This window comes from Ranitomeya variabilis, chromosome 4, assembly GCF_051348905.1.
Source record: "Ranitomeya variabilis isolate aRanVar5 chromosome 4, aRanVar5.hap1, whole genome shotgun sequence".
Classification (NCBI taxonomy): domain Eukaryota; kingdom Metazoa; phylum Chordata; class Amphibia; order Anura; family Dendrobatidae; genus Ranitomeya; species Ranitomeya variabilis.
The window spans coordinates 436,338,311-436,457,149 of record NC_135235.1 but is presented as its reverse complement, the minus strand read 5'-3'; the positions used below and the strand labels follow the sequence as shown (position 1 = coordinate 436,457,149).

Genomic DNA, 118,839 nt, shown 5'->3' with positions numbered 1-118,839 from the left:
CATTACACAAAAAGCCCTTGACAAAGGTCAAGACTCACAGAAAGGGAAAAAAAAAAAACAACAGATCCACTGAGCTTTCATTCTACCCAGTATCACCATTGTCCTCCTCTGCCATTTGGACTGAACAGCTATTCCCTGAATCACTAACCCCTTCGTGCACACTCCATTTTTTTTTAGCTGGCCCAATTTTCCTCTGAGGCATACTACTGCATGCCTCATCACTTTCCCCATCCTCCTCCCTCTGACACTTCTTCCCACCCCTGTCCTCATCTGAAGAAAACCCTCCAATATTCTGAGGATCTGAGAGGTGCACCAGGCTCTCAGCTTCAGAAATGTGCACATCTTCCTCCGTTGCATCCATTGCTTCCTCAAGAGAAAACATTTCAGGCACAGTAGAGTCATCATCCTCTTTCTCATCTTCTTCCTGATCTTCCTTATTAAACCCCCTCTCTCCTTTTTTTGCCGCCAACCAAAACTCCTTATCTTCTGTAATAATTATATGGATACTATGGAATCTGATAGCATGGGATAAAGCCAGTCTGAGAACAAAGTTGCAGCAAAAGATGTATTTACTCACAAACGAAAATGTAAACAGAACTAACAGATATTTCTGCAATTGTAATGAGAGCTTCAGCTCTATATAGAAAACAGCCAACAGGTTAGCAAACAAAACATAGTACAGATATTTCTGCAATTGTAACGAGGTCCTCAGCTCTATATAGAAAGTCACAGCAAACTGAGTAGCGGGGAGCGACCGCTAATGTGAACCAGTCCAGCAAGGAAATTATGTGGGAGCAAACAAGACACTTAAACGAGGAAGTCCAATAAGGTTTAGTGCACACAGTATTTAAATGATGATGTCCAGCAACACTTGTGAATACGTGCGCACAGTACTTGCAAGTAGGAGTCCAATAGTTCACAGATGATGCGTCATGTGAATGACGTCCTAGAAAAGAGAGGACGAGGGGAGAAAGAGGGAGAGCGCCATCTAAGTGTAGTAGATGAGTAAATATTTCTTGTAGCGATAACAGCTTGAATCTTGCTCACCTGGTGTGGTTGTGCAAAGAGGCACAACACTGGGAAAGGTTTGGTACACAAAGGAAACTGGTGTGCTGCCAGTCGCAGCAGTTCCAGAGGCGAGAGGTAGCTGAACAGGGCGAGGCAGATCTGAGTAGTGAGCAGCAGGGAGTTAACCAGCAAGCAGGCAGGTGCTCAGGAGCCAGCAGCACAAAATATTCAGGCACAGGTGAACACAAGACCCGGACTTAAATAATCAGACAGACAGGAAGTTCCATGACAGGGTGAGATCCAAGCCTCCATCTTGGATCAGGGCAAACAGACACCAGGAAAGTCCGGAATCCTTACATCTTCCTTCTGTGCATCAATCATAGAACCACGGGGTGCTAGCACAATGTTATCTGGAGTCACAGAGCGTCTTTCCCTCTCCCTCTCCCTCCTTTCCTCTCTCACCATTCTTTCAGATTCCTTTCTAATAATCGCAAACCTCCTCCTTCTCTCCTCCTCCTCTCTCCATTCACTCTCTTGAGTGTCTAGGCGCCCTCCGCGGACAACCCTTATACATGTGGTCACCACTACCACACACGTCACAGGTCTTAGCCATCGGGCAATCACCAGCCATATGCCCCTCCTTCTTGCAGTTTCGGCAACACTGCCCCTTCTGGCAGTCTACCTGAACATGTCCAAAAGAGAAACATCTCCTGCAAAACAGAGGCTGCCCAGGGTACGTGAGGAAACCCCTATGCCCTGCCGCAGAAAAGTTCGCCGGAGGGTGTCTGAACCCACCCACACTGCCAGGATCTCTTCTGAACCTTACACGATACTTGTATCGACAATTGAAGATTCCTAAACAGTTCACTTGCTTCTCTCCCTTTGAAACAAAGTCACAGTACTGTGAGAGGAAGCCCTCCAACAATGCAGGTTCAGTAAAGGGGTTATAGACAGTGATAGTCACCTGCCTTTCCTGAAGACCAAACAGTGGTTCACATTTGACTTCCTTCAAACAGGGATCTCCGGCATGATTCCGAAACCACTCATAGACGTTTAGGCAATAATGCTCTGACATAAAAGTAACGTCGTAGTTACCTTGATTAGGGAACTCATTAATACTATAGATGTTCTCCCGTTTTCCTCCAGCCTTTTCCTCAATAAGGTCACGAACGATAAAGACCACGCTGTTCCTTGCCCTGATAGATGGCTCCACCGTCACTCGGATGGTGTTCTTCACGTAACTCATCTTCAAAGCTGTCAGTACAAACTACCACAGAAAAAAAACAGAATTCTCTGCAAAAGAGTCTGGATTCCTCCAGAAAATCTCACTCCTGACAGCTGTTTCGGGGTATTTGCCCCTCATCAGTGTGGAGTAGGAAACTAGCTATTAGGAGCAGTGCCTAGTGAAAAGACTATAAACATGAGGATGAATGACCTCGGGGAGATCAAAACATCCAACACCGCGGAGACACCATCACGTGTTTCTCAATGCAGTGATCCAGAACACTGCCCCCATCCCTTATGGGAAATATGCAAATGCATGTAGAAAAGCCGCGGAGACACCATCACGTGTTTCTCAACGCAAGCAATGAATAGCCAGGTCTTTCACCGGGAAGGAACAACCACGGGAAGGGCAGCATCCAATAAAGGAAAACCACCTATGCCAAAACATGCTCCAGAATTGGAGCATCTAATAGACTCCTTGCAGATGTTGTCCTTGCAGATGTTGGGTTTGTGTGGGTTTCCTCCGGGTACTCTGGTTTCCTCTCACATTCAAAAGACATACTGATAGGGAATTTAGAGTGTGAGCCCCATCGGGGACAACGATGATAATGTGTGCAAACTGTAAAAAAGTAAAATAAAAATAAAAAAGTAAAAGATATTCTCTTGGATTGTGGGGCAGTGGCCAATATGATGGATGGACAGTTTGGCCGGACTCATGGCTTCTCTTGTGTTCTGGCATAACCCATCCCCATATTTTCTATTGATTCTGGTCAGGGGTGTTTCACACAGGTGGTTCATAATTTAGGCCTTCACATTAAGGTCCTTCATAAAGAACACATTTCTTTCTATGTGCTTGAAGGTCTTCCTACTATTATACTGGATCTCCAGTGGTTAGTTACGCATAACCCAGTTGTAGTTTGGCAGTCTAGGGTGAGGGCAAAATGGAGTGATTTCTGTACGAATAACTGTCTTAATACCTCTCCCTGCCGTTTCCACCAAAACTCTACCCTCTTTTCTGTCCGGTTTTGAGGAGGTGTTCTCTGAAGAGGGGTGCCAGGAATTGCCTCCTCATCTGACTTATGACTGTTCCATGAAGCGACACATCAGACCTTCCTCTTCCCCTGTTGCTGCAGGTTTCTTTTTTGTAAAAAAAAAACCAAACAGCTGGAAGTCTGTGTCCTTATCTGGATTTTCGTGAGTTAAATCGGATTACCATCTGTGAAGAAACCAGAGTATATCTTAATTACCCAGACGGCTATGTTTTTGCAAACCAAAAAGAATTGACTTTTTATCTGTATATTGGCTTGTGGATTTAAGTGTTTATGTCTGGTGCGTCAAGAAGACAGACTTGCAAACTGATATATTATTTAACATACTGTGTAAGTCTGTAATACTGACTTGTACATAGTTTGTATTTATCTTTGTTTATTGTGTGCTGATATGCTAAATGTGTATTATATTCTGTAACCAGTTTGTTGACTTCGAAGGTAGATAGGGAAAGGCTGTGAGGGGGACTGAAGGACACTGGGTATTTCTAAAAATAGCTTACGGGCCTCGGGTATAAAAAGACTCATAGAGCAGATCTCATAAACACAGAGCTACTAGCCGGACATTCTGCAAAACACCCAATGGACGAGAGAGAGGACTGCAGCCAATACATCATGGCACCATCACGAGGGACAAGGTACTATGATTCTATAGGAATCAACCTAGGGGTTTTTGGCTCCGGTTGGAAGTACACAGATCTGAGCCAGTTACCATCTCTGAACCATGGATGTTTGGAGAAAACCAGGTTTTGGGACCTGCTGGTCACCTGGTTCCATGGAGATGGTTGGATAAGCCAGGTGATGACTCTCGTTGTCAACTGGCTTTAAACCTTGTATGGACTCTATGGACTGTTCTCGGTCATCTCCCTACGCTTGTCATTACCTCCTCTCTGTGTTTGTATCACAGATGGAATAGCGACCCTGGGATCTCTGAAGTCATGTCAACTGGCTTTGGACCTTGTACCTACTGTATGGACTGTTCGCGGTCATCTCCCTACGCTTGTCGATATCTCTTTGTGTGTGTATCACAGGTGGAATAGCGACCCTGGGAGCTCTGACGTAACATTTACCATTATCTCGGCGTGTCAGTGGAAGGGTGAGACCCTGTACTGTGCACTATCTTGGGGGTAATTGCTGGGATTGTTCTGTTTGCTATTGGGTGTTGTGGTTCAGTAAATTTTGCCACACTGTTTTACCCCAACCCTGTGTTGTCTGTGTAGTGTATTGCCCACGGGGAGATAGAGCGGGTGTTCAGTAGTATGAACCCTGGTCCATGCAGTCTTGCTAAAGGCAGTCAGGTCAGCGAACGAGAGCACCCACTGACCCAGTTTCTCCACACCATCCGAGATCCTTATCCCCTTCTACTCATCCCAGATTTGTTTAATCAGATTGTTGGGGCAAAATGGTTGTCCAAGTTGGACCTTCAGGGTGGCCTATAATCTAATTAGAATCAGGGAAAGGGATGAGTGGGAAACAGCATTTAACACCCCTGAAGGGCTTTTTTGAAAACCTTATCATGCCATTTGATTTGACTGATCCTTCTGCCGTTTTTAAATTTTATCAATCAAATCAAATTTTATCTGTCATCTTTTGGGCAAATTTGAGATTGTATACCTCAATGCCAGCTCCGCTCGCAGCAGTTCAGTCACCAGTGGTTCTCAGCCTGGACGGTCGCATCTTGGCACGTTTTTTTATTTTTGGCTTATTACAGGATGAGGGCATCGGTGGAATAGACGTTAGGTGAATATAGCTGTGTTTGTTATTTTTAAATAAAAAAGGAAAAGTGTGTTTTGTTTTATTTTAATAAAAGACTTTATTCTGGCGGTGTCTTTATTTACCATATAACTATAGGATTAGTAATGGATAGGTGTCTTATAAACACCTCGCCATTACTAAGCCGTGGACTTGATGTCATCTGACAATACAAAGGTGACATCAACCCCACAAATATTGACTCCACCTGCCACCGATACAGGGCAAGTGAGAAGAGCTGGGCAAAGCGTCATCTAATAGATTTGCCTTTTCTGGGCAGCTGTGGGCTGCTCTTTTTAGGCTGGTGGGGCCTATATCCATGGCCCCTTACCAGCCTGAGAATACCAGCCCTCAGCTATGAGCTTTAGCAAGGCTGGTTGTTAAAAATGGAAGGACATGCAGTTTTTTTTTAATTATTTACTTAAATAATTTAAAAAACTGTGGGGACCCTTCTATTCTTGATAACCAGCCTTGCTGAAGCTGACAGCTGAGGGTTGCAGCCCCCAGCTGTGAGTTTTGCCTGGCTGGTTATAGAAAATACGGGGGAACACACGCTGGGTTTTTCATTAATTTATTAAATTATAGCGCAGGCGGTGGGTGAGGAATACCCTTATCATCCGCTCCTGCTGTCACTGTTATTAGCGGCAGCAGGTGCAAGCTGATGGGAGTAATAGTCCCAAAAGCACCCACCTGCTGTCATCGTTCTGAATTGAATATAACTCTCATCATTCTCTGCTCGCGCTGATCGCCGGCAGAACAGGGGAGAATGATGAGAGCAGTCTTCAGCACCCGGCGCCGGGGAACAGCGCTTACTGTAACGCTTCTTCCCTGGTGCCGATGCGTGTCACCCAGATGACATCCATGTGTGTTCTCCGTGTGTACGTGTGCGGGACGATTTGCGGTCCATGCTGATGGTAAAAAACGGACATGTCTATGTGTGGGGCACACAGACACTATGTGTGTCGGTGTCTCCAGTACGTGTGAACCACTTGAACCAGAGACACAGACGTGTGAAAGAAGCCTTGGAAGCAACTAGCTCTTTTCTGCCCCCTATCATCTGGACAACTATGCGATGGACCGACGATCAACAGAGGAGGCTGCAGGTTGTTTCAACTAAAAAGGCCGGTTATCGGGAAGCTAGCAGTGAGCCTATTGTATATACACCTCAGAATCCAAAACATGGAATATATGCGTATACCCCTGATACAGTCCCTGCGAACTCCACAATAAAATCAGACTACTCGCTGCCATCACCAGTCTTTTATGCAGGCTGACTGGTTGCCTGGTTCTGGTAGCATATGGCTTTCAGGAGTGTAGTTTACAGAACAAAAGAAACAGAACTATTACATTTTATATTTAATCCAAAACCATAGTGTTTATAAAAACATATACAAAAGATTCTACAAAGGGGACAAAACAATACAGCATATACAGTTACATAAAGTAAAATGGATAAAATAAAAGAAACCACCGATCACAGATATGATTCGGCCTGGCGAAGGAGAGCACTTTGCAGAACATCCATCAGATGGGAATCACGCATACACAGAAGTATATTTCTCTACAGGTTCCAAGATCATAATTCGGCATGACCTTTTATCAGCATCTGAGTTACACCCTCCCCCTTGATAACCTCACGTGGGGCCGGGTTGTGGGTTGTACTCAGCCCATCAGAATTTCATGAAATTCCCAACTTTTGCAGTAGCTTCTCTCAGGAGGATTGCACCAGTTCGAGATCACCGCCATGTTATTTATTGGGATTTTACTGTTACTAAAAAGTCTGGACTGGCTATTGTAGCATTTCCCTTGCAGGAAAACAGTGTTATTTGAATTCAAAATGCATTTCCTGGGAACAAAGACACTTTCACTTTGCTATTTACCTGTAAACACAGGTACCCTATTGTTTTCTAACACTCTGAAAAGAGGTCTCCTGTCTCAATTACCTGTCCAAATGTCAACTCTTTATCTATGTACAAAAGACATCCTCTTTGGTACTACCGTGGTCTTTTGTCCTAACATGAGCTCCTGCATGTTATAAGTATGATTTCCTGCTCCATTATGTCCATTATACTAATCTGAGTGTAGGAGATTCAAACTGTCAGCTGTTTTCTTCCTCACTGGAAATCTGCTTGAGAGGGAAGGACAGGGGGTAGGGCCCCCTTGACTGGGGGCTTAGAGATTTTAATATTTTCGTTCACTGGTGCCAACACTTTTGCCTAGGACCAGCGGTGGATACCGTGTCCGCACATGCCACTGAGGCACGTCGCACTTAACCCTATATGTGCACAGGTCTCACAACCCTTGCCCCACTTTTTCATGTCACGGAACGTTCAATGATCTAGTGATCTCCAACCAAGATTATTGGTCCATCTGGTCTAATAACCTTACTTTGTTCTGTAACTGATGAAGGTCTGATGTAAGACCGAAACATTTTGCTTACTACTAGTGTGGACAACATTAAATTATCTGATCACTTAAGTTGAGTGCCAAGTCTCTTAATATATGTTAATAGTGTGGGAATCTACTCTGGCACCTACAAAAGCTGTGCACACGCCTATCTATTCAACACTTTCGCCTATGACTCTACACTAATAATTGTGTTTTCATCAGTACTGTTTACTACTACCCGTGCTACCAGTAATCACTGCATCATATGTTACATGATAAATCACAGAACAACATGTGTAGAGTAAAGACTTTCATACTTTCCTTAGATTTAGTAAAAAACTAATTGGATACATTTACCTAAAAGAAGGAAGCATAAACTACACCCCAAACTTATTTATGTGGCAAGTAATTTGCGACCGACTGGAAACGTTACACATACTAAACAAATTCCTAAAATCTTTGCACGTATTCCCAACTCCTGAGCAGCTGAGAAAAAGCTCCAGCCAGGAAAGGGAGGTGGGATTTTAGCTGACGTTCAGTCTTTAAGAGGTCTAATTCTTCATAAGTGATATTCATTCCTAAATAAGTGTCCAGAGGAGAGGGAAGAACCAAAATGAAGTTTTTTGTGGCACTGATCACTTTTGTGGTTCTCCTGGCAATTTTTGCAGGTAAGCAAATTCTAATGAAGAAGAGAGCTAAATGTCCATTAGTTTGACCAATTTTTTTTTTAATGCTATGTATGTTTTTTTAGTATTTATACTTTAAAGTATTAAGTTTGTTTGTATTCACATATTTTAATATAATATTACATTTAAACATCTTTATAATTATTCTGTATTACAATATACAGGGGAATGGAAAGTATCTTTGTAAGCAAGTGGTCAGAAAAACACCTGCAGGCAGAGAATCAGATATCGAGAGGATATAATGTCTGACCTGAAAGGGGGGGGGGCACATAGTTTACATTATTTAGCATCGGTGCTAAATATGTGTCATGCTACTCTGTGTTTTTATTGCTCCTCAGCATTTTCCAATCTCTGTTGTCACTTTGTTTTAGCAAACAGTGAAGGTCACAGACCTGGTGCCAGGCTCGGACTGGCCCACAGGAGAATAGGAGAAACCTCCGTTGGGCCCCTGTGCAAGAGTGGGTCACCATTCTTCAATGAGCAGTACTTGGCACAATACAGTTGATTCACTATACCGTATACATGCGAAGTCAGAATCTTATTCATTTAACAATCTACCCAGCTCATTGTTATATAAATTTGTGATTGAGGATAATGTCACATTTGCACGTAGCTGAAAAGTGGGGCCCTGGCATCCTAGTCCTACACTAGTTGGTGCCATATCCTTTTTGAAACTTGTTCTGGATCCAATATATCAGATCACAAATTGACACTTATAATCTTATGCTACAAAAGTCAGAGACGTCTCTCTTTTTTGTAAAAAACATCAAACACAAACGAAAGCCAGCGTGGTCCATTCTGTAGCCCATCTTGTTGCTTCTCTAATACAAACTATGAGCTGCTCAATCGTCTCAATCACTGACCAGATTGAAAATTCTATTCATGTCATGTGGAACCTGATTTCTCAAGAGAGGAGCACTTCTCTGAAAGAAGACTTTTGTCCATTCATTTTTTTAACAGTCTTAAAGTCAACACTCTGTAGAAACAAGCCTTCCCTGTTGTATCCTGATTTTGCATATTTTTTTTCAACCAAGAGCAGGGCCAAAAATTCTTTAATGTTAGAACATTAATTATAAAATAATGGCATATACTAATGGTATTCCATCACTTTATGAGATGGGAATTTAACAAATTGCAATTAAACTATTTAATTTTCTGATCATGGTGTGCTCTGTTTTTCTGCATCAGGTTCCCTACCCCATGACAGGGTGTTTTCTGTAATAGATCGTTCTCACTTTCCCATGCCAAAAAAAAGTTAAAGCTTTATGGAAGATGCAGTTTTTTTTGGATCCATATCCTTTTTTTTTGTAGGAATTCATGCAATTAAAAAAGGGACTGGGCTACTGCAATTGCATTGATAAGACACTTATCTTGCACTTATAGTTTAGCTCTACTTTGATTTTTGTCATTTTGCCAGCAGCAGTGATGCAATAATCATGTCTTTGGGATAAAATTAGCATGATCTACTAATAGCAAAAGCAGATTTGTGCTTTTCTGTTTTTAAGCTCAACACATCCTTAGAGGAAATTGCCATCTACCCTGCTGGAGTGGGCAGTTCCTATTGATCAGAAGTCTGTGAGCACTATAGGTGCTGGAATTTTCTTTTGAAACTTCCCAGCAAGCATTGTGCGTGCTATGTTCAAAAGCTTCCTGTTCAGAAGGCTTGCCTCTCTGTTAGGCTAGGTTCACATCGCGTTAGGGCAATCCGTTTAGCGCTAGCGCTTGCGGATTGCGCTAACGCAATGTTTTTGTAGGGGCCGCGTTTAGGGGTCGCGCTAACGTCCCCGCTCTCGCAGATCCCCGATCTGCGAGAGCGGGGAACGGACCTCGGGCGCGCCGTGGACGCTGCAAGCAGCGTCCGAGGCGCGCTTCAAAAGAACGGCACATCGCTAGCGCGAGCTGAAAAAGGCACGCGCTAGTGATGCGCTACAGGCAAAATTTACATTGCTGTCAATGGGTGCGCTAACGGACCCGTTGCACGGCGTTAATTGCGACATTTTCGCCGTGCAACGCTGTCCGTTAGCGATCACCCACTAACGCAATGTGAACCTAGCCTTAACTCTATATACATGCATAATTAATGCTTGTTCAATGAGACAAGTTATATTATTTATTTGTCTTGCCAACTGTATTGGTCATTTACATGATTTTTTAGAATTCTTCACTAAGATTATTGGTTACAGCAATCAATGCTGCTCTTCGTGCTTCATGAAACAGACATATTTATTTGACTTGTTTGGGAATTTTTGATCGGACATCTGAAATTGTCTTTCAGAACTCAAGGACATTCATGTCTACCTCAACTGCCATTAAAAAAAATACTATTGGATCCTAATAAATACTGTCTTAACATGTCAATGTGCATCCTCATGGTGTCATCTCTTGAGCTAGTGAGTAAATAATCACTATTCGATCACACTGCTGGGACTGTCACCAGAGTATGGGGAGATAGCTGCACTTGCCTATCTTCTAGCTATCTTCATCAATGTCATAGACATGCTGCACCATTCATCTCTGTCCATGTAGACAGAACACCCCGCAGTAATTAGCTGATGACGTGATATCAGCGTTGAAGCCAATATCAGACACCGGGACCTGTATTGGAGAATCAGCAGGGGACCCGAGGAGGATGAGTAAAGCGTGCATTGTAGTTTTATACCAAACTGCGCCCGGGGACCAGTATTCTCTGAAAGGGAACAACCCCATAAGTACCTTATGCTGAAAGGGTTCTTTTTAGGGGATATTGTAATATCTGCTGCTGTGCTCGGTTGCTATCTAGTATCATATACAATAACACAATCCTATGTGTAACATATAACATACTTCATCATAGTTTGCAATATGTATTATGAAAAGTTTCTTATGATTACTTTCAATATTCAGAGAAAGAAGATAACTGTGAGCTCTGTGATATAACAGCTTGTCCCTAAGAAAGTTTGTGAATAGCAGCAACCTGCTAAAATAGTCTGGAAGAAATTCCACTTATGTCCTGTGCAATCTGATTTCCCATGAGGAAGATGCCTCTCTGAAAGAAGACTTTTGTCCATTTATTTCAGCGTCGTCACTGTGAAAACAAACTGTCCTGCTCTGCTATGCACAGGAACGTTTCGCAAAGATTTAAGAATCTCTCAGTAGCTCAGAGGTTTTTTTTTTTAAATTATGACAATCAGACTAAAATACAAATATTGGCTACCTATGGACAATTTATCTTTCAATATATGACATACTGTATACAGGTCCTTCTCAAAAAATTAGCATATAGTGTTAAATTTCATTATTTACCATAATGTAATGATTACAATTAAACTTTCATATATTATAGATTCATTATCCACCAACTGAAATTTGTCAGGTCTTTTATTGTTTTGATACTGATGATTTTGGCATACAACTCCTGATAACCCAAAAAACCTGTCTCAATAAATTAGCATATCAAGAAAAGGTTCTCTAAACGACCTATTACCCTAATCTTCTGAATCAACTAATTAACTCTAAACACATGCAAAAGATACCTGAGGCTTTTAAAAACTCCCTGCCTGGTTCATTACTCAAAACCCCCATCATGGGTAAGGGTACTGTCACACAGTACCATTTTAATCGCTACGACGGCACGATCCGTGACGTCGCAGCGATCGTATGATTATCGCTCCAGCGTCGTAGACTGCGGTCACACGTTGCAATCACGGCGCTGGAGCGATGCCGAAGTCCCCGGTAACCAGGGTAAACATCGGGTAACTAAGCGCAGGGCCGCGCTTAGTAGCCCGATGTTTACCGTGGTTACCAGCGTAAACGTAAAAAAACAAACAGTACATACTTACATTCCGGTGTCTGTCCCCGGCGTTCTGCTTCTCTCCACTGTGTAAGCGCCATAGCCGGCAAGCAGAGCGGTGACGTCAGACGTCACCGCTGTGCTCGCTTTCTGGCTGGCCGGCGCTCACACTGCAGAGAAGCTGAGACGCCGGAGGACAGACACCGGAATGTAAGTATGTACTGTTTGTTTTTTTTACGTTTACGCTGGTAACCACGGTAAACATCGGGTTACTAAGCGCGGCCCTGCGCTTAGTTACCCGATGTTTACCCTGGTTACAAGCGAACACATCGCTGGATCGCTGTCACACACAACGATCCAGCGATGTCAGCGGGTGATCAAGCGACGAAAGAAAGTTCCATACGATCTGCTACGACGTACGATTCTCAGCAGGATCCCTGATCGCTGCTGCGTGTCAGACACTGCGATATCGTAACGATATCGCTAGAACGTCACGAATCGTACCGTCGTAGCGATCAAAATGGTACTGTGTGACAGTACCCTAAGACTAGCGACCTGACAGATGTCAAGAAGGCCATCATTGACACCCTCAAGCAAGAGGGTAAGACCCAGAAAGAAATTTCTCAACAAATAGGCTGTTCCCAGAGTGCTGTATCAAGGCACCTCAATGGTAAGTCTGTTGGAAGGAAACAATGTGGCAGAAAACGCTGTACAACGAGAAGAGGTGACCGGACCCTGAGGAAGATTGTGGAGAAGGACCGATTCCAGACCTTGGGGAACCTGAGGAAGCAGTGGACTGAGTCTGGTGTGGAAACATCCAGAGCCACCGTGCACAGGCGTGTGCAGGAAATGGGCTACAGGTGCCGCATTCCCCAGGTAAAGCCACTTTTGAACCATAAACAGCGGCAGAAGCGCCTGACCTGGGCTACAGAGAAGCAGCACTGGACTGTTGCTAAGTGGTCCAAAGTACTTTTTTCTGATGAAAGCAAATTTTGCATGTCATTCGGAAATCAAGGTGCCAGAGTCTGGAGGAAGACTGGGGAGAAGGAAATGCCAAAATGCCTGAAGTCCAGTGTCAAGTACCCACAGTCAGTGATGGTGTGGGGTGCCATGTCAGCTGCTGGTGTTGGTCCACTGTGTTTCATCAAGGGCAGTGTCAATGCAGCTAGCTATCAGGAGATTTTGGAGCACTTCATGCTTCCATCGGCTGAAATGCTTTATGGAGATGAAGATTTCATTTTCCAGCACGACCTGGCACCTGCTCACAGTGCGAAAACCACTGGTAAATGGTTTACTGACCATGGTATTACTGTACTCAATTGGCCTGCCAACTCTCCTGACCTGAACCCCATAGAGAATCTGTGGGATATTGTGAAGAGAAAGTTGAGAGACGCAAGACCCAACACTCTGGATGAGCTTAAGGCCGCTATTGAAGCATCCTGGGCCTCCATAACATCTCAGCAGTGTCACAGGCTGATTGCCTCCATGCCACGCCGCATTGAAGCAGTCATTTCTGCCAAAGGATTCCCGACCAAGTATTGAGTGCATAACTGAACATTATTATTTGATGGTTTTTTGTTTGGTATTAAAAAACACTTTTATTTGATTGGACGGGTGAAATATGCTAATTTATTGAGACAGGTTTTTTGGGTTATCAGGAGTTGTATGCCAAAATCATCAGTATTAAAACAATAAAAGACCTGACAAATTTCAGTTGGTGGATAATGAATCTATAATATATGAAAGTTTAATTGTAATCATTACATTATGGTAAATAATGAAATTTAACACTATATGCTAATTTTTTGAGAAGGACCTGTACATTCACATTGCGTTTCTGCCACATGTTGGCTCCCCGGGAGCTTCTGTCTGAAACTCTGAAAAAATGTGAGGAACCTCAGACAGGATCATTGATGTTAATGAGGCACCAAAAGTCACCTTGTACCCTGTCTGGCCTCCATTTTGGCAATGTTCTTCTTCCTGACACAAAAGTAGCCGACCATTGTCCAAACAGGGGTCAGACAGAGCACAAAGTTGCTCTGTCTTCATTAAAGATAATGGCCCTGTTGGGGATTCCATCCAAATATCATTTTTCAAGACTTCATACGGAAGTCCGGACAGAGACAATGAGGTGGTAAAAAGCTTATGTGGGTTCAGGTGGATGAAGCATGTTAGGTGGACTGAGTTGCTGGAGTAAATCCATTCTTCAATAAAAACCTCATTATCATTGTTGATGAATCGATTTACTCCAGCCGCTCATCCCACCTAATGTGCTTCATCCAACTGGATCCGATATTTCCTGAAGGATATATCCACCACCCACGGGGCAGCAACAGCTGTTTTTCTCCATTCCTACATAGCAGTTGTCACAATTTCACCAGGTGAATGTAACCAACACTTACCCACTCTCCCTCCATAGGGTATTGTAGACCGTGAACCTCGGTGATCTCCTCAAGATACAACTGTCTGGACAAAGAACACGAAAATACAGTTTGTCAAGGAAATATCCTTTACTGAAAACTGAGCATGAGTTCCTCCAACAACAAAAGGGAAAAACACAGTAAAGTTTCACGCACAACTAGTCAGAGTCGACTAGGACCCCTGTGCTGCACAACCTATAGGCCCGGAATGTTCTATTAAATACACTATAATTTGCCTGACTAATGCCTCCACCTAATGTGGTAGCCGAGAAGTTAACCCACAAACAGCAATGCAATTGGATGAGTGCAAGGGGCCAAACCAGCAGTGGTGCAGCACAACAGTTCATAAACTTAACAATTCTCTACCCCACTCTTTCCTCCCACCCGGAGGTGATTCTCCGAGAGGAGGGTTTCATTAAGAGTATATATGTATATAAGTGTCGAATGCTGTGAGAAACTAGCTCTAGTTCGTACAGTTCTGCTAGCAAACAATGTCTCTGCCTGGCAATCTATGTTTGGTGACAAACTTTCTCTTGGTCCATGTGCACACTTCCATCGTGATTACTGTGGTGGGGCCAGATTTCAGGACTTACAGACCATAACCTGGTCACTGAGAAGGCTGGCTGATTGTTCGTTTGGCCATTAGTGGAGAGACTGAGCAAGGGATGATGGACTTGTCACAAGAAGTAAAAAAAAGTCATGTAAACAAGTAAAAAAAAAAAGCGCACAAATGATGAGAAGTCGTTTTGCCCTTCAAGCCGCAGCCATTATGCTAAAGCAAAAATTAACAAAAAAATACATATAATTGATATCGCTGTGTCTGCAATGACCAGATCTATAAAACTGTCTCACATTATTTGTTCCATATGGCGAACGCCATAAAAAAAATGTTGCTTTTTCATCATACTGACTCACAAAAAAGTGAATAAAAAGAGATAAAAAATGCATATGCAAAAAAATGTTTCTAATGAAAATGCCAAACTGTCTCACAAAACACAAGAACTAATATGGCTCATTCGGCAAAAAAAGAAAACAGTTACAGCTCTCAGAATATGTCGATGCAAAAACAAATTAATATTTGTTAAATATTGTTTTTAGTGTGCAAAAATAGTAAAGCATAAAAAGTGTATATAAATCTAATATTGCTGTAATCATACTGACCTGACGATCGAATCAGTGTTATCATTTTTACCATACTGTGATCAGCACAAAATAAAAGCAATAACTAAATTGCTGGTTTATGTTTATTCTGTGTCTGAAAAAAGAAAGTTTACCAAAAAATAAAAAAGTTACAGCTCTCAGAAAATGGCAATGAAAAATATGTTTTATAAAAAAAGCATTTTTACTGTGTGATAGCAGGAAAACATTAAAAAAATTTTGTAAATCTCTTATCGCTGTAATCGCACCGACCCGAAGAATAAAGTCATCTTATCCCTCATACCACATGATGAACTGTTCAAAAATAAAAATAAGAACTAATCTTGTAATGCTTTCTATTTGTTCATTCTACCTCCCAAAAATCAGAATAAGTTTCACATTTATCCTGGGCTCTCCACTGAGTGGTTACGTCAGGGTTTCCGTGTATGTTCCCCAAAACCTCGATTCAGACAAAACACCTGATGGAAATATTTGCTATAATGAGGCACATGGAGTCCCTTTCACCTCCGTCTAGTCTCTGTTCCCGCATTGTCCCATCATTTTAGGCATCTTTTTACAGCTATAAAAAAGCTGGACACCACTGGAAAAGATGTCAAACGGAGTTCCAAGTGTCTCCATCTGCTTCATTATAGTGAGTGATTCCACTAGGGTTGTAGTCCCAATGTCGGCAGGGGCAATGTCCTCAGAGGAGTTCCCACAGCTAACAGTATATCTTCTGGTGGCAATGGGTGGTTTCTGGTTTTACCCGTTGAGCCAATAGTCCATAAACCTGTGCAGCCAAACTTGTGAGCCAGTCAAGGGAGCTGCATACAGTCTATTATCGAGGGGTCTGCGGCGTGCTGTCCGGCAAAGAGGGCCACAACGTACAGTCCTCCATTCCTATGCCCGCGCAGTACTGAGCTTAATGGAGCCCACAGACGTTCTTCTGCTTCTGGGCTTAGTGGCGTGCTCTTATGCAGCCCACTGCGTTATGTTGTGGTGCAGCTGCGCACCAAAAAGGAGCACACTGCACACACACCTCTATCGCTGCCAGCGGGAAACTGCTCTTTGCTGCACGGGCTTTTCTGTTTTTCACCCGGGTGAAGAGGTCTGTCTGGTACCCTATTCTTTCCCCCGGGCAACCTGGGATACAGCCTCGATGTAGTACAGATTCCCGCAGCCCGGTCTTCCTCCTTACACTCCCCCTCTCCTTTTGCTCACCATTCCACGGGCGAGAGTTCCTGCAGTAGACGTTGGCATTCTTCCATCTCATGAATAATATTAATAATAAATTGGTCTTGTTCATATTGAGTAGGGGAAATTCCAGCTGTCGTCCGCTCAGTATGACATAACTCGGGTTGCGTGGTAGGCTCTGGTTTGGGGTGTGGAGGATGAGGGTTGCTTGAGTTCTCTGGAGCAGCCATCTCTGGAGTTTTGGGTCCCCAATCATCCTCTGGACTAACGGACTAGGAGCCTTCCCTTTCAGGGACCGTAGGGGTGAGCGTTGCATGGACACTTGGTATTCTCTCCCCTACTTTGGGGTCTAGAGACAGGCAAGGACACAACATACTTCGGTGGACTATTCGGGTAGGCACCCCTTTCTCCCCTTCAGGTTGAATTTCATAGATGGGACCATTGGACCTAACTCGGCGTTTCACCCGATGAGTCTTTTCCTAACGGTGTTCCAACTTGTCTCGAGGTCGCTTATCTCGGACCACCACACGGTCTCTAGCCTTGAGAGCTGTCCCTCGAAGAGGTGCCATTTCATGATGCTCAAGATCTCGAAACCTGGTATGCACCAGCCAATGAAGGGTCTGTAACCGGTGTCGATGTTCTCGGACCCAGGAAGACATCCCTGTCCGTGGGTAGTCCTCTGCCAGGTCCAATTCCAATTCTGTAATCTCCTGTACTTTTAGCCTGAACAGCAGAGTATGCGGGGTATATCCGGTCGTACTGTGCACCCGATTGTTATACACCCAGACCAGTTCAGCCACATACTCGGGCCAATGGACTTTCCTGTTTTCTTCCAACGTTCTCAACATTTGGATCAGTGTCCAGTTGAAGCGCTCACAGGCTCCTTTTCCCTGGGGATGATAGGACATCATCCTGGACTTCTCAATCTGGTACAGACGGTGTAGTTCCTCCATCATTTGGCCTTGGAAACAAGCACCCTTATCGGAAACACTCTGCTTCAGACAGCCGTACACCCGGACGAAGTCTCGACAAATGGCCTGGGCAGCTGACTCGGCAATCTGGGAGTCACCACAGTAAATTTGGTAAAGTGGTCAGTCATCACTAAGCAGTGTTCATACCCCAGATGAGCGGGGCCCACAATCAAGTAGTCGATCACTAGTAACTCTAAGGGTACCGTCACACATTGAAATTTCCATCGCTACGACGTTACGATTCGTGACGTTCTAGCGATATCGTTACGATATCGCTGTGTCTGACACGCTACTGCGATCAGACACCCTGCTGAGAATCGTACGTCGTAGCAGATCGTTTGGAACTTTCTTTCGTCGCTTGATCACCCGCTGACATCGCTGGATCGTTGTGTGTGACAGCGATCCAGCGATGTCTTCGCTTGTAACCAGGGTAAACATCGGGTAACTAAGCGCAGGGCCGCGCTTAGTAACCCGATGTTTACCCTGGTTACCAGCGTAAACGTAAAAAAACAAACCGTACATACTCACCCGTCGGTGTCCTTCAGGTCCCTTGCCGTCTGCTTCCTGCTCTGAGTGCCGGCCGGAAAGTGAGAGCAGAGCGCAGCGGTGCTGCGATCTGCTCTCACTGTACGGCTGCACTCAGAGCAGGAAGCAGACGGCAAGGGACCTGAAGGACACCGACGGGTGAGTATGTACTGTTTGTTTTTTTACGTTTACGCTGGTAACCAGGGTAAACATCGGGTTACTAAGCGCGGCCCTGCGCTTAGTAACCCGATGTTTACCCTGGTTACCCGGGGACTTTGGCATCGCTCCAGCGCCGTGATTGCAACGTGTGACCGCAGTCTACGACGCTGGAGCGATGATTATACGACGCTGCGACGTCACGAATCGTGCCGTCGCAGCGATGAAAATTTCAATGTGTGACGGTACCCTAAGGGAGCGAAAGTCACGATAGTCTGTGTGGGGGCTCTCTGTTCTGGAAGTTTAACCAGTTCGCAGCTTCGACATTGTTGGCAGGCATCTTCTACCGCAGTCTTCAATCGGGGGTGGTAGACCAACTTCTGCAACCACTGGAATATCTTCTCTGGGCCAAAGTGAGCCCCTCTCTCATGTCTCTGTATCTACCACACTGATCAATTTCTCTGGGAGTACCACTTGTCAGGTAACCCCCAACTCCCGTGCCAACTGCACTTTCCGATAAAACAAGCCGTCTTCCAACTGTAGCCTCTCCCACTACCTGAGAATCTGCAGCCTTCCTGAGGACAGAGCATCTCTTTCACTCCAACTAGGGAGTCGTCTCGAGGTCTCCCATTGTCTCAGCTGGGCAAGTTCCCTATCTTCCTGCTGGAGTTGTACCCAGTCGTCTCGAGGTCGTCCAAGCACTCGTTTTCCCGACGCCTCTTCGACCTGTCCCTGTGTCACCGCCAACGTCCTGGTGAGGCCCCGGAACCCCAGAATCTCTTCTGCCTCTAGCTCTTCATCTCGGTCGTGTCCAGGTCGGTCATGGGTGAGTCTCTCCATGCGGGCCACCCATCTCTACACCAAAGTCCCCAGTTTTGTGTTTTCTAGGTGGGCCAGAGTTTTTTGTCAGTGCGCTCTAAGACTACGGACCCTGACAGGTATTCGACAAATTTCTCAGTCATCACCCACGCCAGCGCCAGCAATTCTAGCTTGAAAGAGCTGTAGTTATCCAGGTTACTTTCTGAGTCATGAAGGGAACAGCTATAATAGGCAATCACTCACTTCTTCCTATCCTGCATTTGTGACAGGTCAGCTCCTAGGCCATGTAGGCTTCCGTCGGTGTGGAGGATGAATGGCTGGGAGAAGTCTGCATAGGCCAATATTGAGGCCTCAGTCAAGGCCAACTTTAAAGCTCAGAAGGCTTCTTCCTGGCTATCTCCCCACTGGATGGTTCACGTCTTTGCACTAGACAGCACTCCCTTTAGTGACTCCAGTGGATTAGCAATTCAGGTGAAGTTCTTCACAAATCTTCAGTAGTACCCAGTGAGCCCTAAGAAGGCTCGAACGTCCTTCACTGTACTCAGGGTAGGCCAGTCTTGCACCGCCGCTATTTTCTCTCGTGTTGGTCTCAATCCCTCAGCGGATATGACGTGAGCCAGGTACTCAATTTGTTCCCAAAAAAGGTGACACTTTTGAGGCATCTGAATGAATTCAAATAATCCCATGGGTAGGACTAACTCTGTCTTTGGCTGGTCATGCTCGACCATGGGTACCTGCCAATATTCACTGGCCAGATCTAGGGATGAGAAGTATTTTGCTTTTCCCAAAGTGGACAATGACTCCTCGATTCTTGGTTGGGGAGAAGAGTCTTGCACGGTACATGCATTTAGTGGCCTATAATCGAGTGGGGGCTGCCCACGGGCTCTGTCTTTCCTGGATAACTCCACTCCTCAGCCTGTGAGCCAACATCTCTTTTACATTTTGGTACATCTGAGGGGGAATCTGCCGATATCTCTCACGGATTGGTGTGGCACCTCCTGTAGGTATCTCATGGTTTATGGCTGTGGTACATCTGAAGTCATCAGCATGACGGGCGAAGACGTCCTGATAATTCTCCAGCACAGCTTCTACCTGTTGCATCTGCTGGGGTGAGAGCCCCGTCAGTTCAGCCCGCATCTGCTCCAGGATTCGACGCCTTCCTTCACGCTTCCAGACAATTGTTCAATGGGCACGGTAACGGCTACGGTCCAAGGGTCTCCCAGTTTCACTGCAAGCTGAACATCCTCTGGTTGCATTAGTTCTTCTGGCATGCCCAGCACCTGCGCCACTTCACTCTTGGGTGAGAACGTAAGATGATCCTCCCCCAGGTTGACACACCTCACCACTACACTGCCATCATGAAAGATAGCCAATGTCTGAGCAATGAGGTGTCTCGAGGGCATTTGTTCCAGTACTGTTGGCTATATCTAGACTTCCACTCCCTCGAGGGGTGTACAAGCTCGCACGGGCAGTGTGTGCACCATCTGTCCAGGCAGCAGAATTAGTTTAGCACCAACTGGGATCACCAGTCTTCCCATAACTTTTCCTTCACTTGACATCTCTTGGGCCTGAGCAGCCCATATCAGTTGTTGAAACACCTTCCCCTGGGGGGTGCGAGGACTCCATTGGTCTAGAAAAGCATCTGACGACTTCCTAATCAGAGGAGTCCCGAGTTCTTTTAGGACATTCATCCACAACGTCACAGCGGGGCCATTACTTGAGTCTCCAGCATTAAACACAACTCCTTTCTGGCCCACATCTTTGCCAAACACGGTAATCTACATCCAGACCACCCCTTCAGCCGGGATGGGCAATTGATTGGCCGCATTTAACTTAATTACCGGGCCCTATTCGGGTCAAATCACCTCAGAAAAATGACATCGGAAATAGGTTTCTGGCATGGTGGTCACCTGGGAACCGGAATCAACTAGACAGCGGATGGCTCGACCATCCATTTCGATCCATATGAGGGGGCTAAAGGAAATCAAACTTGTGGGACTACCTTCTCTCCTCCTTGGCTGCTCAGGCTCCGGGCAATCTCTGCCTGCATAGCGGGTGTCATAGGGTGCATCCTCAGCATTCCCTTGACCCGCTCGGTCCAGTCCCATAGCAGTGAGTTGCTCCCTGTAAACCTCGGGAGATTTCTGAGCATGGCCCCCAGCATCAAGCTGGCCCTAGGGGCACCCATGACCACCTGTTCTTCCACTTCTCATGGATTGCATCCTGCCGACTACGCCAAGTGTAAGCAAGTTGTGGGATGTAGTGACACAAGAAAGGCAAAGAAAGGGTTAACAATTTAATTGAACAGTAAAGATACTCCATACAGGGAGATGAACAATTAAATTTCAAATGATAGGGCAATAAACAACAACACTGTGATAACAGTCCACTCAATGAACTTATCGTGCTCGTGGTTTCCTCAGCAGCAGATGATCTGTTGAGGGTTGTAGTCCCAATGTCTGCTGGTGCAATGTCCTCAGAGAAGTTCACACAGCTCAGGGTATATCTTCTGTCGGCAATGGGTGGTCTCCGGTTTTACCCATTGAGCCAATAGTCCATAAACTTTTGCAGCCAAAGTTAAGGGAGCTGCGTACAGTCTATTATCGAGGGGGGTCTGCGGCATGCTGTCTGGCAAAGAGGGCCACAACGTACAGTCCTGAACACGGTCTCTATTCTTATGCCCACGCACGGTACTGAGCTTAACGGAGCCCACAGACGTTCCTCTGCAGCTGGGCTCAGTGGCGTGCTCATATGCAGCCGACCGCAGTAAATAGCGGTGCTGCTGCACACTAAGCGGAGCACAATGCGCACACACCTGCTTTGTCGCTGCCGGTGGGGAACTGTTCGTCGCTGCGCGCGCTTTTCTGTTTTTCACGCCACCCATTTCCAGGTGAAGAGGTGTGCCTGGTCCCCTATTCTTTCCCCCAGGCAACCTGGGACGCAGCCTCGACAGTTCCGGACCCGGTGCAGTGCAGATGCCCACAGCCCAGTCTTCCTCCTTACACTCCCAAATCTAAATGTCCCCTCCTTCTGAGCCACACCCTGCCTAAAGCACAGTAAGCGACCACTTGTTTGGCATTATTGTAGCAGGGTCGTGTATCGCCAGAAGCACAAGCTGTTCATAATGTATGGGGGCGCTAAAATATATGAGGCCACAATGTGCACTAAACTGCCATATTTGCAATTGTCCAGACAAAAAGCATGACATGGATGTTACAAAATAGTCACTGCAGCCATAGATTAACTGTCACGGGGATACAAGGAGGGCGAGAGCTAATAACCCGGGCCCCTGCAATTTCCCTCAGACTAGGGAAACCCTGTTTGACCCTCTACCTGAAGTTTACACTGAAGGTGTGCATGTTCAGGCCTCCACACTCACCCTGACTCCTGATTCAGCCCTAGACTGAACGCCACCGCGCACCACCCAGTGAATGCAATAGACCAATACCCACAGTTATAACAAACAAGGATAAAGGAAAATATACACCACGCCACAGTCAATCAGGAATACACTATAAAGGTGCAGGGCAAAATAAATACAAATATAGGAAGGAGTAAATAAGACAAAGGAAAATACACCACCAGCATCGATTCTCCAACAACCAGCTCTCCACTCCGGACCGAGATAACTATGGATAAGACAGAAGCTATAATCGGCGACGCCCAAAGATCAGGAGAACCATTTAAAGGAAATGGGCATGGCCCAGCTTCCAATCCGAGGATCAGATAAATTAACCCCGGAGCAGCCAGAAGAAAACTAGCCGACACCAATGAGCAAACAGTGGTCAAACGCGAAATTACCGCTGTCTGTCAGATGACCTGGTCTGGACAGTGTCCGACATGACAGTACCCCGCCTTCTACGAGGGACCACAGGGCCCTCACAGCTTATACGACCCGGCTTGTCTGGATGGCGGCGATGAAAACACCTGACCAGCCGATCCGCATGAATGTCCGAGGCTGGTACCCAGGACCTCTCCTCAGGCCCATAACCACGCCAGTGTACCAAATATTGTAAAGTGCGGCGCACCAGACGAGAGTCAACCACCCTGGAGACTTCAAATTCTAGGTTACCATCCACCAAGACTGGAGGTGGCATAGGCGCCGCATCCACAGAACCCACCACCTTCTTAAGAAGAGACCTGTGGAACACGTTGTGTATTTTATACACCGTAGGGAGCTCCAGTCGGTACGCTACTGGGTTAATGACGGCGGTGACCCTAAATGGACCAATAAACCGTGGACCCAATTTAAGGGATGGTATCTTAAGTCTTATGTTTTTTGTGGATAACCACACCCAGTCATCCACACTCTGGTCCGGACCTGGCACACGCCTACTGTCAGCCACACGTTTGTACCTAGCACCCACACTCAACAGGCGCTGTTTCACTCTCCTCCAGACTGATGACAATTGTGTTCCTAACTGGTCTTCCTCTGGAACGCTGGAAGAGCCTCTCTGACTCAACGTACAAAACTGAGGATGTAGCCCGTAAACACAAAAAAAGGAGACTCCCCAGATGACTCCTGGCGGTGATTATTGATGGCAAACTCAGCCAAAGGAAGAAAGGTAGACCACTCCTCCTGGTTATCAGAGACAAAGCAGCGCAAGTACTGCTCCAAATTTTGGTTCATACGCTCGGTCTGACCATTTGACTGGGGATGAAACGCAGACGAATGAGACAACTTGATCCCCAGCCATGAGCAAAATGCTTTCCAAAATTTTGCTACAAACTGAGTACCCCTATCTGACACGATGTCAGACGGAACTCCATGAAGCCTGACCACCTCCTGCACAAACACCTGAGCAAGAGTCTTAGCGTTAGGTAAAGAAGGCAAAGACACAAAGTGCGACATTTTTGAAAACCGATCCACAATCACCAAAATGACCGTGTTCCCAGCTGAGGGAGGCAAATCAGTGATGAAATCCATGGAGATTTCCGTCCATGGCTTACTAGGTACCTCCAGAGGAAGTAGTGTGCCAACAGGACGGGAGCGGGGCGTCTTCGCCCTAGCGCACGTGGTGCAAGCTGACACATATGAGACCACGTCCTGTCGGATTTTGGGCCACCAAAACCGACGTGACACCAACTCCAAAGTACCTCTAACCCCTGGGTGGCCAGCCAGGACAGTATCATGATGCTCCGCCAACACCTTTAGGCAGAGATGAAGCGGTACAAAAGATTTGTTGATGGGAAGCTCAGATGGTATCTTCTCCTGAGCCTCGGCAATCTCAGCCTCAACCTCGGTAGTGAGAGCCAAAACCACAACACCCTTTTGGAGGATGGGTACTGGATCTTCCCGAGGTTCTCCCCCCGGAAAACACCTGGACAGAGCATCCACCTTAGTGTTTTTAGACCCTGGTCTGTAAGTGACAACAAAGTTGAACCGCGTGAAAAACAATGCCCAGCGAGCCTGCCTGGGAGACAGACGCTTGGCAGACTCCAAATACAGCAGATTCTTATGGTCGGTAATAACAGTGACCTGATGTACCGACCCCTCCAAGAAGTGTCGCCATTCCTCAAAGTCTAACTTAAGAGCCAACAACTCCCTGTTACCGATATCGTAGTTACGTTCAGCGGACGACAGTTTTTTGGAGAAATAGGCGCACGGACGCAAACCACTCAAGGATGAGCCTTGAGATAGTACCGCCCCCACACCAACCTCAGACGCATCGACTTCCATGACAAAGGGTTTAGATACGTCTGGCTGCACAAGAATGGGGGCTGAAACAAAACTGTTCTTGAGAAATTCAAATGCGCGAACAGCAGCCTCAGGCCAAACGGAGAAATTGGTACCCTTTTTAGTCATGTCAGTTAGCGGTTTAGCAATGATAGAAAAATCCTTGATAAATTTCCTATAGTAGTTAGAAAACCCAAGGAACCGCTGAAGTGCTTTCAGGTTATCAGGACGTTCCCAATGCAGCACCGCTTGCACCTTAGCGGCGTCCATTTTAAAACCAGAAGCAGACACAATATAACCCAAGAACGGCAACTCTTGAGCAAAAAATACACATTTCTCAAGTTTAGCATACAGCTTATTCTCTCTGAGAAGCTGTAACACCTGCCTGACATGATCTAAATGAGCATCACGGTCGCAAGAATGTATGAGGATGTCATCTAGGTACACGATAACGAATTTCCCCAAAACATGCGAGAACACATCATTGATGAAGTGTTGGAACACTGCAGGTGCGTTAGTTAACCCAAAAGGCATCACCAAATTTTCAAAATGACCCTCAGGGGTAGGGTTGAGCGACCTTTACATTTATAGGATCGGGTCGGGTTTCACCCCCTACTCAGGGGTATTAAAAGCCGTCTTCCACTCATCACCTTGACGGACTCTTATGAGGTTGTACGCCCCCCTGAGGTCAAGCTTGGTAAACCACTTAGCACCTGTCACCTGGTTGAACAAGTCAGGTATCAGTGGCATAGGGTATGGATCACGAACCGTAATCTGGTTCAACTCCCTGAAATCCAAACACGGGCGTAATCCGCCATCTTTCTTCTTCACGAAGAAGAACCCTGCTGCCACCAGTGAGGATGACGGCCTGATGTGCCCTTTGCTCAAACTTTCAGAAATGTAATCCTTGAGCGCTTGTCTCTCTGGACCGGAGATGTTGAACATCCTTGCTTTAGGCAACTTGGCCCCTGGTTTAAACCTGATAGAACAGTCATAGGAGCGGTGTGGCGGCAACTCTGAACAACCCTTCTCAGAGAACACATCCGCATAATCCTGAAGTGACTCAGGAACGCTTGAAGTCACAGCGGACACACATGTGGCCAGGCAATTCTCCTGACTAGGGTTGAGCGAAACGGGTCGGCCATTTTCAGAAGTCGCCGACTTTTGGCAAAGTCGGGTTTCATGAAACCCGACCCGACCCCTGTGTGGGGTCGGCCATGAGGTCGGCGATCTTCTGAATCTGGTATCGGAATTCCGATACCGAGTTCCGATATGTTTGCGATATTGGAAATTGGTATCGGAATCCATATTTAAGTGTAAAATATAGAATCAAAATAAAAAATATTGATATACTCACCCTCGGATGTGCCCTGGTACTAACTGGCAGCCTTCCTTCCTAAGAATGAGCGCGTGAATGACCTGCGGTGACGTCGCGGCTTGTGATTGGTCGCCTGAGCGGTCACATGGGCGGCTGCGACCAATCACAAGCCGTGACGTCATTTAAGGCCCTTCACGCGCTCATTCTTAGGAAGGAAGGCTGCCGGAAAGAAGCCGAGGGTGAGTATATTCCTATTAGGTATATACTCACCCTCGGACGCACCCTGCTTCTTTCCGGCAGCCTTCCTTCTTAAGAATGAGCGCGTGAAGGGCCTTAGATGACGTCACGGCTTGTGATTGGTCGCGGCCGCCCATGTGACCGCTCACGCGACCAATCACAAGCCGTGACGTCATCTAAGGCCCTTCACGCGCTCATTCTTAAGAAGGAAGGCTGCCAGAAAGAAGCAGGGCGCGTCCGAGGGTGAGTATATACCTAATAGGAATATACTCACCCTCGGCTTCTTTCCGGCAGCCTTCCTTCCTAAGAATGAGCGCGTGAAGGGCCTTAGATGACGTCACGGCTTGTGATTGGTCGCGGCCGCCCATGTGACCTCTCACGCGACCAATCACAAGCCGTGACGTCACCGCAGGTCATTCACGCGCTCATTCTTAGGAAGGAAGGCTGCCAGTTAGTACCAGGGCGCGTCCGAGGGTGAGTATATCAATATTTTTTATTTTGATTCTTTATTTTACACTTAAATATGGATCCCAGGGCCTGAAGGAGAGTTTCCTCTCCTTCAGACCCTGGGAACCATAGTATCCCATTGCACTGCATTGGGTTTCGTGTTTCGGCCGACCCCGACCCCGACTTTTTTATAGGATCGGCCGATTTCACTCGACCCGACTTTTGAGAAAGTCGGGTTTCGTGAAACCCGACCCGATCCTATAAAAATAAAAGTCGCTCAACCCTACTCCTGACAGAAATCACTCCACTGGATTATGTCCTGAGTTTTCCAGTCAATCACCGGGTTGTGTGTAGACAACCATGGAAAACCCAGAACCAATTGTGCCGGAAGACTCTTGAGCACCTTACATGTGACCTGCTCGAAATGAAGAACCCCAATGTGGAGTTTAACCTCAGCCACGAACTCAGTAATCTCCCCCTGTGGAAGAGGAGCAGAATTGATGGTGACCACACTGATAGGATGAGGCAGTTTTTCAATCTTAAAACCAGCAGTGCGCGCAAACTCCTCATCAATGAGATTTGTGACGGAACCACTATCCACAAAAATAGTGATTGGTATCTCTCTGCCAGCGACAACAACTTTGGCAGGGAGCATGCACTGAGAAATCATCATGGAGGATATACATAAGCTCAGATTAGACTCCTCCACACCCTCTGAGCTCAGAAGTTTTCCGCCGTTGCGTTTTTCTTTAACAGCAGAGGACAGATATTAATAAAATGACCAGTTTTACCGCAGAAAAAACAGGCTCCCTGCTTCCTGAGTACAGGGGTACGATTCTTAACATGTCACACCCCTGTGATTTGCATAGATTCTGTGGGCTCACCTGCAGCAACCTCACGTGAACCTAAACCTTCACCCACAGGCGGCGTCTCATGATTCCCCTAACGCAAACGGCGATCAATGCGGACAACAAGACTCATAGCGGAATCTAGTGAAGCAGGAGTCTCGTACATCAGGAGGGCTTTTTTAACCCTATTAGAAACTCCATGAATAAAGTGACTCCGCAATGCTGGCTCATTCCACTGAGTGTCAACAGCCCAGCGGCGAAATTCAGAACAGTAATCCTCTGCAACACGCTCCCCCTGGCAAATAGTGCGTAACTTAGATTCTGCTAGAGCCATTTTGTCTGGATCGTCGTAAATGTGTCCTAGACCAGAAAAGAAACTCTCCACTGAGTTAAATGCAACAGAATCAGACGGCAACGAAAATGCCCATGCTTGGGGATCGCCGCTCAATAATGACAACACCAGACCCACACGTTGAGCCTCATTACTAGAGGAGATTGGGCGCATACGGAAATACAGTTTGCAAGCTTCACGAAAAGAAACAAATTTACTGCGTTCCCCAGCAAATTTTTCAGGCAAAGGAAACTTGGGCTCATTAACTCCTCCTGTCGCTCCAGCCTGTATATTAGATACTGCTAGTCCCTGTTGCTGCAGTGCTCCCTTCAACTCAGTGAGCTGTAGGGACAGCGCCTCCAACTGGCGGGTTATAGAAGTCATGGGATCCATGACAAAACACAGAGAAGAGAAAAAAAAAAAAGGAACGCCCTTTTTTTTTTTTTTCTTGTTAGGCCGATTATAATGTCACGGGGATACAAGGAGGGCGAGAGCTAATAACCCGGGCCCCTGCAATTTCCCTCAGACTAGGGAAACCCTGTCTGACCCTCTACCTGAAGTTTACACTGAAGGTGTGCATGTTCAGGCCTCCACCCTCACCCTGAATCCTGATTCAGCCCTAGACTGAACACCACCGCCCACCACCCAGTGAATGCAATAAACCAATACCCACAGTTATAACAAACAAGGATAAAGGGAAATATACACCACGCCTGTTGTGAATTCTGCCCTTGGGCTCCCTCCGGTGGTTGTAAGTGGTAGCGCTGCTGTCTCTGAATCGCAGCATTTGTCAGGTGTGTTCACTTTTTGCAATTCTGACTGGGCTATTTAGTCTTGCTTCACCCATTAGTCAGTGCCAGTTGTCCATTGTTCCTGGAGGATTCACATCTCTGCCTGGTCTCTCCTGCTTTGCAGTTCATTTCAACAAAGATAAGTTCTGGCCTTGATTTTTTGCTGTCCACATGCTGTGGCCTTATTGTTCAGTTCTTTTCCATGTTTTTGTCTTGTCCAGCTTGGTCTGTATAAGGATTTGTTTAGCCAAGCTGGTATCTCTGGAGATGCAGATATACCCTCCATATCTTTAGTTAGCTGTGGAGATTTTGTATTTTCTGTGGTGGATATTTTCTAGTGTTTTAATACTGACCGCATAGTACTCTGTCCTATCCTTTCTATTTAGCTAGAAGTGGCCTCCTTTGCTAAATTCTGATTTCAGTCTGTGTATGTTTTTTCCCTCTCCTCTCACAGTCAATATTTGTGGGGGGCTGTCTATCCTTTGGGGATTTTCTCTGAGGCAAGATAGTTTTCCCTTTTCTATCTCTAGGGGTAATTAGTCCTCCGGCTGTGTCGAGATGTCTAGGGAGCGCTAGGTACATTCCACGGCTACTTCTAGTTGCGGTGTTAAGTTCAGGGTCTGCGGTCAGTACAGGTACCACCTTCTCCAGAGTATGTCTCATGCTGCTCTTAGGCCACCAGATCATAACAGTACAACTGGCCAACAATGAGTTAACAGCAATTTAAAAAAAAGGGAAGGAAAGTGCTGAGCCATTTTTTTTTCTGTAGTCTGTTGTGTTTTTTTTTTTCTTTTTCTTCCCTCTTTACCTCTGGGTGGCTCAGGAGTTTGGCGCTGGTATGGATGTTCAGGGATTGACTTCTCGTGTGGATCAACTTGCTGCTAGAGTACAGGGTATTTCCGATTATATCGTTCAGACTCCGGTTTTAGAGCCTAGAATTCCAACTCCTGATTTGTTTTTTGGGGATAGGTCCAAATTTCTGAGCTTTAAAAATAACTGTAAATTGTTTTTTGCTCTGAAACCCCGTTCCTCTGGTGATCCCATCCAGCAGGTTAAAATTGTTATATCTCTGCTGCGTGGTGACCCCCAGGATTGGGCATTTGCCCTGGAACCTGGGAATCCGGTGTTGCTTATTGTAGACACCTTTTTTCAGGCGCTTGGGTTATTGTATGACGAACCTAATTCAGTGGATCATGCTGAGAAGACTTTGTTGGCCCTGTCTCAGGGTCAAGAAGCGGCAGAATCATATTGCCAGAAGTTTAGAAAATGGTCTGTACTGACTAAATGGAATGAGGATGCCTTGGCGGCAATCTTCAGAAAGGGTCTTTCTGAATCCGTTAAAGATGTTATGGTGGGGTTCCCCACGCCTGCTGGTCTGAGTGATTCTATGTCTCTGGCCATTCAGATTGATCGGCGCTTGCGCGAGCGCAGAGTTGTGCACACTATGGCATTGTCTTCCGAGTGGAGTCCTGAGCCTATGCAGTGTGATAGGATTGTGTCTAGAGCTGAACGACAAGGATTCAGACGTCAGAATAGGTTGTGTTTTTACTGCGGCGATTCTGCTCATGTTATTTCTGATTGCCCTAAGTGTACCAAGAGAATCGCTAGTTCTGTTACCATCAGTACTGTACAACCTAAATTTCTGTTATCTGTGACCCTGATCTGCTCATTATCGTCATTTTCTGTCATGGCATTTGTGGATTCAGGCGCCGCTCTAAACTTAATGGACTTAGAATTTGCCAGACGTTGTGGTTTCCCCTTGCAGCCTTTGCAGAGTCCTATTCCTTTGAGGGGCATTGATGCTACACCGTTGGCTAAAAATAAACCTCAGTTTTGGACAAAGCTGACCATGTGCATGGTGCCAGCCCATCAGGAAGATTGTCGTTTTCTGGTGTTGCATAATTTGCATGATGCTATTGTGCTGGGTTTCCCATGGTTACAGGTGCATAATCCGGTATTAGATTGGAAATCTATGTCTGTGACTAGTTGGGGTTGTCAGGGGGTTCATGGTGACGTTCCTTTGATGTCAATTGCCTCCTCCCCCTCTTCTGAAATTCCTGAGTTTTTGTCAGATTTCCAGGATGTATTCAATGAGCCCAAGTCCAGTTCCCTTCCACCGCATAGGGACTGTGATTGTGCTATTGACTTGATTCCAGGCTGTAAGTTCCCTAAGGGCCAACTTTTCAACCTGTCTGTGCCAGAACATACCGCCATGCGGAGCTATATTAAGGAGTCCTTGGAGAAGGGGCATATTCGGCCATCTTCTTCACCATTGGGAGCAGGTTTTTTTTTGTTGCCAAAAAAGATGGCTCCTTGAGACCCTGTATTGATTATCACCTCTTGAATAAGATCACGGTCAAATTCCAATACCCTTTGCCTTTGCTTTCTGATCTGTTTGCTAGGATTAAGGGGGCTAGTTGGTTTACTAAGATTGACCTTCGAGGAGCATATAATCTTGTTCGTATTAAGCAGGGTGACGAATGGAAAACTGCGTTTAATACGCCCGAAGGCCATTTTGAATACCTTGTGATGCCATTCGGACTCTCTAATGCTCCATCTGTGTTTCAGTCCTTCATGCATGATATATTTCGGAGTTATCTTGATAAATTCATGATTGTATATTTGGATGATATTTTGATTTTTTCAGATGATTGGGAGTCTCATGTGAAACAAGTCAGGATGGTATTTCAGATCCTTCGTGATAATGCCTTGTTTGTGAAGGGGTCTAAGTGCCTCTTTGGAGTACAGAAGATTTATTTTTTGGGCTTCATTTTTTCTCCCTCATCTATAGAAATGGATCCGGTTAAGGTTCAGGCCATTCATGATTGGATCCAGCCCACATCCGTGAAGAGCCTTCAGAAGTTTTTGGGCTTTGCTAATTTTTATCGCCGTTTCATTGCCAACTTCTCCAGTGTGGTTAAACCCCTGACCGATTTGGCGAAGAAAGGCGCTGATGTGACGAATTGGTCCTCTGCGTCTGTTTCTGCCTTTCAGGAGCTTAAACGCCGATTTACTTCTGCCCCTGTGTTGCGTCAGCCGGATGTTTCTCTTCCTTTTCAGGTTGAGGTTGACACTTCTGAGATTGGGGCAGGGGCCGTTTTGTCTCAGAGGAATTCTGATGGTTCCTTGATGAAACCGTGTGCCTTCTTTTGTCGAAAGTTTTCGCCTGCGGAACGCAATTATGATGTCAGCAATCGTGAGTTGTTGGCTATGAAGTGGGTATTTGAGGAGTGGCGACATTTGCTTGAGGGGGCCAAGCACCATATTGTGGTCTTGACCGATCATAAGAATCTGATTTATCTCGAGTCTGCCAAACGGCTGAATCCTAGACAGGCCCGATGGTCCCTGTTTTTCTCCCGTTTTGATTTTGTGGTCTCGTATCTTCCGGGTTCTAAGAATGTTAAGGCTGATGCCCTCTCTAGGAGCTTTTTGCCTGATTCTCCTGGGGTCCTTGAGCCGGTCGGTATTCTGAAGGAAGGGGTGATTCTTTCTGCCATCTCCCCTGATTTACGACGGGTTCTTCAGGAATTTCAGGCTGATAAACCTGACCGCTGTCCAGTGGGGAAATTGTTTGTTCCTGACAGATGGACTAGTAAAGTGATTTCGGAGGTTCATTGTTCTGTGTTAGCTGGTCATCCTGGGATTTTTGGTACCAGAGATTTGGTTGGTAGGTCCTTTTGGTGGCCTTCTTTATCACGGGATGTGCGTTCTTTTGTGCAGTCCTGTGGGACTTGTGCGCGGGCCTAGCCTTGCTGTTCCCGCGCTAGTGGGTTGCTTTTGCCTTTGCCGGTCCCTGAGAGGCCTTGGACGCATATTTCTATGGATTTTATTTCGGATTTTCCGGTTTCCCTGAGGATGTCAGTTATCTGGGTGGTTTGTGACCGGTTTTCTAAGATGGTTCATTTGGTACCTTTGCCTAAGTTGCCTTCCTCTTCTGATTTGGTTCCGTTGTTTTTTCAGCATGAGGTTCGTTTGCATGGCATTCCGGAAAATATTGTGTCCGATAGAGGTTCCCAGTTTGTTTCTAGGTTTTGGCGGGCCTTTTGTGCTAGGCTGGGCATTGATTTGTCTTTTTCTTCCGCATTTCAACCTCAGACAAATGGCCAAACCGAGCGAACTAATCAGACTTTGGAAACTTATTTGAGATGCTTTGTGTCTGCTGATCAGGATGATTGGGTGGCTTTCTTGCCATTGGCCAAGTTTGCCCTTAATAATCGGGCTAGTTCTGCTACCTTGGTTTCACCCTTCTTTTGTAACTCTGGTTTTCATCCTCGTTTTTCTTCGGGGCAGGTTGAGCCTTCTGATTGTCCTGGGGTGGACTCTGTGGTTGACAGGTTGCAGCAAATTTGGGCTCATGTTGTTGACAATTTGGTGTTGTCTCAGGAGGGGGCTCAGCGTTTTGCTAACCGTCGTCAGTGTGTTGGTTCCCGACTTCGGGTTGGGGATTTGGTCTGGTTGTCTTCCCGTCATGTCCCTATGAAGGTTTCTTCCCCTAAGTTTAAGCCTCGGTTTATTGGCCCTTATAGGATTTCTGAGATTATCAATCCAGTGTCTTTTCGTTTGGCCCTTCCAGCCTCTTTTTCCATCCATAATGTTTTTCATAGATCTTTGTTGCGGAAATATGTGGTGCCCGTTGTTCCCTCTGTTGATCCTCCTGCCCCGGTGTTGATTGATGGGGAGTTGGAGTATGTGGTTGAGAAGATTTTGGATTCTCATTTTTCGAGGCGGAAGCTTCAGTATCTTGTCAAATGGAAGGGTTATGGCCAGGAGGATAATTCTTGGGTTGTTGCCTCCGATGTTCATGCTGATGATTTGGTTCGTGCCTTTCATTTGGCTCATCCGGATCGGCCTGGGGGCTCTGGTGAGGGTTCGGTGACCCCTCCTCAAGGGGGGGTACTGTTGTGAATTCTGCTCTTGGGCTCCCTCCGGTGGTTGTAAGTGGTAGCACTGCTGTCTCTGAATCGCAGCATTTATCAGGTGTGTTCACTTTCTGCAAATCTGACTGGGCTATTTAGTCTTGCTTCACCCTTTAGTCAGTGCCAGTTGTCCATTGTTCCTGGATGATTCACATCTCTGCCTGGTCTCTCCTGCTTTGCAGTTCTTTTCAGCAAAGATAAGTTCTGGCCTTGATCTTTTTGCTGTCCACATGCTGTGGCCTTATTGTTCAGTTCTTTTCCATGTTTTTTGTCTTGTCCAGCTTGGTCTGTATAAGGATTTGTTTAGCCAAGTTGGTATTTCTGGAGATGCAGATATACGCTCCATATCTTTAGTTAGCTGTGGAGTTTTTGTATTTTCTGTGGTGGATATTTTCTAGTGTTTTAATACTGACCACATAGTACTCTGTCCTATCCTTTCTATTTAGCTAGAAGTGGCCTCCTTTGCTAAATTCTGATTTCAGTCTGTGTATGTTTTTTCCCTCTCCTCTCACAGTCAATATTTGTGAGGGGCTGTCTATCCTTTGGGGATTTTCTCTGAGGCAAGATAGTTTTCCCTTTTCTATCTCTAGGGATAATTAGTCCTCCGGCTGTGTCGAGATGTCTAGGGAGCGCTAGGTACATTCCACGGCTACTTCTAGTTGCGGTGTTAAGTTCAGGGTCTGCGGTCAGTACAGGTACCACCTTCTCCAGAGTACGTCTCATGCTGCTCTTAGGCCACCAGATCATAACACACGCCGCAGTCAACCAGGAATACACTATAAAGGTGCAGGGCAAAATAAATACAAATATAGGAAGGAGTAAATAAGACAAAGGAAAATACACCACCAGCAACGATTCTCCAACAACCAGCTCTCCACTCCGGACCGAGATAACTACGGATAAGACAGAAGCTATAATTGGCGATGCCCAAAGATCAGGAGAACCATTTAAAGGAAATGGGCATGGCCCAGCTTCCAATCCGAGGATCAGATAAATTAACCCCGGAGCAGCCAGACGAAAACTAGCCGACGCCAATGAGCAAACAGTGGTCAAACGCGGAATTACCGCTGTCTGTCAGACGACCTGGTCTGGACAGTGTCCGACATGACATTAACTCAATGAGAGGTGCTGTTACTACAGTGGGGTCACTTTTGGATTTTTTTTCGAGCACCTTAGGGGCGCCACAAATGTCACCCGCACACTATTCTAGCAAAATCTGATCTCCTAAAGCCAAATAGCACTCCTTCTTTCTCAGCCTTGATGGGTGGCCAAACAGTAGATTCTGATGACATGTGGGGTGTCACCACATTCAGGAGAAATTATTAAATAAATTCTGGGGTCAACTTTTACCTATCAACCCTTGTGTAACTGACAAATTTGCAGCTAATAAAAAAATACATTTTTACCTCAAATGTTATATATTCACGTTTCAATGTTCTAAAATTCTGAGAGGCATCTATGGTTTCAAAATACTTGCTACACCCCTAGATAAATTCCTTAGGCTGGTTTCACACGTAGACCCATTCAAATGAATGGGTCTATGTAGATGTCAGCGTGTTTTGATGGACCGTTTATCATTGTGCAAAACACGCAGACATGTCCGTTTTTATCCGGACACATGGCCCGCCAAACGTCCCGCACACGTGCACATGGAGAACGGTGTACACTGTCCTCTGTGCCCACAAACAGCTGCTGGGGAGCAGTGCTACTGTAAGCTGCTGTTCCCCTGCATGTGGTGCTAAAGCCAGCTGTCATCCATTCATCCATTGTTCTCCCCTGCTCGGCCAGCAATCAGGGGAGAAAAAATGAATGATGCGCAGGCTCAGTTACTAGCGGTGATGTCACTGAGTCTGTGCTTGCTCGTTGGCATGAACTCCTGTGACCTCAGCACCATGGGAGAATGTAAGTGATGAGGTCACATGAGTTCATGCCGGCGAGCGAGCACAGACTCAGTGACGTCAGCGCTAGTTACTGAGCCTGTGCCCGCTGCGTATCATTCATTCTTTCTCCCCTGATCGCCGGCCGAGCAGGGGAGAAGAATGGATGACAGCCGGCTTCAGCACCACACGCAGCGGAACAGCGCTTTCTGTAGCGCTGCTTCCCGGTGGCCATCCATGTGGTCCTGATGTGACACACACAGACACATGGACACTGATATCTCCAGTACCGTTTTCCCGGTACCAGAAATATCAGGACGTATGAAACTGGCCTAAGGCAATGAAGTTTCCAAGATTTGGTCACCTGGGGTTTTTCTGTGGTTCTGTCACCTCAGGGGCTCAGCTAATGGAGCCCTCACTCTATTCAAACGAAATCTGGGTTCTAGTAATGGAGGAAACCAGCACCAAGCAACATAGTGATTACCTGGTCGCAGTAGAAATAGCAGTTGAAAAAGCTTCTCAGGCACCAATGCTGCACATGGAACAGCCTCGTATAGAATCCAAATATAGAAAACTGGAAGACGTGGCGCTTGGTGAACGGTTGAAATTATTCTTCTTTAATCGGGTAAATCAACACATGAGTGTAGGGGAACGGGTGCTGTCATGGAATTCTGGGTTCTAATAGCCAAGTAGTGTTCCTTCCCATCCAATCCCTGCCGTGTGTCCAAACAGTAGTGTACAGTCATATTTGGGGTACTGCTATTTGGGAGATATTGCATAGCAACTTATAGGGTCCATTTTCTCCTATTATCACTTGTGTAAATTATAAATTTGGTGTTAAAACAGTATTTTAGTTGAAAAATGTACTTTTTTATTCTCACATCTAAATGGTATAAAGTTTTGATAATCACTTGTAGTTAAAAAATGCTCAGTACATCTCTAAGTGAATTTTTTGAGGGGTCTAGTTTCCAGAATGAGGTCACTCGTGGGGGATTTCTGCTGTTTTTGCATATCAGGGGCTCTCCAAATGGAACATGGCATTTACAATCTATTTCAGACAAATATCACTTTTTCCTTCCTTCCCGAGCTCTGCCATGTGCCTAAACAGAAGTTTTTGACTACATATGGGGTACAATTTAAATTTATATTTTTTTCATTCCACTTTTCATTAATTCCTGTGTAGCACCTAAAGGGTTAAAAAAAATGTCCCGACAGCAGTTTTGAAGTATTCCAGGGGTTTAGTTTTTAAAATGGTATCACTCTTGGGGAGTTTCCAATATAGAGGCCCCTCAAAGTCCATTTAAATCTGAATAGGTACCTAAAGAAAAGGTTTTGGAAATTCCTTGAAAGAATTAGAAATTGCTACTAAACTATTAACTCCTCCAACAAAATAAAATGACATTTGAAAAATGATGTAGATGTAAAGTAGCCGCATGGGAAATGATATTTATTAATTATTTTGTACAGCATGACTAACTGGTTTAAGGATATAAATATTGAAAGTTTGAAAATTGGGACATTTTCAAAATTTTATCCAAAATTTTAAAATTTTCACAAATAAAAGCCAAAAATATTGACCTAAATTTACCAATAACAAAAAGAACAATGTATCATGAAAAAACAATCTTACAATCACTGGGATCCGTTAACGCATTCCCGAGTTATTACCACATAAAGTGACACTGGTCAGTTTAAAAAAAATGGCATGGTCATTAAGGTCAAAATTGGCTCTGTCACCAAGGGGTTAAAGGGGTTGTCCACTAGTTTCAATTATCCCCCAATGTATCCCCCCGGGGCCCCTGATGAATTGTGCAAATACCTTCTGTTGCCGTTTTTGCCTGTGAGCGGCGCTATTCCTGCGGCTGAGTCTGGGTCACGTGATCCCCAGGCTGCAGCCACCACTTATTTAGACTCTGGAAATTGACGTGACGTCAGCAGCAGGCGTGACCCAGCCGCACAGTCAGCAGTCACTCATCAAGAGTGACTGGGCTGTGGGCGGAGCTGGGGGCTGACTGTGGGGCTGTGCTGGGGGCGGGGCTAGGCAGTGATTGTGCGGGCGCCGGTGTCTGCGTGCCGGGGCTCTGCTTGCCGGCGCCGGGGTTCTGCGTGCCGGCGCCGGGGCTCTACGTGAAGGCGCTGGGGCTCTGCGTGCCGGCGCCGGTGTCTGCGTGCCGGGGCACTGCGTGCCAGCACCGATATGTGGGGGCCGTTGCCGGTATGTGGGGGCCGGTGCCGGTATGTGGGGGCCGGCGCCGGTATGTGGGGGCCGGCGTCGGTATGTTCTGGGTCTGCTGCAGAGGGGTGGTCTTTGGGGTGTGTGTGTTTCTCTCTCTGTGTGCAGGCATTGTACGATGGGACTACAAGTCCCATCGGGCTCTGCCTGCTACAGTGACAGTGAGTGACACATTAGCCAATGATGGGACAGTAGTAGTCCCATCATCCGGCTAATGTGTTGAATGTAAAAAAAAACCCACACATATACAGTACATACATACATAGAACACACATACAGGACATGCGATGACATGCGCCATGTGATGACATGTGCCATGCAGCATGCGACAACATGCGACGACATGCGCCATGCGACGACATGCGCCATGCGACAACATGCGCCATGCGACAACATGCGACGACATGCAGCATGCGACATGCGACAACATGCGACGACATGCGCCATGCGACATGCAACATGCAACAACATGCAACGACATGCAGCATGCGCCATGCGACGACATGCTACATGCGACGACTTGCGCCATGCGACATGCAGCATGCGACATGCAGCATGTGACATCATGCGACGACATGCAGCATGTGACGACATGCGACATGTGACATCATGCAACATGCCACATACAGTACATACATACAGTACATACATACAACATACATATAGACATACAGTACATGTAACATAGAGTACATACTCACCATCACTTGTCACTTTGTTCCCCGAAGCCAGTGTCATCTGTAAAAAAGATTAAAATAATAAACAAACACTATACTCCCTGATCCGCAGAAATCCAATTAAAACGAGTGTCCCTCGATGATCTCCCGTGGAGAGCAGGAGCAACAACTGATGTGACCGCTCACCAGGGGCTCCAGGAACACAATGAGGGGAGGAGGGTATCCTTCCACAATGTATTCCCCACAATGTATTCCTACGCCCCTGTGAGAAAATAGTCCCTAGTCTCACTTTATGGCATTGCTGTATGAGAAAGTTCCCACACAGCTTTTTGCCATAAAGTGAGACCAGTGAACTATAGTAACCTCAGTGATGCACTGCAGGAGCCATTGTCTCCTGTCAGTGTGTCACTGAAGGTCCTATAGAGCAGTGACATCACCCGATGTCACTGTTCTATAGGGGAGATTGTCGTGGGACACTCGTTATTAATTGGACTACGGCGGACAGGTAGTATACGGTTTATTATTTTACGTTTTTTGCAGGCGCTGAAGTATGGTAAGTATGGTTAAATGAAGAATAATAAAATACTTTTTTCCTAATGTGTGTGTGTTTTATTAACCCTTTATTACTACTGGATTAATAACGGATAGGTGTCTTATTGACTCCTCTCCGTTATTAACCCGGCTAAATGTCACCTTACAATAGCAAGGTGACATTAACCCCTTATTACCCCATATCCCACCGCTACACGGGAGTGGGAAGAGAGGGGCTAAGTGCCGGAATTGGCGCATCTTACAGATTCGCCATTTCTGGGGCGGCTGCGGACTGGTATTTGTAGCCGGGGGGGACCAATATCCATGGCCCCTCCCTAGGCTATGAATATCCGCCCACAGCTGTCTGCATAGCCTTTCTGGCTATAAAATATAGGGGGACCCCACGTCATTTTTTTGGGGATCCCCCTATTTTAATAGCCAGTAAAGGCTACGCAGAAAGCTGCGGGCTGATATTCATAGCAGGCTACAAATATTGGCCCCCGGCCGTCGGCTTTCCCCCTCTGGCGCAGAAAATTTCGCGGGAGCCCACGCCATTTTTTTTTTTTTTTAACTGAAACATATTGTTCATTAACCCCTTTCTGCCAGCTGATGGAATAGTACGTCAGCTGGCAGTATCCCCCGCTTTGAGGTGGGCTTCGGCGGTGAGCCCACTTCAAAGCAGCACCATGTCAGCTGTTTTTGATAAAAAAAAAAATGTACATGATCGCTAAACGGCATAGCGAGAAAAAAAATCAAAAGACAAAATTACGTTTTTTTGGTCGCCGCGACTCTGCATTAAAATGCAATAATGGGCGATCAAAAGAACGTATCTGCACAAAAGTGGTATCATTAAAAACGTCAGCTCGGCGCGCAAAAAATTAGCCCTCACCCGACCCGATATCTCAGAAAATATAGACGCTACGTTTATCGGAAAATGGCGCAATTATTTTATTTCTTTTTAGCAAACTTTGACATTTTTTTTCACCACTTAGATAAAAAATAACCTAGACATGTTTGGTGTCTATAAACTCGTAATGACCTGGAGCGTCATAATGGCAGGTCAGTTTTATGCTGTATGCACACGTTGCAGATTTGGGTGCAGAATTTTCGGCACAAAATCTGCATCTCCTTGCAGAAAACGCCGCTGCTTTTTGGATGCATTTTTTTCACGTTTCTTTCATTTTTTTTGCCCGGTTTTGATGCGGGTTTTTTGTGTGGTTTTGATGCAGTTCTTGGTGTGGTTTTTTTTGCATTTTTTGCGTGTTTTTTGTGCATTTTTGTATGCGTTTTTGAAAGCTAAATAAAGATGTATTATTGAACAAAAAAAAGATTTGTGATGTCATTATTGTCCAACCCACACTTAATTACACACAGATAGACATATAGATGATAGGTGAAATGGATAGACAGAGCTACATATAGATAGATCTATAGATGCATACATCTACCTATTCCTATATCTATCGATATATCTGGATAGATATATCTATTGATAGATGTATGGATAGTGTAGGGTGTGTGTCCACTGTCCGGATTACATCCGAATTAGCTGCAGATTGGATGCTGCGTACTTGTAGTCCCATCAGATGATGCCTGCACACACACCCCAAAAGACCCCCCGCACAGCCCTGCACACACCTGAACAGTCCCGCACACCCCCGAACATTCCCACACACACCCGAACAGTCCCACACACACCCGAACAGTCCCACACACATCCGAACAGCCCGCAGACCCCACACACACCTGAACAGTCCTGCACAGCGCCGCACACATCCGAACAGCCCGCAGACACAGCACACACATACACGCACACCGTCACCGCCCACACACTTCCCTCCTCCCGAACTGCTGCGTTTCTCGGACCCACATCCGCATCTAAACTGCACATCTGTTTTACATCTGCGGTTTTGCTGCGGATGTGCCCGACTCAATGAAAGTCTAAAGGTGCAGAAACGCTGCAGTTCGGCACAAAAGAAGTGACATGCTGCGAGAAAAAAAAGCTGCGTTTCGGTGCGGCTTTTTCCGCAGCATGTGCACAAGTCTGCGGCTCCCATAGACTTACATTGGTTGTGCACTACACTGCGGATTTGATGCAATTCTGTGCGGCAAAAAATGCTGCGGATCTGCAATCAAATTCGCAACGTGTGCACACAGCCTTAGCATTTAGTGAACCTAGCAAAAAAGCCAAGCAAAAAACAAGTGTGGGATTTGCACTTTTTTTGCAATTTCATCACACTTTGACTTTTTTTCACATTTTCTGTTACACGACATGGTAAAACCAATGATGGCGTTCAAAAGTAGAACTTGTCCCGCAAAAGATAAGCCCTCACATGGCCATATTGATGGAAAAATTATGGCTCTGGAAAGAATGGGAGCGATAAACGAAAACAAAAAAGCTCCAGGGGTGAAGGGGTTTAGAAACATGGATATGGACATATCTATGGAAATAGACATACCGGTAGATATATAGATATATCTGTATGTATTCATCTATCTATCTATTTCTTATCTATTTATCCATCCATCTATCTATCTGTCTATCTATCCCATATCTATCTATCTATCTATCTATCTATCTATCTATCTATCTATCTATCTATCTATCTATCTATCTATCTATCTATCCATCTATCCGTGTGTAATGGAGTGTGGGTTGGACAAATGTAAAAGAGGAGGTTGGACAGAAATGACATCACAAATCATTTTGAAGATAGAGGGGGGAGAGGAGGGAGGGGTTGGGTGTGTTTTGGAGTGGGTGTGCCAGGTGCAGAGTTACAGGCGAGTGCAATGCATCATGGAACTTGTAGTATTAGAGCACAGTAACTCAGGAGAAAGGAAATTGTCGATTAACCCCTTGAGAGCTGGATCCAGCACTGAAGATGTGCTGCTACAGCATGATAAAAGGTAATATTGCTAAAATAAAGACAGTGGATGTTTTCAGTCGCACATAATAGCAAGATTTATGAAAAAAAAAATGTTTATTGTAGTGGACAACTTCTTTAAGAGTCTGAACTCAGCGCATGTCATTGCTTCCTATCCTAGATTTTTTTGTTTGATGATGCAATATGTTAGCATTTGGGGCCCCACTTTTAACTTTTGCCTAGGGACCCACTTTGCCTAAGGCCTCATTCGCATATAAGTATTTTACATCAGTGTTTGTATGCCAAACCCAGGAGTGGAACTTATAGAGAAAAGCTGAAAGATTGACACATGTTCTGTGTTTTGAAGACACTCCTGCTATGGCATACAAATCTGACGTGTAAATGAGGCCTAAAACCGATCCTAATCAAAGCTAACTGGATCAATCAGTGGCACACTGAGAAAAATTGAATGGAATCAGTAGAAACCTAGATAAACATGGTGGAAATATACATTATTTTTCAAAACAGGGCTTGCTGGCCATTGCCACTTAGAACAAAGAAGCTTTACATTTTTAATAAAAGATAATGTAACCTTGATTGATTAATACAGTTAAGAAGGCATTTTTTTTGTAAAGTCAGCCCCAAACTTTTTGCAATTACAAAGCTATATTTTATACATAAATTCACCAGTTTATGAAATTTTAATATCATATAGCTAAAATCAGGCAGTGAAAAAAATGCTCAAGTAAGTATAGCGTATCTATGCTGTTTTTTATTCCTCTAATTTTTTTTTTTTTTACAAATTCTTAACTGGGCAGAATTTTGCAATTTCTTACCTGGATTAAATGGAAATAATAAATAAAAAAGGTTTATTTTGTAGATATGTCTAAATACTGTAATTATTCTGTCATTGATTGCAGATGCATCACCAATTCTTATGGAAAATCAGGCCAAACAGGTTTTACGGACTAAGCGATCTGAAAGATCAATGAAGCCAGGATATACCGATGAACCAATGAGGGTATATATGTATATGTTGTTTTTTCTTTTATCATATTATAATATTTATCTAACATGAAGCATGTTCTTAGAAATGTTGGAAAGTAAGAAGCAATATCTTACGAAAAGGAGAGGTATAGTTCAGTTCCTTTTCACATCAAAATTATTTTTTATCTATTTTTCTTTAGGAAAAAATATGTAGTCTGCGCGGAGCTATTACTGCCTTCAAACACTCCAGAAACATGAAAAACCCCACTATAAGGCCGGGGTCACACTTGCGTGTGTAGTGCGAGAAACTCGAACATCAATCGGGACCGGAGAGTGCGGCTGCATGTACTTTTAGTGAGTGAGCTGCAGAGAGCTCAGCATCATTCACCAGCGATGACATCATCACTGGCTTTTTCCCACGGTCCAGAGGTCACTTCAGTTCAGCCCGGCCATGATGATGTCACCGCTGGTGAATGATGCTGCGCTCTCTGCAGCTCATTCACCAGTGGTTTTCAGCTGGGACGGCCACATCTTGGCTCCAGGTTGAAAACTATTTAGCCCCCAGACTTGGATTACAGCATGGGACATAACGACAGGCAGGTATGGTATATTGTTGGTTTATTATTTTATTTTTATTACTGGAGATCGAGGGCATCGGGGAATTAGGTGTTACAGTAAGTATGGCTTAATTTAGAACATTTAGGCTGTGTGCACACGTTCAGGATTTTTCGCATTTGTTTTGCCGTTTTTCGCTATAAAAATGAGATAAAACCAAAAACGCATACATTAAGCATCCTATTATTAGAATACGATCTGCAATTTTTGTGCACATGTTGCATTTTTTCCACGGCGGAATCGCATTCCGGAAAAAAACACAGCATATTCATTCTTTGTGCGGAATCCCGGGGATTCCGCACACATAGGAATGCATTGATCTGCTTACTTTCCGCCTGGGGCTATGCCCACCATGCGGGAAGTAAGTGGATCATGTGCGGCTGGTACCCAGGGTGGAGGAGAGGAGACTCTTCTCCAGGCCCTGAGAACCATATAATTGTTAAAAAAAAATAATTAAAATAAAAAATCGTGATATTCTCACCTTCCGGCATCCCCGGCAGTCTTCCCGCTCCTCGTGATGCTCCTGTTCCCAATAATGCCTTGCAGCAATGACCTGTGATGATGTAGCGGTTTCGCAAGACCGCTACATCATCACAGGTCATTCTCGCAATGCATTACTGGGAACGGGAGCATCACAAGCATCGGGAACGCTACGGGGGACCCCGGAAGGTGAGAATATCACGTTTTTTTTATTATTATTTTTAACATTATATCTTTTTACTATTGATGCTGCATAGGCAGCATCAATAGTAAAAAGTTGGTCACACTTGTCAAACACTATGTTTGACAAGCGTGACCAACCAGTCAATCAGTTTTCCAAGCGATGCTACAGATCGCTTGGAAAACGCTAGCATTCTGCAAGCTAATTACGCTTGTAAAATACTAATTTTTAGCGGGAAAATGCATGCCAATTCTCCACATGCGTTTTTCCCATGGCAGGGAGTTCCGGAATTGCTGCGGAAATTTCCGTGGCAATTCCAGATGTGTGCACATAGCCTAAAGGTGTCTGTGTAATTTTTTCAAATAAAGGACTTTATTCTGGCCGTGTTTTTATTTAACGTTGCAACTATAGGATTAGTAATGGAGGGGTATCTTATAGACGCCTCTCCATTACTAAGCCGTGGGTTTGATATCACCTTTCAGGTGACATCAACCTCACAAATATTACTCCACTTGACACCGCCTTTTCTGGGCAGCTGCAGGCTGCTATTTTTAGGCTGGGGGCCTATATTAATGGCCCCTTACCAGTCTGAGAAAAGCAAGCCCCAGCTGTGAGCTTTAGCAAGGCTGGTTGTCAAAAATGGGGGGGACCCCACGCCGTTTATTAAAATTATTTATTTAAATAATTTAAAAAACAGCATGGGGACCCCTCTATTCTTGATAACCAACTTTACAGAAGCTGACAGCTGGGGGTTGCATCCCCAAGCTGTGAGTTTTGTCTGGTTGGTTGAATAAAATAGGGGGGAACCCACATCAGATTTTTCATTCATTTATTTCCGAACGATTGTAGCCAGTGGCTGGGGAATACCCCCATCCTCCGCACCTACTGTCACTGTTATTAGTGACATCAGGTGTCCGATGATGGGGTAACAGTTCCAAAAGCCCCCACCTGCTGTCGTTCGGACTTTAATTTAACGCTCAGCATTCTCCTCTGCTCACTGGCAATGCAGGGAAGAATGATGACAGCCGGCTTCAGCACTAACCACCGGGGAACAGCGCTTACTGTAGCGCTTCTTACCCAGAGGCCGTCCATGTCACACGGAGGACATCAAAGTGTGTTCTCTGTGTGCACATGTGCGGGACGATTTGCCGTCAGTGCTGACTGCAAAAAACGGACATGTCAGCGTGTTTTGCACACGGACACATGGCCTGTGGAAACACACTGACATGTGCATAGACCCATTCATTTGAATGGGTCTACGTGTGTACGTGTCTCTGGTGCGTGTGAAAACTGTCACCGGAGACACGGACATGTGAAAGGGGCCTAATATAACGATTATTGTTAAATGGAATTAAAAAAAGCTTTTGGCAAAATGGCATTTAAGAAAATGGCAGCTCATTTGGCAAAAAAATTAGAACTCATATAGTGAAGCTTCATTAAAAATAAAAAGATATGGCTGTTACATCTATGAATGGATGAACAAAAATAATTGCCTGGCTGTTTGAAAATATACATCACAAAAATGTCATTGAATATATGCATTGTGTGAAAAAGTGAAAGTGACAAACACTTTTTCACACATTTGTATGTTTTTATTTTACATATGCTTGTGTGCATGTTTGTACTATGCATATGTGTGTGTAATGTGTAAATAAGCGCATGTAATTTTTTAGCATATGCATATTTCGATCAGCAAGAGCTTGTGCGATGTCATCTGTGAGTCCTGCTCATCTCCCGTTGAGACTTATGGATTTATTTTTTGTTTACTCATTCATTCATTCATTCATTCATTCACAGCCAGAACTTAAGAACTTTCTCGTCTTCATGCAAGCTTCCCTATAGAACATGTGGCTTTTTTGTGTCTGTAAAATTGTGTTCACATGTTGCATAAATACTGTGGGGTTTTTTTGTTTTCTACTGGTGTTCCGCACCAAACTACACAATAACAATCTACTTTGATTTTTTTAATTTTACTGCATTTTATGCCTTTTTCCTGTTATGTGATACAGTCTTGTTGCAGATGTAAAGCAGTGTTTTTATTGTGTTTTTATAGTACAGAGAAGCTTTGATTCTGCATTTTTTGCATACGTTTTTTTAGGCTCCTCAAAAAAGCCTCCAAAGGAAAAAAAGCACCAAAACCACAAAGTTCAGCAGCATCTTTTGAACCACATACTCATGAAATCACATCCACTTTGCTTGGACAGTTAAAGACAGTAGGATTTTTGTGCAAAAAAGCAGCAGAAAAAAACACAGCATTTATTTTACATGTGAACACGGTCTAAATATCCAAGTAAAGTGGAGGTAATTTCATGAAAACTCTTTCCTTCGGTGTATCTAAAGACATTTTTGTACTGTGCGGTTTTGTCGCTTTTTTTTCTCTACATGCTTTTATGTGAAGTCTGAAAAAACGCATGTTAAAGAAAAGTTGTTGAATCTTTAAGTGTCGAACCACATCTTTTCTATAATACTAAAAAAGTGTTAAAAATGTTGCTTTAAATCTGCACCAAAAATGCATCAAAAAAGGGGGAAAACACATAAAAGAAACACAGTAACCATGCCATGCAATAATCAGAGAAGCTTGTTATTGTGTCATGCAGTGCAGACACCTGCAGAAAACGTGTAGAAAATAGCAGTAGAAAAAGCCACATTTATGCCCTCAGCATTACATTTTTATTACATTTTTTATGGGTTTAATAATGAAAGAAAAAAATCATTTTTTACTCCATTTACCGATCACCGTAAATAATTTGACTGCTGTGCTATAGACACCGATAGCTGCTACTACGCAGGTGCGGGCGGCGCCATTTTCAAATTGTTTTATTTTCCCTAGCTGGATAACATCTAGTAAATGTATTATTGCCACACTAACCATAGGATTAGGGTGCAGAGCAGGTGCCACGGCTGACATCTGCCTGCAGAAGTGTTTTTTGTCTCTTTCTTCAGCATATACAGGTATTCATTATGCTAACTAGGGGGCGGGTCACTGAAGGATCACTGACCTGTCAGCAGTCTGCATTATGAATATATACTCAGAGCACCACATACACCAGCCCCACCTTAGGGCACGAGAATCTCATTAACACAAAACTGAAAAAAAAAAAGATTACGCAACAACCACAAGACAGATTTCATCAACCAAGGTATCATTGTAATCAGTATAACGGCGCTGACCTGACACTGTCTGTAGGTTACTGTGCACAATCCTGCTGACAGGTTCCCTTTAATGACCATGCCAAGTTTTACATCTCTGACCACTGTCACTTTATGAAGTTATAGCTGTGCAATGCTTCAACATATCCCACTGATTCTGAGGCCGGCGTCACACTAGGCGTATGAAAATACGGTCCGTTTTTTACGGCCGTAATACGCAGTAATTATCCCAAAACACTGTTCCGTATTCAATGCGAGGATGCGATTTTTACGCACAAATTTATCCGTGTGTCATCCGTATGGCATCCGTATGGCTTCCGTACGGCGATTTTTTTCTCGCAGGCTTGCAAAATGGACATATCATGGATCCATCGGCTCAAATATTCTTAAAAACATATATACTATCTATATATATGTCAGTGAGACATATATATATATATATATATATATATATATATATATATATATGTACAGTACAGACCAAAAGTTTGGATACACCTTCTCATTTAAAGATTTTTCAGTATTTTCGTGACTATGAAAGGCTAGTTTCACACTAGCGTTTACCTGATCTGCAGCAGGCTGCGGACTTCCTCCGTGAAGCCCCGCCCTCAGCCGCACCTCCGCCGCTAGCTCCGCCTACTTCTGCATGCGGCCCGCATGCGACCTCCGTACCTATCTTTAACATTAGGTACGTAGGTCGTGCGGCTGTATGCGGATGCTGCCGCATGCGTCGTTTTGGTAGCGGTGGGATATGGGGTAATGAAGGGTTAATGTCACCTTGCTATTGTAAGGTGACATTAAGCCAGGTTAATAATGGAGAGGCATCAATTATGACACCTATCCATCATTAATCCAATAGTATGAAATGGTTAATAAAACACACACACATTATTAAAAAGTATTTTTAATGAAATAAAGACACATGGTGTTTTAATATTTTATTATACTCTTAATCCACCTGAAGACCCTTGTCACCTGAAATAAAGTTAAAAAAACAAACAATATTCCATACCTTGCGTCGTTACAGTCTTGTCCCATGCTGTAAATCCATCTGAAGGGGCTAAATCATTTTACACCCAGGAGCTCTGCTAATGCAGCTGTGCTCCTGACTGTAAAATTTGGTGAATGAATGGAATGCAGGGGAATGTACTGTAGTTACCTCGAGTCGCGGTGATGCGCCCTCTGCTGGATGAACTCATATGAACTCGAGCATGGGAAAATATTCTGAAAAGTTCCCACATTCTTCTGATGTGTGATCACATCAAAGGAGAGAGAAATTAAATGGGAAATCAGACTTTTTTTTCGGTCGCCATCATTCTGTGAATAACGGCGATCGCAACACTGGGGTCGGTAAAACCCTACCTGAATCATATTCTCTTTGGACCCCAAAGAATTTCCGACGCTGGGGGGCGAAAACACTGATTTCTCAGCGCCATTAAAAAGCTGCGCTGAGGAATAAGTACCCTTAACTGCCACCATTAAAAGGCGTGTTGGTGGTCGTTAAGGGGTTAAAAAAATTATTTTATTGGGGTTCCATGAAATAGAGATTGTTGAGACAAATGTGGCTGACAGGCTCAGAGGGAGAGTGATTTTCACGCTCAACAGTCAGCCACATTTGAATCTATGTTTCATGGAACCACAATAAAATACTCTTTTAATCCTAAGTGGTGTGTGCCCCATTTCTTCTTGCTCATTTATTAAACTGTGCCTCACTACAGTATGTTCCAGTGAAAACTATAGCTTGTCCTGTCAAAATAAATCCTTAAATAGCTCTGTGATGACTTAGGACTAGTGTTGAGCGATACCGTCCGATACTTGAAAGTATCGGTATCGGAAAGTATCGGCCGATACCGGCAAAGTATCGGATCTAATCCGATACCGATACCCGATACCAATACAAGTCAATGGGACTCAAGTATCGGACGGTATCCCTGATGGTTCCCAGGGTCTGAAGGAGAGGAAACTCTCCTTCAGGCCCTGGGATCCATATTAATGTGTAAAATAAAGAATTAAAATAAAAAATATTGCTATACTCACCTCTCCGACGCAGCCTGCACCTTACCGAGGAAACCGGCAGCCTTGTTTGCTTAAAATGCGCGCGTTTACTGCCTTCCGTGACGTCACGGCTTCTGATTGGTCGCGTGCCGCCCATGTGACCGCGACCAATCACAACAAGCCGTGACGTAATTTTCAGGTCCTGAATGCCTAGAATTAGGCATTCAGGACCTGAAAATTACGTCACGGCTTGTGATTGGTCGCGTCGCGGTCACATGGGCGGCACGCGACCAATCACAAGCCGTGACGTAATTTTCATGTCCTGAATGCCTAGAATTAGGCATTCAGGACCTGAAAATTACGTCACGGCTTGTTGTGATTGGTCGCGTCGCGGTCACGTGGGCGGCACGCGACCAATCAGAAGCCGTGACGTCACGGAAGTAAGTAAACGCGCGCATTTTAAGCAAACAAGGCTGCCGGTTTCCTCGGTAAGGTGTAGGCTGCGTCGGAGAGGTGAGTATAGCAATATTTTTTATTTTAATTCTTTATTTTACACATTATATCGATCCCGATACCGATTCCCGATACAACAAAAGTATCGGATCTCGGTATCGGAATTCCGATACCGCTAAGTATCGGCCGATACCCGATACTTGCGGTATCGGAATGCTCAACACTACTTAGCACTTGTGCGGAGGTAAACTATTCTTAATTATGTCAGATTTACTATTTCTTTGTTCAGTAAGTCAAGGCACATGAGCCATTGTTTCATGTTAGACTTTCCAGTGCCCCTTTTTGTATGCTAATTTGTGGAATTCCTGCTGATTACAGATTGTATTAGCTCCCTGTGATGTACTAGTCTGCATCATTTGGAGGACAATTATGCAGTTTAAAGGGAAACTGTCACCCCCAAAATTGAAGATGAGCTAAGCCCACCGGCATTAGGGGCTTATCTATAGCATTCTGTAATGCTGTAGATAAGCCCCGATGTATCCTGAAAGATGAGAAAAAGAGGTTAGATTTAACTCACCCAGGGGCGGTCCCCTTTCTGTTCTGGTCCAATGGGCATCGCGGTCCGGTCCGGGGCCTCACATCTTCTTACGATGACGTCCTCTTCTTGCCTTCAGGCTGCGGCTACGGCACAGGCGTACTTTGTCTGCCCTGTTGAGGGCAGAGCAAAGTACTGCAGTGCGCAGGCACCGGGAAAGATCAGAGAAGCCCTGTGCCTGCGCACTGCAGTACTTTGCTCTGCCCTCAACAGCTGCAGGCTGATATTAATAGCCTAGGAAGGGGCCATGGATATTGGTCCCTCCCAGACTAAGAACATCAGCTCTCAGCCTCCCCAGAAAAGGCGCATCTATAAGATGCGTCAAATCTGGCACTTAGCCTCGCTCTTCCAACTTTCCCCGTAGCAGTGGCAAGTGGTGTTCATATTTGAGGGGATTGATATCACATTTGTATTGTCAGGTGACATGAAGCCCACAGGTTAAAAATGGAGAAGCGCCTATAAGACACCTATCCATTAGTATCCCATAGTAACATAGTTATTAAGGTAGAAGGAAGACTTTAAGTCCATCTAGTTCAAACCATAGCCTAACCTAACATGCCCTAACATGTTGATCCAGAGAAAGGCAAAAAAAAACCATGTGGCAAAGAGTAAGCTCCACATTGGGGAAAAAAATTCCTTCCCGACTCCACATACGGCAATCAGGCTAGTTCCCTGGATCAACCCCCTATCTAGGAATCTAGTGTATATACCCTGTAACATTATACTTTTCAAGAAAGGTATCCAGTCCCCTCTTAAATTTTAGTAATAAATCACTCAATACTACATCATACGGCAGAGAGTTCCATAGTCTCACTGCTCTTACAGTAAAGAACCCGCGTCTGATGTTATGCTTAAACCTTCTTTCCTCCAGATGTAGAGGATGCCCCCTTGTCCCTGTCTCAGGTCTATGGTTAAAAAGATCATCAGAAAGGTCTTTGTACTGTCCCCTCATATATTTATACATTAAAATAAGATCACCCCTTAGCCTTTGTTTTTCCAAACTAAATAGCCCAAAGTGTAATAACCTATCTTGGTATTGCAGACCCCCCATTCCTCTAATAACATTGGTCGCTCTTCTCTGCACCCGCTCCAGTTCAGCTATGTCTTTCTTATACACTGGAGACCAGAACTGTGCACAGTATTCTAAGTGTGGTCGAACTAGTGACTTGTATAGAGGTAAAATTATGTTCTCCTCATGCCCATCTATGCCTCTTTTAATGCATCCCATTATTTTATTTGCCTTTGTAGCACCTGCCTGACACTGGCCACTGAATGTGAATTTGTCATCCACCCATACACCCAGGTCTTTTTCATTGACGGTTTTGCCCAGTGTTTTACAATTAAGCACATAGTTATGCATCTTATTACTTCTGCCCAAGTGTATGACCTTATATTTATCCCCATTAAAGCTCATTTGCCATTTATCAACCCAAGCTTCTAATTTACATAAATCCTCCTGTAATATAAAATTGTCCTCCTCTGTATTGATTGCCCTGCAGAGTTTAGTGTCATCTGCAAATATTGAAATTCTGCTCTCTATGCCCCCTACAAGGTCTTTAATAAATATGTTAAAAAGAAGAGGGCCCAATGCTGACCCCTGTGGTTACCCCACTGCTAACTGCGACCCAGTCCGAGTGTGCTCCATTAATAACCACCCTTTTTTTCCTATCCCTGAGCCAGCTCTTAACCCACTTACACATATTTTCCCCTATCCCCATTATTCTAATTTTATGTATCAACCTTTTGTGTGGCACTGTATCAAAAGCTTTTGAAAAGTCCATATACACTACGTCCACTGCATGTCCTTGGTCCAGTCCAGGACTTACCTCTTCATAGAAATTGATCAGATTAGTCTGACAGGAACAGTCCCTAGTAAACCTGTGCTGATACTGGGTCATGAGGTTATTCCTCTTCAGATACTCCAGTATAGCATCCCTTAGAATGCCCCTCAGGATTTTACCTACAGTAGAGGTTAAGCTTTCTGGCCTATAATTTCCTAATTCAGTTTTTGCCTCGTTTTTGAATATTGGCACCACATTTGCTATACGCCAGTCCTGTGGCACAGACCCTGTTATTATGGAGTCTTTAAAGATTAAAAATAATGGTCTATCAATGACTGTACTTAATTCCTGCAGTACTTGGGGGTGTATCCCATCCGGGTCCGGAGATTTGTCAATTTTAGTGATTTTAGATGCCGCCGTACTTCCTGCTGGGTTAAGCAGGTGACATTTAATGGGGAATTTTTGTTATCACTAGTGTTGAGCATTCCGATACTGCAAATATCGGGTATCGGCCGATATTCGCTGTATCGGAATTCCGATACCGAGTTCCGATATTTTTGTGATATCGGAAATCGGAATCGGAAGTTCCTATAAGTTCCCAGGCGTGTGCGGTGCGTATGGTTCCCAGGGTCTGGAGGAGAGGATACTCTCCTTCAGGCCCTGGGATCCATATTCATGTAAAAAATAAAGATATTTGTGTCCCATTGACTTGTATTGGTATCGGGTATCGGTATCGGCGATATCCGATATTTTTTGGATATTGGCCGATCCAATCCGATACCGATATTTTCAAATATCGGAAGGTATCGCTCAACACTATTCTAGATCTTTAATCAAGTACTACTGGGCTAATCTATCAAATGTGGCTTATTGTAAACTTAGAATGATCCCGTGTGCTCATGAACAATGACAAATGACACAATGCTAACATATCGTCAATGCAGTGCATTGTAATAAATTCACGTTACAATAATACTATGCATGCTCATGAGAAGAAAACACACTTTCCTTGAGAAGTAATGGAATGGTCTAATCGTCTTGTGACTGGAATGCTTATAGGGCTTGATTGGTAAAGAGTTATTTGCAAGATCATGCCCTTGGTGAGCTAAACCTTAAGATTCAGGGAGTAGTGACATTTATTATCTACTAGAGCGGTGAAATTAACATCTATGTATGCTTAGTGGTGGTGACAGGAGCAACCAGTAGTAGAGAGAACTTGTGTGTCTCAGATAGTAGACACAAGTGTTATACAGTATGGGACTGTGTTGAATTTGCTGCTGGCTGAGGTAATAAAAATAACATATATATTGGCATGGTACTGGCTTTCTTTGTGGTGTAATGGTGATGAGGCCAAATATTTGTAGTTATTTTTTTGTTCATTCCAGTTAAAATGGCAAATCCAGATGCAGTGCCTCAGTGGTATGAACTATGTACATACCAGTAGTAGACAGTATTTTTGTGTCTCAGATAGTAGACAAAATTGATACACAGTATGGGACTGTGGAGAAGTTTGTGCTGCGTGAGGTAATCAAAAATCACAAGTAAGCATGCGCGGGTACACTGTGCAGTTATGGCTGTTACTGATAATAGCGGTGACGTATATCTGTCACTTGTGCAGGCGCAGTTCGTGGCCGTAAGGCTGTTACTGCGGCTGCACAAGGAAAACATAGACCTCACCGCTATTCCCCATGCAGGCGCAGTAACAGCTGCGTCGTTACCGGGCATGCGTGGGTAGAGCGCGCAGTTCTGGCTGTTACTGCGCATGTGCAGGAGTAGCGGTGACCTTAACCCCATAGATAATCTATGGGGTATTGTAAAGAGGAAGATGAGAGGCACCAGACCCCACAATGCAGACAAACTGAAGGCTGCTATCAAAGCAACCTGGGCTTCCCTAACACCTCAGAAGTGCCACAGTCTGATCGCCTCCATGCCACACCGCATTGATGCAGTAATGACATCATTGAGGTTACCTCCGGTCACTGAGGCTGCGTTCCCAGCCAGGATGAACAGCCGTGACCTTGTTGAGATCCCCACTAGCACCAGGAGAAGAACTCACATGACAGCGTGACAAACACTCGGTGTTCAGGCAGCCGAACCCGAACAGTAACATGGATATTCCTGATGAAGTCTGTTTTTGGTGTCCGTGCCTGAACATTGGGTGTATATATATACATATATATATATATATATATATATACACTCACCGGCCACTTTATTAGGTACACCATGCTAGTAACGGGTTGGACCCCTTTTGCCTTCAGAACTGCCTCAATTCTTCGTGGCATAGATTCAACAAGGTGCTGGAAGCATTCCTCAGAGATTTTGGTCCATATTGACATGATGGCATCACACAGTTGCCGCAGATTTGTCGGCTGCACATCCCAAAGATACTCCATACAAGGCAGGATGGATCCATGCTTTCATGTTGTTTACGCCAAATTCTGACCCTACCATCCGAATGTCGCAGCAGAAATCGAGACTCATCAGACCAAGCAACGTTTTTCCAATCTTCTACTGTCCAATTTCGATGAGCTTGTGCAAATTGTAGCCTCAGTTTCCTGTTCTTAGCTGAAAGGAGTGGTACCCGGTGTGGTCTTCTGCTGCTGTAGCCCATCTGCCTCAAAGTTCGACGCACTGTGCGTTCAGAGATGCTCTTAGGCCTACCTTGGTTGTAACGGGTGGCGATTTGAGTCACTGTTGCCTTTCTATCAGCTCGAACCAGTCTGCCCATTCTCCTCTGACCTCTGGCATCAACAAGGCATTTCCGCCCAAAGAACTGCCGCTCACTGGATTTTTTTTCTTTTTCGGGCCATTCTCTGTAAACCCTAGAGATGGTTGTGCGTGAAAATCCCAGTAGATCAGCAGTTTCTGAAATACTCAGACCAGCCCTTCTGGCACCAACAACCATGCCACGTTCAAAGGCACTCAAATCACCTTTCTTCCCCATACTGATGCTCGGTTTGAACTGCAGGAGATTGTCTTGACCATGTCTACATGCATAAATGCACTGAGTTGCCGCCATGTGATTGGCTGATTAGAAATTAAGTGTTAACAAGAAGTTGGACAGGTGTACCTAATAAAGTGGCCAGTGAGTGTATATACACGTGTGGGTACATCACACAGCCAACAACCATACTCTGTATTCTATGGCTTCATGTATCAGGACTTAACAAAGAACATCTGATTGTCAGAAGATTTTAAAAGTAGGTTAATAAAACCTTACAAACCGATGAACAACAATTTATGACAAATTACACTGTGTCATTAATAGTGTTGAGCGATACCTTCCGATATCGGAAAGTATCGGTATCGGAAAGTATCGGCCGATACCGTCAAAGTATCGGATCTAATCCGATACCGATACCCGATCCCAATGCAAGTCAATGGGACGAAAATATCGGAATTAAAATAAACCCTTTCTTTCCTTGTAGGTTCATTCAACATGAAGGAAAACAACTAAGAATAATGTAGGATGTATTGGGGGAGGTGGCGGAGACATTAAAGGCACAGAGGTTTATCCCAATCAAATAGAATAGCAGGATTTGGGGTTTTTTTTATGACGTTCGGCGTTAGAAAGATTTTGACTATGTTATTTTTTATTTTTATTTTGTCAGATATTGATGTTTCACTACTTCCATGCGCTTCACCTTCTTTTTTACTTCTCCCACACTTTCTTCTTCATTATCCTCATCATCAGCTTCTTTGACATCAACTATCTTCACCTTATTCATCTTCTTCTTCATCTTCTACCTATAATTTTTTTTTTTTACATTGTTCATATTCTTTTTATTTAACAATTATCTTCTTCATATTCAACTTCTTCATCATATTCTTATTTGTGACAGGCATTCCCGTAGTTGTTATCTATAAAAGTTTGAAGATTACACCTTCCGTTCTGCCTGTCACAAAAGAGTTACATTTGTCCGCGTTCAGTTTGGCCTGCAGCATCAGGCTTTATCCAGGGGCACCACGAGGAGGAACGGACTCACCCCCATACACTGCTTAGTCTTCTTCTGCTTATAATTTAGATAATATCTTTTGCTCTGATATTTAGTGTTATGCTTAATGTTCTTCTGCTCTTTGTTCTGCAGCCTCTTGTTCTTCTGCTTCTCGGTCTCACATGTCGTCGTCGTCTCCAGGGTCGTCGTCTCCAGGGTCGTCGTCTCCGGGGTCGTCGTCATCGGGGTGGTCTTCAGGGTCATCGTCTCCAGGGTCGTCGTCATCTCAGTGGTTGTCGTCTCTGGTGTCGTCGTCATCTTAGGGGTGGTCTTCCGGGTCGTCGTCTTTAGGGTCTTGAACTTGGAACTGTAGCAGAAGGTACAAGAAGGCTGAGAAAATGCCGAGAAACAGCTGGTGGAACTGGAACTCGGATGGCTACCCGAAGGTCCAAGAGCCAATGGAACTACCGAGGACCAGCTGACGTTACTGGAACCCGGTTACTAAGCAGGAGGTACACGTGCCTGAAAGCACTACCAAGGACCACCTGATGTTGGTGGAACTCGGATACCCAGAGGGAGGCACCTAAGCCAAAGGCTCTGCCCGGAACCAGCTGACGGTACTGGAACCAGGATGGGGAGCAGAAGGTACAAGAGCAAAAGACACTGCCGAGAACCAGCTGACGGTACTGGAACCCGGATGGGTAGCCGAAGGTCCAAAAGCCAATGGAACTACCGAGGACCAGCTGACGTTACTGGAACCCGGTTACTAAGCAGGAGGTACCCGTGCCTGAAAGCACTACCAAGGACCACCTGACGTTGGTGGAACTCGGATACCCAGAAGGAGGCACCTAAGCCAAAGGCTCTGCCCGGAACCAGCTGACGGTGCTGGAACCAGGATGGGGACCTATTCAAGCTTGTCTTCCTAGAGCCCCAACTAGCGGTGTTGGAGCAAAGGGTCAGCAGGGGGAGCGGAGTGTAGGCCGAAGCCTTCACTGGAACCATTTGTAGGTCTGTTGTGTCTGCGTGGCTGTTGCAGGACACGTTGCCGGCTACACAGCAGGGGAACAGCTGGCGGTGCTGAACCCCACTGACACATTGGCGAGGTGTTTTTCTCTGTGCAGCTAGCAGTACCGGGCACCAACTGGCGGTGTTAGAGCCCAGGCTCTGCAGGGGGAGCAGAGTGTAGGCCGAAGCCTAATTGAACCAATTTTAAAGGTAACCTTTAACCCCCCCTCAGGTGTTACAAACTAGAAGAGCCACGCCTTATGCAGCAGTAGTGCTGCACAAGTCAAAGGTTGCTCTTTTAATTTTGTTCCTTGCACAAGCTGAATGAAACACGTACAACATTTTGGCCCTTATACAGTCAATCTGTCTTGGAGGCGGGAGTTCCCTTCGTAATGAGATGCAGCACAGCTGGCAAAAATACCACCTTGGTGCTTGGCACGGCCTCCTGAGCATCGCATTTTGATGTACAGGAGTCTGCGTTGTTGCGTTATCCCTTGGCCATGCGCTGCCCGTCTTATGACATCATTTCATGTCGGCTGGTGCGGTTCGCGATGCCCATGAATCCCAGCCCCGCAGTGTCTTTACAGTGTTTCACACTGCGGGGCTGGGATTCATGGCCTGGCGCAGTACATATGTTCGCCTCTCGCTCGTGTCCTTACACCTGCTACAGACTGTGCGGCGTCAGCTGATCCCTTATCGCATGCCACGGCCATGAAGCCGCACAGTCTGAAGAAGGCGGAAGGAGCTGAGTGACAGCCTGGCGAAGATATGCACTGCTCATGCCCGTCAATCACACCCTCGCAGTCAAAATAAATAAGACACCGAGGGGCGTTGTGTCGGGCAGGGCGGCCGCAGAGGCGCAGCCAGCCAAACAATGATGTCAGAAGAAGGGCTGTGCTACCAAGGGGGTCGTTGCGTGTCATTACAAAGGAAAGTCACACCTCAGGGACGTTTTAATGGTCTCAGGGGACACATTGTAGATGTGTTCTGTTCCACGGGTGCAAGGAGAATAAGTTTATGAGCCACCTTGCACACATGCAGCATTACTGCTGTACAAGGTGGCTGTAAAACATACAAACACCTGGGGGTGGGGCGACAGGATCCCTTCAATTTCAGTTCTTGTGTCTGCGTGGCTTTTGCAGGACACGATGCCGGCTACACAGCAGGGGAACAGCTGGCGGTGCTGAACCCCACTGACAGAGTGGCGTGTATTTTGCTCTGTGCAGCCAGCACTTCCGGACAGCAACTAGTGGTGTTGGAGCCCGGGCTCTGCAGGTGGAGCAGAGTGTAGGCCGAAGCCTAATTGAACCGATTTTAAAGTTAACCTTTAACCCCCCCTCAGGGGTTACAAACTACAAGAGCCACAGCTTGGGCAGCAGTAATGCTGCACAAGTCAAAGGTTGCTCTTTTGATTTTGCTCCTTGCACACGCAGAAAGAAATACGTATAACATTTAGGCCCTTAAGCAGTCAAACTGTTTTGGAGGCGTGAGTTCCCTTCGTAATGAGACGCAGCACAGCTGTTAAAAATCCCACCTTTGTGCTGGGCGCGGCCTCCTGAGCATCGTTATTTGCTGCACAGGAGTCTGCGCTGTCGTGTTATCCCTTGGCCTTGCGCTGTTAGCGCTGCCCATCTTCTGACATCATTTAATGTTGGCCGGTGCGGTTCGCGATGACCATGAATCCCAGCCCCGCAGTGTCTTTACATTGTTAAAACACTGCGGGGCTGGGATTCATGGCCTGGCGCAGTACATATGTTCGCCTCTCACACTCGGGTCCTTACACCTGCTTCAGACTGTGCAGCGTCAGCTGATCCCTTGTCGCATGCCATGGCCATGAAGCCGCACAGTCTGAAGAAGGCCGAAGGAGATGAGGGACAGGCGAACATATGCACTGCTCATGCCCATCAATCACACCCTCGCAGTCAAAATAGATAAGACACCGAGGGGCGTTGTGTGGGCCAGGGCGGCCGCAGAGGCGCAGCCAGCCAAACAATGATGCCAGAAGACGGGCAGCGCTACCAAGGGGGTTGCAGCATGTAATTACAAAGGAAAGTCACACCTCAGGGACGGTTTAATGGCGATGTTAGAGCCCAGGGTCAGCAGGAGGAGCATAGTGTAGGCCGAAGCCTGCACTGGAGCAAGTTGAAAGGGAACCTTTAACCCCCCCCCCAGGGGTTTGTAGCTGAAAGAGCCATATTGTACAGCACTAATGCTGGAAAAGGTAAACTTAGCTCTTTTAATTATGGTCCTTGCAAACGCTGAACTTGACACTTATGAAATGTGTCCCCTCACACCGTTAAACCGTGCGGTCGGAGGGACTTTCCTTTGTCATGTGACGCAGCACAGCTGTCATTCTTACCCCCTTGTCGCCGTGCGCCGCCTCCTCAGCGTTGTTTGAATCTGTCCCGGAGCCTGCGCTGTTATGTTAGCCCTTGTCCATGCACACATTTTGCACTGCCCATCTTCTGACATCATTTGGTGTCAGGCTGGCTGCGCCTGTGCGGCTGTGCTGGCCAAGATCCCGCCTCGCTGTGTCATCTAATGTAATCACTCTGCGGACCTGTGATCCATGGGCATGCGCAGTGCATATCCTTGCCTCTCACTCCCCTCCTTCCAGCTTCTTCAGACTGTGCGGCGTCATGGCCGTGGCATGCTATTAGGGATCAGCTGACGGCGCACAGTCTGAAGAAGGCTGAGGGAGATGAGAGAGAGGCGGATGTTAAGATATGCACTGCGCATGTCCATGGATCACAGGCCCGCAGTGGGATTAAATCAGAAGACACTACGAGGCAGGATCTCGTCCAGCGCGGCCGCACAGGCGCAGCCAGCCTGACACCAAATGATGTCAGAAGATGGGCAGCGCAAAATGTGTGCATGGACAAGGGCTAACATAACAGCGCAGGCTCCGGGACAGATTCAAACAACGCTGAGGAGGCGGCGCACGGCGCCAAGGGGGTAAGAATGACAGCTGTGCTGCGTCACATGACAAAGGAAAGTCCCTCCGACCGGACGGTTTAACGGTGTGAGGGGACACATTTCATAAGTGTCAAGTTCAGCGTGTGCAAGGAGCACCACAAAAAGAGCCACTTTTTCCTTTTGCATCATTATTACTGCTGCACAAGGTGGCTCTTTCAGTAACAAACGCCTGGGGGGGGACAGGTTCCCTTAAAGTTAAGTTGTTGTGCCTGCGTGGCGGTCGCATGACACGTTGCCATATACAGAGCAGGGGAGCAGCAGGCATTACTGAACCCCACTAACACATTGGCGAGGTGTTTGGCTCTGTGCAGACAGCACTTCTGGACAACAACTAGCGGTGTTGTAGCCCAGGGACATCAGGAGGAGGAGGTGGAGGAGATAGGAGGGATTGCCACACACACAGCTGGGGAACAGCTGACGTTACTGAACCCCAATAACAGAGGAGCGACTGTTGACTGTGCGTACAGCACTACCAGGCAACAACTAGCGGTGTTGGAGCCCAGGGACAGCAGGAGGAGGAGGTGGAGGAGATAGGAGGGATTGCCACACACACAGCTGGGGAACAGCTGACGTTACTGAACCCCAATAACAGAGGAGCGACTGTTGACTGTGCGTACAGCACTACCAGGCAACAACTAGCGGTGTTGGAGCCCAGGGACAGCAGGAGGAGGAGGTGGAGGAGATAGGAGGGATTGCCACACACACAGCGGTGGAACAGCTGACGTTACTGAACCCCAATAACAGAGGAGCGACTGTTGACTGTGCGTACAGCACTACCAGGCAACAACTAGCGGTGTTGGAGCCCAGGGACAGCAGGAGGAGGAGGTGGAGGAGATAGGAGGGATTGCCACACACTCAGCTGGGGAACAGCTGACGTTACTGAACCCCAATAACAGAGGAGCGACTGTTGACTGTGCGTACAGCACTACCAGGCAACAACTAGGGGTGTTGGAGCCCAGGGACAGCAGGAGGAGGAGGTGGAGGAGATAGGAGGGATTGCCACACACACAGCTGGGGAACAGCTGACGTTACTGAACCCCAATAACAGAGGAGCGACTGTTGACTGTGCGTACAGCACTACCAGGAAACAAATAGCGGTGTTGGAGCCCAGGGACAACAGGAGGAGGAGGTGGAGGAGATAGGAGGGATTGCCACACACACAGCTGGGGAACAGCTGACGTTACTGAACCCCAATAACAGAGCAGCGACTGTTGACTGTGCGTACAGCACTACCAGGCAACAAATAGCGGTGTTGGAGCCCAGGGACAGCAGGAGGAGGAGGTGGAGGAGATAGGAGGGATTGCCAAACACACAGCTGGGGAACAGCTGACGTTACTGAACCCCAATAACAGAGGAGCGACTGTTGACTGTGCGTACAGGACTACCAGGCAACAAATAGCGGTGTTGGAGCCCAGGGACGGCAGGAGGAGGAGGTGGAGGAGATAGGAGGGATTGCCACACACACAGCTGGGGAACAGCTGACGTTACTGAACCCCAATAACAGAGGAGCGACTGTTGACTGTGCGTACAGCACTACCAGGCAACAACTAGCGGTGTTGGAGCCCAGGGACGGCAGGAGGAGGAGGTGTAGGAGATAGGAGGGATTGCCACACACACAGCTGGGGAACAGCTGACGTTACTGAACCCCAATAACAGAGGAGCGACTGTTGACTGTGCGTACAGCACTACCAGGCAACAACTAGCGGTGTTGGAGCCCAGGGACAGCAGGAGGAGGAGGTGGAGGAGATAGGAGGGATTGCCACACACACAGCTGGGGAACAGCTGACGTTACTGAACCCCAATAACAGAGGAGCGACTGTTGACTGTGCGTACAGCACTACCAGGCAAGAACTAGCGGTGTTGGAGCCCAGGGACAGCAGGAGGAGGAGGTGGAGGAGATAGGAGGGATTGCCACACACTCAGCTGGGGAACAGCTGACGTTACTGAACCCCAATAACAGAGGAGCGACTGTTGACTGTGCGTACAGCACTACCAGGCAACAACTAGCGGTGTTGGAGCCCAGGGACAGCAGGAGGAGGAGGTGGAGGAGATAGGAGGGATTGCCACACACACAGCTGGGGAACAGCTGACGTTACTGAACCCCAATAACAGAGGAGCGACTGTTGACTGTGCGTACAGCACTACCAGGAAACAAATAGCGGTGTTGGAGCCCAGGGACAACAGGAGGAGGAGGTGGAGGAGATAGGAGGGATTGCCACACACACAGCTGGGGAACAGCTGACGTTACTGAACCCCAATAACAGAGCAGCGACTGTTGACTGTGCGTACAGCACTACCAGGCAACAACTAGCGGTGTTGGAGCCCAGGGACAGCAGGAGGAGGAGGTGGAGGAGATAGGAGGGATTGCCACACACACAGCTGGGGAACAGCTGACGTTACTGAACCCCAATAACAGAGGAGCGACTGTTGACTGTGCGTACAGGACTACCAGGCAACAAATAGCGGTGTTGGAGCCCAGGGACGGCAGGAGGAGGAGGTGGAGGAGATAGGAGGGATTGCCACACACACAGCTGGGGAACAGCTGACGTTACTGAACCCCAATAACAGAGGAGCGACTGTTGACTGTGCGTACAGCACTACCAGGCAACAACTAGCGGTGTTGGAGCCCAGGGACGGCAGGAGGAGGAGGTGGAGGAGATAGGAGGGATTGCCACACACACAGCTGGGGAACAGCTGACGTTACTGAACCCCAATAACAGAGGAGCGACTGTTGACTGTGCGTACAGCACTACCAGGCAACAAATAGCGGTGTTGGAGCCCAGGGACGGCAGGAGGAGGAGGTGGAGGAGATAGGAGGTATTGCCACACACACAGCTGGGGAACAGCTGACGTTACTGAACCCCAATAACAGAGGAGCGACTGTTGACTGTGCGTACAGCACTACCAGGCAACAACTAGCGGTGTTGGAGCCCAGGGACGGCAGGAGGAGGAGGTGGAGGAGATAGGAGGGATTGCCACACACACAGCTGGGGAACAGCTGACGTTACTGAACCCCAATAACAGAGGAGCGACTGTTGACTGTGCGTACAGCACTGCCAGGCAACAGCTAGCAGTGTTGGAGCCCAGGGACGGCAGGAGGAGGAGGTGGAGGAGATAGGAGGGATTGCCACACACACAGCTGGGGAACAGCTGACGTTACTGAACCCCAATAACAGAGGAGCGACTGTTGACTGTGCGCACAGCACTACCAGGCAACAACTAGCGGTGTTGGAGCTCAGGGACAGCAGGAGGAGGAGGTGGAGGAGATAGGAGGGATTGCCACACACACAGCTGGGGAACAGCTGACGTTACTGAACCCCAATAACAGAGGAGCGACTGTTGACTGTGCGTACAGCACTACCAGGCAACAACTAGCGGTGTTGGAGCCCAGGGACAGCAGGAGGAGCAGAGGAACACAGTGTAGGCCGAAGCCTTATTGGAGTAAGTCGAAAGGGAACCTTTAACCCCCCCCCAAGGCGTTTGTAGCTGAAAGAGCCAGCTTGTGCAGCACAAAGGATGCAAAAGGAAAAGGTGGCTCTTTTCATTATGCTCCTTGCGAACACAGAACTAAACACTTATAAAATGTGTCCCCTGATACCGTGAGACCGTCCCGGAGGTGGGACTTTCCTTCGTAATATGACGCAGCACAGCTGTCATTCCTACCCCCTTGGCGCCGTGCCCCGGCTCCTCAGCGTTGTTTGATTCCGTCCCGGAGCCTGCGCTGTTATGTTATCCCTTGGCCAGGCACACTTAGCGCTGCCCATCTTCTGACATCATTTGGTGTCAGGCTGGCTGCGCCTGTGCGGCCGCGCTGGCCGAGAGCCCGCCTCGCAGTGTCGTCTAATGTAATCCCACCGCGGGCCTGGGATCCGTGGCCATGCGCAGTGCATATCCTCGCCTCTCATTCCCCTCTCTACGGCTTCTTCAGACTGTGCGGCGTCACGGCCGTGGCATGCTATTAGGGATCAGCTGACGGCGCACAGTCTGAAGAAGGCGTAGGGAGATGAGTGAGAGGCGGAGGTTCAGATATGCACTGCGCATGTCCATGGATCTCAGGCCCCCAGTGGGATTAAATTAGAAGACACTGCGAGGCGGGCTCTCGGCAAGCGCGGCCGCACAGGCGCAGTCAGCCTGACACCAAATGATGTCAGAAGAGTTCTCCAGTGCTCTGTGTCTGAGAAGATGTGGCACTAATTGAAGTCGATGTGTTAGCTGCCATCCATCCGACAACGGCTTCAATTTGGTCTTCACGCAGCAGCGGTGTACGGCTCTCTGCGACAAAGCTGCGCATGAAGGACTGTTCCCTGATGAAACTGGGTGCTGAGGAGTCACCGGTGCCCGCAGCAGGCACAGAATCCCCACGTCCTCTCCCTGCTCCGCGCCCACGCCCACGTGCCTTACTCCCTGCCTTCTTCATCTTGGTTGACTGATAAAGATAAGCAGAAAAGTACTAATGGCTTTGTGTGCTTATTCCTGAAAAGCTCCGAGTCCTAACAGGTATAGGAAACACTAATTTTCTAAAGTGTGGACTAGACTTTAATATGAGCTAATGTGGCCTACACAAATGTAAAGTGGTGTGTTTGGTGAACTTTATTATTTATTTATTTTTTGGGGGCTGAACTGACAACAGAGAGAGCTGCAGTCACACGGAGACCGTGCAGACAGCCGTAAACGGCACTGCAAGGCCCAAAAAACCTCCTCTACTTTATCCTATGTAGTGTTTTTCCACAAGCTAGCTGGATACGAGTGGAAAGACACTAATAGGAATTTTATGAAAAAATGTGCAGCAGCCTGCACTACTTAAAACAAAAGGAAAATTGATTTTACGGTATGACGCAGTGAACAACCCTGAGCTGGATACAACCAGGCTATGGCTGCTCACAGACTATAGGGCGAGCTGCCGTCACACGGAGACCGTGCAGACAGCCGTAAACGGCGCTGCAAGGCCCAAAAAACCTCCTCTACTTTATCCTATGTAGTGTTTTTCCACAAGTTAGCTGGATACGGGTGGAAAGACACTAATAGGAATTTTTTGAAAAAATGTGCAGCAGCCTGCACTACTTAAAACAAAAGGAAAATTGATTTTACGGTATGACGCAGTGAACAACCCTGAGCTGGATACAACCAGGCTATGGCTGCTCACAGACTACAGGGCGAGCTGCAGTCACAAGCCGTGACGTAATTTTCATGTCCTGAATGCCTAGAATTAGGAAGGCAGTAAACGCGCGCATTTTAAGCAAACAAGGCTGCCGGTTTCCTCGGTAAGGTGTAGGCTGCGTCGGAGAGGTGAGTATAGCAATATTTTTTATTTTAATTCTTTATTTTACACATTATATCGATCCCGATACCGATTCCCGATACAACAAAAGTATCGGATCTCGGTATCGGAATTCCGATACCGCAAGTATCGGCCGATACCCGATACTTGCGGTATCGGAATGCTCAACACTAGTCATTAGTTATCTTAAAAAAAACCTATGTCAAACATTATGTATAAGATAAATGTACTGTATATAAATGAAAACGTCTTAACAAAACCTCTATTTTTCAGGGCATATTTTACATGTTGTATTCAACATCCAGGGTGCCAGTAATGTTGACAACCACTATAATTATGGCAAATTAGTTAATTTAATAGTACTAAGTTTATCCTACTTGGCATTGCAGAATCACTTTTCCAAATAAACGCCAAATATGCTGAAAAATAAATAACTAAACCTAAACAGTGTGTGACTTAACTGGGCTAGGAAATACGGAGCCACTGAAATCAGATATTAATTGAACCTAATGTGCAGTTTGACATTTCCCTCATTTTTTTTAAAGACGCACATTGCCACATTTGTTTCAACAGCATGTCATGGATAGACACCAGCTTCAAAACACTGAATTGGATTATGTTCCATTTATACATGAGATGATGCATGTGAGATTAGCTATTACAACAGAAATGAGTAATGTAAAAGTTGAGCCTAATACAACGTGACTGTTGGGTATGTGTAATGCAATCATTTTCTCCCTGGGCTATTACTGTGTGCCACAGCTGTCTCTCTACATGCCTGTTAGTGTCATTAGCACCTACAGTAGGTTGTTACTGCAAAACATGCAAAATTGTACTTTAAATGGCAACATACGTAAAAGTGATATCTGTTGAGTACATTTATAAATGTCAATTATAAGCTGCGAGTTTATAAATCTGTGAGTCATACTGTGGATGCCAATTTGTATAAATCGATGTCCATGATTTAATTTTCAAAATGCACAAGTATAGTTCACAAATATTTATAGATATTATCTCATAAATGGCTTCTTAGTAGAGATGAGCGAACCCGAACTGCAAAGTTCACAGTTTGCACTAGACACCTAGTGTCTGTTACCAAACCCTAGACGCTGTATACAGGAAGTCTGGTTTACTGTTCGGGTTCAGATTCCTAATAAAGCTTGTTCAAAGGCTACAGCGCTGCAAATCAACAAGCTTTTACGCTGTGAGCACTTCCGGAGCCATCACAGCCATGCCAAATATTGGCATGGCTGAGATTTGCTGGCGCACCACGTGATCCACGTCTTACAATAAACAAAACTAATACCATAAAATCACTATTTTATTAAATTTTTTAACCCCTTCCCGACCTTTGACGCCACGTAGGCGTCATGAAAGTCGGTGCCAATCCGACCCATGACGCCTATGTGGCGTCATGGAATGATCGCGTCCCTGCAGATCGGGTGAAAGGGTTAACTCCTATTTCACCCGATCTGCAGGGAGAGGGGGAGTTGTACTTCAGCTCAGGGGGGGTGGCTTTGCCCCCACGTGGCTACGATCGCTCTGATTGGCTGTTGAAAGTGCAACAGCCAATCAGAGCAATTTGCAATATTTCACCTATGAAAACGGTGAAATATTGCAATCCAGCCATGGCCGATGCTGCAATAGCATCTGCCATGGCTGGAAATCATGTTCTGCCCCCCCCACCTCCCCCGATCTCCTCCCCAGTCCTCCGTTCTGTCCGGTACCCCCCTCCGTCCCCCTGTCCGCTCCCCCGTGCTCCTGTCCGCTCCCCCCGTCCTCTGATCCACCCCCCCTGTGCTCCGATCCACCCCCCCACCACCCCCTCATACTTACCGAGCCTCCCGAAGTCAGTCCGTCTTCTCCCTGGGCGCCGCCATCTTCCAAAATGGCGGGCGCATGCGCAGTGCGCCCGCCGAATCTGCCGGCCGGCAGATTCGTTACAAGTACATTTTGAGCACTGTGATAAACTTATCACAGTGATCAAAATAAAAAAATAGTAAATGACCCCCCCCTTTATCACCCCCATAGGTAGGGACAATAATAAAATAAAGAAAATATTTTTTTTCCCCACCAGGGTTAGAACTAGGGTTAGGGTTAAGGTTAGGGGTAGGGTTAGGGTTAGAACTAGGGTTAGCGTTAGAATTAGGCTATGTGCACACGGTGCGGATTTGGCTGCGGATCCAGAGCGGATTGGCTGCTGCGGATTCGTAGCAGTGTTCCATCAGGTTTACAGTACCATGTAAACCTATGGAAAACCAAATCCGCTGTGCCCATGGTGCGGAAAATACCGCGCGGAAACGCTGCGCTGTATTTTCCGCAGCATGTCAATTCTTTGTGCGGATTTCACAGCGTTTTACAGCTGTTCCTCAATAGGAATCCGCAGGTGAAATCCGCATAAAAAACACTGGAAATCCGCGGTAAATCCGCAGGTAAAACGCAGTGCCTTTTACCTGCGGATTTTTCAAAAATGGTGCGGAAAAATCTCACACGAATCCACAACGTGGGCAGATAGCCTTAGGGTTAGGCTTGGAATTAGAGTTAGGGTTGGAATTAGGGCTAGGGTTGGAAATAGGATTAAGAATAGGCTTGTGGTTAGGGTTATGGTTAGGGTTAGGGGTGTGTTGGGGTTAAAGTTGTGGTTAGGGTTGGGGTTAGGGTTGGGATTAGGGTTAGGGTTGGGATTAGGGTTGTGGTTAGGGGTGTGTTGGGATTGGGTTGTGATTAGGGTTATGGCTAGAGTTGGGATTAGGGTTAGGGGTGTGTTGGGGTTAGGGTTGGGATTAGGGTTAGGGGTGTGTTGGGGTTAGTGTTGGAGTTAGAATTGAGGGGTTTCCACTGATTAGGCACATCAGGGGTCTCCAAACGCAACATGGCGCCACCATTGATTCCAGCCAATCTTGCTTTCAAAAAGTCAAATGGTGCTCCCTCCCTTCCGAGCCCCGATGTGTGCCCAAACAGTGGTTTACCCCCACATATGGGGTACCAGCATACTCAGGACAAACTGGGAAACAATTATTGGGGTCCAATTTCTCCTGTTACCCTTGCGAAAATAAAACATTGCTTGCTAAAACATAATTTTAGAGGAATGAAAATTGATTTTTTATTTTCACGGCTCTGCGTTATAAACTTCTGTGAAGCACTTGGGGGTTCAAAGTGCTCACCACATATCTAGATAAGTTCCTTGGGGGGGTCTATTTTCCAAAATGTGGTCACTTGTGGGGGGTTTCTACTGTTTAGGCACATCAGGGCCTCTGCAAATGGAATGTGACGCACGCAGACCACTCCATCAAAGCCTGCATTTCAAAACGTCACTACCTCCCTTCCGAGCCCTGACTTGTGCCCAAACAGTGGTTTACCCCCACATATGGGGTATCAGTGTACTGAGGACAAACTGGGCAACAACTATTGGGGTCCAATTTCTCCTGTTACCCTTGTGAAAATAAAAAATTGCTTGCTAAAACATCATTTTTAAGGAAAGAAAAATGATTTTTTATTTTCACGGCTCTGCGTTGTAAACTTCTGTGAAGCACTTGGGGGTTCAAAGTGCTCACCACATATCTAGATAAGTTTCTTGGGGGGTCTAGTTTCCAAAATGGGGTCACTTGTTGGGGGTTTCTACTGTTTAGGCACATCAGGGGCTCTGCAAATGGAATGTGACGCACGCAGACCACTCCATCAAAGCCTGCATTTCAAAACGTCACTACCTCCCTTCCAAGCCCCGACTTGTGCCCAAACAGTGGTTTACCCCCACATATGGGGTATCAGCATACTCAGGAGAAACTGGACAACAACTTTTGGGGTCCAATTTCTCCTGTTACCCTTGGGAAAATAAAAAATTGTGGGCTAAAAAATCATTTTTGAAAAAAGAAAAATTATTTTTTATTTTCATGGCTCTGCGTTATAAACTTCTGTGAAGCACTTGGGGGTTCAAAGTGCTCACCACACATCTAATCTAGATGTGTGGTGAGCACTTTGAACCCCCAAGTGCTTCACAGAAGTTTATAACGCAGAGCCATGAAAATAAAAAATAATTTTTCTTTTCTTTTCTCCTTGGGAGGTCTAGTTTCCAAAATGGGGTCACTTGTGGGGGAGCTCCAATGTTTAGGCACATCAGGGGCTCTCCAAACGCGACATGGTGTCCGCTAACGATTGGAGCTAATTTTCCATTCAAAAAGTCAAATGGAGCTCCTTCCCTTCCGAGCCTTGCCGTGCACCCAAACAGTGGTTTACCCCCACATATGAGGCATCAGCGTACTCAGGAGAAATTGCCCAACAAATTTTAGGATCCATTTTATCCTGTTGCCCATGTGAAAATGAAAGAATTGAGGCTAAAAGAAATTTTGTGTGAAAAAAAAGTACTTTTTCATTTTTGCGGATCAATTTGTGAAGCACCTGAGGGTTTAAAGTGCTCACTATGCTTCTAGATAAGTTCCTTGGGGGGTCTAGTTTCCAAAATGGGGTCACTTGTGGAGGAGCTCCAATGTTTAGGCACACAGGGGCTTTCCAAACGCGACATGGTGTCCGCTAACGATGGAGATAATTTTTCATTCAAAAAGTAAAATGGCGCTCCTTCCCTTCCGAGCCTTACCATGTGCCCAAACAGTGGTTTACCCCCACATGTGAGGTATCGGTGTACTCAGGAGAAATTGCCCAACAAATTTTAGGATCCATTTTATCCTGTTGCCCATGTGAAAATGAAAAAATTGAGGCTAAAATAATTTTTTTGTGAAAAAAAAGTACTTTTTCATTTTTACGGATCAATTTGTGAAGCACCTGGGGGTTTAAAGTGCTCACTATGCTTCTAGATAAGTTCCTTGGGGGGTCTAGTTTCCAAAATGGGGTCACTTGTGGGGGAGCTCCAATGTTTAGGCACACGGGGGCTCTCCAAACGCGACATGGTGTCCGCTAAAGATTGGAGCCAATTTTTAATTCAAAAAGTCAAATGGAGGTCTTTCCCTTCCGAGCCCTGCCGTGCACCCAAACAGTGGTTTACCCCCACATATGAGGTATCAGCGTACTCAGAACAAATTGGACAACAACGTCCGTGGTCCAGTTTCTCCTTTTACCCTTGGGAAAATAAAAAAATTGTTGCTAAAAGATCATTTTTGTGACTAAAAAGTTAAATGTTCATTTTTTACTTCCATGTTGCTTCTGCTGCTGTGAAACACCTGAAGGATTAATAAACTTCTTGAATGTGGTTTTGAGCACCTTGAGGGGTGCAGTTTTTAGAATGGTGTCACTTTTGGGTATTTTCAGCCATATAGAACCCTCAAAATGACTTCAAATGTGAGGTGGTCCCTAAAAAAAATGGTTTTGTAAATTTTGTTGTAAAAATGAGAAATCACTGGTCAAATTTTAACCCTTATAACTTCCTAGCAAAAAAAAAATTTGTTTCCAAAATTGTGCTGATGTAAAGTAGACATGTGGGAAATGTTATTTATTAACTATTTTGTGTCACATAACTCTCTGGTTTAACAGAATAAAAATTCAAAACGTGAAAATTGCGAAATGTTCAAAATTTTCGCCAAATTTCCATTTTTTTCACAAATAAACTCAGAAATTATCGACCTAAATTTACCACTAACATGAAGCCCAATATGTCACAAAAAAAATCTCAGAATCGCTAGGATCCGTTGAAGCGTTCCTGAGTTATTACCTCATAAAGGGACACTGGTCAGAATTGCAAAAAACGGCAAGGTCATTAAGGCCAAAATAGGCTGGGTCATGAAGGGGTTAAAATGTAACAATGTCCTAAACCTTTGACACCAGGCAACAATAATACTACACTAAATCCACTCACATGAAATGGTAGGGGGAGGGAGGGGTATGGGTGTCCCTATTGTGTCCTACCCGTCCCTTCCTAATCCCTGCCTACCTGCTGAGGTGGGCACCCTCTTGAACGCAATATGGCGCCCCCGCTCCTCGGCGGCTTACCCTTTTGTCCCTAAAAAACCCTAGTGTACACATCAATGGGGGATACCTAGGTAGTACCTCAACCCTAGAGTCCCGTACTCATACAGGTATCCAACCTTACACAGACCTATAGGGATAAATAATTGCAGAACACCATAACCACATTGAATCTAGTGCAGAAATGAAAAAAATGATCTGGTACATAAGGTCCTTAAATGACCATGTATATACACCTAATCAAGTCCCTAGGGTGATCCCTGCCTGTCAGCGGAGGTTGGCACCCTCTTGATCGCAATGTGGCGCCCCCGCTCAACGGTGGCTCACCCTCAGTGTCCCTAACAGTTTCTATTGGTAACCTGGAGTATTGATCCTCTTTTAACAAGAGCTATCCCAATCCGAGATCTAAACTAGTCCAGAACCAAAATTTGTTATCAGGGAATCCCAGATCATATAAAAACTATGGGCACACAATATGTAACAGAAATGGGGCTGCCCTGTGTATTGACTCCAAATATCACTCCAAGCTCATTTAACAAGATCCTGCAGTATCTCTTTACTGAGGTTTATTGATTTGCAACCCCTTACAAGCCAATTCAATAATATATACTTTATTCAGTGTTATCTCAGCATGCTTTTAGATATCCCTTAATTAGAAAATTTTCGGAAATATCTTTGTGCATTATCCTTAGTGTGTTATTGCGATGTCTCTCAACTTTCCAGAGTCATTTCCAACTCTACTGAGACCTTTTTCATATGCCGTACAATTTTACAATGTCATCTCAGCATAATCGCACATACCCCACATCTTAATTGAGTGTTGCACTGTACCCCACAAAAAATTGGCACAAATTAGTTTATACCCCACTCGGGGAACCAATCACTAGCAGACTGATAACACCAGTAGAAAATGGTCTAGTTTATCCGTATATTGCAGATGTATATATGCCCAAATGAAAAAAATCAGAGACCAACAAGGTGATGGCACAAATCCTCATTGCTCCCACTTATCTGTAATCATGTATCGCCTCGACGCGTTTCCCTCCCCTGATGTAGTTCCTCAGGAGGCATATGGGGTTATCCGTGTCTTCTGACATCAGATTCAAATAGCGCCTGGTTGCAGGGGTCATTACCTTGTGGCCTTTAGGTCTTTAAATAAACATATAGCTAAGCTAGGGTAACATCACATAGGAGAGAACACTTAGGCTCCTGTCTGTACGCCTGCCTCCATTTTCCGGTGCACATTACCCTGTGGTGAATCTCAGGGGTATTCCCTGTACTATACTCAAAGCGCTTCCAATTGTGGACCCTGTGTTATATTCAACCCAGAGCGCCTTCCGGGCGCTAGAGGTACACCCAGTCCACCAGCTATTACGCATGCGTCGGCGTTCCCCCATACCTCGTGTTGTGCAGAGGTTAGCCGAAAACTCCCCCATGTCACTGGGCGGGGACCGCGCCGGCGTTTCTGCGCACGCGTGATGGGATACACAGCACCGCCGTCGCTCCTTCATACTCCTGACCAGAGCCGGCGGTGGTGCTTTTGCGCATGCGCTGTGTTACCCACCTATAACTTACTATGCACACCGGACTTTAACCTGGCTGATGTTGGACAAACCCTTTAGCATTTCATCTCTCCTCATAGTGCTAGATGTTAAGTATCCTCCAGCTATGCTACATGTCCCTTAAGAAAGAGACTAATACCGCATTCATTTACCCTCAAAAGAGTGCCATAGCATTGCTGCCTTACTAAATATGCGGCATCCGAATTATAATGACGGAGCTCTTAATAACAGAAAATGGCCACCATTATACGTCCCCTATTGTCTATATTGGGATCGTATACGCCTGTATATGTTTTTTGATGTATGTTTGTAATCTCATATTCAACAGACAACAATAACCAAGTACAGAATTTAGGTAAAATTGTTGTATTGTGCAATAGAAGAGAAACCCCTTCATTTCCACCTCTTACTGGGTTCTCAACACATTTTTAGAACATGCACCATCTCTTAGGTCCATGTTTCAAAAATTAAGCCGTATCTCACTTGACCGCAGGGTTAAAAAGAAGCAAGCATGAAACACCCTCTCTTAGACAAAGCAGCTATACGTCAGTCTTTCATTTAATCCCAACGGAGCCATTGATTCCATTCTAAAGATCCATTGGGTTTCTTTCTGTAATATCAGTTTATTCCAATCTCCCCGCCTCCCGTTCTGTTTCACAACCTCCAGTACACAAAAAGATAACACCTCGCCATTTCCTTGATGGAATTCTCTTACATGATGCGCTATGGGTGTATCTCTATCATTTCTGACGTCCCCCAAATGTTCACTAATTCTCCTTCTCAGTTCCCTTTTTGTTTTTCCGATATAGTTTCTAGGGCACGTACAGGTGGCCATGTAGACCACCCCCATAGTCTTACAATTGGTGAAGTCCCTACTGTCAAATTTCTTTTTGTTAGAGGCACTTACAAACGTCTTTCCTGTTAAAATATATTTACAAAAGGAACAGTTTCCACATCTGAATGTGCCAGACTCTCCTCTCAAGCCACGTGCCCACCTGTTTAGCTCTTTTATAGTGACTATGAACGACTCTATCTTTCAGGGAGCGTCCTCTACGATACGTAATCTGAGGTTTGTTCGGGAGGATATCAGCCAATGTTTCATCGGTTTGAAGAATACTCCAGTGTTTTTTAAGGATCCTGTGTATTTGGTCTGTCTGGTTATCATATGTCCCTATGACCCTTAAGATGTCTATCTCTCCTTCCTTTCTCCTTGGTTGAAGGAGCATGTGTCTATCTCTCCCCAGAGCATCTCTGAATGCTGGAGCCAACACCTCATCCGGGTAACCCCGATCTCTGAACCTCTCCCTCAACTCATAAGCCTGTGTCCTAAAGGTTCCTAGATCTGAGCAATTTCTTTTTACTCTCAGATATTGCCCCCGTGGTATTTCCTTTTTTAAGGGGACGGGGTGGTGGCTTTCCCAGCGGAGGAGGGAATTGGTGGCTGTAGGTTTTCAAAACAGCCTGGTATCCAGCATACCATTGGGGTTGATGGTTATTCTAACATCCAGAAATAACAATTCCCTTATACTGCTTTCGGAAGTAAATCTTAAACCTATATTGTTGACATTTAATGCCTGTACAAAATTACGGAATTCCACTTCTGTCCCATTCCATATGACGAAAACGTCGTCGATATAGCGGTACCACGCTGTTACATTCTGAACCCACCAATCATCTATTCCCGAAAAGATGACTGTTTCCTCCCTCCAGCCCAGGAGGAGATTTGCATACAATGGCGCACAAGAACAGCCCATCGCAGTCCCCCTGAGCTGGTGGAAGTACTCGCCGTCAAAAAGGAAATAGTTGTGGGTCAAAATAAACTTCATAAGTTCAACCACCAATTTGTTGTGCTTATCGAAGTAGACAGCCCTCATTTTTAAATAGTATTCCAATGCTTTGATGCCCATTTCATGTGGATTCTTGTCTCCTAAGTTCATAGCTCTCCTTAGGAGTCCACTTATGACAATTCCATGCTGCGTTTTTTTTCTTTTCTTTACCATTCCTCCTTAAGCGAGGTTTGAAAAAGACCCATCATGGGGTCGAAACGTTACCTCAAAACGCTTATTTTCCACTGTGGTGTCTTCAATAAATGTTTGCCTATGATATGCATTTGAAAACCAAAATTTTGAGTGCGGCTGTTTTTCTCGAATCTAAAAAATAATTATACTCTGCAGCTATGTATGTGAGTGTAGTGTGCCTAAAACATTGTTATACTCTGTGGCAGTACTGTGCCAAAAAGCCTTTGTGTACTCTGCACCTGTATCTGTAAAAGTAGTGTGCCTAAAAATAATTATATTTTTCCACTGTGTCTGTGTGAGTAGCCGACCTAAAATATAATTATACATTGCAGCTGTCTCCATGAGATTAGTGTAACAAAATAATAATTATACTCTTTCTGTCACGCACAGTGAGAGAAAGACTAAGTGCAACCCAAAGGGATGAGGGGAAGGAAGCCCTGACACCAGGGAAAGGGTGAGTGGAGACCCCTAGGCAGATCTATTAACACCCTACCTGCCCTACCATCCCTAAATTGGTTCCTCACCAATTGCGGAGCAGGAAACCTAAGCCCTGTATCTCCCTAGAACTAAGCCCTAGATAAGGGGGGGTGGGATAGCACTGGTCAGTCCCCAGTGTAAACTAAAGGCAAAAAGTAAGACAGACAAGGGGAATGAACTTAGCTTGAGCAGACTCAGAGAAGTAACACCAAACGTCCTTAAACAACTCCAGAGAGGAAGTTAGCCGTCTGCTATAGCTCCTAGCCTTCACAAGGGAAAAATGTGAATATCACCGGCGACTCTCTTGCCTACAGATACCGGTAGCTCAGTAATAAAATCCATGGACAAGTGTGTCCAAGGCCTGCTAGGAATAGGTAGCGGAAGAGGAGTATCAGACGGACGGGTATGTGATACTTTAGAAGGTGCGCAGATACTACAAGCAGATACATGTTCAACCACATCCTGATGCAACCCTGGCCACCAAAAACCACAAGAAATGAGGTCTGCAGTTGCCTTCTGCAGCCAGATACAGAGCGACAGTCTGTTGCATCTGACACACCCATGACACTACCTCTGTGTCTGCGAGTAGTGGGCCTAAAAAAATAATTATACTCTGGAGCCTTGTCTGTACGAGTAGTGTGGCTCTTAAATAATTATACTTATAAAAATTATTATACTATGTGGGAGTACTGTGCCAAAAATCCTGTGTATTCTGCAGGTGTGTCTGTGTAACAAGGGCGACAGGGGTGGTAGTCATGACTAAGTCCAAAAGCAACAGTCCATAAGCACCCCATCCCCTTGCATTTGAAACGACAGATAAACTCCCAGCCCTGTGGCACAGTTAGTTACCTCTGACACAGTTTCTCTTCACACTAGAACGGCGTCCTCTGGATGCACCAGACGTCACACTTCGGTACCGACAGTGGCAAAACTTTTAATGAGGATGAGGTAAAGGAGATAACATTTCCTGCGCTTTCCCTATTCAGATATGCAGCCTCGTTGGCTTCCATCCGGTTCCTGGGAGCACACAGTTTCAGTGCCCGTTCCTACTGCCCGGCAGTCCATGGCAGTAGTAATTCTCCTCCAGGGGTATATCCCGCTCCCATCAGGGGAGCATGTCCTGCCTCGGGCAAGCCTGCTCTGACTCTGGTCTAAAAGCAGGAAATTGCTGCTTTTTGCACCCTGCTGGGCCAACCCTCTTCCTTTACTCAACCGTTTCTGTCCCTAACCTAAACACATGCAATAGACAATATACACAGCACATTACATTAATACAACATTAATACATAACAGGAGCATACAGGTAAACGCACAGGATACTGCATTGGGCACTCATGCCCGGCATATAGGAGAGAGGAGGCAAACGAGGGTCCCTGCCACCTCCTTACATCCGTGCGAGTAGTGTGCCTAAAAAAGAATCATACTCTGCAGCCATCTCTGTATGAGCAGTTTGCCTAGAAAATTGTTATACTCTGTACCCATCTCTTTGTGAGTAGTGTGTAAAAACTAATTATACTCTGAAACTGTGTGTGTGTGTGGGAGCAATGGACCTAAACAATAATTAAACCCTAATAAAAATAAGGAGAACTAAGGAGTATAAAGGGTATCAAAATTTATTTAAATATACAAAAAAGTGAAATGCACATAAACTCTATAAATATAGAACATATATCAAATACATATAAAAAATGCATAAGGACAGAGGATGAAAACAGAGTCCACCCCGGTGGACGGCGCCCAAATAGTGCTTAAATGAACAATCACTGACAGATTGTATAACATACGGCCACGGGACACACTCTGGTACATGTAATGTGTTAGAGCGACCCAAAGTCACTAGTAATAGACCATGCAGGGTGTGCTTACCGGGATATAGGGTGGGCGAACCATGGCACGGGGCTGGAACCAGGATAAAAGAGCCCCCGACGCGCGTTTCGCTTGAAAAAATAACCTGCTTTATCAAGGGGATGAGTGTGGAGGCCGAGAAGGACCTTAATATGGGCCGGGCTCGGAGCACGTGACGTCTCACATGCTGCGAGGCGGCCAATGAGAGGCGGCAATGCCGGCGCATGCGCAGATAGAACCGCAGGTCCTGAAACCGAGAACGGCGTCTAGCGTCACAACACGTGGGCGGGGGAAGCCCCGGTCACGTGTGGGAGGCCGGACAGACGCCGTCCTGGAGCAGGAACCGGCAAGCCGGACCGGCGCACGCGCACTGCCACCAATGTAAAAAGAATGATAACAATAGATAAAGAGGGAAAGCAACCCGGGAGGACAAAAAATGTATATGGCCACTAATGTATGAAACAAGCGATATATAAGATGGCGACTAGGCACCCCACATAAATAGACAATAAATAATAACATAATGTCAAGTCATAAATCCGATGCAATCATGTATGGCAAGTACAGCATGTCGATATGATATTATAGGGTGCCTTCCATATTTCCTTAAGGGCATTAGTGCCGGGTCCTCCACAGAAGAAGATGAATGAAAACAATATAAAATGTAGATCTCGGCATAACATGCTTGTGCGGAGTCACTATGTTCCCCCTGCCACCAATCCTTTTGGCTCCAGGGGCCCCACTCTGAGCTGTTTCCAGTGCAGTCATTGTATGGCCTGTGCCAATATTGTTAGGACGACTACCTTTGCATCATCTGACGGCACTAGGACATATTCCATCAGACATCATATATCGTGTAGCACAAAGAATGTGATATATTACGCGACGTGCAGTTGCCCCTTAATTTATGTGGGCTTAACGTCGAGGGAACTTCGCATACGCACTAGAGAGCACGTACGTGACATTCAAGCGGCTAGGGGCGTGGTCGATGCCTCTCTCCTAAAGACGATACCGCATCACTTTAAGACGTGCCATGGGTGTGACGCGGAGTCGCTTCGGGTCAGGGGCATCGACTGCGTCCACCTGGGCACCCGTGGGGGAAACTATAAGAAGATATTGGCACAACGCGAGGCGGCCTGGATCGTTAGATTGAATACGGTCGCACCTAGCGGTCTAAATGAATCGCTAAGCTTTGCCTCTTTTCTTTAGTCTCCTAGATGCATGCCTATGAGTTTACTATTTCTTATTTTGTTTTGGTCAGGGTCAACTTTTGTTTGGAGTTTTTCCTGTTCTTCCTCTCCCTCATGCCTTGATGATATATAATTTTTTGTTCCGTCCTCACCCCCATCCTTTTGGAACAGGGTCCCCTTGCTGGGCCGTATTTTTATTACGTTTTTAATTTGTTTGTGTTTCTATTTATGTCATTAATTTGGTTTTTTCTTCATTTTGTTCTTTAGTTTTCGTATATTTTTGGTGCCGAGATCTACATTTTATATTGTTTTCATTCATCTTCTTCTGTGGAGGACCCGGCACTAATGCCCTTAAGGAAATATGGAAGGCACCCTATAATATCATATCGACATGCTGTACTTGCCATACATGATTGCATCGGATTTATGACTTGACATTATGTTATTATTTATTGTCTATTTATGTGGGGTGCCTAGTCGCCATCTTATATATCGCTTGTTTCATACATTAGTGGCCATATACATTTTTTGTCCTCCCGGGTTGCTTTCCCTCTTTATCTATTGTTATCATTCTTTTTACATTGGTGGCAGTGCGCGTGCGCCGGTCTGGCTTGCCGGTTCCTGCTCCAGGACGGCGTCTGTCCGGCCTCCCACACGTGACCGGGGCTACCCCCGCCCACGTGTTGTGACGCTAGATGCCGTTCTCGGTTTCAGGACCTGCGGTTCTATCTGCGCATGCGCAGGCATTGCCGCCTCTCATTGGCCGCCTCGCAGCATGTGAGACGTCACGTGCTCCGAGCCCGGCCCATATTAAGGTCCTTCTCGGCCTCCACACTCATCCCCTTGATAAAGCAGGTTATTTTTTCAAGCGAAACGCGCGTCGGGGGCTCTTTTATCCTGGTTCCAGCCCGGTGCCCTGGTTCGCCCACCCTATATCCCGGTAAGCACACCCTGCATGGTCTATTACTAGTGACTTTGGGTCGCTCTAACACATTACATGTACCAGAGTGTGTCCCGCGGCCGTATGTTATACAATCTGTCAGTGATTGTTCATTTAAGCACTATTTGGGCGCCGTCCACCGGGGTGGACTCTGTTTTCATCCTCTGTCCTTATGCATTTTTTATATGTATTTGATATATGTTCTATATTTATAGAGTTTATGTGCATTTCACTTTTTTGTATATTTAAATAAATTTTGATACCCTTTATACTCCTTAGTTCTCCTTATTTTTATTATCTGTATGGAGTGGGTGGCCTCTTGTGTAGGCCCTGGGCCTTCTCTCACTATTTAGTGTTTATAAGTCCCTTGTTCTTTTTGACATGTGTTCTGGTCGTGTTTTAATAATTAAACCCTGTAGCCGTGTCTGTATGAGTGGTGTGCCAAAAAAATAATTATAACCTGCCAATGTGTCTGTGCGAGTAGTGGGCATAAAAAAAATTATACTCTGCAGCTGTGTTTATGCAAGAAATGGGCCTAAAAAGATGTATACGCTGCAGCAGTATCTGTGCGAGCAGTGGGCATAAAAAATAATTATTCTGTGTAGCTGTCTCTGTGCGAGTTGTGTTGCAATAGTGCTGAGGCATTGCTGAGAGTTGTCCACATTCACCCAGGAATTCATATAGATAGGGACTAGTGTTGAGCGATACCGTCCGATACTTGAAAGTATCGGTATCGGAAAGTATCGGCCGATACCGGCAAAGTATCGGATCCAATCCGATACCGATACCCGATACCAATACAAGTCAATGGGACTCAAGTATCGGACGGTATTCCTGATGGTTCCCAGGGTCTGAAGGAGAGGAAACTCTCCTTCAGGCCCTGGGAACCATATTAATGTGTAAAATAAAGAATTAAAATAAAAAATATTGCTATACTCACCTCTCCGAGGGAACCGGCAGCGTTGTTTGCTTAAAATGCGCGCTTTTCCTTCCTTCCGTGACGTCACGGCTTCTGATTGGTCGCGTGCCGCCCATGTGGCCGCGACGCGACCAATCACAGCAAGCCGTGACGTAATTTTCAGGTCATTCTAGGCATTCAGTATTTTAAAATTACGTTCCGGCTTTGTGATTGGTCGCGTCGCGGGTCACATGGGCGACGCGACCAATCACAAGCCGTGACGTCACGGGAGGCTGGAGACGCGCGCATTTTAAAATGCGCGTGTGTCCAGCCTCCCGTGACGTCACGGCTTGTGATTGGTCGCGTCGCCCATGTGGCCGCGACGCAACCAATCACAGCAAGCCGTGACGTAATTTCAGGTCCTTCAGTATTTTAAAATTACCTTCCGGCTTTGTGATTGGTTGCGTCGCCCATGTGACCCGCGACGCGACCAATCACAAAGCCGGAACGTAATTTTAAAATACTGAATGCCTAGAAGGACCTGAAAATTACGTCACGGCTTGCTGTGATTGGTCGCGTCGCGGCCACATGGGCGGCACGCGACCAATCAGAAGCCGTGACGTCACGGAAGGAAGGAAAAGCGCGCATTTTAAGCAAACAACGCTGCCGGTTCCCTCGGTGAGGTCTAGGCTGCGTCGGAGAGGTGAGTATAGCAATATTTTTTATTTTAATTCTTTCTTTTACACATTAATGTTGTTTCGATACCGATACCCGATACCACAAAAGTATCGGATCTCGGTATCGGAATTCCGATACCCGCAAGTATCGGCCGATACCCGATACTTGCGGTATCGGAATGCTCAACACTAATAGGGACCCATCAGTCTTTGAGACCACCTTGATGTTGTTTGATAAGCAGACATAATTTGGCCAAATTTTGTGCAAAGCGTGTAATTTTTTTAATAGTATTCAAAAGCCATATTGCTATTGATATTTCATATATTTCACATTGACATTCTTTAGCACAATAGAGTGCAACCTGTTTCTGTATATTGTATATGGAGGTAGCTGCTCCTAGTATGCACCTATTCACACTAGTTTGGATGTGCCAGTCAGTCTTTTGTCACCCGCAGTATGTTGCCAACAGCCGACACTACTTTTCCAGGCTAGGCCATCCCTGCTCTGCAGACACATGTTGCAGACCAAATCAGGTGTGCACAGAGGAACACTATCAGTGGCAAGCTCCACATAACCACCGATACCTGGACCAGTAAGTGCTTCAAGGGATGTTACATCTTCCTAACTCTCCAATGGGTAAATGTAGTGGCAGCGGAGCCTGAGGCGGAAGATTTTCTAGCGCATGTCATACCTCAACCATTGATTGTTGGACTTTCCTGAAAGCCCGGGGGATGGCGTCACTGGTACCAAGGTACCATGGAGGGCCTGGGGACACCATTTCTCTCTACTGTTTGATCATGTCAGAGGAGAGAAATGAGTTTTACACTGGATCTCACTTTTTTTTACGTGATCGCCGTTATTCATCTGAGAAAGACGCTTCGTAGGTCACTCCTTGTTATGTCTCAAGAGCGATGACGTTACTTTTCCTCTCTGTTTTCATGCCTTTCACAGCTGACATCAACCCCATAAACCATTAACCCAGTTGCCACTGGCGGCTGCGGGCTTGTATTTTAGGCTGGCAAGGGCCAAATAACCAAGAGCCTTCTCAGCATGATAATATAAACTTGCAGCTGTCTGCTTCACCTGTGCTGGTTATCAAAAATAGGGGGTACACTACCTCATTTTTTTCATTATTTATGTTTGTTTAGCTGTGTTTTTTGGGTGCTTTTGTCCTGTATAAACCAATTTAAAATACATGTCCTTTTTTTAACGTTTTCTTGCGTATTATCTGCATTTAATGTAAGTCCATGGGGAAATCCCGCACAGAAGGCTGTGTTCCCACAATAAAAATTAACATGCTGCGGCTTGGAAACTCGCATTGCAGGTGAGTTTATGCAGCATAAAAAAGAACAGCAGGCATGGGATTACTATCAAATCCATCCACTCTGCTTGTTCTGTACAATGCAGTGTTTTGGACGCAGCACAATTACGCTGCTTCCTTCCAGAGCACTAGTATTTCTGATCATGGGCACATAGCCTATGAAGGTGTCATGACTCTGGACTTGATTCCAGGTTCCGTCCTGGTCAAGTCAGGGTTAACGCTAGCTGCCTCTCTCTGGTTTTGGGGTGGCTATTTAAAGCTGGTGGTTCCTGGGTCAGGTGTCGGTGATACTTCCGTGTACTCGTTTAGTGGTTGCTGACCCAGGTTACTCATCTGTAATCTTTGTGCCTCTGTGCGTGTGAGCTTTGTTGTGTATGACCTGGTTCTGTCTCCTAACTTCTGCCTCTGTTTTCTGCTTGGCACTTATCTGTCCTTCCTGGTTCTCTGACCCCTTGGCTCATCTCGGTTTACTCTGCTGTCTTGCCCCTGGTACCTCGCTCTTGTCCGGCTTTTGACCTTCAGCTCCCCACTGACTACGTTATTGTTCTCTACCCTGTGCCCCGCGCTCTCAGCTTATTCCCCGTCCTCTCGTGCGGTGGCTCCTCCCCTCTGCGATCACCGGACTGTCTAGTTTCAGGTCCTGTGCTTACTGCGTGCCTTAGTGTCAGGTCCTATGTGCACTGCGTGCCCTGCTCCTTTCACTTCTGGCTCTCGGTCCCGTGCCTCCTGCATGCGCCATCTAGGCTTTCCACAGTGACACTATCAGTGTCACTACAGAGGGTTAGCTTTTGGCTTTGGTTTAGACTGCAAACTGAATGGAGAAAGTCAAACAATATTTAGGTCAAAATCAGGTACACTATTAAGGAGTTAATATGCATTAAAGTTGCCAGAATTTTGCACTAAATTTCTGACATTAAAAATTACTTTTTGGAGATTATTTTTGTAATTTTATTGTGACAATGGTTAAAGATAACTTGTCACCAGTTTTATGCTGCCCAATCTGAGAGCAGTATAAAGTAGGACAGAGACAATTATTCCAGGGCTATGCCATTTACTGACCTTCCTGCTGTTGTTTTGGTGAGAAGCTGTTTTATCTGCTGCAGCTCCACTAGACCTCTCAGTGATCAACCTTTGCTAAGTAGCCCTTGATATTCATATACTATTGCAATTCCCAACTTTCAACACTCAATGGCATCTTTCTGCTTCTGCATAATGTAGGCAGAAGGCTGTCAATCAAAGACAGGGTGGCATTAGACACAACTTATCATTGAGAAGACTAGCAGAGCTGCAGCAGATAAAACAGTAATTTAGCAAAAATACTGCAAGAAGCTCAGTAAGTGAACCAACACATGAATCAGGGGCATACTTTATGCTACTCTCAGATGGAAATGATGACTGATTCTCTCTAAAGAGTTCTATAAGTCTGATTTGGTTATTAATAAAACCAGAGACCTTCTTCTACTTTGTGCATATAACATTAAGCCATGTGTTGCCCTTAGGAGTACATGCTGTACCTACAGCGTCTGGAACAGAGGTCTGAGGAGCAGTTTTATGAGCATTGGTGGAATCCGCACTGCCAGCCTCACTGCAATCGCAACATCGTAAACCCTGCTTAATATCTACCGTGCGCCTACACATGAAGGTATGAATCTTCTCTTGTGGTGATGAATTAGATGCATCAAGCTCCATGTGTGGTCTTTTTTATTTGTTTACAATAGACTGTGTAAGAACTGCACTGCTTATTAGGATTCATTCCCATGCATTCACCCATAGGGGATTTTCTCAGGATATTTTTTGCAGCAACACATATTGCATGGCCAAGGATACCTATGTTCGCTGCTACATCGCAGTGTAATGCAGCTGAATGTGGTTTTGCATGAAAAGATGGGATCTGAAAACCACTTTCATACAATTTTTTTTACAGGAAAGAAGACAAATTCCATAATAAAGAGAATTACAAATTTTCATAACCTTTCTTGCTGTGACAAAGTCAGAAACAATGATACAGTGCAGAAATACACATTTTAGGGGAATACCTCCCTTTTTTCATTCGAGAGGATGTGTATGTGTGTAGGTGCCCCTTTTTCCTTTTTTGTAGACAAATAAATTGACAACCATGCTGCTCCTATCTACTATATAATTGTCTAAGGGGTACTTCTGTCTTTCTGTCTGTCCTTCTGTCTGTCCTTCTGTCTTTCTGTCACGGATATTCATTGGTCGCGGCCTCTGTCTGTCATGGAATCCAAGTCGCTGATTGGTCGTGGCAAAACGCCCACGACCATAGCCACGACCAATCAGAGATGCGCACAGTCCGGAAGAAAATGGCCGCTCCTTACTCCCCGCACTCAGTGCCCGGCGCCCGCATACTCCCCTCCGGTCACCGCTCACACAGGGTTAATGCCGGCGGTAACAGACCGCGCTATGCTGCGGGTAATGTACTCCATAACCGCTGCTATTAACCTTGTGTGTCCCCAATTTTTTACTATTGATGCAGCCTATGCGGCATCAATAGTAAAAAAAAGTAATGTTAAAAATAATAAAAAAACAAAAAACCTGCTATACTCACCATCCGTAGTACGCCGACCCGCTCGCGCCGGCCGCCATCTTCCGTTCCCAGGATGCATTGCAAAATTACCCAGAAGACTTAGCGGTCTCGCGAGACCGCTAAGTCATCTGGGTAATTTCGCAATGCATCCTGGGAATGGAAGATGGCGGCCAGCGCGAGCGGCTTGGCGGCCGGTGCGAGCGGCTTGGCGGAGCTTCGGTGGATCCCAAGCGTCGATAACCGCTTCCTGGATCCAGGCGCCAATGGAAGTTGAGTATATAACTATTTTTTATTTTAGTTCTTTTTTTTTAACAGGGATATCATGCCCACATTGCTATACAGTATACGTGGGCTGCGCAATATACAACGTGGGCTGCGCAATATACAACGTGGGCTGCACAATATAGTACGTGGGCTGCGCAATATACTTTGTGGGCTGCGAAATGTACAACGTGGGCTGCGCAATGTACTACGTGGGCTGCGCAATGTACTACGTGGGCTGCGCAATGTACTACGTGGGCTGCGCAATGTACTACGTGGGCTGCGCAATGTACTGCGTTGGCTGTGCAATGTACTGCGTTGGCTGCGCAATGTACTGCGTTGGAGGAAAAATTGGTGCGCACTAGGGTTAAGGTAAGGCGAGGTGCCGGTGTAGAGGACTGGAATGTCCCAAACACTAAGACTAAATTTAATACACCGCACACTCTAGGGGTATCATATGAAAAAAAAAATTGAATTTATTGAAGTGCTTTTTAGATTTATTATTCAACAGTGCAAAATTGCGACCAGAGGTCAAACTGACAACGTTTCGACTCTTCCCGAGTCTTTGTCAAGTGGTCGCTGAAAAGAACAAAACATATATAAACAATTGTACAACACGAGTATACATATAAAGATCATTATGTTCACAATTGTAGCACACAAAACCCGAGGGAGAGAGAAACAAGAACATATATAGATATATATACATATATACAAGACATAGCATTTTACAGGTATTGCCTCCTGTCACGGGTGAGAGGAATCCCCCCTTGTTGTAGGTGAGAGTGACGATCCGCGTGATTGGAGGTGATCTCATGATAGTTCAAAGGACGGTAGGCACGAGAAGATACCGGGGTGAGGTTTACCTTAGCAAGGTGAATAGTGGTGTAGCACGAAAAAATATCCTTGTAGCATATAGAAAATCTATAAGGAATAAAGAATGTTAATAAGGGCCATACATGTAAGACAACCTAAAGTCAAGTATTGAGAAAATTACCTTGCATAATATTTAATTTATAATAGACGGATAGCCCTGCTTAGTGGTACTGTAGATACAATCTGTCAGGAATATATAGGAGGAAATGAATGTATGATAAAACAGAACACATAACGAATCGTGTACAGTGATGGTGCCGAAAGTTTGTACCTGTCAAAGCCGGTAAGGGTACTATACGGTATAGTGGTGGCCCAGAAAAAATTGCGATAGTCCTATTGTGCCACAGGATGGAACCTGTAGAGGATGCACCTGATTATGGTATAGCCAGCATGGAGATGTAATAGGCAGTACTGTATGGTATTATCAGGGGTGAAAGTAGGAAGTGGTTATAAAGGGTATTACCTTGTGCTGCTGTTAATGTGGGACTATTGTAAGATTTCACTGGCAATGCAGGTAAATAGGTAGCATTAGCTACTATGTGGCTACAGATGGAAGACCTCTGTGGAGAAATATAGTGCAAATAAAATATCTGAGTGCCATCAAACTCTGAGGTATATATAAGTAGTGTGTAGAGAAAGGCATCATAAAATGTTACCTTATAATGCACCTAGTAAGAGACTCCACCTGAGAGTACTCTGGCCGTAGCAGGGACAGGATTGTCCAGTTAGCAATGGGGCTGGAGGTAGGGGGCCTCTGTAGAGAAATGCATATTATGAGCCGGCACCCTGGACAATGCCAGGGTCATATCGCATAGAGATCAGTGGGCTGCAAATATATTGGTGGGTCAGGGTATTACCTGGTGGCGCTTGTGGTATCAGCGGCGCTCCTGCGCCTTGCTGTGTGAGCAGGTGCTGAATGGCGTCCTGTTATCGGTATTTGAGCGCGGAGGGACTTGCGGCACCGGAAGTGCGTCATCCGGTACCGGAAGTCCCGCCGCCTGGCCTCTGGAGTCAACTGCGCAGGAGCAGGCGTCGTCAAGGGAACGGAGCGCTGTATACTAGTTATAGTAACAGCGCCTGCGCTTTAGGGCAATCACTGGAATGCACTGTGCAAGTGCGAACGTAGTCAGGGAAACACAGCGCTATGTGTGACCTGTAATGATAGCGCCTGCGCTCTGGGATGACCGCTGGGCTTAAGTGTGTGTGGAGTAGGTGTGACACAATGGTAAAGAGTCCTGACAGATTATAGATACGGTATTGGTTGGCTGTTTCATACAGGAGGGGCAAACCCTTGGTACATATAGAAACCTTTAATGTGGAGCAATGGAAAGGAATGATGGTAAAACCAAAAAAGTGGAAATAAAAATTGAAAACAAAGTATAAATAAAACAAAAACAAAAACAAAAATACAAATGAAATATAGTAGAATCTAAATGGAATTTGAAAAACAATGAAAACAACTGAAAAACCAATGAAAAAAGAAAATAAATGGGGACATAACGTAGTTTTTTGGGAAAAATTGTCTGGACGATGCATGCACCTTGATTAGAAAAATAAAGATAAAGAATAAACTGATAAAATGAAAAATGGAAAAAATGTAAAAATGAAAAAAATGAAAAAAACGAAAAAAACAGAAAATAATGATAATAGAGTTAAAAATAATAATAATAAAAAGTAATAAAAAATGTTTAGAAATGATAAAAAAATAAAATGATGAAAATAAAATAATGAAAAATACATAGAAAATAAAAAAATAAAAAAATAAAAAAATAAAAAAGTAATAAAAAAATATAATAAAAAATAAGAAAAAATAAGAAAAAAGAAAAATAGATAATAACCCCCTTAGTGGGGAAGAGGGTAGTCATACCGAATGAAATTTAGACTCACCACCACGTCAGCGGGTCTATAGGGGAAGAAAGAAAACATGTCAATATAAAAGAATTTAGGGTAGCCAGTCAATTTCCCTATTCAAGCCCTTTGGTGCAAGCGTATCAAGCGTATAGATCCAGTACGCCTCCCTGGATCGAAGTAATTTGATGTGGTCACCACCCCGCCTTGGTCTAGGTACCTGCTCTATAACCTGGAACTTGAGTTGTGCTACCGTGTGTCTGGCAGCAGCAAAGTGGGCTGGCAGGGGGAGCCATGTTTTACCACATCTGATCGTGGATTTGTGGCTTGCCACGCGATCCCTTACATGTTGTATGGTTTCGCCGACATACAGAAGGCCACATGGGCACTTGATTAGGTACACCACGAAGTTGGATTCACAGGTGAAAAAACCCCGTATTGGAAAGGACTTCCCAGTTCTTGGGTGCGTGATACTGTCTGTTCTGATTATGTTAGAACAGGCAGCGCAATGGAGGCATGGAAACGTACCATGTCGGCGTGTACTGAGGAGCTGTTGGGTAAGTTCCGTGCGTGCACTCCCTATGTCAGCCCTGATATAGGGCTGACATAGGGAGTGCACGCACGGAACTTACCCAACAGCTCCTCAGTACACGCCGACATGGTACGTTTCCATGCCTCCATTGCGCTGCCTGTTCTAACATAATCAGAACAGACAGTATCACGCACCCAAGAACTGGGAAGTCCTTTCCAATACGGGGTTTTTTCACCTGCGAATCCAACTTCGTGGTGTACCTAATCAAGTGCCCATGTGGCCTTCTGTATGTCGGCGAAACCATACAACATGTAAGGGATCGCGTGGCAAGCCACAAATCCACGATCAGATGTGGTAAAACATGGCTCCCCCTGCCAGCCCACTTTGCTGCTGCCAGACACACGGTAGCACAACTCAAGTTCCAGGTTATAGAGCAGGTACCTAGACCAAGGCGGGGTGGTGACCACATCAAATTACTTCGATCCAGGGAGGCGTACTGGATCTATACGCTTGATACGCTTGCACCAAAGGGCTTGAATAGGGAAATTGACTGGCTACCCTAAATTCTTTTATATTGACATGTTTTCTTTCTTCCCCTATAGACCCGCTGACGTGGTGGTGAGTCTAAATTTCATTCGGTATGACTACCCTCTTCCCCACTAAGGGGGTTATTATCTATTTTTCTTTTTTCTTATTTTTTCTTATTTTTTATTATATTTTTTTATTACTTTTTTATTTTTTTATTTTTTTATTTTTTTATTTTCTATGTATTTTTCATTATTTTATTTTCATCATTTTATTTTTTTATCATTTCTAAACATTTTTTATTACTTTTTATTATTATTATTTTTAACTCTATTATCATTATTTTCTGTTTTTTTCGTTTTTTTCATTTTTTTCATTTTTACATTTTTTCCATTTTTCATTTTATCAGTTTATTCTTTATCTTTATTTTTCTAATCAAGGTGCATGCATCGTCCAGACAATTTTTCCCAAAAAACTACGTTATGTCCCCATTTATTTTCTTTTTTCATTGGTTTTTCAGTTGTTTTCATTGTTTTTCAAATTCCATTTAGATTCTACTATATTTCATTTGTATTTTTGTTTTTGTTTTTGTTTTATTTATACTTTGTTTTCAATTTTTATTTCCACTTTTTTGGTTTTACCATCATTCCTTTCCATTGCTCCACATTAAAGGTTTCTATATGTACCAAGGGTTTGCCCCTCCTGTATGAAACAGCCAACCAATACCGTATCTATAATCTGTCAGGACTCTTTACCATTGTGTCACACCTACTCCACACACACTTAAGCCCAGCGGTCATCCCAGAGCGCAGGCGCTATCATTACAGGTCACACATAGCGCTGTGTTTCCCTGACTACGTTCGCACTTGCACAGTGCATTCCAGTGATTGCCCTAAAGCGCAGGCGCTGTTACTATAACTAGTATACAGCGCTCCGTTCCCTTGACGACGCCTGCTCCTGCGCAGTTGACTCCAGAGGCCAGGCGGCGGGACTTCCGGTACCGGATGACGCACTTCCGGTGCCGCAAGTCTCTCCGCGCTCAAATACCGATAACAGGACGCCATTCAGCACCTGCTCACACAGCAAGGCGCAGGAGCGCCGCTGATACCACAAGCGCCACCAGGTAATACCCTGACCCACCAATATATTTGCAGCCCACTGATCTCTATGCGATATGACCCTGGCATTGTCCAGGGTGCCGGCTCATAATATGCATTTCTCTACAGAGGCCCCCTACCTCCAGCCCCATTGCTAACTGGACAATCCTGTCCCTGTTACGGCCAGAGTACTCTCAGGTGGAGTCTCTTACTAGGTGCATTATAAGGTAACATTTTATGATGCCTTTCTCTACACACTACTTATATATACCTCAGAGTTTGATGGCACTCAGATATTTTATTTGCACTATATTTCTCCACAGAGGTCTTCCATCTGTAGCCACATAGTAGCTAATGCTACCTATTTACCTGCATTGCCAGTGAAATCTTACAATAGTCCCACATTAACAGCAGCACAAGGTAATACCCTTTATAACCACTTCCTACTTTCACCCCTGATAATACCATACAGTACTGCCTATTACATCTCCATGCTGGCTATACCATAATCAGGTGCATCCTCTACAGGTTCCATCCTGTGGCACAATAGGACTATCGCAATTTTTTCTGGGCCACCACTATACCGTATAGTACCCTTACCGGCTTTGACAGGTACAAACTTTCGGCACCATCACTGTACACGATTCGTTATGTGTTCTGTTTTATCATACATTCATTTCCTCCTATATATTCCTGACAGATTGTATCTACAGTACCACTAAGCAGGGCTATCCGTCTATTATAAATTAAATATTATGCAAGGTAATTTTCTCAATACTTGACTTTAGGTTGTCTTACATGTATGGCCCTTATTAACATTCTTTATTCCTTATAGATTTTCTATATGCTACAAGGATATTTTTTCGTGCTACACCACTATTCACCTTGCTAAGGTAAACCTCACCCCGGTATCTTCTCGTGCCTACCGTCCTTTGAACTATCATGAGATCACCTCCAATCACGCGGATCGTCACTCTCACCTACAACAAGGGGGGATTCCTCTCACCCGTGACAGGAGGCAATACCTGTAAAATGCTATGTCTTGTATATATGTATATATATCTATATATGTTCTTGTTTCTCTCTCCCTCGGGTTTTGTGTGCTACAATTGTGAACATAATGATCTTTATATGTATACTCGTGTTGTACAATTGTTTATATATGTTTTGTTCTTTTCAGCGACCACTTGACAAAGACTCGGGAAGAGTCGAAACGTTGTCAGTTTGACCTCTGGTCGCAATTTTGCACTGTTGAATAATAAATCTAAAAAGCACTTCAATAAATTCAATTTTTTTTTTTCATATGATACCCCTAGAGTGTGCGGTGTATTAAATTTAGTCTCAATGTACTGCGTTGGCTGCGCAATGTACTGCGTGGGCTGCGCAATGTACTGCGTGGGCTGCGCAATGTACTGCGTGGGCTGCGCAATGTACTGCGTGGGCTGCGCAATATACTACATGGGCTGTGCTATACACTACGCATACATATTCTAGAATACCCGATGTGTTAGAATAGGGCCACCATCTAGTGTTACTAATAAATAGGAAGAAATTGACACTGCCAGCACTTAGTGAATAGTATCAGACTGTGTAGGAACGCACCCAATGGACAAGAGCATTGGTAAGACCCAGTTCTCAATTTATTTGGATATTTCCATGACAAATAACAAAAGATTGGCATCATGCAGAATTCTAAGAAAATGCTCAAGAATTGTTATTTTATTGAATACAAATGTTTATCAAATTGATAGGAGAGTCATGTCAGAAGAGCCAACAGGTCCTCTTTAAAGGGCAGCACGGTGGCTCAGTGGTTAGCACTGCAGCCTTGCAGCGCTGGGGTCCTGAGTTCTAACACCACCAAGGACAACATCTGCAAGGAGTTTGTATGTTCTCCCTGTGTTTGCGTGGGTTTCCTCACTGATAGGGAATTTAGATTGTGAGCCCCAATGGGGACAGCGATGATAATATGTGCAACCTGTAAAGCGCTGCGGAATATGTTAGCGCTATATAAAAATAAAGATTATTATTATGAAGGGAAGCTCATCATAAGCCATCTATATGAACATGTTGGTCATAGGAAGCTGAATTAAATTATACCTTGATATTTATGATCCAAAGTCTAATTCCCAAGAAGTCAACATTTTTTTTTATATTTAGATCTATGGGCCGGGCACAGATCTCTCCGAGAATCTGCCTCCAATGCTTATTTTAAATGAAAGGGGAAATTACCAGTGTGAGAGACATGAAGATCAGGAGAGCAGCGCACTCAGTCATTACATGTCGCACGCTGGTAACATCTCCTTTCATCTAATATATAATTGCCTAGAATACTACTTCCTGCAATTTGTGCCAACTTCCGTGGCTTTGTCCGGAGCTAATGTCCGGAGATAATGTCCGGAGCTAATGTCCGGAGCTAATGTCCGGAGCTAATGTCCGGAGCTAATGTCCGGAGATAAGTGACGTCACCAGTGTCCTACACCCAGGCAGAGCACAGTGGCCCCAGGCAGAGCACAGGGGCCCCAGGCAGAACATGGGGCCCCAGGCAGAGCACAGGGGCCCCAGGCAGAGCACAGGGGCCCCAGGCAGCATATGGGGCCCCAGACAGAGCACAGGGGCCCCAGGCAGCATATGGGGCCCCAGGCAGAGCACAGTGGCCCCAGGCAGAGCACACACCAAATCGGAGGCCGAGGGGCCCCGCCAACCAAATCGGAGGCCCGAGGGGCCCCGCCAACCAAATCGGAGGCCGAGGAGCCCCGCCCACCAAATCGAAGGCCGAGCGGCCCCGCCCACCAAAGCGGAGGCCGAGGGGCCCGGCCCCGCCCACCAAATCGGAGGCCGAGGGGCCCCGCCCACCAAATCGGAAGCCGAGGGTCCCCGCCCACCAAATCGGAGGCCGAGGGTCCCCGCCCACCAAATCGGAGGCCGTGGGTCCCCGCCCACCAAATTGGAGGCCGAGGGTCCCCGCCCACCAAATCGGAGGCCGAGGGGCCCCGCCTACCAAATCGGAGGCCGAGGGTCCCCGCCCACCAAATCGGAGGCCGAGGGTCCCTGCCCACCAAATCGGAGGCCGAGGGGCTTAGCCAACCAAATCGGAGGCCGAGGAGCCCCGCCCACCAAATCGAAGGCCGAGGGTCCCCGCCCACCAAATCGGAGGCCGTGGGTCCCCGCCCACCAAATTGGAGGCCGAGGGGCCCCGCCCACCAAATCGGAGGCCGAGGGTCCCCGCCCACCAAATCGGAGGCCGAGGGGCCCCGCCAACCAAATCGGAGGCCGAGGGGCCCCGCCCACCAAATCGGAGGCCGAGGGTCCCCGCCCACCAAATCAGAGGCCGAGAGTCCCCGCCCACCAAATCGGAGGATAAGGGGCCCCGCCAACCAAATCGGAGGCCGAGGGGCCCCGCCAACCAAATCGGAGGCCGAGGAGCCCCGCCCAACAAATCGAAGGCCGAGCGGCCCCGCCCACCAAAGCGGAGGCCGAGGGGCCCGGCCCCGCCCACCAAAGCGGAGGCCGAGGGGCCCCGACCACCAAATCGGAGGCCGAGGGTCCCCGCCCACCAAATCGGAGGCCGAGGGTCCCCGCCCACCAAATCGGAGGCCGAGGGGCTTCGCCAACCAAATCGGAGGCCGAGGAGCCCCGCCCACCAAATCGAAGGCCGAGGGTCCCCGCCCACCAAATCGGAGGCCGTGGGTCCCCGCCCACCAAATTGGAGGCCGAGGGGCCCCGCCCACCAAATCGGAGGCCGAGGGTCCCCGCCCACCAAATCGGAGGCCGAGGGGCCCCGCCAACCAAATCGGAGGCCGAGGGGCCCCGCCCACCAAATCGGAGGCCGAGGGTCCCCGCCCACCAAATCAGAGGCCGAGAGTCCCCGCCCACCAAATCGGAGGATAAGGGGCCCCGCCAACCAAATCGGAGGCCGAGGGGCCCCGCCAACCAAATCGGAGGCCGAGGAGCCCCGCCCAACAAATCGAAGGCCGAGCGGCCCCGCCCACCAAAGCGGAGGCCGAGGGGCCCGGCCCCGCCCACCAAAGCGGAGGCCGAGGGGCCCCGACCACCACATCGGAGGCCGAGGGGCCCCGCCCACCAAATCGGAGGCCGAGGGGCCCCGCCCACCAAATCGGAGGCCGAGGGTCCCCGCCCACAAAATCGGAGACCGAGGGTCCCCGCCCACCAAATTGGAGGCCGAGGGTCCCCGCCCACCAAATCGGAGGTCGAGGGTCCCCGCCCACCAAATCGGAGGCCGAGGGTCCCCGCCCACCAAATCGGAGGCTGAGGGTCCACACCAACCAAATCGGAGGCCGAGGGGCCCCACCCACCAAATCGAAGGCCGAGGGGCCCCGCCCACCAAAGCGGAGGCCGAGGGACCCCGCACACCAAATCGGAGGCAGAGGGACCCCGCCCACCAAATCGGAGGCCGAGGGGCCCCGCCCACCAATGCGGAGGCCGAGGGTCCCCGACCACCAAATCGGAGGCCGAGGGTCCCCGACCACCAAATTGGAGGCCGAGGGTCCCCGCCCACCAAATCGGAGGCCGAGAGTCCCCGCCCACCAAATCGGAGGCCGAGGGGCACCGCCAACCAAATCGGAGGCCGAGGGGCCCCGCCAACCAAATCGGAGGCCGAGGAGCCCCGCCCACCAAATCGAAGGCCGAGCGGCCCCGCCCACCACATCGGAGGCCGAGGGGCCCGGCCCCGCCCACCAAAGCGGAGGCCGAGGGGCCCCGCCCACCACATCGGAGGCCGAGGGGCCCCGCCCACCAAATCGGAGGCCGAGGGTCCCCACCCACCAAATCGGAGGCCGAGGGTCCCCGCCCACCAAATCGGAGGCCGAGGGTCCCCGCCCACCAAATCGGAGGCCGAGGGTCCCCGCCCACCAAATCGGAGGCCGAGGGTCCCCGCCCACCAAATCGGAGGCCGAGGGGCCCCACCAACCAAATCGGAGGCCGAGGGGCCCCGCCCACCAAATGGAGGCCGAGGGGCCCCCCGACCACCACATCGGAGGCCGAGGGGCCCTGCCCACCAAATCGGAGGCCGAGGGTCCCCGCCCACCAAATCGGTGGCCGAGGGTCCCCGCCCACCAAATCGGAGGCCGAGGGTCCCCGCCCACCAAATTGGAGGCCGAGGGTCCCCGCCCACCAAATTGGAGGCCGAGGGGCCCCGCCTACCAAATCGGAGGCCGAGGGTCCCCGCCCACCAAATCGGAGGCCGAGGGTCCCCGCCCACCAAATCGGAGGCCGAGGGGCCCCGCCCACCAAATCGGAGGCCGGGGGTCCCCACCCACCAAATCGGAGGCCGAGGGGCCCCGCCCACCACATCGGAGGCCGATGGGCCCCGCCCACCAAATCGGAGGCCGAGGGTCCCCGCCCACCAAATCGGAGGCCGAGGGTCCCCGCCCACCAAATCGGAGGCCGAGAGTCCCCGCCCACCAAATCGGAGGATAAGGGGCCCCGCCAACCAAATCGGAGGCCGAGGGGCCCCGCCAACCAAATCGGAGGCCGAGGAGCCCCGCCCAACAAATCGAAGGCCGAGCGGCCCCGCCCACCAAAGCGGAGGCCGAGGGGCCCGGCCCCGCCCACCAAATCGGAGGCCGAGGGTCCCCACCCACCAAATCGGAGGCCGAGGGTCCCCGCCCACCAAATCGGAGGCCGAGGGTCCCCGCCCACCAAATCGGAGGCCGAGGGTCCCCGCCCACCAAATCGGAGGCCGAGGGTCCCCGCCCACCAAATCGGAGGCCGAGGGGCCCCACCAACCAAATCGGAGGCCGAGGGGCCCTGCCCACCAAATGGAGGCCGAGGGGCCCCCCGACCACCACATCGGAGGCCGAGGGGCCCCGCCCACCAAATCGGAGGCCGAGGGTCCCCGCCCACCAAATCGGTGGCCGAGGGTCCCCGCCCACCAAATCGGAGGCCGAGGGTCCCCGCCCACCAAATTGGAGGCCGAGGGTCCCCGCCCACCAAATTGGAGGCCGAGGGGCCCCGCCTACCAAATCGGAGGCCGAGGGTCCCCGCCCACCAAATCGGAGGCCGAGGGTCCCCGCCCACCAAATCGGAGGCCGAGGGGCCCCGCCCACCAAATCGGAGGCCGGGGGTCCCCACCCACCAAATCGGAGGCCGAGGGGCCCCGCCCACCACATCGGAGGCCGATGGGCCCCGCCCACCAAATCGGAGGCCGAGGGTCCCCGCCCACCAAATCGGAGGCCGAGGGTCCCCGCCCACCAAATCGGAGGCCGAGGGTCCCCGCCCACCAAATCGGAGGCCGAGGGTCCACACCAACCAAATCGGAGGCCGAGGGGCCCCGCCCACCAAATCGAAGGCCGAGGGTCCCCGCCCACCAAATCGGAGGCCGAGGGTCCCCGCCCACCAAATCGGAGGCCGAGGGTCCCCGCCCACCAAATTGGAGGCTGAGGGTCCCCGCCCACCAAATTGGAGGCCGAGGGTCCCCGCCCACCAAATCGGAGGCCGAGGGTCCCGGCCCACCAAATCGGAGGCCGAGGGGCCCCACCAACCAAATCGGAGGCCGAGGGGCCCCGCCCACCAAATCGGAGGCCGAGGGTCCCTGCCCACCAAATCGGAGGCCGAGGGGCCCCGCCAACCAAATCGGAGGCCGAGGGGCCCCGCCCACCAAATCGGAGGCCGAGGGGCCCCGCCCACCAAATCGGAGGCCGAGGGTCCCCGCCCACCAAATCGGAGGATAAGGGGCCCCGCCCACCAAATCGGAGGCCGAGGGTCCCCGCCCACCAAATCGGAGGTCGAGGGTCCCCGCCCACCAAATCGGAGGCCGAGGGTCCCCGCCCACCAAATCGGAGGCCGGTCCCCGCCCACCAAATCGGAGGCCGAGGGTCCCCACCCACCAAATCGGAGGACGAGGGGCCCCACCAACCAAATCGGAGGCCGAGGAACCCCGCCCACCAAAAGTAAGTGCGGCCCCAAAAGTAAGTGCGCCCCCGGGTGCAAAAGTAAGTGCGCCCCCGGGTGCAAAAGTAAGTGCGCCCCCGGGTGCAAAAGTAAGTGCGCCCCCGGGTGCACAAGTAAGTGCGCCCCCGGGTGCAAAAGTAAGTGCGCCCCCGGGTGCCAAAGTAACTGCGCCCCCGGGTGCAAAAGTAAGTGCGCCCCCGGGTGCAAAAGTAAGCGCGCCCCCCAGTCCCGTGTGTGAAAAGTGCTGCTGTAAAGCTGGTAGCGCTGTTCAAGCACCATGTATTTCCTTCAGGAAATGCCCATCTAATATATAATTGCCTAGAATACTACTTCCTGCAATTTGTGCCAACTTCCGTGGCTTTGTCCGGAGCTAATGTCCGGAGCTAATGTCCGGAGCTAATGTCCGGAGCTAATGTCCGGAGATAAGTGACGTCACCAGTGTCCTACACCCAGGCAGAGCACAGGGGCCCCAGGCAGCATATGGGGCCCCAGGCAGAGCACAGTGGCCCCAGGCAGAGCACAGGGGCCCCAGGCAGAGCACAGGGGCCCCAGGCAGCATATGGGGCCCCAGGCAGAGCACAGTGGTCCCAGGCAGAGCACAGGGGCCCCAGGCAGCTTATGGGGCCCCAGGCAGAGCACAGTGGCCCCAGGCAGAACATGGGGCCCCAGGCAGAGCACAGTGGCCCCAGGCAGAGCACAGGGGCCCCAGGCAGAACATGGGGCCCCAGGCAGAGCACAGGGGCCCCAGGCAGAGCACAGGGGCCCCAGGCAGCATATGGGGCCCCAGGCAGAGCACAGGGGCCCCAGGCAGCATATGGGGCCCCAGGCAGAGCACAGTGGCCCCAGGCAGAGCACAGGGGCCCCAGGCAGCATATGGGGCCCCAGGCAGAGCACAGTGGTCCCAGGCAGAGCACAGGGGCCCCAGGCAGCCTATGGGGCCGTAGGCAGAGCACAGTGGCCCCAGGCAGAACATGGGGCCCCAGGCAGAGCACAGGGGCCCCAGGCAGAGCACAGGGGCCCCAGGCAGCATATGGGGCCCCAGGCAGAGCACAGTGGTCCCAGGTAGAGCACAGGGGCCCCAGGCAGCCTATGGGGCCCAAGGCAGAGCACAGGGGCCCCAGGCAGCATATGGGGCCCCAGGCAGAGCACAGGGGCCCCAGGCAGCATATGGGGCCCCAGGCAGAGCACAGTGGCCCCAGGCAGAGCACAGGGGCCCCAGGCAGAACATGGGGCCCCAGGCAGAGCACAGGGGCCCCAGGCAGCATATGGGGCCCCAGGCAGAGCACAGTGGCCCCAGGCAGAGCACAGGGGGCCCAGGCAGCATATGGGACCCCAGGCAGAGCACAGTGGCCCCAGGCAGAGCACAGCGATATTTTGGACCACTGTGCGGTGTTTCAGACCCCCTGTGTGATGTCTGGGGCCCTGTTCTTAAGTATATTAAAGATTAAAGTAACGTATATTAAAGTATATTATAGATCAAATTTGACACGTTTATGAGCACCATTGAGTGATATACTCAAGAATGACATAATTTTTCAACATTTTATGGTTTCAAACTGTAAACACTCAGAGTTTTTTTTACTTCAACCAGAAAACCTTAACGGTTCATAAAAAACTTGACTGTTCAGGATATGATAAAAGTCATAGTATTCTGAATCTTTAACTTATAAAGATACCTTTACATGGGGTGATTATTGGTTCCAGAGAGGCTTTCGGCCGATAATTGTACACATGGCTGGTGACAGGACAATACAATATAAACGTTCAAAGGTAAACACTGATAACATTAAAATCTAATATATAATTGCCTAGAATACTACTTCCGGCAATTTGTGCCAACTTCCGTGGCTTTGTCCGGAGATAAGTGACGTCACCAGCGTCCTACACCCGCTCAGGGTGGACAAAGATATATGCCTTCGTGGTGCGCGGCACTTTTCTGATTGGTTGCCGCCTGCCGCGAGCGACCAATCAGAAATGTGCCGTACTGTCAAGAATTGTCAAGAGCTGGTGAGTGCAGCCATTTTTTGTTCTTTCTTACTATTATTTATTAATTGTATTATTCTTACATTTGAATAAATAAAGTATATATGGATTCTAGTCTCCCGATTCTTTAGAATCGGGCTGCCATCTAGTTTAAAATAAGCTCGGGAGTCAAGTATTCTATGTTTGGCCCATAGATCTTAACAGCTCATTTACTTATAACAGAAAATGTGGATTTTTCTGAAATAAAAAATTGGATCACAGATATCAATGTATAATTTATCTATACTTCCTATGACCTACATGCTCATATAGTTGTCATGGTGCATCGTGCTCACCAGAATGACCTATTTATTTTTTTGGGGGAATATAAGAAACTAGTAAAGTAAAAACTTGAACTATGAACATCTCTTTTACCTAGGACACCTTGCAGCAGTTCAGGTTTGCTTTTTCTTACATGGCCCAGCATTGTAAGCTTTCATTTTAGCAACAGCTGCCCCAGTTGGTTCGATGTAAAAAGGTTATCACTTGTCACATTTTGTCCTTCGTCCATACATCAAAGGTGAAACAACTCACATACCCTGATTCTTTTCAGGTTTTGCTCCAGGCTTTTTTCCTGTATATACCTGAGCGTTTAGAGGATATGAACTGCTGCTGTCGCAAAGTGTCCATATCTTGATGCTGTACTTTGCTGGCTTAGGGTATGTCTCCACGTTCAGGATTGCATCAGTCTTTGGTCAGGATTTTATGCAAGTAAAATCCTGACCAAAACTGCACCTGAGGTCACTGGCAGGTCACCTGTGGTGTACCTGCGTGTTTTGCTCATAGTAGCAACATGCAGCGTTTTGAAAAAACGCACAACGCATGCGTTTTCGCGGCAAAAACGCATGCGTTTTTAAACGCATAGTGGAGTCTGGATTTCATAAAATCCCATCCACTATGCTGTAACATCTGGACGCTGCGTTTTTGACGCAGCAGAAAAACGCAGCGTCAAAAACGCAGCGTTTCCTGAACGTGGAAACATACCCTTAGGGTATGTTTCCACGGTCAGGAAACGCTGCTTTTTTGACGCTGCGCAGAGCTGCAGCGTCAAACAAGCAGCGTCCAGATGTTCCAGCATAGTGGAGGGGATTTTATGAAATCCCGTCTCCACTATGCATGGAAACCCGCACGCGGCGGCCCTGCGACTCCGGACATGCTGCGCGTCTTTTCAGATCGCAGCATGTCCGTACACCTTGCGGGGACGCAGCGTCCCCGCAAGGCATATCACAGGGCCCTACGGGAGCGAGCGATCATCCCGGATGTGAAGAGTTAACACATCCGGCATGATCGCGTCCCAGAAAGGGGGCGGGGCTTAGCGCCGAGCGGCTTCGCCGCTGCGGCGATACCGCCGGCCATCCTGACAGTGGAAACATACCCTTACTCGGCATCAAGATATGAACATACCACCAGTATGGACACTCGCGACTTTTACGGGCTAAAATCAGCGTTGTGGAATAAAATAGCACTATATGAATAAACAACAACAATAATACATTAGTAATAATAATAATAATAATAATAATAATAATAAAATCGTGCAAGCACTAACCAGTTTAGCAACATTAAGAGCTTACATACTACAGCAAAACAGACCTGCACAGATCTGTACTCAAAGCCCATCCATCTGCAGTAACTTGCAAATCAAGCCCACAGACCTGCAGGAACTGGAGAAATCGATAAAGAATTGTAGATGCAATAAATAATCCACAATACTATAAATTGTTTTTGTGAATGAAAATATGGTGGGAGATCTGTATAAAACTTCATATTGGCCCTAACAGTACACATGTAACAATCATTATTTCATGCAATAACAACACCTATCCCTAAACAAACTCACCTAACCACGATTTGCAGATACTCACAATAAATAGTCTACATCTTCAACTTTTTTTTTAGGGTCAAATAGACCCGAACATTACAGCAGAATTAAAGATCATAAACTACTCCATATAACAAATATTCTATTCCAAAAAAACTGTATAAGTGAACTGAATCATTTATAACCTGAAGAAATATTTTGTCTATTTTTCTTACAGATCTGAACCCGATAAGAGGAAATTGCTTAAAAATGCATGCAAGAAGAATTTACGTAATGATAACTCCTAAATATTCACATAGGATCATAAGATCCTGGTATCTGGACTGCACCAGAAATGTTGGTATATACATTATATAATATAATTGGAGCATCATATCAACTTCCATTGTCCCAAAAGAATATTGTTGTGTAATTACAGGCCAATATCATGAAGAGGGTGAAAACGTTTGCTTTAGATGAACATATATAGTTTCAATTGTATATTTTATGCTAATGTTATATACAAATGATAAAAAGCATTAAACATTGTATTCCATTGTATATATGCATGTATAAAGTATAACCATGTAAACTCTTAATGTATCTACTATAATAAAATTATTGTAACCGCAAACCCCAAGCGAGATGTTGATTGTGAGACAACCCCTTCTAGGGGATTTTCTAGTATTCCTTACCCCATAGGAACGTAAAAATCTTGAAGTAATTAAAAGAGAAAATACAGTTAGCGCCTTCTAGTGGAAGCTGTGGGCAGACAAACTTATCATTTAGGTGGTTCGTTATGTGATGTGACCCGTATAAGGGTACTGTCACACAGTGCAATTTTGATCGCTACGACGGTACGATTCGTGACGTTCTAGCGATATCGTTACGATATCGCAGTGTCTGACACGCAGCAGCGATCAGGGACCCTGCTGAGAATCGTACGTCGTAGCAGATCGTATGGAACTTTCTTTCGTCGCTTGATCACCCGCTGACATCGCTGGATCGTTGTGTGTGACAGCGATCCAGCGATGTCTTCGCTTGTAACCAGGGTAAACATCGGGTAACTAAGCGCAGGGCCGCGCTTAGTAACCCGATGTTTACCCTGGTTACCAGCGTAAACGTAAACAAACCAAACCGTACATACTCACATTCCGGTGTCTGTCCCCGGCGTCTCAGCTTCTCTGCACTGTGAGCGCCTGCCGGCCGGAAAGCGAGCACAGCGGTGACGTCTGACGTCACCGCTGTGCTTTCCGGCTATGGTGCTTACACAGTGGAGAGAAGCAGAACGCCGGGGGACAGACACCGGAATGTGAGTATGTACTGTTTGTTTTTTTTACGTTTACGCTGGTAACCAGGGTAAACATCGGGTTACTAAGCGCGGCCCTGCGCTTAGTAACCCGATGTTTACCCTGGTTACCTGGGGACTTCGGCATCGCTCCAGCGCCGTGATTGCAACGTGTGACCGCAGTCTACGAAGCTGGAGCGATAATCATAAGACGCTGCGACGTCACGGATCGTGCCGTCGTAGCGATCAAAATTGCACTGTGTGACAGTACCCTAAGAATCATATATAAGATTAAATCTAGATTAAGTTAGATAATAAATTATCTTTTGTTCCCTTGACCATCACCATTAACCTATTCACAAGCTTATAACCATATAGAATAATCAAGTGCAGAGGTGTCAAACTGCATTCCTCAAGGGCCGCCAACAGGTCATGTTTTCAGGATTTCCTTGTATTGCACAGGTGATAATTTAATCACCTGCACAGAATGATTCCAGCACCTTGTGGAATGCTAATGAAATCCTGAAAACATGACCTGTTGGCGGCCCTCGAGGAATGCAGTTTGACACCTCTGATCAAGTGTATAATTATATTATTTTGTAATATTAAAGGGGTTATCCAGTACTTGGATAACAAAGCCCTATCCAGGATGGCCAGCTTGACTTTTTATTATTTTCTGGACAGCTTACCAAAAAAACAGACAGACAATATTTTTTATGGGCACACTGGAAAACCTTAATAAATCACCATGAACCCATAATTCTGATATTAAGACATCAACTGCATTCACTATATATTGGAAAATGATAATTACGTTCAAAATAATCTGGATAAGTTTCTTCAGCTTAAAGAACCCCCCACAATTCAATTTTTACGGACAGGTAGAAAAAAAAAATTGCCCCATGTTTATGGACTGTCTTGTAATTTCTGGACGGTTGGTAACCCTTGACCTACCCTAAGAATAGGTCATGTATATTAAATAGGGTGAGAGTTCAGCACCCCCACTGACCGCTATTTGTAGATCCCATAGTAGTTATGCGCACCACGAGCCACCACAGCACAGTTCTCAAGAGCTGCAGCTTAGCTCCCATTGAAGTGAACAGAAGCTGAACTGCTGAAAAGGAGGATTTGCTGTGTTGGGTGGACACCCATTACTGTTCTAAGGATAGGACATCATTATCTAAGTCCTGTACAACCCCTTTAAGTGATAAACAATAAACAACTTTAGACCATGAGGTATGTTAAGTAGTAACTAGAGATGAGCGAACCCAAACTGTAAAGTGTCCGGTGCTGAACTCCAAACACGGACTTCTCCTGGAAGTCAGTTTTACAGTTCTTGAGACCGGGGAGGAGGAAGAGGAGACTGAAGTAGAAAAAGAGAGAGATTTTTCAGTTCCGAAGTTCTGGTCCTCATTGATTTAAATGGGCTCGGGATCAGGATCAAGTTCGGGTACAGTTCTGGCACCCGAACCAAACTTTGAAATAAAGTGTGAGCAGCAAGGTAGAAATTATTAAAATATAACTTTTATTTCATGTATTAAAAAGCTCATGGCTTGTGACAAAAAAAATGTTAATAATACATAAACACATGGACAGGGGTATAATGGCTTGTATCTTTTGCTAACCTTGCAATATCCATACAGGTCATGCATAGCTCAATATTGAAAAAACAGGAATAATCAAACCGTGTGACCAAGTGGTGTCCTATGGAGGTAAACCCGGGTCAGATCCCTTATGCCGGATAAAACAGTGGATGTCATATGAAAGAGAGTGGGGTGTGTGTGTGTGTGGGGGGGAATTAACATAAAGTAACCACACGTTTCCCCACAGTTACTCTCCCAGGGATTGTAGAGACATAAAGTTAGTGGGTGCTCTCATTCATTCGCCCAGCTATTTTAGAAAGACTGCATGGATCAGGGCTCATACCACTGAACGCCCGCTCTCTCTTCTCATCGGCAGAACACTACACAGACAACATAGAGTGAGGGTGAAGCAGTGTGGCAATAATTTATTGAACCACCAACACACAAAAACATATAGAACAGTGCAAGCAAATACACAAGATGGTGAAAATTACATTTTCTCACCCTTCCGCTGACTCGCTGGGATTAGAGCTGCTTCTAGGGCTGACTACCCCCACCAAGTGGCTCCTCGTGTTTGGTGGAGAGGAGGTAACGACAAGCTTAGGAAGCTAACCGAGAGCAGTGAGGTATGTGGCCAGGTGACCTGATTGTCCCAACCTGGATTCTATTAATATGTCTCTGGATTTTCAGTGATGGTCAATAAAGCAGTCCTGTGTTCTTCCAGCTGGGGCCTTAGTCTCCTAAGCTAACATCCTGTAGAGTATCTTGGAAAGAGGAAAAAGTATCTTTATATAGTTCACAACTGACCTTAAACCAGTATGCGAGGTCAAGAGAAAGACGTGAATGAGGTTAACGCACATTGTTCGATTATGTAATCTATTTGCATAGTTTTTCCTCCTCTGTTTTGTAGTCAACAAACTGTCTGGCCTGGACAATATATAATCAACATGCGGCAGTGGCATTCATTAAATATTATTGCGCCAAGGGATATGTCACTACTGGTGAATCATTGGTTGGAATGCATGGGTGACATGGAAACACATATTATAGACAAAATAAAGTGCATGTGCATTTCTCCTATCACTGCTATTACATAGTGCTTGCCAGTCAATCACAAGGATTCAATCCCAATATCATGTATATATATACAGTATATATATATATATATATATATATATCACAGTCATAATCAAAGAAACTTACCCATAATAAGGTGCTAGTGCAAATGTAAACTCCCGCGCTGTCCCCTAAGAGCTTTTGGGAGATATTTGACATTGGTGTGACATCCCCATTGCCAGCTATATAAATCAAGTACATGATAGGAAAATAGGTGACATATCCTTTTGTGTTATAAAGAGAATTAGGATTACGGGAAGGATGGGTGACCTGGATAGGTGTACACTCCAAAAACAATGTGAGTAGACCTTCAGACTTGATTCATTGGCCCCAAAGGGCTGTAACAAAGTGTTTTTGTATGGATGCTTCCTGCAGTGGACATTTGGTTTTGTCCTGTACGACCACTCTGGATTTTAGACTATTCTGTGCTTGTTATGCAATGAGTACATGTACTATGGACTCTTTATCAAATGTAATATATCACTGTATCTAAGTCCTTACAGATATATATATATATATATATATATATATATATATATATATATATACCGTATTTTTCGGACTATAAGACACCCCCCCAAATTTGGTGAAGAAAAAGAGAAAAAAATATTTTTTTATGTTAAATGGGGGTCTGTCTTATAATGCCAGTGTCCGTCTTACAAATCATATGTCCCTCATCCTGGTATCTATATAACCCCCATCCTTGTGCTGGCACATGCCCCCCTGTGCTGCTGTCAGGTACATGCCCCCCTGGTCACTATATGCCCCCCTGTACTGCTGGCAGACACATGCCCCCCTGGTCACTATATGCCCCCCTGTACTGCTGGCAGACACATGCCCCCCTGGGTCACTATATGCTCCCCTTTGCTGCTGGCAGGCACATGCCCCCCCTGGGTCACTATATGCCCCCCTGTGCTGGTAGGCACATGCCCCCCTGTGCTGCTGGCAGGCACATGCCCCCCCATTGTGCTGCTGGCAGGCACATGATAAAATAACAAACACTTAACTCACCTTTCCCTGATGGCTCCGTGCTCACAGCTCCTCGGTTGCGCTTCCTGTTTCCCAGGCATCGGATGATGTGACTTGGGCACACAGTGATGTCATCACTCTGCTGTGCCGATCACATGATCGGATGTCAGCACAAACACAGAAAGCAACCGAGGAGCTGTGAGCACGGAGCCATCAGGGGAAGGTGAGTTAAGTGTTTGTTATTTTATCATGTGCCTGCCAGCAGCACAGGGAGGGGGAAGCATGTGCCTGCCAGCAGCACAGGGGGGCATATCAGAGTGACCGGGGGCCATATCCATGATGGGAGTGGGGGGGAGATGCAGTCACATGTAATATTCGCTGCTCCCTTGTGAATCAACTCAGCACAGGTTCAGCACCGAGGTGATAGACAGCAGGTGCAGGGAATATTGCATGAGGCTAATGAGCGGGAGCACAGAAACTCCTGCTGTCTCAACAGCCCGCAGGCAGCCCACCCCAGCCCCCTGACACCACTCCAGAGCCGCCCCCCTCCTCTACAGCACAGCACAGCACACAGATTCAGATTATAAGATGCACCCGCCACTTTTCCCCAAAATTTTGGGGAACAAAAGTGCGTCTTATAGTCCAAAAAATAAGGTAGTTGAATTGTATCCTCACCTGTGCTATCTTTCCATGACCCTCATCAAGATGAAGGATAGTGACATCTGCATTTTCACTTTAAGAAGAACAAGATTATCATATTTGTGCCATCATGTTTGGGCTTTGACAATATAATCTACAGTGGGTACAGAAAGTATTCAGACCCCTTTAAATTTTTCACTCTTTGTTTCATTGCAGATATTTGGTAAATTCAAAATTGACTTCCGGGTTCCGCTGACTGTCTTCCCGGTTTCTGCACTGTCCCTCTCGGTTGGAGAGAGATGCTATATACCGGCGATAGGTCTTCCCTTTCTCTCTCAATCTTGGATGCAAAATTACTTACCTGCTGTAAATTCAAAAAAGTTCATTTTTTCCCATAAATGTACACTCTGCACCCCATCTTGACTGAAAAAAACAGAAATGTAGTAATTTTTGCAAATTTATTTAAAAAGGAAAACTGAAATATCACATGGTCATAAGTAGGGTTGAGCGACCTTTACTTTTATAGGATCGGGTCGGGTTTCACGAAACCAGACTTTTTCAAAAGTCGGGTCGAGTGAAATCGGCCGATCCTATAAAAAAGTCGGGGTCGGGGTCGGCCGAAACTCGAAACCCAATGCAGTGCATTGGGTTTCCAATGGTTCCCAGGGTCTGAAGGAGCGGAAACTCTCCTTCAGGCCCTGGGATCCATATTTAAGTGTAAAATAAAGAATTAAAATAAAAAATATCTCTATACTTACCCTCTGACGGGCCCTGGTACTAACCGGGAACCTTCCTTCCTTAGAATCAGCCTTCCAGGACCTTGCGGTGACGTCGCGGTGACGTCGCGGCTTGTGATTGGTCGCGCGGCCGCCCATGTGACCGCTCGCGCGACCAATCACAAGCCGCGACGTCACCGTGACGTCACCGAAGGTCCTGGAAGGGCTGATTCTTAGGAAGGAAGGCTGCCGGAACGAAGCCGAGGGTGAGTATATTCCTATTAGGTATATACTCACCCTCGGACACGCCCTGCTTCTTTCCGGCAGCCTTCCTTCCTAAGAATCAGCCCTTCCAGGACCTTCGGTGACGTCACGGTGACGTCGCGGCTTGTGATTGGTCGCGCGAGCGGTCACATGGGAGGCCGCGCAACCAATCACAAGCCGCGTCGTCACCGCGACGTCACCGCAAGGTCCTGGAAGGCTGATTCTAAGGAAGGAAGGTTCCCCGTTAGTACCAGGGCCCGTCAGAGGGTAAGTATAGCGATATTTTTTATTTTAATTCTTTATTTTACACTTAAATCTGAATTCCGATACCAATTCCCGATATCTTAAACATATCGGGAATCGGTATCGGAATTCCGATTCCAGATTCAGAAGATCGCCGACTTCATGGCCGACCCCACACAGGGGTCGGGTTTCATGAAACCCGACTTTGCCAAAAGTCGGCGACTTCTGAAAATTGCCGACCCGTTTCGCTCAATCCTAGTCATAAGTATTCAGACCCTTTGCTCAGTATTGAGTAAAAGCACCCTTTTGAGCTAGTACATCCATGAGTCTTCTTGGGAATGATCCAACAAGTTTTTCACACCTGGATTTGGGGATCCTCTGCCATTCTTCCTTGCAGATCCTCTCCAGTTCTGTCAGGTTTGATGGTAAACGTTGGTGGACAGACATTTTCAGGTCTCTCCAGAGATGCTCAATTGGTTTTAGGTCAGGGCTCTGGCTGGGCCAGTCAAGAATGGTCACAGAGTTATTTTGAAGCCACTGCTTTGTTATTCTAGCTGTGTGCTTAGGGTCATTGATTTGTTGGAAGGTGAACTTTTGGCCAAGTCTGAGGTCCAGAGCACTCTGGAAGAGGTTTTCTATCAGGATATCTCTGTACTTGGCCGAATTCATGTTTCCTTCAATGACAACCAGTCGTTCTGTACCTGCAGCTCAAAAACACCCCCATCTCCCTACTGCATCTCTGGAGCTCAACCACAGTGATCTTGGGGTTCTTCTTTGCCTCTCTCACCAAGGCTCTTTTCCCACGATTCCTCAGTTTAGCTGGACAGCCAGGTCTAGGAAGACTTATGGTGGTCCCAAACTTCTTCCATTTAAGGATTATGGAGGCCACTGTGTTCTTAGGAACCTTGAGTACTGCAGAAATTCTGTTGTAACCTTGGCCCGATCTGTGCCTTGTCACAATTCTGTCTCTGAGCCCCTTGGCTAGTTCCTTTGACCTCATGATTCTGATTTGGTCTGATATGCACTGTGAGCTGTGAAGTCTTATATAGACAGGTGTGTGCCTTTTCAAATCAAGTCCTATCAGTTTAATTAAACACAGCTGGACTCCAATGAAGGAGAAGAACCATCTCAAGGAGGATTGCAAGGAAATAGACAGCATGTGACTTAAATATGAGTGTCTGAGCAAAGGGTCTGAATACTTATGACCATGTGATATTTCAGTTTTTCTTTTTTATTAAATTTGCAAAAATTTCTACATTTTTATTTTTTTTCATTCAAGATGGGGTGCAGAGTGTACATTTATGTGAAAAAAACTGAACTTTTTTGAATTCACCAAAGGGCTGCAATGAAACAAAGAGTAACAAATTTAAAGGGGTCTGAATACCTTCTGTACCCACTGTATTTATAGCTTTGTCACCATAAAAGGAGGGGGGCCCAGACACATTTCTTGCACAGGGTGCCCAAGCTGTCAGTGTCCGCCCCTGCACCCACGAGATATCTATAAGTGCATGCAATTTATCTAGAAGAGACCATCAGTGATTAACCACTGCTACAATACAGAGATGATATCCATTTATTTTCTGTATGTTATATGTCTTAAAGGGAACCTGTCACCCCCAAAATCGAAGGTGAGCTAAGCCCACCAGCATCAGGGGCTTATATACTGCATTCTGTAATGCTGTAGATAAGCCCCTGATGTATCCTGAAAGATGAGAAAAAGAGGTTAGATTATACTCACCTGGGGGGGCGGTCTGATCCGATGGGCGTCGCGGTCAGGTCCGGGGCCTTCCATCTTCACAGCATTACAGAATGCTGTAGATAAGCCCCTGATGTTGGTGGGCTTAGCTCACCTTCGATTTTGGGGGTGACAGGTTCCCTTTAAGGCATTTGTGATGTCTGTTTGCTTTTCATCTATGATATGAGACAAATGATTTTGGCTCAGAGGATTTATATAAGCATTAATATAATCAGGCATTTTTTTTACTCCTCTTCTGGGTAAGGTTATGCCTATGAGTAGTGTTGAGCGATACCGTCCGATATCCAGAAGTATCGGTATCGGATTGGATCGGCCAATATCCAAAAAATATCGGATATCGCCGATACCGATACCCGATACCAATGCAAGTCAATGGGACACAAATATCGGAATGTAAATAAGCCCTTTCTGTGCTTCTACATCCTGTTCCGGAGGGGGGGAGAGTGTGGGCGGTGTGCGGGCGGACACTGTGCGTGTCTATGTGTGCGGGCGGGGTCTGTGCGGGCCTGCTGGGGATCTATACGGGCATCTCGCGGCTCTGTGCGGGCCTGCCGACGCTCTGTGCTGCCTGCCGGGGCTCTGTGCGGCCTGCCGGGGCTCTGTGCGGCGTGCCGGGGCTCAGTGTGGGCTGCTGGGGCTCTGTATGGGGCTCTGTGCGGTGTGCCAGGGCTCTGTGCGGGCTGCTGGGGCTCTGTGCGGCGTGCCCGGCTCTGTGCTGCCTGCCGGGGCTCTGTGTGGGGCTCTGTGCGGGCTGCCGGGGCTCTGTGCGGTGTGCCGGGGCTCTGTGCGGGCTGCCGGGGCTCTGTGCGAGTCTCTGTGTGGCATGCCGGGGCTCTGTGCGGGCTGCCGGGGCTCTGTGCGGGGCTCTGTGTGGCATGCCGGGGCTCTGTGCGGGCTGCCGGGGCTCTGTGCGGGGCTCTGTGCGGCGTGCCGGGGCTCTGTACGTGGCTCTGTGCGGGCTGCCGGGGCTCTGTGCGTGTGTGCAAGTCCCATTGGACGATGCCTGCTACAGTGACAGTGATTGACACATTAGCCAATGATGGGACAGTAGTAGTCCCATCATCCGGCTAATGTGTTAAATGTAAAAAAAACCATACTACATACATACATACTACATACATGCTACATACATGCTACATACATGCTACATACGTACTACACACATACATACTACATAGATGCTACATACATGCTATATACATACTACATACATACTACATGCTACATACATGCTACATACATACTACATACATGCTACATACTACATACATGCTACATACATGCTACATGCATACTACATATTGACGCCTCTCTGTTATTAACCCGGCTTAAAGGGAACCTGTCACCTGAATTTGGCGGGACAGGTTTGCGGTCATATGGGCGGGGTTTTCGGGTGTTTGATTCACCCTTTCCTTACCCGCTGGCTGCATGCTGGCCGCAATATTGGATTGAAGTTCATTCTCTGTCCTCCGTAGTACACGCCTGCGCAAGGCAATCTTGCCTTGCGCGCGCGCAGTATGCTTTGCCCAACTGCGGGCAAAGCTGAAAAGCATTAGTTCGCATGGTGCGGTTTTTCATGCGTTTTTTTACGCAGTTTTTGGTGCAGTTTTGATGCAGTTTTTGGTGTAGTTATGATGCAGTTTTTGATGCAGTTTCGATGCAGTTTTTGGTGTGGTTTTTGGGCGGTTGTGATGCAGTTTTTGGAAATAAATAAATAAACGGAAAATGTGCATGATTTGAATGGAAACATGCATGAAAAAATGGATTCGGAGGCCAGATTCATCATTTCACATCTCAGTTTCATACGTTTTTTACCGACTCTGTTGCTGTGCGTTTTTTGGCCGGACAGAAAAACCGTTCCTCTGTATGTGTTTTCCATCCAGCGGAAACAGCTTTTTTGACGGATCCTGCAAAAAAACGATGAAAAGTCTGGCTATCAGGCGCAATCTTGCGCTAATACAACTCTATGAGAAAAAAACGGATCCGGCGGAAAAAAACAGATCCAGCGGAAAAAAACGGATCCTGCAAATGTGCTCGCAGGATGCGTTTTTACCCATAGACTTGTACTAGTGACGGATCGCGACGGATGGCCACACGTCGCGTCCGTCGTGCAATGGATCCGTCGTGTTTTGGCGGACCATCGGCATGAAGAAACATGCGCCCCCTCCTCCTTGGACTTCAGAATGGGCAGCGGATGCGTTGAAAAACTGCATCCACTGCCCACGTCGTGCACAAATTTCACAACATGCGTTGGTACGTCGGGCCAACGCATAGCAACAGACCCGAACTGATGCAAGTATGAAAGAGGCCTTAATGAGCGTTGTATTAAAAAAAAAAAAAAAAATGGAAAAAAACGTCGTGGACTCCCGCGCAATTTTCTGCGCCAGAGGGGGAAAGCCGACGGCCGGGGGCCAATATTTGTAGCCTGGGCTGTCTGCTTAGCCTTTACTGGCTATTAAAATAGGGGGACCCCAAAAAAATAACGTGGGGTCCCCCTATATTTTATAGCCAGAAAGGCTATGCAGACAGCTGCTGGCTGATATTCATAGCCTAGAGAGGGGCCATGGATATTGCCCCCCCCCTCGGCTACAAATACCAGCCCGCAGCCGCCCTGGAAATGGCGCATCTGTGAGATGCACCAATTCCGGCACTTAACCCCTCTCTTCCCACTCCCGTGTAGCAGTGGGATATGGGGTAATAAGGGGTTAATGTCACCTTGCTATCATAAGGTGACATTAAGCCGGGTTAATAACGGAGAGGCGTCAATAAGACGCTTATCCATTATTAATCCAATAATAATAAAGGGTTAATAAAACACACACACATTAGGAAAAAAGTATTTTAATATTCTTCATTTCACCATACTTACCATAGTTCAGCGCCTGTAAAAAATGTAAAATAATAAACCGTATACTACCTGTCCGCCATAGTCCAATTAATAACGAGTGTCCCACGACGATCTCCCCTATAGAACAGTGACATTGGGTGATGTCACTGCTCTATAGGACCTCCAGTGACACACTGACAGGAGACAATGGCTCCTGCAGTGCATCACTGAACTATAGTAACTTGAGTCTTACTTTATGTCAATTGCTGCATGGGAAAATTTCTCGCACAGCAATGGCATAAAGTGAGACTAGGGACCTTTTTTTTTTACAGCGGTGGAGGAATGCAGTGCGGAAGGATACCTTCCTCCCGTCATTGTGTTCCTGAAGCCCCTAGAGTGCGGTCGCAACAGCTGATGCTGCTGTTCTCCACGGGAGATCGTCGTGGGACACTCGTGGATTTCTGCGGACAGGGAGTATATTGGTTGTTTGTTATTTTAATATTTTTTACAGATGACACTGGCTTCGGGGAACAAAGTGACAAGTAATGGTAAGTATGTAATCTATGTTATATGTACTGTATGTCTGTATGTATGTATTGTATATAATGTATGAATGTATTGTATGTAGTATGTATGTAGTATGTATGTATGTATGTAGTATGTATGTATGTATGATGTATGTATGTATGTATGTAGTATGTATGTCGTATGTATGTAGTATGTAGTATGTATGTAGCATGTATGTAGCATGTATGTAGCATGTAGTATGTATGTAGCATGTGTGTAGCATGTATGTGGCATGTAGTATCTATGTAGTATGTATGCAGCGTGTATGTAGTATGTAATAAGTATGTAGTATGTATGTAGCATGTATGTAGCATGTAGTATGTATGTAGTATGTATGAAGCATGTAGTATGTATGTAGCATGTATGTAGCATGTATGTAGCATGTATGTAGTATGTATGTTGCATGTATGTAGCATGTAGTATGTATGTAGTATGTATGTAGTATGTATGTAGCATGTATGTAGCATGTATGTAGCATGTATGTAGTATGTATGTAGCGTGTATGTAGCATGTATGTAGCATGTATGTAGCATGTAGTATGTATGTAGTATGTATGTAGTATTTTTCTTTTTTTTACATTCAACACATTAGCCGGATGATGGGACTACTACTGTCCCATCATTGGCTAATGGGTGAATCACTGTCACTGTAGCAGGCATCGTCCGATGGGACTTGTAGTCCCATCAGACAATGCCTGTGTGGCGCCCCAGTGTCCTGGTCGTCGCAGTGATGTCATTATCCTTTCAGGGGAGAAGTGATGTCATGTCTGAAGGCAATGAAAAACAACCACATTCGGTATTACACGCATGCAACATGTTCACACTCCAGACCAGAAGGGGGAGCTCTAAGCCTGTTTAGGGTGAGCTTCCCTATTTACATCCTGATCTGGAGGGAAAGGAGTTCAGTTCTTGTCAGGCAGACAGAAGAAGTGGAGCTCTGCTGGCCTGAAGTGCTGCAACTAGGGTTGAGCGAAACGGGTCGATCATTTTCAAAAGTCGCCGACTTTTGGCTAAGTCGGCGTCTCATGAAACCCGATCCGACCCCTGTGCTTGTCGGCCATGCGGTACGCGACTTTCGCGCCAAAGTCGCGTTTCAATGACGCGAAAAGCGCCATTTCTCAGCCAATGAAGGTGAACGCAGAGTGTGGGCAGCGTGATGACATAGATCCTGGTCCCCACCATCTTAGAGAAGGGCATTGCAGTGATTGGCTTGCTGTCTGCGGCGTCACAGGGGCTATAAAGGGGCGTTCCCGCCGACCGCCATCTTACTGCTGCTGATCTGAGCTTAGGGACAGGTTGCTGCCGCTTCATCAGAAGCAGGGAGAGCGTTAGGCAGGGTCCACTAACCACCAAACCGCTTGTGCTGCAGCGATTTCCACTGTCCAACACCACCTTCGGTGTGCAGGAACAGTGGAAGCTATTTTTTTTTTTTTTTCCCCTCAGCGCTGTAGCTCATTGGGCTGCCCTAGAAGGCTCCGTGATAGCTGTATTGCTGTGTGTACGCCACTGTGGAAACCAACTGCTTTTTTCAAAGCACATATCCTCTTGTTCCTTCCTTTCTGCACAGCTATCTTTTTTGTTTGTCCACACTTTTTATTTAATTTGTGCATCAGTCCACTCCTATTGCTGCCTGCCATACCTGGCTTACATTACTGCAGGGAGATAGTAATTGTAGGACAGTTTTTTTTTTTTTTTTGTTTTTTTTTTGTGGGAGATTAAGATTGGCATTTCTGCTACAGTGCCATCCCTGTGTGTGCCATCTCTCACTGAGTGGGCCATAGAAAGCCTATTTATTTTTTCCGTGATTTGTGTTCTAAAATCTACCTCAACACAGAAACACTACATCAATCAGTGGGAGAAAAATATTGGCCTCAGTCAGGGCTTGTGTGCCACTGCTGTGTGTGCGCTATCTCTCATTCAGTGGGCTATAGCAAGCCTATATTTTTTTTTTTTTTTTTTTTAATATTATTTGGTTTCAAAAGTCTCCCTGAAAAAAAAAAAAACCCTAAAAAAACAGTGGGAGAGTAATATTGCCCTTTCAGCTTGTGTGCCAGTCTTGACTCCTGGGTGTGCCACCTCTCTCCCTCTCATTCAGTGGGCCATAGAAAGCCTATTTATTTTTTTTTTTAAATATTATTGGGTTTCTAAAGTCTCCCTGAAAAAAACAAAAAATACATAAAAAAACAGTGGGAGAGTAATATTGCCCTTTCAGCTTGTGTGCCAGTCTTGACTCCTGGGTGTGCCACCTCTCTCCCTTTCATTCAGTGGGCCATAGAAAGCCTATTTTTTTTTTTTAATATTATTTGGTTTCTAATTCTCCCTGAAAAAAAAAAAAAAACCTAAAAAAACAGTGGGAGAGTAATATTGCCCTTTCAGCTTGTGTGCCAGTCTTGACTCCTGGGTGTGCCACCTCTCTCCCTCTCATTCAGTGGGCCATAGAAAGCCTATTTATTTTTTTTTTTTAATATTATTTGGTTTCTAATTCTCCCTGAAAAAAAAAAAAAAACCTAAAAAAACAGTGGGAGAGTAATATTGCCCTTTCAGCTTGTGTGCCAGTCTTGACTCCTGGGTGTGCCACCTCTCTCCCTCTCATTCAGTGGGCCATAGAAAGCCTATTTATTTTTTTTTTTAAATATTATTGGGTTTCTAAAGTCTCCCTGAAAAAACAAAAAATACATAAAAAACAGTGGGAGAGTAATATTGCCCTTTCAGCTTGTGTGCCAGTCTTGACTCCTGGGTGTGCCACCTCTCTCCCTTTCATTCAGTGGGCCATAGAAAGCCTATTTTTTTTTTTTTTTTAATATTATTTGGTTTCTAATTCTCCCTGAAAAAAAAAAAAAAACCTAAAAAAACAGTGGGAGAGTAATATTGCCCTTTCAGCTTGTGTGCCAGTCTTGACTCCTGGGTGTGTCACCTCTCTCCCTCTCATTCAGTGGGCCATAGAAAGCCTATTTATTTTTTTTTTTAAATATTATTGGGTTTCTAAAGTCTCCCTGAAAAAACAAAAAATACATAAAAAAACAGTGGGAGAGTAATATTGCCCTTTCAGCTTGTGTGCCAGTCTTGACTCCTGGGTGTGCCACCTCTCTCCCTTTCATTCAGTGGGCCATAGAAAGCCTATTTTTTTTTTTTTTTTAATATTATTTGGTTTCTAATTCTCCCTGAAAAAAAAAAAAAAACCTAAAAAAACAGTGGGAGAGTAATATTGCCCTTTCAGCTTGTGTGCCAGTCTTGACTCCTGGGTGTGTCACCTCTCTCCCTCTCATTCAGTGGGCCATAGAAAGCCTATTTATTTTTTTTTTTAAATATTATTATTGGGTTTCTAAAGTCTCCCTGAAAAAACAAAAAATACATAAAAAAACAGTGGGAGAGTAATATTGCCCTTTCAGCTTGTGTGCCAGTCTTGACTCCTGGGTGTGCCACCTCTCTCCCTCTCATTCAGTGGGCCATAGAAAGCCTTTTTTTTTTTTGGTTTTTTTAATATTATTTGGTTTCTAAAGTCTCCCTGAAAAAAACAAAAAAAACATAAAAAACAGTGGGAGAGTAATATTGCCCTTTCAGCTTGTGCGCCAGTCTTGACTCCTGGTTGTGCCACCTCTCTCTCTCTAATTGTGGGCCATAGAAAGCCTTTTTTTTTTTTTTTTTTAATATTATTTGGTTTCTAAAGTCTCCCTGAGAAAAAAAAATAAATAAATTAGGTGGGAGATTAATATTGACATTAGTGCTTGAGTGACAGTCCTGCGTGTGTGTCATCTCTGTGATTTTGTGCCACAGAAAACAGAGTGTGTAACATTGTGCCTGATTTTCCTTGTGGTCTCACCAACCTGTTAAGGGATATTGAAATCATACTGAAGTTATAGCTCACCGTGTAAGTTGTTTGATAGCAACAAATAAAGTTACTTTGGTTAAGATTTTAAAACAATGAGGAAGTCTGGTGCAAGAGGTCGTCGTGGGCGTTCATTGTCAGCTGGTAATGATGGTAGTGGTAGTGGAGCATCAGGTGGTCGTGGGGATAAAAATATTCCACCTAAGTCTGGAGCTGTGGAGCCAGTTTCGTCGTCAGGCTACACAAGGCCTCGAACGCTCTCTTTTCTGGGAGTAGGAAAACCGCTTTTAAAGGCGGAGCAGCAACAGCAAGTTTTGGCTTACATTGCAGACTCAGCCTCTAGCTCTTTTGCCTCCTCTTCCGAAACTGGTAAATGTAAAAGCAGCGCGTCGCTTGTGGATGTTCACGGTCAGGGACAAGTCGCTTCCTTGTCCTCCTCAGCAAAAACTACAACAAGAGAGAAGGATGCAGCAGGCGACACAACGGGTCACTCCATGGAGCTCTTTACACATACCGTCCCTGGCTTAGAAAGTGAAACATTTAACAGGCCATGCCCATTACAAGTATATTCTGACATGGAGTGCACTGATGCACAGCCACAGCCAGAGTACTATGCTGCTCCTTTGACTCAGACCACCACATTGCCCTCTCAGGGTACAGATCCACAATCAGACCCTGATGAGACTATGTTGCCCCGCCACGAACGCTATACCACCGACCGACACAGTGACACAGACGAAGTTGCACACGAGCTCGAAGAGGAGGTAATAGATGACCCAGTTATTGACCCCGATTGGCAGCCATTGGGGGAACAGGGTGCAGGCGGCAGTAGTTCAGAAGCGGAGGTGGAGGAGGGGCCGCAGCAGGCATCAACATCGCAACAGGTTCCATCTGCCGGGCCCGTATCTGGACCAAAACGCGTGTCAAAGCCAAAACCTGTTGGAGCACAGCGTTGCCATCCGGTTAAAGCTCAGTCTGCAATCCCTGAAAAGGGATCAGAGTCTAGGAAGAGTGCAGTCTGGCATTTTTTTAAACAACATCCAACTGATCAGCGCAAAGTCATCTGTCAAAAATGTTCAACTAGCTTAAGCAGAGGTCAGAATCTGAAAAGTCTAAATACTAGTTGCATGCATAGACACTTAACCACCATGCATTCTCAAGCCTGGACTAACTACCAAACGTCCCTCAAGGTTGTAGCACCCTCGGCCAATGAAGCTAGTCAGCAACGCAACATCCCTTCCGTCACTGTAAGGCCACCATTTTCCGCACCACCGGCAGTATCTGTGCAGGTTTCTTTGCCAGCCAAAAGCAGTCAGGGTCAGGGAATCACCAGTTTTGTAGGAGGAAATATTGCATGTAGGGCACCGGCGGAAACAATACCGTCTCCAACCGTCTCTCAGTCTGCCATGTCCACCGGCACACCCGAAAGTTCCACGATCTACAGCTCTCCAGTCCAGCTCACCCTACATGAGACTCTGGTTAGAAAAAGGAAGTACTTATCCTCGCATCCGCGTACACAGGGTTTTAACGCCCACATAGCTAGACTAATCTTGTTAGAGATGATGCCCTACCGGTTAGTTGAAAGCGAAGCTTTCAAAGCCCTGATGGAGTACGCTGAACCACGATACGAGCTACCCAGTCGACACTTTTTTTCCAGAAAAGCCATCCCAGCCCTGCACCAGCATGTTAAACAGCGCATCGTCCATGCACTCAGGCAATCTGTGAGTACAAAGGTGCACCTGACTACAGATGCATGGACCAGTAGGCATGGCCAGGGACGTTATGTGTCCATCACGGCACACTGGGTGAATGTGGTGGATGCAGGGTCCACAGGCGACATCAATTTAGGGACAGTTGTGCCTAGCCCACGGTCTAGGAAACAGTTGGCTGTAGGCGTTCGCACCCCCTCCTCCTCCTCCTCGTCCTCCTGCAGAAGCTACAGCTCTTCCACAGAACGCAGTCGGCCAACCACTCCATCGGCAGATGACACTGTTGCACACCAGTTGTCCCATTATGGGCCAGCTACTGCCAAGCGTCAGCAGGCTGTATTGGCTATGAAGTGTTTGGGCGACAACAGACACACCGCGGAAGTTCTGTCCGAGTTCTTGCAACAAGAAACGCAGTCGTGGCTGGGCACAGTAGATCTTGAGGCAGGCAAGGTAGTGAGTGATAACGGAAGGAATTTCATGGCTGCCATCTCCCTTTCCCAACTGAAACACATTCCTTGCCTGGCTCACACCTTAAACCTGGTGGTGCAGTGCTTATTGAAAACTTATCCTGGGTTCTCCGACCTGCTCCTCAAAGTGCGTGCACTTTGCTCACATATCCGACGTTCGCCTGTACACGCCAGCCGTATGCAGACCTATCAGCGGTCTTTGAACCTTCCCCAGCATCGCCTAATCATAGACGTTGCAACAAGGTGGAACTCAACACTGCACATGCTTCAGAGACTGTGCGAACAGAGGCGTGCTGTTATTTATTTGTGGGAGGATACACGGGCAGGCAGTAGGAT

General features: G+C 46.5%; 1 protein-coding gene across 1 annotated transcript; it reads left to right on the top strand.

The window, feature by feature from the left end:
* Positions 1-7,868: 7,868 nt before the first annotated feature.
* On the top strand, positions 7,869-101,160 carry C4H17orf67 (chromosome 4 C17orf67 homolog). The gene is made up of 4 exons (XM_077257598.1): positions 7,869-8,086; positions 42,763-42,863; positions 83,618-83,760; positions 100,773-101,160. Exons 1-3 carry the CDS (start codon positions 8,032-8,034, stop codon positions 83,732-83,734), a joined length of 273 nt encoding a protein of 90 aa, XP_077113713.1. The 5' UTR covers positions 7,869-8,031; the 3' UTR covers positions 83,735-83,760; positions 100,773-101,160.
* Positions 101,161-118,839: the final 17,679 nt, after the last annotated feature.

What these genes read in the sequence shown, in the direction of transcription:
- C4H17orf67 (XM_077257598.1), top strand. Translation starts at nt 8,032, where the DNA reads ATGAAGTTTTTTGTGGCACTGATCACTTTTGTGGTTCTCCTGGCAATT. An exon ending in TCTCCTGGCAATTTTTGCAG is followed by an intron (nt 8,087 to 42,762) that starts GTAAGCAAATTC and finishes CATTGATTGCAG; the next exon opens with ATGCATCACCAATTCTTATG. An exon ending in ATACCGATGAACCAATGAGG is followed by an intron (nt 42,864 to 83,617) that starts GTATATATGTAT and finishes TGTTGCCCTTAG; the next exon opens with GAGTACATGCTGTACCTACA.